The sequence below is a fragment of the Botryllus schlosseri genome, chromosome 1 (assembly GCF_051294905.1).
Source record: "Botryllus schlosseri isolate E-star chromosome 1, Bs_hap1, whole genome shotgun sequence".
NCBI lineage: Eukaryota > Metazoa > Chordata > Ascidiacea > Stolidobranchia > Styelidae > Botryllus > Botryllus schlosseri.
This window is the reverse complement of record NC_137236.1, coordinates 30,144,146-30,288,324: the sequence shown is the minus strand read 5'-3', so window position 1 is coordinate 30,288,324 and position 144,179 is coordinate 30,144,146. Positions and strand designations below refer to the sequence as shown.

General features: G+C 40.1%; 3 protein-coding genes across 13 annotated transcripts in view; 1 reads left to right on the top strand and 2 right to left on the bottom strand.

Annotated features, from left to right (window-relative positions):
- LOC145447123 (uncharacterized) overlaps nucleotides 1-26,802 on the bottom strand; it is a 36,457-nt gene extending 9,655 nt beyond the window's left edge. The window contains exons 1-9 of the mRNA XM_080325545.1: nucleotides 26,693-26,802; nucleotides 7,545-7,649; nucleotides 4,648-4,809; nucleotides 4,519-4,589; nucleotides 2,929-3,011; nucleotides 2,662-2,773; nucleotides 1,629-1,791; nucleotides 1,410-1,562; nucleotides 277-471 (exon numbers count right to left, since the gene is read on the bottom strand). Of these exons, the coding sequence (XP_080181671.1) occupies nucleotides 277-471; nucleotides 1,410-1,562; nucleotides 1,629-1,791; nucleotides 2,662-2,773; nucleotides 2,929-3,011; nucleotides 4,519-4,589; nucleotides 4,648-4,809; nucleotides 7,545-7,649; nucleotides 26,693-26,738 (1,090 nt within the window). The 5' untranslated portion in view covers nucleotides 26,739-26,802. The remainder of the gene's footprint in view (nucleotides 1-276; nucleotides 472-1,409; nucleotides 1,563-1,628; nucleotides 1,792-2,661; nucleotides 2,774-2,928; nucleotides 3,012-4,518; nucleotides 4,590-4,647; nucleotides 4,810-7,544; nucleotides 7,650-26,692) is intronic.
- LOC145447073 (sterile alpha motif domain-containing protein 3-like) lies at nucleotides 14,116-22,918 on the bottom strand. Its single transcript, XM_080325500.1, has 10 exons — nucleotides 21,536-22,918; nucleotides 20,595-20,675; nucleotides 18,959-19,039; nucleotides 18,657-18,903; nucleotides 18,487-18,589; nucleotides 18,248-18,418; nucleotides 17,974-18,189; nucleotides 17,760-17,916; nucleotides 17,341-17,420; nucleotides 14,116-15,296 (listed from the first exon to the last, which is right to left on the bottom strand). The coding sequence occupies exons 1-10, from the start codon at nucleotides 21,834-21,836 to the stop codon at nucleotides 15,030-15,032; spliced, it is 1,704 nt and encodes a 567-aa protein (XP_080181626.1). The 5' UTR covers nucleotides 21,837-22,918; the 3' UTR covers nucleotides 14,116-15,029.
- Nucleotides 26,803-41,916: 15,114 nt separating the features above from the next.
- LOC145434647 (neurobeachin-like protein 1) lies at nucleotides 41,917-129,659 on the top strand. 11 transcript variants are annotated; one of them, XM_080312013.1, is made up of 66 exons: nucleotides 41,917-42,111; nucleotides 45,913-46,032; nucleotides 47,979-48,107; nucleotides 48,181-48,314; nucleotides 50,559-50,640; nucleotides 52,099-52,223; nucleotides 56,198-56,268; nucleotides 56,439-56,577; nucleotides 58,015-58,219; nucleotides 58,477-58,567; nucleotides 59,644-59,754; nucleotides 61,370-61,455; nucleotides 62,693-62,791; nucleotides 63,338-63,433; nucleotides 63,977-64,082; nucleotides 64,991-65,142; nucleotides 66,177-66,281; nucleotides 67,754-67,875; nucleotides 68,799-68,928; nucleotides 69,260-69,363; nucleotides 70,256-70,423; nucleotides 71,004-71,102; nucleotides 72,419-72,529; nucleotides 76,116-76,157; nucleotides 78,140-78,300; nucleotides 79,878-80,056; nucleotides 80,496-80,599; nucleotides 81,084-81,187; nucleotides 82,422-82,579; nucleotides 84,112-84,242; nucleotides 84,440-84,577; nucleotides 85,328-85,484; nucleotides 86,282-86,437; nucleotides 87,272-87,431; nucleotides 88,154-88,186; nucleotides 89,691-89,839; nucleotides 90,091-90,161; nucleotides 91,748-91,833; nucleotides 91,961-92,099; nucleotides 93,350-93,548; nucleotides 94,505-94,633; nucleotides 94,700-94,838; nucleotides 95,828-95,958; nucleotides 96,424-96,694; nucleotides 102,694-102,878; nucleotides 103,661-103,816; nucleotides 104,611-104,762; nucleotides 105,281-105,428; nucleotides 106,578-106,702; nucleotides 108,050-108,198; nucleotides 109,092-109,318; nucleotides 109,842-109,955; nucleotides 110,151-110,265; nucleotides 111,091-111,241; nucleotides 111,392-111,522; nucleotides 113,912-114,006; nucleotides 114,684-114,816; nucleotides 117,581-117,813; nucleotides 118,641-118,840; nucleotides 119,817-119,989; nucleotides 120,810-120,892; nucleotides 121,131-121,259; nucleotides 121,995-122,147; nucleotides 122,604-122,752; nucleotides 123,775-123,901; nucleotides 126,938-127,078. In XM_080312013.1, the coding sequence occupies exons 1-65, from the start codon at nucleotides 42,061-42,063 to the stop codon at nucleotides 123,881-123,883; spliced, it is 8,583 nt and encodes a 2,860-aa protein (XP_080168139.1). In that variant the 5' UTR covers nucleotides 41,917-42,060; the 3' UTR covers nucleotides 123,884-123,901; nucleotides 126,938-127,078. The 11 variants fall into 11 exon arrangements, with proteins under 11 accessions (XP_080168139.1, XP_080168125.1, XP_080168119.1 ...); XM_080311999.1 differs by lacking the exon at nucleotides 123,775-123,901 and having other exon boundaries at nucleotides 71,010-71,102; nucleotides 126,938-129,659; XM_080311993.1 differs by lacking the exon at nucleotides 123,775-123,901 and having other exon boundaries at nucleotides 95,831-95,958; nucleotides 126,938-129,659.
- Nucleotides 129,660-144,179: the final 14,520 nt, after the last annotated feature.

Genomic DNA, 144,179 nt, shown 5'->3' with positions numbered 1-144,179 from the left:
GGTAAATGTTTTCCACTTCGTGGTCGGTCGACTAAACAAAAAACAAGGTCAGCTTTCCGGCTCAGCTCCTGAAATAGCCGCCGAAGCGTTACTTCAGTGCTGATTTACTGTATCTCAGTCGGATTTTGCCCTATATTTACCCAAAATTATCAAAAAAAGCGGACAAATCCCCTTAAAAGAGGACGTATGGTAACCCTAGCATTGCTTATCTCGAGCGGATGAAAAAATAGATTGGCTGATTTATTAATATTGTTATAGCCTACTAATAGCACTCACGCGTGGGTTGGCATTTCTCCTTCTTTACAGTAATCCTCGATATCTTTGACGCGATCCAGTTTTCGAAGTGTTCTACTCTCGAGAACACTCCTAAATCGCTAAGATCGAAGCAGTTCTTGCTGTACGAATACACGCCCGCCAGAAACCAGGAGCAGCTTGTGCATCTTTGACAAACGAGTGGTCCCCCGCTGTTGCCTATCGACGGAATATATTATATTCAGTGAGAAGTACACATTTACCCAAGTCATATAGATTTTAGAGTGCAAAACCATGAGCTTTATTTGGATCGTTGCAAGCAGATGTCGGTATATACATTATGGAACATATATTCTATGCTACTGTAGAACTAATGATGTTCATTGCTCTGCACAAGTGCATAAATTTAATAAAATTAGTGCGGAATATCGCCCTTTAGTGCCGTTGTGACGAACCAATATGACATATGCTGCAATGTCCTCGATAAACTATATTTGCTAATCTAAAGAATACAGAATATTAGGAGCATGTTTTTTTGCTTCAAAGGCCACTATGTGGCATAGACCAAGTGAATGTTAGTAAGTTATCTCTTCACCTACCTATATACTACAAACATAGTCCAATGAGCATATCTATCGCCCAAACCAAATTCCTCAGAGCGGCATAACAAATGCTATCTCAATCAATCGTTTGAATCAGTTAAGGAAACAACAACACAACAATCCACGACTAAAATACCACGCAAAATTGTACCATAGCATCGCGTGCAACAATGTAGTTTGACCTTGATCAGGAAGTGAATCAGATCAGATCTTGAGCAAACAATTTCAACACAGCACCATGTGAATCCTTAGAGTCTTGGTTACAACTAACAACAACTCGCCTCGCGCGAGATCTTCAGGATACATTTCTGAAAGATCAGCTCCCCGTTGAACATTTTCTCGCGACTTTTGATCTCAGGTTAAACGAGTTCTGAATGTGATATAGGCCTGAGTTCTAGTTCATATGCCTTCGTAGGCTACTTTGTCACACTGACATGGCTGATACCGCAGCAACTAAAATAAATCTGCAGCAAGAAAAGTACACGAAATTGCCGTGGACAAGCAGATACGCAAGATTTATCAATAGTTCCATCAACATATTAAGCTGGTACTTACATTTTATTCCGGCTGAGCTCGCACATAACATCTGCGTAGTATTAACCGGGTTGACCGATTTCTCATGCGCGATTCGGCATTCCTCATCATCAACAATAGTCAAATTTACATCTTGGAGGCGAATCGGGGCAGGTTCCGACAATAAGACACTTTCTATGCAAGCAAGTAAAGGGAGTTCGACCACATTGTAGCTCTATAATCGGTAAGCGTTAGACTCACCAGTTGTCGCAAATCCAGTGACGTAACAAGTGATCCCAGCGGGAGGCACCTCTCCGTTCGGCAAACATACTCGACTTGTGCGGTAGGTTTCTTCGACGGCTTCATCGAGGCGGACGAGGGCTATGTCGCTTCCGGGAAATTCATTATCCCCTGGTATTATTACCTATAATATAGTTGTGTTGAAAATGCTGTTTTTCACATACTGAGTCATTTTTAAACTGCTTTATATATTGTACAATCGACATTTGGTACGCTGCTATACTATCAAGTGGGATACTCTTCAACAGGGGTGGCTCAACTTGCGTCACGCTCAGGGTTCAAATCTTCAGATGGCACTCGAGCTGGGCCATCCAACCAGATATATTTTATTATATTTTGTGTAAGCTGCATATAAGTGTTTCAAATTGGCGTTTTTGCCACTGTGAATAAACATCTTTCTGGTCCATTTTTTCATGGAACTCTGAACTAAGCGTTTTTTTTCTTGTTCGGAATTATATGTCAAGTCAATGCCACCGATATGTTCCTCCTTTAGGTATTCGTAGTTGATTCCCAGTTTGGTAATGAGTTATGTCGCTCACTGTACGAACAGGCCCGCTATAATAAGCTCTGCATTGTGAATCAAACTGACATTTTCAAGCATGGAAACGGACCGAAGCCACAGATAGAACGGTACAGATTCGGGGCTTTATCAAGATGCAATGTCAAATTATATAACTATCTGTTCGGGAGTACAAAATAATGTTGAACAATGGACAGTAAGCAAACCTGCTTCAGGTTAACGCGCGATTGTCGCTGTGGGTGCAAGAGATCTTGCGTGGCTTTATGAATTGCATCGATTGCCCCTTTCACCCTTAACTATGCCATCATGTAGTGTACAATGTAAATTATTCGAGTCCGTAACATAAGGATGCAACGATAAGGCCCCATAATAAAATTGCTGGAAACCTACGTTAAAATTGTCTTTGTTGTCCCCACGCCCTCACCCGGTGCCTAAAAGATATGCATTGCATTATGCATGGCAAGGAAATCTTACTTCCGCAACACGCCTTTGCTGTGACATAACAGAAGTAGTGATGTCATCAAGATCATTTATCCCGAAGACAGCTGTGATATTATACTCGCCAATCTTTTCCACTTTGTGATTTCTAGAGAAATCGCTACGTCAGCTGATGCAGTCAGGATTATTACGACCTACAAGCTATACCAAGACACCGACAGGGTAGCCTACATATTCGATTCGGACTTCGAAATCGCTGTAGGCCTATATATTTGACACAATAGAGTAACAGATTATACTTACTCGAAGCAATGTGCTGCGGATACTACCCAAGAGTTATCGATGAGCGCACCGCTGCACCTTCCTCCTTTCAAATCGATCAGCACCTTAAATATGGAAGCAAATAAAAATGCGACGTGAAAATAAATGTATATGTTGTGAAATGCCTTATGCCTTAAAGTTGCCTACGCCTTAAAGTTGCTTACGCCTTAAAGTGCGCTTCTAACTGGGAATAGCTAAGTTCTGGTTAACAATTTCTCAAGACCATTTAAGCCGAATTCTGAGCGAGATATCTACGATATCGGTGCTAGGTATGTATTGGTCTCTGCGACTATTGGGTTCTTAAAATTATAGTTGTGGTCATGCTGTGAATTTACAAGTATTGCTACAGTTGCTTCTAATACAGGGGTGGCCAATCTTTTAGGCCAAATGGATACATGCGGTTTTCCGAACCATTGCGCGGGCCACTCTAGTATTGGTGAATAATTACGACTCAATTCTGTATATTAGCCTAAGCGCGTGTTGGTATTTCTGGTAGGGTTACTAAAAGCGAGAAATCAAAATGCGCATAATCACACGAAGCGCGGGAAAAATAATCAAGTTAAACCAACCTGCCATGAAATACTTTATGTTAATTCATCAGGATTTATGAAATGTGAGGTGATTTCGCCATCCTGGCTATGCCAATGCGTAAAAAATGTTACTGATCTAGTCATAAACATGCCAAATTCCGCGGCCAGGCCAATCCCAGTTTTAGTTGACCCTGCAATTTCACAAATCAAGTTGGCAATTTGTTTTTTGATAGTAGAACTAATTTCAAAGATTACGGCACGGGCCACTCAAAACCATCTCGCGGGTCACAGGTTGGCCTCCCATGTAGTCATCATACATTTCAACAATATTTCGTATTGATAGCTGCTGAGCATGAAACTTGATCCTTACTATTTTGGTAGGTCTATGTTCATCAAACTTATTGCTTCAGATGAATCAATAATACTGATATCGAAGTATGCCTCACTCGCTCTGTCAACAGGTAAACAATCTAATCCGGTGACTAGACTTCCTCCTTTATGATAGTGAAAAATTTCGCTCCCTCTTATCACCATATCGCAAAATGCAACCAGAATGCTGGCAATCCCAACTAGTAATTGTATGGCAGTTGACAGTTGATGAGATAATCCTCAAATATGAAATTCGGACTATACAGAGTAATAAACGCGCGGAGCGCAAAATATTTTTCAGTCGACCAGAGCTTCGCGCCCCCATTCAGATACTCACACGCCTCCAAGGGAGGCGCACCCCCAGTTTGAGAACCACTGATCTAATCGGTACGTGGTCAGTTAGCCTAACCGGCGATATACACATTCTGGATTCAGAACTTCAATACAATTCGTGTATTTGAATCATACGACAATTCAATCGCGGGATTACTTCTGCAAATATCCATAATTTAGTATTTGTACGATTGTACTATTTAAACTTTAATGGACACCTCGATACCATTACTTTGGTAATAAGTAGACTACTACGACAATAGGTAATTGAATAGGTAGAGGCCGACTTCATCTGCAGTCAACTAGGTGGATTTATCCCAAAATGACTGATGGAATTTACCTGCCAAGGGGAAAATGGCACGTTGCCTCTAAAAATCCGCAGCGAAGGAATTTGGTTAACCCCACACTGTCCTAAAACGACATCCAAAATTTAATGAATAATTCGCGAGCCATCACCGCATTGCCTTACCGTTGGTTTGTTTGCAGCAGGATTTCTCGTAGGACTGCGATATTGCGTAGCCGTGACGCGAGAAAGCACGGCATCTATTTATACATTCAGCGAAACCTTTGTAATTACGGCAGACCTCGTCGTCTGTGCAGGTTAAAAGGTTTTCTGCACATTCGTCGATGTCTGAAAGCAATTATTTTAGTTCGAGGTTTGAGGTGTAGTCTTCAAAAGTTGCCGGGGTAATCATTCATGCGTCATAAGAGTTCCCAATTGATAAAAAAAAAAAAGAAAAAGATGCGGTTGCGATAAATGAAAGACGCTAAATATTCTTTAAATGGCGACGACAACCGTCCGATCTTAATATGCACTGCATAGGCCTACTGTTACTGATGCATAATGGAATATTGAATACTGTATACCAAGAGAGAGAGAGAGAGAGAGATGATATTCTTTTTCGCCTGCACCATCGAGATGCTTTGACGGCGGAGTTGCGATACGGCCCCATGAGGTCATCTAGTCTGCACCCCCATTTTTTCTCCTGCATGCTATCCGTGATTTCTGAGCGCCTAGCAGGATAGCTGCGGATACCAATTTTCGAGTCTTTGGTATGACCCGACCGGGGATCGAACCCACGACCTACCGCTCGAGAAGCCCGACGCACAACCATTACACTATCTCGCTCAAAAATATCCACAGCCTACCTAATTCAGAGGGAATATACGAACCGTCGAACGTGACGATTCATTTCAAGCCTTAATTACTACCATACACGACTTTCTAGACTAGGGGTTCTCAACTTCACTCGTATAACGGGCCGCATTTTAACAGCAAAAGACGCTGCGGGCCGCAGAAAATTATTACCAGGGAGGCTATTTGTGGTCTTATAATAACTTTAGGCTACTGTACTTTATTTGCCAGGCGTATACGGACATTTAGAACATTTTTATTCTTTCTAGAGCTTGCTGTTTTTGTGAGAATATGCAGATTCCAGCGGTGCAAGTCAATCCCTTCATGGAGCGTGCATTGCATTCGTTGCCAAGTATATGAGTATATGAGAAAGAGAGAGAAATATTTATTGATTCGTCAAACCGTAAAGAAAATAACATTGGCACATGAAATCATAACAAGTAACTTAGCGGTGTGAAACAGGGTGTGATCGATATGACTCTGGGTAGGGTCAATTGATCTGAGCACACCCAGACCACACCTTCATACCCTTCCACAAGAGAATCGTACTCTGTTTCATTGCGTGCGTGAGCGAGCAAGTAGAAAATTACGGTAACTTTTTCGTTACTGGAGCCATTATCATTTTGAACTTTCAGTCATATGAGAAGTAGAAGGGTGGCGTTCGGGGTCATTTATGAGAAAACCAATCAACCCTTCTCCTTTCCTTCCATGGCTGTAGCCCTGCAACAATATAGTCACAGAAGTCAGCTTTGTCAAGTTGATGATGGCCCCCTCCCCACGTTTTCCCTGCAAGCTTTTCCTCTGCAAATGTGTCCACTCTGATAAAATGGACCAAAATAAATTAGCTATGCTATATCTGTGGAGTCGTCCAATGCTGGGCGGCTAAAGTGAGTCTATAGATACGCGGCAACGTGTTTCAGAACATGCGATAAAACATTGCATTGTAAAATTGCTGTTACTCTTCCGGTCCTGGTTGAATCAAATAACTGTAGCTTCGAAATTTGTCAGGTAATGTTGTCCTTGCTGCTAAGATTCTGAAACAGCGAATATTCGTACAGTAGCCTCTGGTAAAGTTTTATTTAAATAACACCTCTCTAGCATATTTCTTGAGTTTCTCGATATTCCAAGCAATTTTGAAAGATGCGTCTATAACGTCGTCGATAATTTCAACGCCTCTAAATATGGATTTCCGGCTTGACTTCTAGCTGATAACGTTTTCTAAGATCAGGCTATGTGTAAAACTATCCAGAAGAAACTGTCGTGGTATCATTTCAAGATCCTTGTCGACAAATATGACGCATCGACTTTCCATTTATATCTGATAAAGCAAATTCATTTTTCCACGCAGAGACACAAACCCAGTTTTCGCTGTTTAATTTCCCGTTCCTTGTTCTTGTTTCTGTTCAAACCATTTGCTGCGAGTGAAAAACTCTTAAGAAAAACGGTATAATGACTTGTAAAAAGTGTCCTCTTTTTCGTCGAAACGCAAACGTGATTCCAATTGGCTTTTTAAAAATGATCATATAAATATTGGAGATGGAATCGCCATTTCAGAAAGACTGGGTTTCGATTTTAAACCACAGCCGCTACTGCGCTCGCCATTGCTTTCACGCGTACGATAAGAAACTACAAAAAGAACTTCCTTCGTGAGACGTACGTGATTCCAAATTCAAATTTCTTCGCGGAGCGCATTATTTACCTTGCGGTCTGCAATTATACCCTACCTCGGGCTCAACAAGCATGTTTAAAACAAGGCCCTAATTTAAAACGTTTTTTTTGTACAGTCATGACGTCACGAATATTCAATTGTGACGTCATATGAGATCAACATTTACAATTGAAAATAGATGGTTAATATAGCTCCTTTGACGAAGTATATGTAGGCCTACTTAGTACCGACTATTTCGAAGGTCCCAACCATCCCATATCGATAAACGGCGGTTATATACCTGGTGGTATTTGTCCGTAGGCTCATGCAACATGTTTTTTGAAAAGTATTTACACAATTATAGAATAATTTTACAACTTGAAAAAAACAAATTTTTTTAGAAAGATCTTTGTTTTAAATGCACTAGGCCTACACAGCGGGAAAGTAGGCACTTGTTTTCATGAAATAATCAAGAAATGTTGAGTAAATATAGTGACATAGCGAAGACGACATACTTGAATCCTTAAATAGAGGAGAAGTTATTCGTTACCGAATACTTTTATTGGTAGGCCTAATGATATACCTTCGCAAGTCAATCCATCCGCTCGCAACTTGTAACCATCGTAACACGTGCACTGTACAGGAGCCCTTTCGTTTACGGTACAATTATGACTGCAGTTTCTGCATTCTAAAGAAACATAAGGCAGTTTCACATACGCATCTCTATAGAAGTTTTTCAAATCAACGTTCCGTATTTAGATATATGGCTACCAGAAAGGAATACGCGTTCTGAGGTCATTTAATGTTACGCACTGGCTTACATATTCGAGATTACAGCACGGCCGTTATCGGATTTCCAGCCGATACCGATCAAAGCGATATATATAGTACCCAGGATCGTAACTGCCACGCCCCAAACCCCCAATGGGGATCGAGCTCGAAGGGACCCAAAACTATTTCGTGAATTAACATAAATTATATAGTATTTTGTTGGAAATTTATGCAACTTTTTCAAAATCTTTTCGCACTGCGCGCGATTTAATGGTTTGTAATTTCTTGATTATTGGGTACCCTTCCCCCAAGAAAAATAACGCATGAGTGAGAGGAATCGGCATTTCAACGTCGGCCATTACCTCGCCATGACGCAGCAAGACATATAAAGTTTTAGGCCATATAACATGCGACGACGAGAAGTGTGCCAAAACGAGAAATCATAGGCGGAAAACAACTGCCCTTATGCTGGCCACAAGCTTCGATATAAATACGTATATGCTTAATAGTCCATAGGCGCCTAAATGTCTGGCGCCAAATGTCCCTGTCCTGGCAATCTGAATCCCACAAGACAAAGGCCATCCCGCAGAGAAAATTTATTTGCCAGTGCAGAAATACCAGTTTGAAATCGCATGCGTCTTTTAGTTTAGTAAGTTCGGGCGACTTCAATATCTTTTGACATAGCAGACAGGCCACGAAATACCATCACGTAACGAATTCATTATACCACGGGTTCGCCCGAATATGATTAAATATTATTTACGGGCCCTACATTTTCCAAGACACCTCGTTCAGCTCTACCGGTAAATCTGATTGCATGAGCAAAAAGAGGATAAAAACTTGACAGTAATATATATGCAATTCCCGATCATATTGACCTATTATTGAAATTTTTCGCGTTTCGCGCGGTATATGCGAACAGGTCTGCTAACTATACAGTACAACAAATTTCGCCGAGAAGTCGCGGTAAAAAGGTATCGGGAGAGGGAGGTCTGGGGGGCGAAGTCCCCCAGAAGTTCGGTTTATCACCCTGCGGGGGGCCAATACCAACGTTATTTTTTTGGGGGGGGTGCTGACGAAGTGCTGTTATGGCCCTGATAGTAACTTTACCAGTAAAGCCGATCTTCTGCCAACATTCGAAAAATATAGTATCCAGCCAATGATATATGTAGATATATCCAGCTTAAAGTGCGTCCCCAAAACTAGAGAACATTTATTTTAGCAGCTTCACAGCCATTGCTATGCTTGGACATGAAATAAACTAGAAATGCTGCACCTGGTCCTCTGTAAGCTCTAAGACAGTAGTTACCAACCTTTTTGCAGCCGAGTACTGATTTAAGCGGCTGACTACCATCCACTCCCGCAGTTTACTCGTTCCATACTGAATTTCAACTTTGATATTCATAGCACGGGGTAGGGATCACATTGCGGTAAGACTTTTAGGACAGTCTTGTGAAATCTAAACATCTCATTTCAACTAGGTAGCCACTAACACCATGTTTGTGTACTGTAAATTATGCAACAACAGTCAAATCAAAATTTTAAATAAATCATGTAACAATTTGGACTGGACATCATGTTATCTGTTTCTATGTCAGTCTGTGGGAAACCTGGCATTGCATGCTATTAACTAGTGCGCTGTATTCTGGTATGGACCTTGACCCCGCAACTCTGAGTGAGTCTTCCAGATGTGCATCAGTGAGGCGTGCTCTGTGTTTTTTTTATGAAGTTCATGTCCGCAAAGGCTGATTCACAACGATAAGTTGAACAAAACATACCTGTAAACTTCATAGCAGCTGTGCATACACCACTGTACTTTTTCGTGTCAACAAGGCACCAAAAGTTTGATGCAGCCTGGTGGGCTTAGGGGTGAGGGGGTCATCTTACAGTGATACAATTTCTATCTCCAACTGTTCAGCATCGCGCCTTAAACAGACGTCATCATACCGGACAGCAGCAACGATTACAGAAAGTTAGAAAGATGGTTCTACTAAACTGTTGAGTGTAAGAGAATCAAGCTGTGTCAAATGATACAACAGTCTACGTCAAGGGTCGGCAACCTACGGTCCGCGGGCCGGATCCGGCCCGCCAAGCGAAATCGTCCGGCCCGCGACATCATAATTAGTTATCACAAGAATACGGCTCGCCGTTTAATAATGAGTTTCAATCTGCAGTGCAGCACTGCTTGGGAAGAATGCGGCATTGCTACGATGTAAGTAGCCTAGATCGTATTAGTCTATTGTTACGCCATAAAACGAAGGTGGTTGAAGTAAGAGATGGAGGTTGTCTGTACAGTAGACTATATCAGTACTTATCAATCGGGTGTATCTCGCAACCGAAGGTGTACCATACTTTTTAAACGGAGTACTGAATAGTTGGAATTTATTTTGTAGAGAAGGAATTTGGGAAAAGCGGGTGAATATTCAGTAATTAAATTTCGTATCACAGTTACAAATGTAGTGTTGGTACTAGGTTTTCTCTCATCCAGTATAGGAACGTGAGCATAATTTCTTTGTATTGTTGACATTCCCAGGTTCGCAGATTTGTTTCGAATGCGCCTCAACATCTCATGTATTTAGCTGTTTTCCCCCGAAGTTGCAAATCCAATTTGTTCAGATGTGACGTTTAATATAGCCTACAAAGAGAGTAAGATTAGATAACCATTTTCGATTACAAGATTATGAGTCGGCGATATTTGTATTTTCGAGGAGAGTTGCAATTTCATTTCTCAGTTCGTACACTCGTGCAAGTATAGCTGCTCGAATTATTGCGCGAACATAGCAGATATACAGGACATTGCCATATTATTTCTCTGCTTCTAATCAGGGCCGTAACTGCCGCACCCCAAACCCCCCAATTGGGGGGGGGGGCGAGCTCGAAGGGGGCCCAAAATTATTTCATGAATTAGCATAAATTATAGAGTATTTTTTGAAAATTCGTGCAACTTTTTCAGAAATTTTTCGCGCTGCGCGCGATTTAAAGTTGCCGAATTTCTTTATTGTTGGATACTTTTCCCCCAAGAAAAATTACGCAACATTTATAGAAATGGGCATATCAGCGTTGGTCATTACCGCGCCACGACGAACCAAGACGTATAAAGTCTCAGACCATGCAATATGCGACTCCAAGAAGTGTGCCAGAACGATCGGCAGCGAGAAAACTTCGGCCGAAAGGGACTGCCCTTATACTGACCGAAAACGTCGTTATATATACAAATTACACATAGGTTTAATTGTCCATAGGCGCCTGAATGCCTGGCGCCGAATGTCTTGGCAACCTGAACCTTACAAGACAGATACCATCACGCAGAGAAAAATTATATGACAATGAAGAATACCAATTTGAAATCGTGTGTACTTTTAGTTTAGTACGTTTGGGCGATTCTATATTTTTTGATGTAGCAGACAGGAGGTCACGAAATAACATTATGTAACGAAGTCATACAGACGTGTACGCCCGCCCGAATATGTTTAATTATTATTTACGGGCTCTACAGTTTCGCAGACACCTCACTAAGCTATACCGGCAAATATGAGTAGAGAGGACAAGAAATTTATAGCAATATATATGCAATTCCCGACCGATTTATCATGAATTATCGAAGATTTTCGCGCATAGCGCTTGCTCAGCACGAAACGGTACCACTATAACTTCGTGGTAAAAGTGAGCAACGTGATGGGGGACGGTTTATCACCTAATGGAAGCCCATGACTCAAGTTTTTTGGGGGGCCTGAGGAAGTGCTGTTTCGTTCCTATCGACGGGTATACACCCGGAGATGTTTAGCTAGTATTGAGGGTTCCTACCTTTTCAAACACACCTCACTCAGCTCTACCGGTAAATCAGATTACGTGAGCAGAGAGAGGGTAAAAATTCATAGCAATATATATGCAATTCCCGATCATATTGACCGATTCAGTCATGAATTATAGAAATTTCTTCGCGCCGAGCGAAGCCCCGCAGAAGTTAGGTTTATCACCCTATGGGGGCCCCAAGACCAACGCTTTGGGGGGGGGCTGGTGAAGTGCTGTTACAGCCCTGCTTCTAATATTATCTGGCGTACCAAATCATATAAACAGTTTTCATCATTGTGACCAAAACACTATTCAGGTTTGTTGTCTTAGCGCACATTGCCTTCTGATGAATTTAACTATAAATAACTAACCTACGGAGGCTAGTTAATCTATAATTAAACATTGCAACTTTGAGATTTTGTCATTGCGTCTGAGATAATCCAAGCGTTTTTGGCGGGGGACATAGCCTATAGTGGTGACGATAAGCGTCTACCAATCTGGCGGCCCTGTTCGATTCCAGTCGGAGGTTTATCTGGGCTCCTCTTCCCCCGCCGTCGCCGTTCTTACGCCGTTCTTACGGCGACACAAAAGCCCAGAAAAAGACCCGAGGGAAGAAAGAAAGCACTACCTAGGAACGGAAAGAACTAGTAGAAAGGGCCGCGGCTTCAAAAATATCAACATCGAAAAGAACTGTGACATCGGGCACTCTAGGCCGAGATGGATGTTAGAATAATAGGATCGCAACTGCGTGTCGTTCGACATCATCCTATCTGCTCATGACATCGCATTGTGTCTTATCGCATTGCACATTGTGTGTGACTTGTTCCGATGAAAAGTATAACCCAACGATTGATTGATTGATTGATTCCAACAAGCAGAGGAAGGACACCTTTATTGTCACACCTCATCAGAGCACAAATACAAGTATTGCCGACTCATAATCTTGTAATCGAAAATGGTTATGTAATCTTGCTTTCTTTGTACATTTAACGTCACATCTGAACAAATTGGATTTGCAGCTTCGGGGGAAAACAGCTGAATACATGAGATGTTGAGGCGCATTCGAAACAAATCTGCGACCCCGGGAATGGCAACAATACAAACAAATTATGCTCACGTTCCTATACTGGATGAGAGAAAACCTAGTACCAACACTACATTTGTAACTGTGATACGAAATTTAATTACTGAATATTCACCCGCTTTTCCTAAATTCCTTCTCTACAAAATAAATTCCGACTATTCAGTACTCCGTTTAATGTGAACGCCAATACCATTGCCTGAAAATTTCAAATGGGCCGTTTTGAAATGCGATGCAGTTGAATTGAATGACAAATTTCATACAAAGAGCATATCGCTGCATGAGTTTACAAAGAGTAGCCTACATTCTTGAAATTGGTCTTTATCCCAGCTTGACCAACAATGCAAAAGAAATTGCATCGATTTTTGGTAGCACGTACGCATGTTGACAATAGTGATCAACAATGAAATTCACGAAGAGCAAACTAAGATCACTATTCCGGACGCACATTTAAAATATGGTTTGATTCTTGCTATCTGAATTGTTACCAAAAGTTGAAAACCTTTCACAAAGGAAGCTGCGTCAATTGTCACATTTATTCTGCATTGTTGAAGTGTAAATAAATGTGTTTTGTTATTGGTATGATTGAGATTGCAGCAATGTAGGATGATGTATCGAAGTGAGCATAAAATATAGTATTAGGAAAAATTCCGGCCCACGAAAAAGTTGTACACTCGGAATTTGGCCCGTGACTACCAAAAGGTTGCCGACCCCTGGTCTACGTAATGGGTATGCAAGTATTGAAATATATTGAGAAAGTGCTTCTCAGCTATCTGCTACTGAATAGTAATGTTGTTTACTCCTTTGGCATTGTCCCGGACGTCGAGCTACCATACCGGAGCCCCCCGCCATTTGAAGAAAACCGTGGATGGCCTTCCGTCATACGGCTGTATAAGTACTGCGCCGTATCCTCATTCTTCGATATCTTGTGATTCGATTATATACTGGTATATTACTAATTGTAATTGAGGATATTTGATATCATCAATTCAAGTGTCTATAGGCTTATGTATTCATTGTCATTCGTAATAAGTTACATGTTAGTGTGATTTAAACAATAATAGCTAAATCAATCTATATAGGCCATATATTATAAAAGCTCAGTGATAAGTGCTGCTATTCGATCGATTTTTGGAACAGGCTCGCGGGCTACCCATCTAGTCCTCGCGGGCTACAGGGGGCCCGCGGGCAATGTTCTATTGAAGCTGCGCACGTGCGCATATGCACTGTAAAAACTGGGCCCACCTTTAAAGGAGGATACAAAAATCACCCTAAAAGGGTGGCCCGGTTCCACCTTTGTGAGGTGGAGCAATATTCCTCCTTTTTAGGGTGGAATATGTTCCACCCTTTTAGGGTGATTTTTGTATCCTCCTGCAAAGGTGGAATCTCTTCCACGTTTCCCCTATCTGGAGGCCATCCAAATACTAACCTGATAACCTCGAGCCCTCCATACAGATTCTCATACACCTTACCTCACAAATCCTCATCGAATATTGGCATAAATCATTGATTCACTTTAGCTGCCAACTTTATTTGCGTGTTAATAGTCCAAATGACTAAACTGTACGGATAAAAAAAGCGGAAAGCCAAACTTTCTTTTATCAGTGACCCACTTTACTAAAGATAACGAGCCTTAGGACAGATACGCAACTCCGTCTTCACTATACTTGAAGGAATCAAGAAAAAAGATTATTTTTAACGACCCTGATACTGATCAGCAATCTATAAAAGCAATGCCAAAGTGGTTGCAATTGTTCAGAACGATGCCAAATTTTGAGAGAGAGATTTAAATGCAACTCCATGTAATTTGCGATAAGAAGGTATGTTGCTTTCAGATTCCTGGTCAGTATTAGAGACGTCAAAAAGGATTTTTTTTGCGGAGTTATAGCCATTCAGTGATCAAATTACCAGGTTACCATTAAAACGCTGCACACCAAATTTCATTCAATCCTAGAATAAGCCGCAGGAGAGCCAATTTAAATTATATTATCAAAAAATTTCTGTCAATCCTACGAAATTGTTGATTTGTCATCATAAACGATGCAAAGCTAATTTAACTCGATTCGAGAGCGCAGAAACTGAGTATAAACTGCATATGGGCAGTCAATTTCTTCAAGAAAGCAAAGCGTGACAACGGTAGTTGTGTATCGATCAGACATTCACATGGAGTAGGGTTTGGGAAAACCGGATCAATGAATAGAGTTCAATCACAACAAATTGTTTAGTAAGTCGTTGGAGCTGTTGGAAGCTTCTTGCCATATTGCTCGAGAACACGCAATATCAGAATCTATTGATAGCTTAGATCACGTTGTTGAGAGGAAAATTTCACTACACTGACCAGTGACGGATAGAATTATATTATGATTTGAGGATATTTTTTGATGGATTTGGATTAGAGTCACCGATTGCCAAATAGTATCTTTATTAGTCACTGATTAGAGAAAGTTTGGTGCGGACAGTTAAACTGTTGCACTTGGCGCCCGGCAATCTCGCGAGGAAAATAGACATAAATGTCAATGAGTTTTTGAGCTGAGACGCAAACTCGATGTTGAAGACCCAGTGAACACCCAGTAGCACTGCAAGTGCCTCGTGGAATCCATTGCAACAAGTTACTTCTTGGCCATCGAAACAGACCGCCCACTCTTCCTTGGCCGTGTCGAAGGAGATGGTCGGATATGCAGACTTGGGCGCCTGGGAGAAAAATCACACATTGTCATGACTCGAATCATAAATCCACTATTCAAAAATAATTTGAAGGCGAGGTGCGAGATAGAAAGGACGAGGCTGGGTATCATATGTTCAAGAAAATTCTTTTTCTCAATTTTTGTGCATAGAAAAAGGTATCGTCAGAAGCGTTCCGCGTCATTCCTACAGTCACTACCACCATGTTTGTGAAAATGATTTTACGTATGATAATAGTTTCAGTAGGTTATTTTGTTGCTGGTTCTCACTAGTCCACAGTTTATATTTGCACAAGATAGATGGGGGTAGCACGATAATTTACCTAATAACTTCGAGCTAACATTCGAAGGGAGGCCATGATGCATCATGGTCCCAAGCCAAGGGGGTCTCGTAGCTTGTAGTTGGCGGCGTAACGAACATAAGTTGAACCTGATAACAATAGCCTAGCAATAAGTCTTCGTGACCATCTCGAGTTGCATCATTACAGTTGACACTCCATTCAGATCAGTGTTGGGAGGACTCGAGTCATGACTTGACTCGAGTCAGACACGAGTCACCTTTTTCGTATGACTTGACTTGACTCGAGTCACTTTGCTAAAATGACTTGACTTGACTTGACTCGGCGTATCAGAAATGTGGATTGACTCGTGACTCGGAGCAAACTTCACGAGTCAATTTCAAGTCATCAAGTAATCGGTGTCGATAAAAATCACTGTATCTTGCATGTGGTCGGATTGTTCGCGAAACGCTGCTGTTCTTACCCTAACCCAGGGGTGTCAAACATACGGCCCACCAGACGATTTCATACGGCCCGCGAAGCAATTACGAGTAGATTGAAAAACAGTTGTATTACCCAACATATTTATAACAAGTATCAAGATTTGATGGTAAGAAATACTTTGATTAAATAATGCCTCAAGACAGCAGATGTCGTACAAGATCAATGTTAGAAGGTCACACAATATCAATCCGCAATGAACAAAAGAGTGCATGCTGCACAGACTGCACACTGAGTAGCCTGCATCGTTTTATGGAAAAATGGCCCTTATTAGTAATTGCCAACGGAAGCGAAATGCTTGTGCGATACCGCTAATGCAGATTATAATTACAACGTCCACATTTATAGTTGTTTTTCTCACAACGCTTGACTAAATGACTAAAACAAAGGGAGCATGGAAATATGCCACGCAGTTTATACCGCAGTTAGAGCGACCAACGCCGACCATTCAATCGGCCAATCATCGTATTTTTGCCAATTCTGTTGTTTGCGGTGTTGCTGGAATAGAACCCTCATCATCCGTAAAATTATGTATAATATAGTCTACTATGTTGTATATATACGCTAGAATTGCTAGATAATCAAATACTTTCGTGAAAAATAGGGGAATCGCGTTTACGGTGACATTTTGGAATCATTTGACTTGTCCGGCCCGCAAGCGATCTGAAGGTTTTATTTGGGCCTGCGACACAAGTCGATTTTGACACTCCTGCTTATAACCGAATCTCTGGTTTTATCGAAATTGAATTTGAATATAGTTTATATAGTCCTCAACCATTGGCGCAGCCTCGAATTGTATCATATCAATTTGTAAATCGGTAATGTATTGCATCTTATCAATTCGTTTTTCTATTCTATATTCTCTAATTTGGCTGCTGGTATAACTATAAACTGATCGAGGCTCTGCAATAAGGCTACTTACGTAGTTTAACAGTTCTACGTAGGCCTATATGTGAGCCATGCCTTATACTTTGAAAAGGCAACTTGACTTGAATTGTGACTTGACTCGTGACTTGACTTGACTTGACTCGACTTGACTCGAGTCACCTCCAAAAATCGAGTGACTTGACTTGACTCGAGTCACCTTCGAAAATCAATTGACTTGACTTGACTCGAGTCAAAATGTGCCATGACTCGAAATGACTCGTGACTCGAAGGTAGTGACTTGATCCCAACACTGATTCAGATGCTATTGAACTCAAATCTCGTACAGCGCTTGTTTGTCATGTAGGCTAAAATCATATAAGTGCTAGTTAACATCGATAAAAATATTACCTGATCAACTATCAAGAAATGTGAATAGCTGTCACCAAAAATGGTAGGCATGCCAACCATCCAGTCCAGCTTTTGAGAGTCTGAAAAATATTCAATGTTAGGTCATAAGTTGATCATTGAAAACATATCCGATAACATTAAAGGGTGGCTATCAGAGGTAGTAATTGATGAAGTGCTATGTCTGGAAATATTCCTCTACTTCCATTCCGCCATAGTTTTTATGTGTTGAAACTTTGTACTGCGTCGCTACTTATACTCCAAGCAATTTAAGGACGTTTTCAAAAGGACTACTTCTACTCGTACTTGAGTTGATTTTAGCTTCCCTTTCCAAGAGATGCCATAGGACGAACGGCACTTATCAAATATTTGGCGTTTTTCACTGAATGAAATATAGAAATGGTAGTATGGAAACAACTTACGCATCAGCTTTCTGATGTAATCTGGAACATTCCCTAATTTTGTCAAGCATTGAGCCGAGCTGGACACTTTTCCTGCGATTATTCTTGGTAGATCAACTCTACAAAGGTCTTCAATGCAACCAGCAGTATGACAGAGTATTTTCAATTCTTCGAGGATCTGGAAAGATTTTAGCTATTGATACTATCGATGTAAGATGAGGATTCAAGATCTTACCCAACGTGCCTCCACAAGAAGGGGATATTGCTCCAAGACATCTCTGGTTGTCATGCCATTGATTATATCTTCTCTGCGTCTCCTGAAGGTTCGCTTCATTCGGTCGATTATCATCGAAGTATCAGGATTTCTCTTATGGTATTGTGACCTAATTGTACTTTGATGAGCAGCTATGCTCGTCTCATCCTCTCGAGCATATCTAGGCGGATCAGCTTTCTGCAAAGCAGTCAAACTGAAGTAAGCTTTAAAAAGGAACTTCAAATGATAAAATTACGTCAGGGGATTGGATGCGAGGAACTTTGCACCGTGCGGTAATTGCATCGTCATTGTCCTTGTTTTGTCTTTTTTTGTTACCGAATATCTTTTTTTTTTCCATCACGATTGGATCTTTTTTGTTTCTACGCCATTCTTTGAATTTTGTGATCAGCGGACCACTCCAAGATCCCTGGAATGCATTATGTTGAGAGTATTGGTAGCACAAATAAGTCGAATGTCCACACACTAACAACTTACATAGGACGGTTTTCCAGGAAATGAAATTCTGTCTTCCAAAATGGGGTACTTGGTTACCAGATATGTCAGAGCAGTGTGATATTGTTTCCTGTCTGGATACCAGCTGTGAAAAATGAAAGAATAGTATATGAGTTAAACGAGTTTTTGTCCATGAAATGTTTCGCGTATACCCAGTAAATTTACGCGAGTCATTGAAGAGGAAACCCACAATGTCCCTTCTAAGTTTTCCAGGGATGGAAGTGACATTCTTCCCTCGATACAATTCCAGCTCTTGCTCGACGTTTTTAGGCAAAGTAAATGCGTATTTTGTGCCTGGCCACTTCATTTCAAACCTACTCCGGCTTGACCTGATTGGAGAGGTGCTGCAAGATCGAAATTCACCATCCAAGCAGGCAGCTGTTATTCTCTTCCCGTCATCTTAATACATGAATCAAATAACTCAAACGTAAATGCTGATCGCAGAACACCCTACCTTGACTATACTCGATCACAGTGCTGCTACAGGATGGAGGTTCACCTTCGCAGCCATCAGCAGTTGATGTCTTCCCTTCATCTAATAAAGAAATCAAATGACTGAAACGTGAATGATCATCGCAGGACACAAGGGTGTTCAAAAAGGACTTTTTCTGTCAAATTGTACTTGCTACAATTGTTGTGTTACCTAACCAATTTGACTGAGAACTATATTGGTAAAAACTTCGGAATATGCCAGGGTAAAAAATATTTTATTCAAATCTAAATTTCTCAATTATAACATAACTCCGCTTCCACTAGTTGGAATCGGACCATTATTCGGTGATCATTGTTTCTATAGACATGTCAATGTCAATTTCATAGATTATGGATAAAAATTTGAAATTTCTTTTCAAGTGATGAATAACTTTCGTCTCTCCTAGCAATGCGGCTTTTGGATTAAATTGAACCAGCAGCCTTAAATTAGGTAACCTAACAATTCTATAAAGTAGCGACTAAAATTTTTAAATAAAAAGTCATATTTGCACACTCCTTCAGAACACCCCACCTTGACTAGACTTGATCGCAGCTTTGCTACAGAATGGAGGTTCACCTTCACAGCCATCAGCAGTTGATGTCTTCCCTTCATCTAATAAAGAAATCAAATGAATCAAACGTGAATGATCATCGTAGGACACAAGGGTGTTCAAAAAGGACTTTTTCTGTCAAATTGTACTTGCTACAATTGTTGGGATACCTAACGAATTTGACTAAGAACTATATTGGTAAATACTTCGGAATATGCCAGGGTAAAAAATATTTTTTTCAAATCTAAATTTCTCAATTATAAAATAACTCCGCTTCCACTAGTTGGAATTGGACCATATTCGGTGATCATTCTTTCTATAGACATGTCAATCTCAATTTCATGGAATATGAATAAAATTTTGAAATTTCTTTTCAAATGATGAATAACTTTCGTCTCTCCTAGCAATGCGGCTTTTGGATTAAATTGAACCAGCAGCCTTCAATTTGGTAACCTAACAATTCTATAAAGTAGCGACTAAAATTTTTAAATAAAAAGTCATATTTGCACACTCCTTCAGAACACCCCACCTTGACTAGACTTGATCGCAGCTTTGCTACAGAATGGAGGTTCACCTTCACAGCCATCAGCAGTTGATGTCTTCCCTTCATCTAATAAAGAAATCAAATGAATCAAACGTGAATGATCATCGTAGGACACAAGGGTGTTCAAAAAGGACTTTTTCTGTCAAATTGTACTTGCTACAATTGTTGGGATACCTAACGAATTTGACTAAGAACTATATTGGTAAATACTTCGGAATATGCCAGGGTAAAAAATATTTTTTTCAAATCTAAATTTCTCAATTATAAAATAACTCCGCTTCCACTAGTTGGAATTGGACCATATTCGGTGATCATTCTTTCTATAGACATGTCAATCTCAATTTCATGGAATATGAATAAAATTTTGAAATTTCTTTTTAAATGATGAATAACTTTCGTCTCTCCTAGCAATGCGGCTATTGGATTAAATTGAACCAGCAGCCTTCAATTAGGTAACCTAACAATTCTATCAAGTGGCCACTAAAATTTTTAAAAAGTCATATTTGCACACTCCTTCAGAACACCTTGAATAGACTTGATCACAGTGGTGCTACAGGATGCAGGTTCGCCTTCGCAGCCATCAGTAGTTGATGTCTTCCCTTCATCTAATAAAGAAATCAAATGACTGAAACGTGAAAGCAGATCGCAAGACCCAGGGGTTTCAAAAATGACTTTTTAAAAAATTTTACTGGCTACTTGATAAAATTGCTAGGTTACCTAAAAAATACTTCACACAAATTTTGACACTTGTAAGTCGGATTGCTATGTAGAAAAAAGCTTACTATTCATTTCATTTATTGAAAATATATACAACTTCTTCAGATATTTCCGGTTACCACATGATAATTATTGATTGTGTGAAAGAATGATGCACAACGAATTTAACTTATAATTACATAAAATAATCAGGAATTTACCACCGTAAATACTACTTAATGCAAGTCTAAATAAACAGGCACAAGCGGGTTTTTCCACAAAATTTCAAAACATGACCTAAATGGGATGCGAAACACAGTACTATGCTCTCGAGTAATGCCGTTCGACAACGCACAACCAACGCCACGAAGCGAGGTGGCTAAATTTAAACCACGCGTTGATATAAGGTAATCGAGAACACGAGAAAAACTTGTTGCAAAATTGTACATGTTTTGGATTACGTCTTTATATACTGTAGTCCATCACATATACCTAATGCGAATAACTACATGCTGTGAACAGCAACAATGATAACATCTCTCGAACAAGACATCAGTGACCTCTTTGCTCAAATTATGCGATGGATACAATTTAAGTACTGTAGAAAGTTTCACAGAAAGCCGCAGTTTGACGCGGCCGACGATAGTAACGATACTTCACTTGTTGGTTTCGCATCCATTAAGGTAATGTTTTCAAGTTTTGAAAAGTTAAGTAAAATCTTAGGAAAACCTGCCGGTATACCAGTTGGTAATGGTAAATTTGGTCTTACCTTCATTGCTTCCGCGTATTGGAACGCTAACCTTGAGGATGTCGTTGTCACCGACCTTGGCATATTTGAGATCAACATATTGACCAAATGCTCTGTCGTAGCACTTGATTTTACAATCACTACCGTGCAATACATCTTTAAATACTTGATGAACCGCACTTTCTATCTTTGAAGTATCAGCAACAGAAATAATTCTATCGTGATCTAATATCTTAACTAGCAATCTCATCATATTGTTATCTGGATTGAAGGAACAAGTTGATAAGAAGATCTTTAGAAATAACTGGCATCGGAAATACATGCCGGTACAGAAGTATGCATATGGCGAGCCGATCCAGCGTCTACACAAAATCCAGCATTCACATTTTTTTTCACAGCCGAACTTTTCAGTAATTCAATAACCAATCAGAATCCGACAGTCCGCCAATCATTTCTCACCAAAGTGAATCAGTATGACGTAACAACACTGGCGGTCAAATATTTTTCGCAGCCGAACTTTTCAGTAATTCAACAACAAATCAAAATCCAACAGCCCGCCAATCATTTCTCACCAAAGGGATCTACCATCCGCCGGTTTACCTCGCCAGTGCAAATCGGTTTATAGTTAATTTGATCTTACCTCCGTTTCTTCAAATACCTCATAAACTGCACTTTTTATCTCCGAAGCACCAGCAACAGAAATAGTTCTATCATGATCTAATATCTTGACTAACAATCTCATCGTATTGTTATCTGGATTGAAGAAACAAGTTGATTAAAAGCTATTCAGAAATTACTGGCATCGGAAAAACATACACAATGATGGAGTCTTATAAATCTGGACTCACCGATTGAATATACATCGAAAGGTCTATTGTATATCAATTCGTTCGGAGAAAATGCATGGAACAAACCCGTTTCAAATACAGAGTAGCAATGCATATGGCGATAAAATGATGACTCGAGTAATTTCCCCAACATTTTCCATTGATTACGAATTAACAAAATGTACTCAACTTTACAAAAAATCGGACAATCATCTTTCTCACTGACAACATATGTTCCATTGCATTGGTACCGTTCGCAACCATCGTCATACAATTTAGCACTCCCTATTTTCATTCCCTCTGGAAAACTTTGGAACCCAAGTAAGCCAGCATAACAATCTGGTATTGTTGAGGCCAAAATATTCTCAATGTTAATATTCGGTGGACTATCGCATAAGCAATTCGCGGAGGTCATTTCCCAGCACTTCCTTTGCTGTAAGCGACTTGCCACTGTAAAGGAAATATTTTTGAAATTTCCAGAGTTTCGACTGATTTTTTTGACAATTTGGTGATAGCTCTCAAATCTCATACTCCAAAGGTGAGAGATCGGTCCGCACTTTTTAATCATTGAGGCATAGTGTAACATAAAATGGAATTTTGGCTTCACAACATGAGGTGCGCATTCAAGAACTTTCTTGTAAAAATCAACCACCAAAACATCCAGTTCATTTACCATGTTGGTTGACAAATGTTTTGCAAATATTATGTCAGAGATTCGAGATAGCATCAAATAAAGTTCCCATGTATCATCTCCATCAGTCACATAAGTGCCTACTATAAAGCCAAAGTGATTAAACAAGCACCATGTCTGTGTCGCAGTCAATGATGAGACATTTCCTTTATAATGAGGCTTATTTCGCTTTTCGTAACGGCCATAAGGGAAACTTTGCACTAAATCAATAAAATCCGATTTGGTCATAGTATCAAGAATCAGACCGTCAATGATATATTGAAGGATACCCGGGGCCACTCCTTCAAGGAAATCATGCATAATATCCGAAGGCAATCCATCTATGACATTGAAAGACTGGAGTCCAGATAAAGGACTCCCCATTCGAACACCATACACACTTTCTAGCGATGGATCATTACCAACATCTCGAACATGACATTCATGATCAGCTGAATTTCGGATTTGAAACATATCCTCAGAAAACTTACGAGTCAAGTCATGGTAGTGGCACATGCAAAATCTACAGATACGTCCACTGCTGAAGCTTCTGCGGAAACCAGCTAGGTCATGACTAGCCAAATTATCGGCACTGATCGTAACTAAGCCGCCCCTGAACTGGTTTGTTTGACCATTATGTAAGGTCACACTGATGCCATAGGTCTCCAATATTTTCAGATCTTGGTATAGAGGATCAAGTATCGCTGCATAACCAACCTTCTTCACAACCGCACTTTTAGCAATAATAACAGGATGAATATTGCGAAGGCTTGAGAGATATTTCATCTCGACATTACCCAGAACAAAATAGAAACAGGTTAACTTATGCATTACTCTGGAACCTCCGAGAGGATTGCATAATTCGAGATCATCAACATAAAGATGAATACGTAATAGGCTGCGATCAGCTTTGAAAAAAGGATGATCAAAGAATAGAGTCCCATCACAAAAATTGTTTAGTAAGCCATTAGAGCTGTTGGAGAAGCTTCTGTCCATACTGTCTGTTACGTCCTTGTGTGAAATATATTGCTCAAGAACACGCAATATCGGAATATATTGATAGCTTAGATTCCGTTGCTCAGAGGGAAACTTCTCAATTGGCTCAATCAAGCCCAGAGTAAGCAGCGACTTCCTGAATATGTATTCACTCTGCGACTGATCAACCACTTGTCCTAATTCGGTTTGGGAGATATCTTTGAAATCCTCGAAAAGATTAATAAACATTAGCATAATATTACGTGAAACAGATCTAGGAAGCGAGAATTTCTCCAGCATGCACAAATTCAACTTCAAGCACGCATCACTGAAATTAACAGAACTTGCTGTTGATGCACTGAGAGTTCCTGCCTCATCCGACTGCTCACTAGGATGAAGCTCATCGTAAAATCCGCTCAGTAAATCGTTGTTGTTCACCAGTGCAATGGCAGGTACGCTGGTCTGCACAGTGGCATGTTGTCGGTATAAATGCACTCTATAGCTGGTGTATGTCGTGCGCATGGCATTGCAGGATCCCATTCTGCAGCAGTACGTCCGGCAGGAACGATGAGATCCTCGCAAATGGCTTAACAAGTAGGCGCGACTGGAAAACGCCATTATAACGCACCCCCCAACAGGACATAGCCAATCCATAATTCAAAGTCAAAGCCAGTCCAACCGAATCCAGGTCAATCCAAAATCCAGCGCCAGCATTGACATTTTTTCGCAGACGAACTTTTTAGTAATTGAAGAACCAATCAGAATCCAACACTCCGCCAATCATTTCTCACCAAAATGAATCAGTATGACGTAACAACACTAGCATTCACATTTTTACGCTGCTGAACTTTTTAGTAACTCGACAAATAATCAAAAGCCAGCATGCAGTCCGCCACTCATTGCTCACCAAAGTGAATCAGTATGACGTAACAGCAATACCCAATAATTATGATCGCGATACTTTTTTACAATGGTATTTACTGCCCATCACTGCACAAATTGTATATATACAACTAATGTCAAATATAAATATATATATTATTGACCAGAGATTAGCGTGATTAGAATTACGATTTGAAAAACCGGATTTGTTACAATTTTGTCGGATTTGGTTTGGATTATGATTGGAGTTTCTTTCTTAATGGATTATGATTTGGATTGGATTTACTGATTTTCTGAGAGATTGAAATTTCGTGTCGCCGATGGCGACAAACTTTATTCAGATCAGTTAATAATGTACTTATGGTTTACTAAAATATGGAAAACGCGGTGCCAATGAATGTTGTGCACGAAAAGTTATCGAGTTGGTATATTTTATACCGCAATTATAGTTTTATAGTAATTATAGTTTTTAAAGCAATACGCTGGTTCAGTAACGTCATACCCACATATTTACGACACAAGTAAACATTACGTTATATTTATATGTGTATGCATAAGACATAACGCAACCACTATTGACGTTCAGCGTTACATTTCATGGATAACTTGCACGTCTCAACGCACAGACAATACATATTTATTTCGTTTAAAATTTCATAATATGACACCTAACAAGTATGAATAGGAATTTGTGAAATTTTGCAAGATTTGGATGGGATTCGAATTTAAGATGTTTTTGTAATGGTTTTGGATCTGGACTTACCGATTAGAAATCCCCTCACCGTCATCACGTGCATGGTGATGTTTTGAGGTGAAACATAAGGTGGAAATACATTTACTCCTATTTGAATAGGTGGATAATGACATCCACCCTCTAAAGTAGGTGGATCTGACGTTACACCTGTACGTAAGGGTGTAAATGTCATTTACACCCCTACTCCACCCAAAAACCCACCTTTATTTTTTACAGTGTGCGCAGTGCTGACATGGTCTCTGCGCACAGAAAATCTAAGATGCGCACACAAATCCGAAGTGATGACCTTCTTTTTTTAGCCGTTACGCACTGTTGTCCAAGGGTCTGCGCAGTGAGTTGGTGTGGGTACGCACACTCGTCAAAAATTAGAGGGAACATTGCCCGCGCGCAACGCGTTGGTGATCCCTGCGCTAAGAATCAGATCATTATACCCAGTACAGCAGTAGAAAAGTTTAATTATCTGACTTTCTACAGCTACAACCGTCACACAAATTGCCGACATTCTTTCAACTCAAGTGGCGGAAACCGGTATTTCATCCGAAGACTGATACCGACTCGATATAATGGGCGAACCAATGAAAATTTGGAATCCCAAAAAATTTGTATTTGAATAAAATAGTAGTTACGGTGGACGTTACTATAATAAATAATTAAAGAATCGGCCACCGTAAATACTATTTTGTTCGTAATCCAAATTTTTCGACGGCAATAACTCCGCTTCCACTGGTTGGAATCGAACCAAATTTGGTGAGCATCGTCTCTATAGACAGCCTGACACTTTGATGGGGTGAACAGAAAATTTTCAAATTTTTTTATTTTTATTTTTTATATAATAAATAGAAACTTTCTTCTCCTGTAGCAAAGCGGCTACTGGCTGGAATTGAACAGAATTTGGTGTGCATGCATAAATTAGGTAACCTAACAATTTTATCAAGTAGCCAGTACGATGTGAGAAAAAAGTCCTTTTTGAAGAGCCCTAATGCCCACACGTTGGTTTCAAGTTATTCATCCCCGATTTGCAACTATAGCCTTTTCTTCAAAAATTGGATATTAAAAGCTTATTACCGTACCTGCAGGAAGGCAAGAACCACATGTTAAAGGGCAATCTCTGCTCATGGTATCCAAATGGCAGAAATTCCTATTCGCTCGACACCACGAGTGTTGGTCCACGCATCCGTCGCCATCTGTATTATAGATATGTTAATATTGAGTGATTAATTGAGGATGTATTTGTATATAATATTTTGCAGCACGTACCATGGAAGATTATTCCGAAGACAGTCACCAGTACGTGGAATCTGCAACGTATACGTTCTTAATTGATCACATTTATCCTATCTCACGAAAGTTTTGTGATATTGGTTCACCAAATACTGGTTTTAGCCTATGATACGTGCAAGATGCATAGGTTGCAGTAAATGCCGACATAGCTGGCTAAATATGGGGATGTGATAGTCTGCCATACAATGAGGTTTGTTAAAGCCGACGCAATTAATCACGAATTTGCACTCCGTTATTTTGTTATCAGAAGAGCTGCCTGGGGGTACAGAACTTCAAGATACAATTGAATGGCATGTTTATATTGAAATGAACCCGAATATTTTCGGCAGGAACCTTGTCAGCAACTAGTAGAGAATTGAAAAGAACATGCAATTTTATCCTGTGGAAGAGGTCACTTTTGCATCGTAAGCCTCGCGACTTAAGCGATCAGTTCTTATAGTCGGTGGTATTTGAACTTGACCAATGGTAATTTTACACCACGGCGATATCCTTATAGGTCTACGTTCCTGCTAGGCTCCTGTAAGATACTGCTGCTTATGCGGGTATTTGATGATAAGGGGCCTAAGGTAAATCTTCGACACTCGAGAAGGAAACCTGGAGTCGACCTCGGTCGCATTCACGTCCGCAAGCCATTGGCATGGCAGCGGTACATACAACTATATACGCGCCACTCGCCACGCTGGGCAATTGGTGTTCGTTTCCTTTAATTTCATCATTACCAAGCGCCTGCTAAATCAATTTTACTTATTTCTACGCTTTTCGTCTGGGATGAGGTCTGACAATCCAGCGTTTGCTTTTGGACTGGCTTGAGTTGAGCACAATATAGTTTGCATGAGTTGTGGTCTGATGTCCGTATATCAACGAATAACTTATACCTACGCCACAGCCTTGTTACGCAGTTACTTCTCGTAGCCTGTAAAATCAGTTTCAAACAAATTTATAAGTCGGCAACAGTTGAAGTTTCAACGCGATTTCAGAACCAAAATCAGGTTTCAAATGTTGAAGACAGAGATTGTAGTAAACAACTCTTTTTGTAACTGGTGACGGGCAGAATCAAATCACAACGGATTACAATCGAACCTCAATACCCGCGCCCGAATCGATTCGAAACACTATAATTTATTAAATAACCGAAACAAAATGTGAGAATCATATTTTATAAACACCGTTGTATTGAATGAGTGGCCCTAGTATTTAAATTATGATTGCTTGCATCGCTTCAAGTTTTAAGCGTAATAATGTAAGCGATCTTTATAGGTACGGTACTCCATCGGCTCACGCAAATCAGGCTATTGGCATCCGCCAATCAAACTCAATTTGTCCAACCAGAAAATGAGTAGGTATCTTCAATTTGACAATTCATGTTGACTCCCATCGATAAATAATTATCTGATTCGATTATATTTGAAGTGAAGGACCTGATTTTATTCGGAAAACCAGAATCGAATCATGAGACATCAAGAATGATAAAGAGTCGATTTTAAACTAAAAACTCACACTGCTCAGCTGCACTATTACCCCGTTTTATACGTCAAACACGTTCCGCTGCATTACCAGTATGGCTATCCCATCCGCGTAAGCGGTGTCATAAAAAGCATAGAAGTGCCCCGTGCTATAAGTCGGCAGATACGGGATCATAACAATCGATCTAGTGTACAAGTGTTAATGAAAATACAGTCACAAAACATCCGGCAAACCTAAAACAACAATATTACCGGTAAAGTTCGCGCGGCAATATCTTTATAACTAGAGATCGAAAATTATGTAGGGCAAATGAGAAATCAATATGAATAGGATGATAGTGACCGGGCTGTGAAGGCGATCGGGCGTGAAAAATCGAACCTGTTCAAGTCACGGAACCGATTCATTGTGGATCGATCCTCGTCCTTCTATCAATATCCTCGATAACCTGCAAATGGGCTATCAGTGCCTTAGATTCAATCAAACACACTGCTGACAACTACCCATACGTACCACGTTCAGGCTCCTGCTTCAAACTTTCTGAATAAAGTGATGTGAGTAGACCTGTTCGTTTTATCGTTTGCGATAACTGTTTCACTTCGTGTTTGAAGCATGAGATATATTGGGTAATGAACGGTATTTTATACCCGACCGATGAAATGACCAGGCTGCATTGTCTTGAAGCACCGAAAATGAACTGCGGTTTTGCATTATTTGTTGCGGTCTCCTAATAAAACGTTGATGAAAGGTTTCCGCCATTTTCTTCGATGAAACTTCATCGCGCAAAGCGACACAACGCAACGCAGCGCGATAGCCCTGGGCGTTTTCTTTATCCGCTGTGAAGGAAACCGAAAAATTGCTGCGAGATTTGATTGCATATATTGCCTAATCTTGTCTCATGTGTAATGGATGTTAGCGAAAGCGAAAAATTTCGTTTTCGTTCATGCAGTATGATTTCGTTGTTGCGGCTGTAGGCTCATTTCAGTGGCGAGATAGAGCAGTGGTATAAACCGCGGCTGCAACGCCAATGGGTTGCGGTTTCGAGTCCGACCGAGGTCGGCTTCAGAATTTCATTACCTACGTGTTGGAGGTTTATATAGGCCACCTCGCCATCTTATCCGCGTAAGCGGTGTCCTACGAAAAGCCTAGAAGTCTTTTAGTCTTACTATAAGCCGAAAACTGAAGAATATCAGTCTGGTGTAAATTACCATAGTAGTCGACAACACCATGAATACCACAAATAGTTAAAAACCTCATTTCATTCCTTCCTATGTGCTCATTTGACCACGAATGGTTGTAGCCTGGCTTGTGTGCTATCCACACTAGAACATGCAAATTCCATGATTCCAGGCCATAAGTCACGGCTTATGGTGCAATAACTAGGCTATATCTTCATCAGCAGTGTTTTCATACCAGGCTCTGCTGAGTAGATGAACCCGTTGTGCCGTCAGGGTATCGGTAGTTTTCAATTATGCAAGCTAAACAGTCCGAGTCCCCTTTACTTTTCAAAAAATTATCAAGATCGCGATGCATTTTCGATACTTTTTCGGAGTATAAAATATTACTAATCGCACGAGTATGAAATTATGACAAAATCCTCGATTTTATTGTTAATGCAGAAGTTGGCGAGAATCCAGTCAGGTTGTCATCTGCCACATCCTTTCTGACTTGTGATTGGTAAATATAAACCGGTCAACAAATTTTCTGAAGAATTCGCATGATTATTTGGAGCACCGGACATGGGTTTGAAACCAAATCTTGCTATACCGTATAGCAGTGGTCGGGAACCTATGGCTCTTTTGGGTATAAGATATGGCTCCTTGACAAATGTTCAATTTTGTACTTAATTTATCAATATTTCATCAACTTGTTCGTAAATTTTCATGGCTGCCAGGATAATTATTCTCGTGGCAGCATAAACATGTATTTGAGAGGTCAAGACAGTGGGATATGCTGGGTTAGAGGCTCGTACCCCCTTTTCAAAATCCCCAAATTTAAGTTGCTGTCGCGCCGGCGACTAATAACACCACTCGCTAATTTGATCTACCCGCCAACGCGCGTCTCGAAATCTTGGATTGCATCATACCTTGATTGATCAAAGAGGATAGCAGACATGGCGACGCTTATAGGACAATGCAGTTTTCAGAAACACATTGTCTTCGTGATATACGCCAAGAAGTAAACTGCCATCGAAGTGATATTCACAATTACAAATTGAAATTAAAGACAACGTCATAGATAACCATGTTCCTTATTATTGCTAAGTGATAGCTTTCTAGCGCCGCCGTAAAATGTAGGTGTCGGTCACGTCGATCAATATTTAGATTTTCGGTATCAGCATGACAATTACTTTTGATTAATATTTGTGATTGTAAATTCTAAACTATTTACAATGAGTTGCGCTATCACAGGTGAGGCTTGGCCCATCTGTGCCTTACCTCTCCTTTCGCGCTTTATTTTTGAACAAGAATTATGAAAATTCCGTGATTTTGGAAATAAAATTGTTCAAAATCTAGTCGTTCATAAACATCATTGAGGTTTCACAATTTTACTTCACTCATCCCTGATGTAAGACAGTGCCTCACTTGCCTCCCCTAACCCAGGGATATATAGAGGAGTTCTATATATCCCTGCCCTAACCCCACGTCACTGACGTATCACACGCTGCAGTGGGTGAGTAGCAGAGGTGGTCAAAGTAGTCAAGAAATCCACTCAAGTAGAAGTAGAAGTAGCGACGAAAATATCTACTCAAGTACGAGTAGAAATACTTCCTCCATAAGCAACCGAAAACTACTTGAAGTAGAAGTAGAATTGACCGACTTTAAAAGTACTCAAGTAAGTAAGTAGTTATGAAAACGATCCTAATTCGTTCACATGGATTGTAAAAAGGTGCAAATTGAGCTATGCGATAGGTGACAAGCTTGATTCATATTGATGCATACCAGCAGGTATCCAATTTTTGATAGCATAAGTATTCGTCCACATCATGGGATGAAAATGATAGTATTGATATGGAAATGCGATGCTAATCCTCTGTTTTCTCGAACAGCACGTTTTAGAAAATAGCATGGTACGGCCCCATTCCCCATATTATAAGGCCCGTAGTTTAGTCGAAGAGCAATACGGAGAAGTTGTGTAGGATACGGTGTAAACATTATGCGCGATTAGTAAACGTTAATAAAAAATACGGTGAACCGTAAAAATGCCATATTGTGTAGCTTTATTTCCAGTAATTAAAGGCATTATTGCACTTGCTTTTATGCTTCAACATGTATGTTATCCAGACAAAAGAGCTGATAATAATTATAGCTCAAAGTATATGATACTGGGAATTGAAAGTGAAATATAAATACTACTTATAAAAGCGGAACATGTATTTCATGTTTTTAGTCCAGAAAGTTTCAAAGGTAGTTTGCTAAAACAGCTCTAAAACTAAAAAAAAGCCACTTTTCCAGATTTGGACACGTCATGGACATGCTAGATTATATATATATATAGGTCTAGCTCTGTCTGCGTTCAGACTTAGAGCACCATCACCGAGGTGATGGAAGTATCCATCAAAAAAGAGAGCATCAAAGATTTGAATTATAAATTAAATTTCCCGTGAAAGTGCTGCTTTTGAAAATGTCCTGATGTCGGTGTCGTTCCGATTGAGGACATTGTTCATCAGCGTTGCAGAGGGTCTTCCTTTTTTCTTTCTCCTTTCATCTTCAAACGTTATTGACGTCACGACACTGTCATAAGGTTTTCGAATTATGTGTGCAAGAAATTTAGCTTGTTGGTGATCTATGAATGATGAGAGGTCTTCAGTGCGACAGATTCTATGAAGATTCTGATTGCTGATTTTGAATGCGTGATCGTTTCCCCTTCGAGTGTAGCCTAGCTCCATGTACCATTTTTCGCAAAAATTGTCTGTAGCAGACATCCAGGACGATATGACAAGTAAATGCTAGATTGCCAAACATCAGTTTCAAACGTTATGATGAGCCATATATACTGTGATAAATTATTTGATATGGACGAAGGGCGACAATGTGGTGTGAACGGAACCACGCCAGCCCTCTACCTAAATTATATTCACCGATACTTTCGTGAAATCATACCGGTCACTCCGTATCAAGCACTGCGCGCGAAGCGCGACGAAAATTCTTGGCTTTACTAAACTTTTATGAAAATTAAATATTGATACTCCGTGAAAACAGCCTCGAAATTCCTCAGGCTATCTTCCTGATTGGAGGATTGAACTACTTCTACTTGACGAACTGAAAATAGCGAAAAGTAAGTAAGTAAATCACAAAATATTACGAAGTAGAAGTAGCGAAAATCAGATCTACTTGAGTAAGTACCAGAAGTAGAGGAAAACTACTTGAATACTTCTAAAAAGTAGAAGTATGTGCTGCTATAGTGACCATGTTTGACTCCACCTACACATGCGGGCACAAAAATATTGTGCACACTACGAATCCCATATATCAGTGCTAACATTACGTCACGAATTTTCAATTGTGACGTAACAGCTGACTGACATATATGGCTCTTTGGGAGCCACAATTGAAAATATTGGGCCAATATGGCTCTTCGTAGAGTCTTCGATCGAAAAAGGTTCCCGATCCCTGTCGTATACGGTGTAGGAAGGATTGTCTCTACTAAAATGATATTAGTAGGCTTATCGATCACAGGTACCAGATCAAAGTAAGAGAGAAACTCGCAGGGTTGTAATGACTCGAGTCCGACTCGAGTCACGGTTTTCCGATGACTTGACTTGACTCGAGTCATTTTATCAAAATACGGAAATGACTCGACTCAACTCGAGTCAATCTGTGTGTTGACTCGACTTTGACTCGATTCATTTCGCATGACTCGAACCAAGTCATATATGCCTCGAGACTCCGACGGCCAAGACCGACATTTCATTGTAATTTCGCGCCTTGCGGACTTCGGGGCCCACAGCTTGAGCTTATGAAAAGTTACCTCACTGGACGCCAACAAATGGTTGCGATCTCAAACACCTTGTCCTCTCCTCAGCTGGTGACCTGTGGTGTACCCCAAGGCTCAGTACTTGGACCGGTCCTCTTCACCCTACATGTCAACGACATTTTTGAAGCCTCCTCATTGAACACCACTGTTCGCTGATGATACTCACCTCCTTTCTTCCGCATCTTCGACGGCAGAGCTGGATGCCCTGACTAGTGACCAAATGCCCAAAGTCCATGAGTGAACGGCCCAGAACAACCTTTGCATAAACGCTTCGAAATCCCAATTGCAGACAGTAAATTCAAAAAATAACCTAACCGTTAATATCGCTGGTCAGCCCGTTTCCAACACAGATAATGCCAAATATGTCGGGGTTTTAATGGACTCGAACATGTCCTGGAAGAGTCATATTCAGTCCCTAGACACTAAATCATCACCGAAGTGCGGCCTGTTCTACAGCCTTATAGGCGCTTCATGCCAGCATGGGTTCTTCTGATACTCTTTAAATCCTTAATCCAATCGAAGTTAGATTATGGCATCCTTTGTTTGGGGGCTGCCAGTAAAATTGCACTCAAGCCACTGCAAAACTACAGCATAAAGTACTCCGAATCATAGCTAGGGTCACAAAGGGGCCTGGTTGCCCATCAAACAAGTCGCTGCTGAAGAGATTCGGCGTCCTAAATGTGCAACCTCGCATTTATTCATAGGTTAAATACCGTAATAAATGATCAAACTGAAATACAAAAGAACAGTTGCACCGACTAGCCACTAGCCTAATCGCTATTGCTCCAACAACTCACAATAAGACGTGGGTGGGGAAGCGAGTTGGTTAAACACCAGCGTCACGACACCAATGGCAGTGGTTCGAATCCCGGTTCGTCCCAAGTACTATGTGTCGGACTCAGTCGGAGGTTTCTCTGGGCGCCTCATCGCTGACATCACTGCAGTAGCAGTGTTTCCAATGCCCAGAGCAGAGTGAAGGTGAGCCGAGCCGAAAGTCGGCAGCACAGTGCAAGATATGGGCGCACGAAAAACGAGCGTGACCGATCATGGAAGAGAGCGAGAATGGAAGTCGTCCAAAACATTACAAAGGCAAAGGACCTTATAGGCAATAAGCGCCACTGTATATGTGTGAATAACAACAACACAAACATGGAATATCGCTGGCCAGTTGCCGAGGGCGTGGAGGAGGCGTGGACCTCCGTGGGCAGCTACATGTTTGATGCGTGTTACCCTCAAGGGTTGACTCTCGTGTCGCGTGGTGTGCCGCTGCCCCAATTTGAGGAAAATCGGGCCCAATGATGCCCAACTTCTGCATGGCATCTCAACTAAAGTAGAATAGTTTCGTAGCATCCGTAATGTATACCATCTCAGCGGTTTCTATGACATCGCCAGAAACTGCTGCACCCGAAAGTTGCAGAAACACAGCGCCCAGGATGTGGATACACTCATCATTAGCTGCAACCATGCGTTTCTTCACCGGGATGAGATGCTGGTCTTTGAAGCCGCATGCTCGAAACAGTTTCAATCCCATCAAGGATGATTGTGCACCAGTGTCCGATATCGCCTTTATCTTCTTTGGTGATATTTTTGGACGCTGGTTATTGAACTGGGCATAATCGGCTTGCCGGGGGGGAGACCAAAAGATCAATGGTCCAGCAGGCTAGACATTGTTTAAAGTCGCGCAACCTCGGCTTACCAAACTTCCCATGCAAGAATTTATACTTCTTCATGACATTGCCACATTTGCTACATTTGACGATTCGGGAGAGATCGGGCGAAGGCGTGCCAGTTGACCTGCTGGCTGCGACACTAGAGTCATGCTGATTTCTCATCTGGGAGGAGGTGGCACGGAGCGCCACATAGAAGATATGCGGAAACTAGAAATCGCCAAGTTTATGTATCAGTTCCACTGCGGTCGTTGCCCGGAATATTTCAATGACTTCTTTACCTCCGAATCAAAAGCGCACAAGTAGGGGAGACCGGGGACAATTGTAACACTTTTCGTATTTTCCAACATTACGTGTTCTTCTCGTGGAAATTTCACTTCCAAAGTGTTATATAAAGAAGCCAACAACTCGATAGTTGATATGAAAACGAAATTGGAACTCAATCAACAATCAATCATGGAAATTTTGGGTCGCAAAAGTCGCTGCTCAAATGTTACAATCGCCCCGTACCCAGGGGCAATTGTACCACCCTTGCGGGGCAATTGTAACAGTGTTATTTATAACTAAACACAAACTGAATGAACAACGAAAACGGAAGCACAAATTGTAATATTGCATGAAACTAAAGGAAGAGACGTTTGAAAGCTTCCAGGCTACGCCCCATCGCATTTATGGCATCTGAATGCAATATCACCCTTCGTGTCTTGTTCAAGCTTAAAGTGTACAAGAGACACATTCATTCCATCATCTCCCTACACATATTCGGCCTCTTCTACGAAGGTTCTGTTGTTCAGCGGGCATAATGGGTTGGTCATTCGGTCACCTGCGAAGGTGCGAAACCGACCTGGCTAACATATCTTGGTTGAATGGGCCGATGATAGTATAGTAAATCGAGGACGCAACATTGTGTGGCGTCAAAGTTATAATGACATTTATCAGTGCTGTAGAAAATTAACATAAATTGTTCAGATCAAATATCAAAATGTAAGTGGGCCATGATCAAAGTCAGAGGACAAGAATTAAGACATGACTATTGAAGTTCGACACACCAAAAGTCGATCAACATGAGAAAGGGTGGTTGAATCACGAAAATAACCGAACCGTCAGATTCACATCACCACTATTGTATGGCAGTTTCGACAGATGATCATGATCATGTTAGAATTGGTATCGCAAGGCAGTATCTGTTCTGGTGAACTTCTGGCTGTTGCAAGATTATTCTGCAGTAGATGAATGGTAATATATACCAACATATGAACAAAGACATTCAGAATTGATAACATATTGTAACGGGGCAAAAGTAACAGAGTGTTACGATTGCCCCTGACACGCTCCACCATGATTAGTGTCTCAGTATGGTACCTTCCCGGCGATGCAAGTCCTATTCTTTCCATCACCACGGTAGACTATAGTAACATTGTTCCAGCTACACATATTACGTTGTAACTACTTGAGGTAGGCTACTATTCGTCCAGACAAATTATTCCAGACCAGAAAAACTTTACTCAAGAGTCAAAAATTTCGTTTTTTGCAAATTATTCCGGGGTTTCGCATCGTAGCTCAACGTAACTCCAGGTATAATAGGAGAGATAACTACTGCATGCGCACTTAAAATATCAAGCTGATTTCTCCATCCTACTAGCGGTGAGGTCGATTGTTACATTTGCCCCTAGTTACATTTGTCCCCGGTCTCCCCTAGGGGAGATGTGGTACCGATGGATCAATGGGACCGAAACTACTTTGAAAATTCTCTATGATAATTCCATGATTACACTCCGTGAACTTGTCTACAATTGCATGCTGGCAACATCTTTTCTCACATACAAAAAAATTCGACGTGCACGAACTATGGGTCTCTCACAGATGTTTTTTGTTTTGGGGGGTGTAAACTAAATTTATATCGACATATACATTTTTCTTTGTAACCTTCAACGCGAACAAACCAGCAATCATTTTTATTGTGAAGTCTAGGGCTTGTATCAGGCTATATAATGGAACCTATTATTTTTTTAAGTACTTTATTTGAGTGGAATTTTTTTCGATTCATTTACAAAATTAGTAGGGTGGGGACCGATGATACAATAGCCAAATCAAGCAAAATAAACAAGCCTACTAATCATGAAACAAATGAAACATGACTACGTACAGAAAATCTTTATGTAATAATTGCATATGATGTTTTATCGCTATAACGAGGTCTTTGAAAGTCACACTGTCGATTTTCGGGCAATATGTATATACCCTCAAATTTATAAGTCCGAGCCTAAATCGAAACGTGATTCTATGACAACATTTGAGTCAATATTTAATCTATTATTTGACGGTTGCGACCGAAAATTCTTCTTCGGCTTGCTGTAGCTTAGATTATAATACTGAGCTAGAAAAGTTGTTACATCTGAGTTTTTTAGGGTATATGTGTCATAGGTCCCCGGGTCGTGTGCCATTGGACCCACCGGGTGGGGACCGATGACACGTTCGAGCAACAAATTTTAAACGTCCATAAATATTTTTTGAAAAGACGGATATTCATGTATATGTGCGCGATAGGTAGAGCTTGTATCAAAGTGCTGAGCCAGCAAAAAATCTGCTGTTTTCGGCTTAACATTTTGGGGCCAGCGATCATTCTCCAATTTTTGATCCATCGGTACCACATATCCCCTACAACACACGCGCGTCCACGTCGTCCAAATATCATATGATCGACCGAAAAGATCATCGCTCTATAAAATATGCCGGACCTGATGTGTGGAACAGTATCCCGCCGGCCATCCGACAGTCGACGAGCATGTCCACATTCAAGTAGAAATACAAGCAATTACTATTAAATAAATACGCCCACAGTCCATTCTCAAGATTACCGGACCACGACTTACCTATCGATCTCGCTTCCCATGACATGCCGCCCTATTCTTGTCGCCTTCTTTTTCTATACCGTCTTCTTTACTTTCATTCAGTGTGCATGCCTCCTCTTTAAATCGCCCAGGCCAAGGTGGGTGTCTGATTCCATAGACAAATCCAAGTCGCCTCGACATCTTCCTGTCTATTCATTGTAGGCCTAATGCATTTTTGTTGGTGTATTGAAATGATAAAATTGCTAATAAACCAATGATGATGATGATGATGAAGAATAACCAAACTATTGGGATTTTATCTATTGGTACTGGGTACTTGAAAATGCGACCAGAAACTGCTAACGAGGAAAATTAGTAGACCTATATTATAATAATGCGAACCATTCGATATCAACACAAGCTTGCGTCTTATATTCTCTGCATTACTTTTCATCAGGGCCGTAACAGCACTTCGTCAGCCCCCCCAAAACTTTGGTCTTGGGCCCCCCATAGGGTTATAGACCGAACTTATGGGGGGCTTCGCCCCACCTCCGACGATACAACATTTGCCGCTATTCATAATCCTCATTGGGAGTTTGTTTAGTGAAACAGCTTTTGTCGCTTAAGCGCGCGAAGCGCGGGAAAATTCTAGAATTCATGATTTCGTCGGTCAGTATGATCGGGAATTGCATATTTGTTATCTATTTTTATCTTCTCTCTGCTCACGTAATCAGATTTGCCGGTAGAGCTGAGTGAAGTGTTTTTTTCAAAAGGTAGGACCACTCAATAATAATTAAACACCCGTTGGCAGGAACGAAACAGCACCTCGTCAGGCCTCCATCATGTTGTTCGCGTTTGTCAGGAAATTATCTGTAGGCCTACTGTATTGTGAGCCAGCGCGAAGCGCGAAAATTTTCGATAATTTATGATAAAATCGGTCAATCAGATCGGCGATTGCATATATATTATGCTATCAATTTATTGTTCTATCTACTCACGTAATTATATTTACCGGTAGAGCTGACTAGCTGAGTGAAGTGTCTTGAAAACGGGAGGGCCCGTAAGTAATGATTAAACATCTTCGGGCGGGCGGACTCGTTGATATGACTTCGTTACATGATGTTATTTCGTGACTTCCAGTCTGCTATATCAAAAAATATAGAATCGCCCAAACGTAGGCTTCTAAACTAAGACACGCACACGATTTGAAATTATTATTTCTTCACTGACATAAATTTTTTTCCAGCGGGATGGCATTTGTCTTGTGAGGTTCAGATCGCAAAGACAGGAACATTCGGCGCCAGTCATTTATAGGCGCCTATGGACAATTAAACATGTATTTTGAATAGCCTATATAACGAAGTCTTCGGTCTGCATAAGGGCATAGACCTTTTCGGCCAAGCTTTTCTCGCTGCCAATCGTTCTGGCACACTTCTTGGGGTCGCATATGTTATATGGCCTAAAACTTGATTGTATGTCTTGGTGGGCCGTGGCGCGGTAATGGTCCAATATCCAATAATATAGAAAAATGGCTGCTTGAATTCGCGGGCAGCGCGAAAAAAAATTAAAAAAAATTGCATAAATTTTCAAAAAAATACTCTATGATTTATGCTAATTCACGTAATAATTTTGGGCCCCCTTCGAGCTTGGCCCCCTCGGAGGGGAATTGGGGGGGGGGGGGGGTCGGGGTGCGGCAGTTACGGTGCTGCTTTTCATTCAGTGTGCAGTGCATGCCTTTTTCTTTACTTCGATCGCCTCCTAGTCCAAGGTGGGTGTCTGCCTTGAAGACTACTCCAATTTGTTTCGACACCGTCCTATCTTTTCATTGTATCGCAGTTTTGTGGTGTGTTGAAATGATGAAAATATTAATGAAACTGACTGCCTGCAGCTATGAGCCTGAGACGCGGATTATTGCACAAAAATTCAGTTCCGTTTTTGGATATTGAATAATATTAATACCAAAATAATCGTGGAATACAGTATGTGCTTGCAGCTGTGTAGGATTGTAAAAAAGTTTGTCGATGGATGACAAAGGAAGCATCGAATGAAAACAGAGCCAGGAATACTATCTGAAAAGATAGTTAGCAGAAAAGATCAAGATCGATCTGTTTTACACGCCGACATTAGGCTGATGTGAATATTAGATTGAGAGACCGTTCTTGGTCGTTTCGGCATCCTCCTATCTCTTCAGACATCGCATTGTAGCCTACAATGCGTCTTCAGCAGATAAAAACAATAAAACCGCAGATTATCCTCACCGGGTGTTGCGTAGGTAGAGTGATGCGCGATGCGGACACCATAAACTGCGATCTGTTCATCTTTAACCGCTAGGAGTCTCGCAGTGCAAGCAAAGTTTTATTAATTAATATTATTTATGGTTCAAGCGCCGTGACAGTTCTGATTCATTTCTTAAATATTATGATTCGGCATTTGTTTGCCGGCGTTCTGCCGTTAGCTATAATTCTATGACTGTTTTCGCCTGCTAATTTCCCAATTTCGAATATTGGCAAATTTCCAGAGTCACGCGACACAGTTGAATAAAAGTTACCAGGTCGAAACACAGTGCAAATACCAAGTCGCCAACATAATAGCCCTACGTTATATGAGAAGATAGGAAGGAGTTAAGTCTAGTTTCAGTGCAGCCTAATAATCAGACACCACCTTGCCATGCAAGTAGCATTGAAACAGGCTGAATAAAGCAGTTGTACCGAATAAACTCCGTCGTAGTGAACTGATTGCAAAAATAGGCATCCAATTGCAATATTGGAGCCGTTGGCCGTTGGGTAATTGGGTTGCAGGCTTACAGCAGTTGCAAGACTCCTGAGAGCCTTGAGTCACAATGGTAGTCGGAAAGGCGATTGACGGCTTGCAAGAATGATCCAGTAATATTAGAACGCCCGTTCTGCCGATTGCACACATCGGAGATTAGCCTACATGGTTAAGGTTAGCGGTTAGGATTGGGTTGGTTCTGTAGCTTGGGCCAGGATCCCGATAGATGTTTAGAGTTTATGAGAACAGACATACGTTAGCGTAGTCAACAAAACCCCCGGCCATAAAATGAAATCATAGCTAAGCTAACTTGAACCGAACCTTAGTGTCCTTAGCTAACCGTTTACAGAACTAACGTGAACTAATCAGAGCTAACCTTTCCCTAATCTTGACTCCAAGTAACAGACTAACCCTCATTTTAACCAAGCAACATGTAACCCTAACCATTTGTCTGCCAAAAATGTCTATAAACAGATTGCGCAAGTTATGAACCATATCGGTAACCGAAGAAACACGGATCAGATTCAGTATTTATTTGCAAAAGTACAATAGGCCAAAAATGAGGCTTAAACTTTTCTATTACAATGAAACTTCTATTGTTTCCCACCTTCAACCCAACGTTCTGTTTGGTGCTTTGGTGGTAGAGTGTAGACATGATCTAAATTGCTATGTCTGGCCCAACTGAACAAACTATGTTTACAGTAACGGAATTCTGGCATTTTGTGTAAGGTCTCCTTTTGATAAAAATGATACGACTTATTCCTCTTATTGCATATACCGATTCCTGTAATCTGTAGGCTGACATATAGGCCAATGTCTATTATCAGTAGCCACTAAAAATGATGAACATTTACATAGCAATGTTTTAGTCCTTTCGGAATTCGAAGCTTTATATACTTGTCAACCCTGTATTCACATATGATTCAATTGTATCATTCGATCATTCAAATTTATGCTTGTGTTTGGGCTGTCAGTATATCTTAATCCATATATAATTCAATCATTCAGGAATCGGATTTATAGCCTATATATTGATTTTAATATCTCATGTATACTGGTTTCAATATATAACTATATTCTGGTGATCAATGATTTTTGGATTGCTTTTTAGCTTGCTATACATATCACAATCTGAAATGCAGGTTTGCCTAGGTTCAGTCACGTCTGACCACCTTATAGAATAGTGAGTTAATCTGCATGCTTCGATCAGTTTTCGTATTCTCTACTCAGATATACGGTCCTTAGCATGAATAATTAAATGCATGGGAAATGAAATTAGTTTGATCAAGAGATTTTCTTACCTTTTCCCTTGTTACGCCATTGCTTTTCATCACAGTGTATAGTGTTCCTTTTTTACATTGGAATTTCTTGACTATGCATGGTTCGAGTTGGACCTAGTGTAGTCAGAGTTTGTCCGTGCAATGAAGTGAGGATTATTGAATTTTATTGAAAATGGGAAGTACCGATCATCTGTATGAGCTCTGGACATTGTACGCGATTAAGGTATGTCAATTCGTTCATTCCAGAATCTAATAAACACTAACCTAATGTGATTGTTCAAATGAATAGGTCCTAACCAACTATTTCACAGTAGCCTATAACTGTACCATTTTAAGTCTAAATTTTACAGCATACCGTACTAGACACTATAGCGTTGACTACCCATACCCGGTACGGTATCCAAGTTTTTTTGTCATTTGTTGCTGTCCAAGTTTTTTGAATTGATTTTGTAGGTTAATTAACGTCATTTTTGTTGATAATGCTCGTCATATCATACACTATATCATTATGGTGATTCTGCGGTAGTAAGTTGTTGCCTATTATAGTAGTCCTACCTTATACTTCAAAATTTGTTGCTGCCACTTTTACATTGCGAATTTCACGGTCTGCAATTTTGATTGGCAAGTCATACCTTGCCATATTGGTTTTACTTTTGAATCTGTTTGAATTCCATTATAGTGTGCTGATAAGGCTTGAAAAGACGCACCTGAAAAGTCTTGAGAGTTTAAAAAAAACGTGTCAATGGAATTTGTGATGGAATTCTGTACCAAGAACCAGCTATTTAGAACTCGAAGTTGCTGGTCTTCATAAATATATATCTAGTATTTCACAGAGAGTGATGAAAATGGTGAGAGACAGAGAATGTGATGGTCATTTTCATTTATCTAATCGATATTATATTACGGTATATATGTTTTATTTTATTTTATCATTTTTACCAACATCTTCATGATATTCACGAGGCACTAGAACAAATCGAAAATTAGAATTATAATAGTTAGAATGCAGTTTTACCAAAGCAGATTAGAATTAGAAATATAGCTACACAGTTCTTCCCAAATTATATATATTTGAATTAGAGCTACACAATTCTTCCCAAATTATATTAGAATTATAGTAACACGGTTCTTCCTGAATTGTACTAGAATTATAGCTTGCCCACACAGATCTTCCCAAATTATAGAATGTAAACATCGAATGGCAACGACCGATTTTGCAGCCTCGTTCCGCTTCGCTGAGGCTGTATTTGAGCACTGTTTTGCGTAAGCGACTGTAGGATTTCTGTCAATCCAAAAATTATCTTCCAGAGCACAGAATTTACTGAATCTGGTCTTGATCGAAAGCTACTGTCGTTCCGATTTCGAAAATATAAATTTAAATATGATCAGGCACTGATCCACTTAGAATAAGCCCTCCAAGTCCGAAATATGTTATGGTCATTGTTTTGCAATTTTCTGATTTACATTTTAATAATATATTCATAGTAAAATATATTAAAACCCAAAGCTTTTCGAGCTGACACTTTTCAAGGGCAATCGTCAGCAAATGGAGAATTTCAAAAACATGCATCTAGCTACATTGCATACAACCGACTATGACATCATAGAAACAAACAACATGAAAAACAGGCAAACCGCGAGCGCAGCTATTGGCCAATTTTTAGATTCACTAAAAATTCCTTCTGCTGACACAAGTGGGGTCGGTGGATTTTAATATAAGTTGATTCCAGTGCAGACAGATGGAAATTAGTGCGGCATCTACCTAATATATAGAAAATCTTTCATCGCGATAGTTTTTAGCGCAAGTTGCATTCTCAGCCAAATGCTTGCCGATGGCAGAGTTCATAGCCATGGTCTGATTACGTTCTAGTAATTGCAGATCAGTTACGGCTGCGTCTTCGCGAGAGTCCAATGTGCGTGATCTAATAACGCTAGGAACATGTTGTTTGATGTTCCTGCTTCGGGTTTTAATATATTTTACTATGAATATTTTATTGAAATGTATATTAAAGTTCTGTACCCCAAAGAGTCTCTTCAAATTATCTGATTGTTCTGAACAATGCACATTTCAGATGTTCAGGGTGAATTTTCTTTTAAGTCTGGAGCCTGGCCATATTCTAATTTATATTTTCGGAATCAGTGCAACCGTAGCTTTTGATCAATACCAGATTCAGTAAATTCTGCACTGTGGAAGAAAACTTTTGGATTGCCAGAAAGCCTACAGTCGCTTACGCAAAACAGTTCTCAAATACAGCCTCAGCGAAGCGGAACGATGCTGCAACATCGGTCGTTGCCATTCCATGTTTACATTCTGTATCACAAATTATATTAGAATTACTGACTACCAGCATGCGGAAACTTGGTAATTGAATTAAGTTCAGCTGATAGGCTATTGAATATCGGAGTTCATTTTAATAAGCCTGATGGTCGCGAATGTCTGTACAGAAAGCTTGACCCGTTTTCGCACGATACAGTTCTGATGCATTTTCAGGAAAACCCAATATCAGATTAGAATTAAAATGAGTTGATAGAAAATTTCCGAATTTAGATTTGAATTAAATTGCCAGAATTATCTAATTGTCCACGTGTACTGTGTGTTATAGCGAGTTGAAAGTGCTATCCGAAATCGGTGGTTTGTGAATATGAATCACTGATGAGCAGGAAAGGAAATTGCAGTGATGCAGCCACAGCCAAGCTTGGTCTGATTGATACTTCCTTTTCTCAACTGGTTGGCGCGGCCTACAAACTATGACACCAACTACAGCACAATAATATTTTGTTTGTGCAGAGGTGGAAATACATCTCCCAAGCTATTGTTTCACTATTAATATTATTACAACAACCATTTTGCTATAAGAATATGAATGTGATAATTGTAGTCACCAGGGCAAGTTTTTGCAACTTGGCAGCTTTTGAGATACTCGAAATTCATGCAGTATGATGTTTTAAGCTGTTTGCAGTAATTTTATTGCAGCTTTTTTCATGCAAATTTTCAATGCAACATTCATCAAATATTGCGCAAACTGCGAAGGAGTGATTTAAAAACATGCTATAAACTATTGTCGTGGTTCTATTCTCTTTGATTTACATAACAAAGAGTCATGTGATGGGTGAGCTGCATCTCAATGTTATCTGTGATGCAATGGCTTGCAAGCTGTAAGTTCAACTACCCCCAGCCGGGCACGAACGTCGAACGACCGTGTTTGGACTATATGTAACTATATCGTTTGATTAATTCTCTGTCGGTTAAATTATAGGTACTTATGGTAGTTCTCATTTCACGGACACATTTCACAGATGTGAATCTGAAACTGTGGGGCTATAAAATCCTAAATGCACAATTATTATTGCAACTTTCAAGTGCAACTTCCTCGCGATTTTGGTGCAACAAAAATTTGCCCTAGATATCACCTGTATTGGGGATTACCCTTACGTGAAAATGCTTCATCAATGATCAGGCAGGTTAAAAATAGACCTGACTATTCAGTTGGCCTGTCACGTGCACTATTAAATTTTGATGTCGGAAATTGGCAAGGCTTCGAGAATTATGTTTCCCTTGCTAAATCTTGGGTTTGTACTGGGGCCTGATGTTGATTACATCTGAGGATGCTTTTTAACTGGGGAAGTTGTATTCACAGGACAGCATGGCTACAGTGTTTGGTCTTTGCTGAATATCACTCCACAATGAGAGGCGGGTCCTTTTTGTTATTGTCTTTCAGACAAACTAACTGAATTTCTTTTGTAATTGACCTTGCGATATACACCAGATGGACCCCCATTTTCAAAATTCAAATTTATATATACACGATATAGTAGCATAACTATCATCGCATTTGTGTTGTGAGATTGCTGCCAATTTTGCGAACTTATATATATTAAAAGATTTTTAAGATACGAATTGTCAACAAGTTTGCTCGGAAATTGTGACAGGTTTTCGATTAGAAATTCGAAGTCAATACTTTGAGGCATTCTATAGTGGTGATCAATCTCTGCGGTTGATAAAATTTCATTCTCCTTCGTTTAGAAAGAGCCTCAGTACCTGCAACGTTATGTTGAAGAATTCGCTCATGTCTACGAAAGCGTCATAGATCTGAAGTTCGAACTGCTTGATATCTCCTCGAAGTCTGGAAGAAACAATATAGAGGTAATCTCATACCGTTTTATATCTTCCAGGTTTTTATCTTCCAGTTTGAAACTGTCATGCATATTTATTGTGCACAGTTTCAGTTTGACATGGGTCCATTATTGTAACTATAATTGTCCTCCCTACAATGATGGAATTTCAACTAAATATACTTATCAATGTGACACAAAATGCCACAACTTATATCAATTTGGGAGCATGGCAAAGAAATTGATAGAATGCAACACTGTATTTGGCTCTATAAACAACAACAGTGATGTAAGTCTTCCGTTTGCGTACATTTCAATTTTACTCAGAACTTAAAAATCAATTTCATAATATGGATCTAATTTTTGCTGATTTGAGAACCTGAAGTTTTGCATTGTACAATCAAAGTCTTGTAGTTTGGGGTGGGAAAAGGCTAGACATTTTCAAATCTTGTTCATCTATGACAATAAATCGTGACCAACTGAAAATTATCAGGAGTATTCTGATGTGAATTGGATCTGTTTCTAGCCTGCTATTTTCAGACCAAGTATGGTAATTACTAGGCCAAACCAATATGGAGGGTCAACCTTGTTGTTGGATTATCAGCCTTGTTGTTGGATTATCAGCTTGGCTATGCTTGTGTGACTGGCTCGAGTTGTGTAGTGGTGTGGAATGGAATGTGGAATTTCATTGGCTTTATCAAATAGAGCTAGAATTGGTAGCAGTGGACTCTCTAAGAATTATCATAAATTTAAATTCATAAATTTAGCTGTTAGTTCAACTCCCTCACTAGTTGTTCTCCCAGAAAATGTTGCTGTGGCCCATGATCCTCGCTGTTCTATTGCGTACTAGATACGATTATACCATGATTCCCATTCTATTGATTAACAAGTAGGCTACAAGTTCAAATTAAAATGAAACCCCTCATTAGGCGGCTAAGGATATTGCAGTTTTGAATTCAAGACTATGATTGCAAGGTATCACATGGATGGCTGTAGCCCAGGACCCAGCCTACCTGATCTGGCACGCCAGGATTACAATTATTAAAATTAGTTTCAATCATTCATTCCAAGTGTAGGGCGTAAAGTATGTTCCTTGCCCATTATCTTCTGAGGTATAGTCTCCTGGAAATGCTAGAAATCTATGGATTCCCATGGTATTACAAAGACAAATGATAATAATGTACTAATGTAGGCCATTTAGGGTCACCTGTACATAAAATAACTTTTGTTTTGCATGCAGAAAGTGAATTTTCAGATCCTTGTTTATATGTGAGCTGCTCAGTGCTCTTTACGGTATGAAATCAACAAGGCTACCCAAACTCAATCATTTGTTTGGGAGAGTCACTAGCCCGCAATACATTGTGCAAGTTTCTGAGGTTCGCGTACAGTATGCAGTCAAGTGCATATCTTGGTTTTGTCCTTACATTGATGGGGACAAAAATCCAATTTCATGTCATCATCAGAGCTTTGTCGGTAACAAATTACCTCTACTTCTTAGATGGGTCCTAATTTTCGCTATTGTGTAGTCACAGCCACAGTAGCAAGCCCAGCTATCATTTTTCAGACTTGGTGTTTCGCCACCAATATTCCAGCTGCTTCATTTCTAAGCTTGTGTGTTGTAAACTCTCGATAAGAAGCCCACGAAAAGTCTTTCGGTTTCATCAAGTATTCTGCCAAAAGTGTAGCTTTAGAAGCACACATAACGCTTCAGTAATAACACGCTTATCGTATGACACAAGTATGAAATGCACAGGTGAAACACGCTATTGCATTCTGGAAGAAAGTCACAATATCTTAATATTTGTGGTTACCAGAGAAAATTATGATTCGAAAGAATATGGTAGGTATATTGATGTGACTCGAATGTTAGCGGCATGCCTGATTTTAGCTGTCCGGCCATTAACAGCTAGAGTTTGTGTGAACTTGTGCCTCCACAGCCTACCGACGTGCTCAATGCAATGGGAATTTCGTTTACAGAATGGAAAATCCACACCCACGAAACCAAGATCGGTATCTGCTCCGGTCAGCCTGCTGCAAAACCCGAAAGACTCCGAGATCGACCTTGGACCTCCGAAGCTGTCTGATTTACCGGACCAGTTCCTACAAGTTAGTTTTAATTATGAATTATATGTATGTGTGAATTTAACCTACTAGAATCTAATCTTTAACTTTTTCACAGGCCGCAAGCAGGCAGCTAATGGGCATACACGATTATTGCAAAACTTCGGCGATATCTCCCGATAATTCCAAATTCAAGGTGGAAAAGGTGGTCTACGCGACAAACCTTGTGAAGACATTGGTTATTATTTGCAAGTAAGTTCTGTGATATCAAATCCATACAAATATCTGTAATAGTAGTTTGTGGTAGGCCTAATAATAGTGTGGTAATGGTAAAGGATATAGGGTAGGCCTACATGTATAATTTGGTTTCCACGGTATGTTACATTTGCACGCATGTTTGTTTTGAATGCATCGAAGCAGTGAAGCGGGCCTCAGTAAGAAAGCTTGTAATAGTTTTGTTATTGTTATTTGTAATGCTCAATTCCTGAATAGGTTGGAATGTGCACTTGGTGGGGTCCAAAGTCACGTAGTTACATTTGTAAATGTCGTTCGGGTAGCAAATGGTTTGAAGTTGGGATTAGGTAGGCCTTTGTATTTGTATCTGCCAACTCTGTAAGCTACAATTTTTATGTGATTGCTGAGATACCGTGTTATTTTTATTTCGCTACTAGTTGCTGACGATTGAGGAGTTTTAGCTGAAAATCTTAGGGCTTATTTCAATATGAATTTAATGCAATTTTATATTGCGTTTCTGCACCTCCAAGAGTCTATTCAAATTCCTACTTGATATTTTGTATGCTCAATTTGTTGAGTGCCATTGCGACATTGCCATCCAACACGGCTGCATCAAATTGTACGCGAAATTTTTAAAATTCTGACAAAAATCTATACCTTCGCTAGTTTGAAACTATTACCTTGTAGATGGAAAATAACATAATTTGTGGCCATTGGGCAGTGAACAATAATTTTTCCATTGATTATAATCTGTTTATCTGTTGGAGAAATGGCGATCATAGAGAGTCTTCCATGGTTGCAGATAACTTCAGAGCTTGGCTCAGTCTGAGATGGGTCTTTCAGAAAGTGTTATTCAAATATTCCATCAATATAGTACAAAAGAAGTGTGGCCTAAATGAGTGGTGTAGCTTAGAACGGAAATAGACCTGAAGTAGAAATACTTCTATGCCATCCTCGTGTTTTGCCTATACTCTCATTTGTTCAGACATTTATTACATGTAAAGGATGATTATTTTCACGCGCAGATGCGCTTCCTAATAATGCAGCTTCATTTGAAAATATGGATATCGCTTTCCGTTATGAGTGTAAATGCAAACGGCAGAGGTCATTGATAGTGTTCGGTGTTATGGTACTAGGATTGAATGATATATAGTGAACAAGGCACAGTGTGACAAACTACTGGGTTTTCAAAATGTGCAACTACAACTAGAACTACTCAGTTTTTAGAATTCACAACTAGAATTAACCAAAGCATAACTAACTACATTCGAATCCTAACCAACATAATGATTTTCATTTTACCGAAATCATGTCAGCTTACCACATAACATGAATAAGAGTTGGAAATGGGAGGCGTTTCCACACCCTAATCCCACCCCATCACTGTTGGTAGTGATGACTCTGAGCTCGTAAGGGCTGCAGGGATGTCACACGACAAAATGCCAATACAGGTATCATGATTCACGCCAAACTGCGATGCGCTTGTATTCTAGTTGTTCGGGATCTAAATATTTTTTAGATCCGCAACTAGAACTAGAACTACTCACATTTCAAAGTACACAACTTGAACAAGAACATTGGTTCCCAACCGGTGGGGAATTCAATGGTTTCTGGTGGGGAACAAACATTATATACAGGATAGTCTACATATTTACGGAGACACATGCGCAATTACCGTTACCAGTTAACTGCTCTGGAATGTGTGTATCGAAAATTATAAATGAAAGTGCCCTCGGAGGACGCCTAAATGCCCTCTTTTTGGGAATTCGTCCTCTTTTTCTCTGAAAAGGATTTGAATGCCACCAAAAATGCAACTCCAACGCGCCGAACATCAGGATTTCCTAAAAAATCCGGAGCTGAAACAAAGTGATGACCCTTTCTTTAGTGAGCACAATACTATCGGTCGAAAAAATTTCAAAATCACAAGTTTTCTCGGAGCTTTCAGAATTAAAAAAAAGCGTCTCCTTTTTAGGATCTCAAAATAGGATGACCCTATTTTAAAGGGTATGTAGGAGTTTTTGGTAGTGGGGAATGAAGACTTGGAATAAATCTGAAGTGGGGAGTGAAGACAAAAAGGTTGGGAACCACTGCACTAGAAGTACTTGAAAAAACAGTTCCTTAGTTGAACATCAACTAGCTTGATTTGTAGTTTTAGACAAGCCTGCGGGAAGATGGTATTGTCAATAGTTCTGTGCGTGTGAATTATGGGTGTCCTCAATAAAGCACTTGCTGGTTTCGTCTTTTTAATGAGCTGCGTTTCAGGAACCACGAAAACTTGAAGCTTCTGTCTTCCGCAAGTTTGGTCGGGCTCGTTCTGAATATCGCGACGGCCGTCGTTCAAATTGTAAGTCCTTTGAAGTCCAGTGCACTGTTGATCAGCGATTGCAGATTGTAAGGTTGTGTTGTGTCTGCTGCCTTTTTGATGTTCATTGTGGTTATATTGAAGTTCTATGCTTTGAAATCCTGTTGCAATCACAAACCCGCTTGATATTCTTCAATTATTTTAAAAGAACTGCGACTTTGCTGTTTGTTAGCTTAAACTGCCAAATGTCCAGGCTTGTAAACAATTGAGGTTCCGAGTCACAAGTCCATTTGATTTTTACCGTATTGACTCGAGTCGAATCGAGTCGAGTCGTTGTTAAGTCCGAGAAGAATTATTATATCACTCTCGGTTGATATCGATGGTCTCGGATTTATAATGTAAGGCCTACTCATTTTTCTCACTCTGAACATGTTTATTCAAACAGATATTGCCGGTCATGACATACGAAACTGGAATAAGTCATATAGAATGTGCCGAGTCGTACATAATTTGACTCGAGTCGAGTGGAGTCTACTAAAAATCGGAGTTCGAGTCTTGACTCGAGTCATTACAGCCTTGCGAATTTTATACAAAAATTTTTTATCACTTTTTGTCATTAAGTTTATGGTCTTCTTTCGACATACGCTTAGGCTAAAGTAGACTATGAACCAGGGTTGCAATGACTCGAGTCCGGCTCGAGTCACGATTTCTGACGACTCGACTTGACTCCAGTCATTTTTTCATAATGCGGAAATGACTCGACTCGAGTCAATCTATTTATTGACTCGGCTTGTACTCGAGTCATTACGCACGGCTCGAACCAAGTCGTATGACTCGAGACACAGACTGCCAAGACCGACATTTCATTGTAATTTCGAAGAATAGTAGAGTAACCACACTACTGGGATTTCGTCAATTGGTACTGGTACTTGGAAATGCGACCAGAAAGTGAGGAAAATTGGTATATTTTGAATGAAAACCATTCGATATCACCTAACAGAGTTATAAAAAGTGGGTTTAACAAGATTTTAACTGGAATCACAATGACTTGGACTCGGACTCGAGTCATAATACCATGATTCGGACTCGACCCTCTGGTCGCTGACTTGGACTCGGACTTGACTAGGTGATGAATTGTAAATGACTCGACTTGACTCAAGTCAAAACTATAAAAGTGAGATTGACTTGTGACTCGGAGCCCTGTGACTTGTTTACAACCCTGCTGTGAACGCTATATATGATAGGACATGATGTAAAAAACGCATTCCAAATATCTAAATCAATTTTAAGTTTGGTGGTATATTTTTGTAACCAATGACATTACTTGCGTTAAAGTTATTGCATTTGGCAATTGTGAGATAACATTGAAATAAATTTGTTGTACAAGCGGTTGAGAACCACTGTTTTAAATGGCATTGCAGTGCCGAAATCCCTCCCGTAACCAAGCCGACCGATAGAAGACTCGTGCAGTCGTGCTAACCATTCTTTTTTGCGACTCAGATAACAGACGGCAACTACGAAGACGCCAAAATACTTCAAAAGCTCGAGCTGTTTGTGCATCACGCGATTCACCTCTGCGAATGCCTCTACGATCCCGAACATTCCTGGAGAAGAAGGATGATGGGGTGAGAATATGATTCGATGACGAATAAGCCTAAAAATGGGGATATTGTTTACAGAGATTTATAGTAACGAAAAACTTGTACTTTTTCAGGGTATGGCACTCGAGTAGGTTATGTAGCCCATGTGTCTATTTGCACTACATTCCCAAGTGGCAATGTTTTACAGTGGGCTACTCCAACTTCTACAGATTTTCAACCAAACTACTTATCTTTTGCAATTAGGAATTCGAGATGAGGCTAACTCCGTTATAACTTAGCAAGGGCTGTAATGCATATCCTCAGAATTGTGATAAAAAATTTTTTTGTAAAATTTTCAACGGTTCAAAAGATGATGCGATTTAGAATTTTCCCGTCACCAGGTGTCGCTATATGTGAAAAATCTTTAAAATCAATATTCTGCGCTTCGGTGATCCTAGAGAACCAATGTAGGCTAACTGTCTAATTGGCCAATTCTGGGGCCAAGGAATTGAAACAATTTACTGTTTCGCTCTAAATAATCTATTTTGACATTTGTAAATTTTGACATGTTCACGGGAAACATTTATGTGTCATGGGGAACACTGGCTTGTTACTGAGCGTAAAACGTAGAAGGGCGGTCTAGAATACTTATAATATTGTTGAACATACCGTACTTTGAAATAGCTGCTTCTACTTGTAGGCTTACTAGAGTACAAGTTTATGTCGTTACCATACTTCTACCTTGGTACCAATGAGGGCTACTTCTAGTCTATGTCTGCCTGTTTCGGCTTAGTAAACTTTGATTCTCCACTTTTTATTAATCTGTGGCAACCACTTTCAACAAAATTTGATGATAGTTTCCATGTTCTGAATCGATTTTATGCCCGGGTAGCTTCAGGTTATGTTATCTGTTGATACCGCTGTTAAATTAGTTTCTAGATAACTTTACATAATCTGATTTTACTGTGTTTGCGAAAGTTTATTTTCATGTCGGCTATCCCTCGGAACTATGGCTGTACGAAAATACGCGCGCGATATTTCTAGCCGCCGAAAATAAAATTTTCGGCCTCGGGCTAAAAACCGTGTCTGCAAGAATGGCACATTGTATCTGTCTCACTTTTCTGTGAGCCCGATTGATTAGTATTGATTGGCGATAAGGCAATAAGGCACTTTACTGAATTTTAAGCTTGTCATTTGTAATTTCGTAAAAGTATATACTGATACAATCACATGATCGATCTTGTATTTTCTTTGCTCTGAGACCTGTACACTTGAAGGGGCAGTTTCGTTTTTTTTCTGTGATTAGCCTACATAACTTGCCTTCATTCAGTTTCAGTTGTTACTAAGTCATTAATGTCTCGAGATTAGGACGGCCAAGACTGACATTTCATTGTAACGTCGAAGAATAGTTAAGTCACCACATTATCGGTATTTTGTCTATCAGTCCTGATACTTGGGCAGTAGGGCCAGAAACTGGTAAGACTGATCAAAATTACGATATTATGAATGCGAACCATCTGATATCAATGGTTGAAAATAGTGTGTTGAACCTGTTTTAACTCAAAACTGAATAGTGAACACAATGACTTGGACTTTGACTCGAGTCACAACTCTATGACTCGGACTCGACCTTCTACTCACTGACTTGGACTCGGACTTGAGTCGGTGGTGAATTGAAAATGACTCAACTTGACTCAGTCAAAACTATAAAAGAGAGATTACTTCTGGTTCGGCACCTTGGGACTTGGTTACAACCTTGAAAGTATCTTTAGTGTTGGCATTATATTCTTTGTTGTTGCACAAATGGTTGGCTACATATATTTTAAATTCCACATCTTTTATACTCATATGATGTCATGATGAGTGACAATATTCCATTCATTATCCAATCACTCAGTGACTCAGGCACTCGATTTTGCCCAGAGTTAGTACCTACAGTTTACAGATTCCATGATGGCCCACACACCTGTCCCAAAACTATTTACCATCTTCATATTTAAACTGGTATTTACACTGAATGCCCGTATTTGTATAGGCTTTGTACACAATACCTTCTGAATACTTTCCGAAAAGTCCCAGTACAGGTTCATCGAATCCTCATATCAATACTACAACATACTTTATGTAGTGGAACGATACAGGCATATGCAATGTTTGTTTTAGTTATTTCCAACAGGAAGATTTGTGTCAAAATTATTTGCCTTTGATGGCTTCCACTGAATTCATTGACCAGTCTTCCATTTGCAAGAGTAACATTCCTTATGGTAGTATTTGTTTAGTACACGGAGTGTATGAGTTTTATATGCTTGTGTCTGATGATATAACGGTTTGTGGACATCTTTGATTGTACAATGTTACATTGCCTTTGTGGTTGAATAACAGTCTGTAGTAACTTTGATGACATTGCTGTATACATCAAAGCGAATGCCAACGACTGAGATTTGAGATGCTAACATACTCACATATGAAGTAGTGTATCATTGGTATGAAATACCTTACCTACGACATGATATGCTCTAATCCTCAGATGACAGAAATACTGGTCATGGTGTCATCTGTCACCCAGGCACTGAGGTGTTTAGTGACGAAGTGCTCCTATTTATTCCGACTACTAAAGTAGGTTTTGTACTCTGCTTATGTTTTACACGAATCCCACTTCTACTTCAGAGTTCTTGAGCAAAACCACATATTTTTTATAGACTTATCGTTTTGTGATGTGGGAAGTAGTTTTACCATAGTGACAGCACTTATGGGAGAATTCGTTTAGCTGTAAGAATCCGATAAGTGCACAGCATAATCGGCTGATTCAGCCAATCCTTTGAGCATTCATGACTTCAATTACATACCACAACTGAAGCCTAATAAGATCAAACGAAGTAGTGTCATTGATAATCTTTGTATTTGCATTCAAAGATGGTGCATCCCTTCTGAAATAATGAGCTCGTTGGCCACTTCTATAAGCATCACTGCAATATTTCTCCATGTGTTTCCCTGCTTTCAATCTATGAAAACAAGACATGTCGGCTACAGCAGTTTCATTCACAATAAGCCAGTCATGGTTTAAAAGTTTTTGGAAAGAAGCTGCTGTTTGTTCATTGTGTATTTCGTAACTCAACACCTCTCGAATTAATCTTAAATCATTAACTGCCAACCAACCTACAATGCTCTTACAGAATCACTGCCATTAGCAGACTCCTTGAACAATTATCAAGCAAGCCGCCACTGTCGTGATCATTGAAGCATAACCGATTATCTAATCAAGCCGTGATTTCGTGATTACTAGTCTTCTCACCGTTCTATGGTCGCTGGCACGTCCACTGTTCCGCAGCTATTCTCAAAACGCTTCACGCGAATCTTAGCGACTTTCCTGTGAGCTTAGTGCGTGGTCACTGGTCATTAATGTTTTTATCAATAATCTATGGAATGAGACATTGATGTGTATCATTTTCGGACAACCCCAATGACTACAGCACTTTGACCACTTATGCCCGTGTATATTCTCCGCCTTGAACAGACGCAAATCAGTACCAAATTTCATCCCTCATTTGTTTTTTAAATGGTGATAAGCTTAGATTGCCTAATGCTTTGAACTCTATCAAGGCAACACACTTTTGAATAATATATCAGTATCTTGTGTTAAATTAACTCTCACAGGTGCATAACGTCTATACACAATTGGATGATATATTCTTATTGCCATATATCCGAAAATTTTTGGTTGACACTGGTCAGGGTAACAGTCAGCAAGTAGTAGATTACCCCTGACGAGTATCAACCAAACGTTTTCTGGTTTATTTCAATATGAATACGGTATGTTATTCAATTGTACACCATATAAAAGCTTTGTATGGGCAAGAGACTATATGACACACTTTTATTAGTCTACATGAGGATTGCTATTTGACCGTGTGCCATTGTCCATTTTGTATTCAAATAGAGATTCATATGTTGACATAACATTGTAAATTCTCAGTAGTCAGCTTTAAGGGTCACTGAGTCGTATGTTTTTTGCTTTCTAGTGCCGAAATGAACTTGGACGCCCAAAGCGTGACACCGTTACTGAACGTGGACATCATACCTTTTTTCTATGGTAAGATATTTTAATTGTTCTTGAGTGTACAATTGAATAATATCATCATATGAAATAAACCCGGCAGACACTCGACAGGGGTAATCGTCAACAGCTGGTAGACATTTTAAATAACTGCAGCATTGTATTTGGTTTGGTAATCTGTTGATCGCTATTCCTTTTTGTTGCAGGGACTCTTCAAACTCACGACAGATCGTTGAGCGAGGACTTGCAGCGTCATTTCTTGCATATGTTCGGCGCGTTGCTGTGCGGGTCGCAGAGAAACGCCTTGCTGTCGTCTTCCACCACGACGTTGGATATCTTGCTCAAGTAACGATCTTTATAATTGCGTTTGGAAACGTTTATAAGGATATAATACTAAAAAAAATTTTAATGGGTTAGAATTATAATTAGCTATACAGTTTTTTCCAAATTAAATTAAACTTGGAATTGGTGAATTTGCAAAAAAACTGCAAATTGAATCGAATTTTGGATTGGAAAGAAGTACCGTAATTGTCCAAGTATAGTACGCCCCCATGTATAATACGCACCCTTAAAATGGCATGCAAATTCTGGGAAAAAGCCTGCCCCCATGTATAGTACGCACCCTGCATTCGCAGTACATGGATAGCTGTGCTTTAGTACACGATGATGTTCTGTTTTGCGATGTCACTGTTAAACAATCATGACATAACCAACGCTAATCATTATGGAATTAACGGCTTTGTCTCTAAACGATAGTAGAGAGCAGCCAAAGCCTGCGAGGCTGGTGACGCAGTTCGGGCCAGCGACACGACGTCTTGCGCACGAGGCCTTTTACAGATGCGATTGCTAATCATTATGCAAGTATCGGTATTGCCTCTATACGACAGTAGATAGCAGCCAATGCCTGCGAGGCCGGCGACGCGACATCTTGCGCACGAGGTCAGATGCGATTGCTCATGCCAACAATTATGTCGTGCACACCACGTCTGTTGTAGGTGCGACTGGTGCCTGTCGATGAAGTAGCGAGTATTGCCGCGCGCGCGTTCAGCAATCAATGAATGACCTAATTTCGCTCGTGTGCAAACGGCAAACCAACTTGGTAGGAGATTGCGTGCTGTGCAGACGACTCTCGTGAATTGGCAACACGCTTTTTGCTAATTGGTAGCGCGTTACACTGATAATACGAATTACCGGGCACTATTGCTGAAAGTGATGCGCAATTGGAAACAAATATGAAGAAAGGTGTGATTTCAAGTTTTTTATCGAGGGAGATTTTTTCAAGCGTGTTGTTTCCATGTATAATACGCACCCCCCGATTTTAGGGCAAAAAATCGTGAAAATTTTGCGGTTTATACATGGAAAATCACGGTACCTATGCGGAATCGTGTGAAATTTGTTTCTGATACTTTTGGGCGATTCCCACACCTTTCCACTATACCGGCAATCCTGACCGGAGGTCAAGGGAGATAACACATGCAACTAATGACATGAATAGTAATGTATTCTAATTTATAACTTGCCCTGAACCCCCTCCATCAGCTCTACGCATGGGCAGTAAGCCGATATGAAAAGGTAGTTTAGTCCAGAGCTCATCGGAAATGGGCAAAGACAGATTAACATGGGTATTTGGCGTCAGTTATTTCATTTCGGCTGTGTCCTGGAATGCGACCGTAGCTAACATAAGTACCATTGAAATGCGGCCGAGAATAAAAAAAGGTTGTCCACCCCTGATCTAGCATGATAAAAATAGCGATTTGTTTGACCGAGACTATGTCTTGCCAGTTTCCTGTCCCGGTACATGGGCCTGGACGAATCCGGCGGCCCGGCGTCGGCCACAAGTAACGGGGCCCTCGTGCCGAAAATTGAAGTGTCCATGGACGGGTCGACTAGGAAAATCAGCCAAAGCAAAGACGCAGATGGCGCCCGGATCGTTTTGCGACTAGTTATCAAGATGGTACACGTGCTCCACGGTGCCGGTCCGGACCAGGTGTGTTTTTGCTGGTTTTTAACGCAATTCACATAATCGAGCTTGGTAGCGGGGCACGTGACTTGGGGTCCGCGAAGACAAAAAGATTGAGAACCACTGTTTTAGACGATTGTACCAATTTGTGATGTCTTTATTTGTTTTACGTTAGTCATGAAAATACATCTTTCCATCTGAAAATAGCCACCAACAGTACGCGACCACCCAAAAAACTTTCTTGTCCGAATGATTTTATGAGTTGGACCTTATCCATTCCACAGCGCCAAGTGTCGGTGACTGAAGTTTTGAACAAATACTTTTCGCTGCTAACCAGATCCAGCGGAAATCCAGATATGCAATTGCAAATGATCAGTAAGTATATTTAGCGCTAATTTCCAGTTGGCGTGTCATTACCAGGGCAGAATCGAGAATCTGATTGGTCCGATTTCGAGTTTAGTTGAGTATTGAAGTACGATTCATTATGGTGTTATGTATGGTGAGGATGAATTCAAATTTTAACAATCAGAATGAAAATAATATTAGTTACACGACCTTTTCGATATTTTTCTATCTGTTTACCATACCTATGTTACAATACCGATGTTATAATGAAGCTGCAATAAACGGTAGTTCCTACGAACACACCAACCCTCATCTACATGCTTTATATCAGGGGTCACCAACACCTGGTCCGAGGTCATATTATGCGACCCCGCGATTTGAGATTTCGGTAGAGGTATTTTGAAATGCTGAAAGTCGAGTCACGATTTTCTCAAAATACGGATATGACTCGACTCGACTCGAGTCAATCTCTGTGTTGACTCGACTTGGACTCGAGTCATTACGCATGACTCAAACCAAGGCATATGACTCGGGACTCAGACGGCCAAGACCGACATTTCATTGTAATTTCGAGCAATAGTAAAGTAACCACCCTATTGAGATTTCGTCTACTGGTACTGGTACTTGAAACTGCGACCAGAAACTCCTAAAAATTAACAAATAATATATTATAAATGGGAACCGTTCGATATCACCTAACAGAGTTATATAAAGTAGGTTTAACAGGACTTTAACTGGAAACTGAGCAGTCAACACAATGACTTGGACTCGGACTCGAGTCATAATACCATGACTCGGACTCGAACCTCTGCTCGATGACTTGGACTCGGTGTTGAATTGGAAATGACTCGACTTGACTCGAGTCAGAACTATATAAGCGAGATTGACTTGTGACTCGGAGCCTTGTGACTTGGTTACAACCCTGGTTCTAAATAAGATGTAATTGATGATCATGATATTTTGTTGTATTTGTACTTATTTTGACTCTTATTACCTAACTAAATCATTACAATCAGCAACTTGACTACTCAATCCTTGTGCCCAGCGCAAGATTTTATATGTATTTATGGAACTGCGACTCTGATCATGTTTTTTTGCTTTCGAAGGGTTTATACCGGAGTTTTTAAACACCTTGGACCGGCCGGCGTTGCAGATGATGTTGCTACAGCAGGGATGCTTCGATCAGCTGAAAAACGTTCTGGTCAACTATTGTCCAGGTTTGTAACAGACTGTTTTTCTCTCTTGAATAACGAGTATGCTCGTATATAGTTGAGTGGTATATTGGTAATGAAAAGAACCAAAAAATGTATTTGGCTTACACTCTTCAGGGGTAATCGTCAGCAACTAGTAGAGAATTGGAAAGAACATTCGGGCTCATTTCAATATCAATACACTATTCAACGTTATGAATGTTCTGATCCTCGAAGAAGCTCTCGGAATATAGTTCTGAAAAATATTTGGTGCTTTGCATCAGATCTGGTTTGAGTTCAATCTCGCTATAGAGTTTGACCAACATTCAATGGGCACTTCTCTAGATTGTAATATGTAATAAAGTGTGGCGATTTATTTTTGACCTAAAAACGGAAGATTTGACCTAACAATCAAAATTTTGAAAATTTTTACCTCAAAAAATTTATTGTAGACAAAATTTTGCCCTTGTGCACGTGAATTAGGTGTTTTCACACATAATGTTAGAATTGCCCTACTTATCTTCATTTCTGGTTGAAACTCGAAACTGTCTGTCCTCACGAAGTACCGTAATTTTTCGAATATAGTGCGCCCCCATGTATAATACGCCTCCTTTAAATGGCGTGTAAATTCTGGGAAAAAGCCTCTGCCCATGTATAGTAAGCACCTGGCATTCGCAGCACATGAATAGTTGCGGTTTAGTATTCGATATTGTTCTGTTTTGCGATGCCACTGTCGCACAATCAGGACATAACGATCGCTAATCATAATACAATTAACGGCATTGTCTCTAAACGAGAATAGATAGTGGCCAAAGCATGCGAGGTCGGCGACGCGATAGTTCAGGCTAGCGACACACGACATCTTGCGCACGAGTTTTATTACAATTACAGATGCGATTGCTCAGGCCAACGATTATGTCGGGCGCAGCAGCGCTGTTGGAGATGCGACTGATTACGCAAGCGATTATATCTTACGCACATGGCCTCTTGTGTATGCGATTGTTAAGGCAATGAATCAGCAAGGATTGCTGCGCACGCTTGTAGCAATCAGCGACCTAATTTCGCTCGGGTACAAACGGCAAACCAACTCAGCAAGAGATCGCGTGCTGTGCAGACCACTCTCGTTAATTGGAAACACGCTTTTCGTTAATTGGCAACACGCTTCTCTATTTGGCGGCTCTTATAATCTATAATACGAATTACGGGGCCCAATGGCTAGAGGTGATGCGCGATTTAAAAAAACATGAAGAAAGGTGTTGTTTCAAGATTTTGATCGAGGGGAATTATTTTCAAGGCTTGCTGTACCTATGTATAATACGCACCCCCTATTTTAGGGCAAAAAATTGGTAAAATTTTGCGCATTATACATGGAAAATTACGGTAGTAAGGCCTCAAAAAAATATTTTGGACTCAAAAACTGACAAACTTATACATGAAAAAACTTTATTTTAACGAAATCTGGACCTATGAAGAATTCCAGTTGTTACATCACGCATCATGGTAGAAATAATTAAAATTTGTTGTAGTAGGCCCAACAACGAAAGATGCTTTCATACATTCTCGGGTAGAAAGTGCTGTGTCTGTCCTTGCTAAGAAATGGAGAAAGAACGTTCAACATTACAAAGTTTTTTGTTGTTGTCAGAAACACCCTCTGAAGAGTCTGAGGAATTCTGCACCAATTTCGTGGATATTGTGACGGCGCTAGTCGCTGGCTCGATGAGCGCCAAGGTAAGGTTGCCTTGTTCCTTTGCCATTGTTTACATTGTTTTGAATTTCAAAACTGTATATCAGAGACGACCGCGGGTTTTGATTGGGATGCTGAATCTTTGTGTTATTATCAAATTACAAAATACAGTATCAATTTAATAAAAGTTTTGAGAGATTTATAATTTGAAGATTTTTGTTACACTCGATTGAATTTTGCCTTATGATTTTTGATGATTTTTAATTTTCTGATTTTAAGTTTTCGTTAATGATTAGCAGAATTCGGACATGCGGTTTCGAGAAATTCTCAATTCTTCGGATTTTTTTTTTTTTTTTTGTTGATCACTCGGGAAATCGAGACACGTTGTTTTTGTTTGAAATTTTGGATTTCCAGATTTAGAACCTCTTTTTGCACCGTGTAGTTTTTATCAATCTGTAATTTTTTGGTGGTTTGGAATACCAAAATGAATTCGCTTATCTCTGCAAGACATGTCAACAGATGACTAGTACTGGATCGCCATTGTAGACCAGTGGCTCCCAAGCAGTCACTTGGCAAGATTTTTAAGTGACTCAAGGTCCCTTACCCAACTCCAAGTCCAAGTCAGCTAGTAGAGGGTCGAGTCCAGTCATAGTGTTTTGACTCGAGTCCGAGTCCAAGTCATTGGGTTCACTGTTCAGTTCTAAGTTCAATCCGCTTTTTCAACTATGCTCAAGTGATATGGAATAGCTCACCTTCATAATATAGTAATTTTCCTCAGTCTTAACAGTTTCTGGCCCTATTTTCCAAGTATCAGGACTGATAGACGAAATACCAATAATGTGGGGACTTTAGTATTCTTCGAAGTTACAATGTAATGTCCGTCTTGGCCGTCCTAGTCTTGAGTCGTATGACTTGGTTCGAGTCATGCACAATAATGACATAAGTCCAAGTCAAGTCAATACAAAAATTGACTCGAGTCGAGTCATTTTACGGATGTGAAAAAATGACTCGAGTCAATTCGAGTCACCAAAAAAATCGCGAGTCGAGTCATCATTACATTACAACCCTGGGGCTTTCCGGCTCAAACGAATTGTCTTGTGGGCCGCAGTTTGGGAACCACTGCTCTAGACTCTACTCTGCAAAGCGTCTTGTTTACTGCCTCCAATTTCATTTGCGTGCAGCATCATTTGAATTTCATGCCGTTCCGTTTATTCATGCATGCGCGCCTCGTCCTTGTGTTGTGGCTCATTTCATTTGCACGTCGGCATGCGGTTTTGGCAGGACCACTTTCAAGAGAGCCTGGGTTACGTTTGCTTGTTTGAACGCGTACGTTTGCTGAGCATTCCGACAAACCGGATATTTACCTCGTTCTTGAACATGGTTAGTGCGTTTCGTTTTGTGTTCCCGCCGCATGCGTCTACTCATGATTTTTTGGGTTATTTGTCATAGAAATTTGACATGTTGTGTTGTACGATCATTTTGAGGAATAGGCTAGGATTGCAAGAATGATGGCTTCCTATGCTTTCACTGGTATATATTGATTAGCTTCTTGGAGGTACAGAACTTCAATATACAATTGGATAGTATTTTCATATTGAAACGCTCTGTGGAGGCACAGAATATATACGATTAAATTACATGTTAATATGAATATACTGAACAATATTCAATTCCGTATCGTCTATCATTAAGATCTTCTGGCCTGGGCCTGGTCAATAGTGGTGTTCTTTGGCTAGTTTTAAATCACAGGTTATTGATGATAATAACCTTAACAATCACGCAGTTTTTATGAATTTCGTGACACTCGAGCAGTTAGATATTTCTAATATTCAAATAATTCCGTTTCGGAATTGAATTTCTTGCATCAACGCATCATTATTACGACTCTCTCTTTATCGAAGACGTGTTTTTGTGTCTGCGTTGTAGGCTGTCGAATGTCGCGTCTTGCTAAAGCATCCTCAGCCGATCAAGAATATTTTCGTGGTGCTAATGCTCCTGCAATGGCTGCCCGATATCAAACAGGTCAGTGTCTGTTGGTTATGATCGTCAGAGGTGTTCAGTAGCAGAGCATTTCTGCCTTTTTTGGATTACTTCACTAGGTTTTGCCTACCGTACTTACTTACAAAAATGTTTGTTTTTGGACTACTTGATCTGAACCTGTTTTTGAGCAAAACTTTATAGGCCAGGGTTGTAACCAACCGACTCGCAAGGCTCCGAGTCACAAGTCAATTCTACTTTAATAATTATGACTTGGTTCGAGTCATGCACAATGACTCGGGTGGGCTACAAGTTGAGTCATTTTACGCATTTGAAAAAACGACTCGAGTCAAGTCGAGTAACCAAAAAATCGTGACTTGAGTCATTGCAACCCTGATGTAGGCTCTATCTCGGTCCAATTCAAATTAATTCTTCCCTCTCCTCTCTCTGTCATATCTTTGAACAATCTATCATGAAATCGTGGCCCGTAAAGTAAATTCGGCTTGCAATGAATTTCATTTGTGATCAACATGCTCATATTTGTTCTGTGTCAATTGATTAGCGATTTCAATTTTTTCTTTCGTGCAGGTGGAACAGCAAATCTGGCTGGCCGGCGTTCTGAAACGTATCTTCACTTCATGCAATGACAATAAGATTATCGCGTGCCTTTGCAGGGTCGTGACCAAAGTGTTAGGTATGTATATAATAGTTTAATTTTACTATACATTGAGAAGTAATGCTTATTTACATGTCTTAATGTGAATAATTGCTGGCAATCGAGAGCTGTTGCCGTATATTTGAAGAGCTTCCCGGAGGCACAGAGCTTCAATATACAATTGAATTGTATATTCATATTGAAATGAACCCGAATATTTTCGCACACTCGTCAGGGGTAATCGTCAGCAACTAGTAGAGAATTGGGAAGAACATTGTATATCAACAATCGTATCACAAAATGTGATGTCACCGGGATGGAATTTCGAATAAGAGAACGTTCAATGTACTATTTTTAGACGGTACACTGACTCCTTTTGTTGACATATATTTGAAATTGATTTGACACCAATTACACTGAAAGAGGTAACTTGTATTATAGGAAAAAGTCGACGTAACACTCACAACATAGTGATTATTATCATTGAGCCACAATCTGCCACAACCATTCTTTGGCGCATAACTGGAAATTGGTGACTATAATGTCATAAATAACGAGACATGTAAATAAATAATGAAATTTTCCGCCTTTTTACCTTTTTTTTTAAATCTAAAATTTTGACTTAAATAATTTTGCTTTTATAACTGGAATTGACCCAAAGTTTGTTTTCGCAGCTGTTTCTAAGCAATCCAATCGATCCAATCAAGCAATCCAACGTATTTCATGTTTGTTTTTTGTGAAACTTGAAAAAATTTCAAGTTCCTAATAATTTTTTATGCTAATAGTGTTCTACGGGTTGCAATTGACATCTGTGCTGATGCTCAAATGTTACATGCTCAACTGACGTTTTTAATTGCGCCGTGTTTTGTGAATGCCTTATTAACCTTTTGAAGCAGCAACGAAATTTGTGTCATTATTTTCTATCGTTAAAAACTGATTTTTTTCAGCGATTCTGGTCTCACACCCAAACCTTCACCGGCAAACCGTTCTTCATTTACTGGACCTCGTGCAAACGCTGGGCACCTACTCCATGCTGCCCAGGCAGACCGCCGCCTTCATCGAGCTCTTGAGGCAGGACTCGAACCAGCACAAGCACCTGGTGAGAATTGTTGGATATTAATTATAATTAAGTATTGAGTAAACTTACAGTCAATAAATGGTTTATTCAGACGCTGTCAGGGTTGTGACCAAGTCGCGAGGTTCCGAGTCGCAAGTCAATCTCACTTTTATAGTTTTGACTCGAGTCAAGTCGAGTCATTTTCAATTCACCACCGAGTCAAGTCCGAGTCCAAGTCAGCGAGTAGAGGGTCGAGTCCCGAGTCATAGTGTTGTGACTCGAGTCCGAGTCCAAGTCATTGAGTTCAATCTGCTTTTAAACTCTGCTCGAGTGATATAGAATGGCTCGCATTCATAATATCGTAATTTTCCCCAGTCTCAACAGTTTCTGGTCCTATTTTCCAAGTATCAGGACTACTGGACGAAATACCGATAATGTGGTGACTTTACTATTCTTCAAAGTTTCAATGAAATTTCTGTCTTGGCGGTCCGAGTCTCGAGTCACATGACTTGGTTCCAGTCATGTATAATCCCTCGAGTACAAGTCGAGTCAATGCAAAAATTCGAAAAAATGACTCGAGTCAAGTCGAGTCACCAAATAATCGTGCCTCGAGTCGGACTTGAGTCATTACTACGCTGGGTTAGAGAGCAAATCCTCGACATTCTCAAATGCCGATTCTATCTCAGATACTTATAGACTCATTTATAGTTAAGAAATTGGTATCACGCTGTTTAAGTTTCGACTGAATAATACGATGGCGCCAATATGAAGCCCAGCGTTTCTGAAGTGATATCTGGGTGGGAACAACATGAGTCGCACTGATTTTCAACAAATATGCATTATAATATTTTCGCTTTGTGAAAATTATGTAATACCATAATGGTTTTGTGGTTTTGTTCTTGTAGTGCGCTGTTAATTCACAGTTGATTTTGTGCAGCAGCTATCTATAGCGATGTGCAATATTTCCAGATTGCATCGGTATTAAACTTGATGTAAAATATCGAATATTGTGTCTGGATATTGATTTTTTTATCATTTAGCCGACGGGAAACTTGACTAATTCCTCGTTTATTCAGAATCCGTACTTCGGCCGGATGTTGCACAGTCTGTCTGCGATGGCGCGTAAAGATAACGCGGAGAGGAAATCGTCGCATTTCTTTGACCTACAGGATTCCACGTCGGTAAGATTTCAGTTTTGTGTATCAGTATAGGGTAGCCTACTAGGGTTGTTCGAAAATAATTGTTTCAGTCAAATTTTAATGGCTACCGTAAACCGGGGTAACTTTGGACTTAAGGGTAACTTTGGACACTAAGCAGTAAAAGATTTAAATGGTTATTGATGGAAAAGGGTTGCCGCTGGATGTCCAATTCTTTTTCATGAGGCAAGAGTACCACAAGTAGTCTCAATAAAAGATGGATTCATTTCACTACCAGTTAAACTTGACCCAACATTGATAAATTAATGGCGGGGGTCAATTTCATCAAAATTGATGGCCATCAAACTTCTTACAACCAAACATAGATAGCATGTGATTCATAGATTCAAAACTTGGCAGCAGATACCTCTAACTAGTCTTAATCCATGGCAAAAATCTCAGTGGGCTCACCCTTAGATCAATACAAGAAAATGTGATGTCCAAAGTTGCCCCGTCAAATTTTATCAGAACGGGGTAACTTTGGACAGTGGAAAACGTGATATTGAGAGCTCTGGAAAGTGGCTGCTTCATCTGTGTCGAAGTGTATCGTCAACTATAGTCATTATGACCGGCTTGATGGCTTTTTAAAATGGAATGAGAAGGTCAACAAATTAAGAGTTTGCCAAAATATGAAAAATGGGTAGGCAATGAGCTGAGAGATTGTAATTGGGAGTGAGCTACTTCAAAAACTTATCACATACTCCTAAAAATGTGCCTGCTGAATATGGGATATCGTAAATTATGACAAATATATCCATCAGAGGACATAAGAAAGGGAAAGTGTTTCTTTTAAAGAACAGTAACATATTTGAAATCGGCAATAATTCACGGTAACATGCTTTATGTTTGCTGTCGATTGCTGACACTGCCAGTGGGATACCCCTCATCACCATATGTTATTTATAAGTCCTAATTGGTGAAGGCATGAGGGAAAATTGAGATAAGGGGTGAATAAGGGGGCATTACCCTTCATAAACTACCTATTTTTTTTTTTTTTTGGGGGGGGGGTGGATTAGGTAAAAAATCATGCAATAGGCCAGACATAAACTATTTTGTTTCAGTTTTAGCCACTGCTCTCATCAACTCTTACCAAATAAGCCTCATTTACGAGGTTTCATAAACAATAGAGTGTAAAGGCATACAAAAACTACATTGTCCAAAGTTACCCCACATGCAGGGGTAACTTTGGACACGGATAATTTACGAAAATAAGGTACTTATTTATGACCATGAAGATTTTGGATTAGGTAATTCTAATCTTTGCTCCATGACCCAAGAAAAACACAAAACTTGCCTCCCCTACACCCTAGCATTTCCAAGATACAAAGTGGAATTGTTGAAAATTGTCCAAAGTTACCCCGGTTTACAGTATTCGATGGAATTGTTAGGTGGCTTAAAACAACCTACTTATTTTTCTATCATATATTCATCTGTTGACGGCTTTACCGTCGATTCAGGGCATTACCGTGCCGGGAATCAGGAAATGGGGCGGTTCGGGCTTCTCTTTCCATGCCTGGCTCTGTCTCAATCATCATCGCCACTCGAAGCGCAGGAGCAAATGCAGGAGACAGCTGTACAGGTACGGCGGGCCACATGTCTGAAGTTACTAAGAAGTGTGCGGAGATTTTGTCATCTGTTTGAGTGAGAATTGGTTGCCTGACTTTTGAGCATATGATATAATCAAAAGCGACAGTGGAGCATGCGTCTCGGTGAAAAATAACCATTGAGGATGCTCACTTGAGCATTTGACTTTATCAACACTATACTAACACTAACCCTAACCTTACTCACCCCCAAAATAAACTGTTACCCTAACGGAAACTCAAATTCTCGCCAAGGGGTTTTTAAACTTTTTTTTGGTAGCTTTTCAGGCATTAAGTAGAGGTTGGGCTTAAATGATGACGTTTTTTTATTTTGAATTAGGCAATTTGAGGGTGCCACCTCTAAAACACTAGAAAAGTCAAGCTCTAAAATGTTTAAGATTCCTTATTCAACTTAATCCTAACCCAACCTTAACTTTAACCAACATGCTCGAGTGTCGCACGCTGTTATGTCTCATGCTCGTGCCTCCATGGACCCGAGAATTTTATATGGTATGTTAGTTACCGTCTCTTTGGGAATACTTGAAGATTCTTTCCAACTCTTACATTCTAGATTAGTTGTGGCCCGTCATCTTTTGAGATGATTTCAAATCTCGCTCCTTTTATTCAATTGTGTAAGGTACTATGTGTTTGATTATTATATGTCGTGAGACATTGAAATACAGAAAATCTCTTAGTTCCCGGGTATGTCTCTTTCAGAGATACATAAGGACAACAAAGAGTACCTTCTTTATACGCGAGTACAATATATAAAATGTTCTTTCCAATTCTCTACTAGTTGCTGACGATTACTCATGACGAGTTCTTTACCTTTCAAGAGTGTATTCTTATGCAAGAGTCATAGAATAATTTGGCAGATCCTATGTTTTTGAGTAGTTTTACAGTCGAGACTTTGTTTCAGCTTTTTCTCGCAAAACGGCACCGGGATGGAAGCGTTTTTCACTCTCGAATGCGAACTCGTCATCGCCGTATGCAACAAAAAGAATTATTTGACTGTGAAACTGCAGGAACCAATCAACGATAATAAATGGGTGATTAATAAAGAAATAGTTACAAATACCTATACATGTCGAACCTAAACCCAAGTCAACAAAAATTCATTGAATTCATTCTGTGAAGTGACCGAATCCATGTAAATACTGGCTACAGCCACAAGTGATGTCAAAATAATTCGGCGTGATTGAAAATTTTTGTGACAAAGTCACGATCCGTAAGAAATCTTGAGAGCTGTTATATATCGAAGAATGAATCTCCCATACTGGAAACAGATGTGCAATTACCATTTCAATTTTTTTGTAAAACTTGAACTACTTCTAACCAATAGTGTATTGTAACGTATCCTGTTTGGTGTCTGTTTCTCAGCACTGTCTGGATATCGTACACCATCCGGCGAAACGTCCGTTTGGCTCCACCGGTACATTGCAAGTTTACGTTGACGGCAGAATGGTGCTTAACACTACGCTCAGGTGGGTGATAATACTATTTAAAAACGGGAAGCATCATGTTCAATACCGTTGAGTATTGACTCGACTTGGACTCGAATGACTCGAACCAAGTCACATGACTCGAGACTCAAACGGCAAAGGCCGACATTTCATTGTAATTTCGAACAATAGTAAAGTAACCACACTGTTGGGATTTCGTCTATTGGTACTGGTACTTGAAATGCGACCAGCAACTGCTACAAGGGATGGAAATTAATATATTATTAATGCGAACCATTCGATGTCACCAAACAGAGTTAGGAAAAGTGTTTTTAACGAGACTTTAACTGGAAACTGAGCAGTCAACATGATGACTTGACCCTCTGCTCGCTGACTTTGACTCGAGTCAAAAGCATAAAAGTGAGATTGACTTGTGACACGGAACCTTGTTTCTTGGTTACAACCCTGACTTGAGCTTTGTGAAATGCTTGAGTTGTCCCATTGTAAATGATATATTTTTTAAATCCGATATTCTCTACCCCAATAACATCTCTTGAACAAATTTGATGTAGTAGCCGGTAAAATTTGATAATAAAACTTTTGGATGCTTTGCAATAATTCCAGAACCTTCCAAATCAGGCGAAAATCTTTCTTTTGCAAGTCTAAATCTATGCTTATCACCGGATATGCTGTGGATATATCTTGGTAATTCTTTCCTGGAAATTATCAGACTGATCATGTTCGAGTCGAGTTTAGAGGGAATTGTAAATTCCAATCTGTTCAAATACGGCCAAATTTTTTATCTTTCTTCAACTTTTCGAATACTTATATACCCTGCTCAAGGTCTCTTGTGGCCTCTGATTTCTTACTTTTAAACTCGAGCAAGGTATTTCAGCGTTAACACTTACTTATATGCGTCGAATAAACCTTTCAGATGCCCGAATCTCGGCGAGACCTTCACAAATTGCCATATCGGATCGGCCGGATTGAGGACAAGCTCGTCCAACATATCGCTGTCCACTCCGATACCCGGAACGCCGGGCAGCGAAATGGGCACCCCCGCCACTCCCAACATGTATGGTTCGCCGGTTACCCCTTCCAGGTATTTTTACAATTATTAAGTCTTTAAATGCCATAATATTCAATGTTTCGTAACACTTTCCATTCGCCACAGATTAGTTTAAAATCCTCGTTAAAGGTATATACTGGTACTGTGTCGAAAAGAGTTTGAGTCAAATTTCGGCTTGTGAAAGTTAGACTCGCATTTTTGCCCGGTGAAAAAGTTTTTTGAGTTGAAGAAAATACAAATATATTGCTTTCAATACAATTAGGCCTATTTATGAAAATCATTTATAGACGTTGGAGTTTGGACATGTATAATATCACAATAGATATCTTGCAGGTTTTACTAAAAAAATCTCAGTAAATCGGAAAATATTGTTTAACAAATGTCATTTCTATTTATTAATGTACATATAAAGATCACAACAATCATACCTTTTTGACAAGAAGAAAATCTCAAATTATTGTTTTTAATATCATTTTTGTTTCTAAAAATACATTTAAAAGATGACATTCGATATCCTCCCTAAATGTCATTGTTTTTGATAAAATATGATTGTATCCCGCTCTCTGCTGGAGTCGGCAATGCTTTGAAAAGCGCTTTCTCTTTGAATTTGGAGACGCAGAGCTTCATTTGAGCAATTTATCCACGCCAAAAGTAACAAGTTCGTGGACAGCATCGAACAGGCGTTCACGCCGCATTACGACCCGTTAAAGAGGTAACGGGTGCCTTTAAAAAATGCTGGGTGGCTTTGCGCTCTGACGATAGACGTCATAGTGGAATTTGCTAGCCAAATGTTTATTTTGAATACTACTGTGGCTGTGTGAAGCTGTATTACCAGCCTGGCTTGTAGAAGGTGTCGTAGAATATTCGGAATTTGGTCTATGGTTATCTGCTATGCGTTACTGAATCCGCTGTAACCCTGTACCCCTGTTCTCCTGCCCATCAGCCTTCAAAATGCCACGGCCTATAATTCGGACTGGGAAATGTCTTTACAATTTGTGTGACCTGATGTGACCAGTGGAATCTCGAGTAGGCTATACTGCATGCGTGCTTGTATTTGCGTCAGTGTTGTGGGGGTGCTGCTTGGTGAGCAAGGTGTACAATGTTCATATATGCTGGTCGCTATGCATATTTGACTCTTTCGACCTAGCGTGTCCCTATATATTTTGATTGCTAACGGGACTACATTCGATGTAGTCTATAATTTATTCACTGAAATACATTTTATATGCCCCGAAAGGTCTTTGAGTCCATAAAATATACCGCAATGAATGTAGCCTTGCCCTGAAAGCGATATTCAAGTTTATTACCGTGTCGTTTCTCAAAAATCCCAAATTTTGATACCAATCGCAGATTTAAGCTTGGCTCGAAAGAGCTACTACAACATTTAACATGTACTGCTGGTATCGCATGTCAGTATGGCGGCATTTGTGTTTCACTGGACAACACCACGACAGTATAAAGACCAATTGAACTTGCCAGTGTAAGGCTTTTCATATGTAGCAGGCTGTGACCTCTACATCGTAACACCTTGAAATTGTATTGGTGGTCGCCCAGGTGGTAATTTTGACTATTGATTAATTAACGGTGGACGCAATTTTGATAATTTGCATGGTTTGAGCTGATTGAGAAAAATAGACTGAAACGGCTGATGGCAACCAACTTGGGCTACTACTTGAAATGTTCCAAAGTATGATCTGATAAATTGTGTTCGACCCCACTGGCTTCAGCCTGGATTTCGAGGATTTTTCAATCGGATATTCAGTTTTGAATATATTAATGACAATATATTCAAGTTACTATATACCGTATTCGTTGATTCCGACTGATAACGCGACCAAATGTGCAGAAATTACTGCCAAAAACCTGTCCGTGTATTGTCGGCTGTGATTTGCTATGCTACCACGGTGTTTTATGAAGCAGCGGGCGCCGCATTGCATGTTATTCGACTGTCTCAACATGCCAATGAACTACACGCGGCCTAACGTGGCATGCCTGAAAATCCTTGTTGATCGTTTGCATGATTCACAGCCGTTTCTCGTTCAACATTCCGTCTCCGCGACAAATTGCCGGCTCGCTATCCCCGACACTTGCGAATTTTTCGCCTTCTGCCTTTCGTAGCGGGATCGCGTCGGAAGCTGCGTAAGTACAATATGTATATACATATAATTGAAAGAGATATTGTGGTATTAGACTCGTACGGGCCGAGTTATACTACTGTAAAATATTCATATTTTCTAAATTAGATATAAATATGACGATTTTTTCACCTAAAAAAACTTAATTTTGACCAAATTTTGACATAATGTATGCAAATTAGGTGTTTTCCCCACATAATATTAGAATTGTACTGCTTATCTTCATTTTTGGTTGGATCTGTCTGTCCTTGCGAAGTAGTTTGGCCTGGAAAAACTGACTCAAAAACTGATAAATTTTTACCAGAAAAAACTTGATTTTAACGAAATTTGGCCTTATGAAGAATTCCATAGTTACATCACGTATTATGGTAGAAATGATTAGAATTTGTTGTAGTACAGCGAAAGATACTTTCCTACATTCTCGGGTAGAAAGTGTCTGTCCTTGCTAAGTAGCTTGCCAAGAATGGAGAAAGAACGTTCAACAGCAGCAGTTGTTTGTGTTGGTGACACACCATGTTGCTTCATTCTGGCAATGGTGTCTACCATAGGCGCTGAACTCTAATTTTCCCTAGGTATGCGAGATCGATGACGTCACAAAGGGATGACGTCATAGTGCGCCAGAATTGGCAAATTAGCCGACTCGCAAGCGTTCAATATCACCTGGCACTTGTATATGGTGAAGAAATTACGATATGATTAAGCAGGCCGCGTAGCCAGCCGGCCGCTTGCTGAATTGATTGAATCCATTTCAAATTTACCAAGGTAGCATCAGTTTATTATGATTAAGAACATGCACGATGCACCAATGCCGATAATACAGCGATCGGATCAGCATCCTTGTGTAATATACTCGACACATCACGCTACCATAAGATTACCAACGCGTGCGACTGTGTTGTCAATTAGCGAGCTCGCAATCTCCGCAACATATTCGCCAACACACGCGCCGACAATCGGGAGATTTCAATCACTCCGCCTCGAGAACAAACGAATACGCATCTTCGGCGACGGCTAATAAGGTTGCAGGAATTATTTTCCCAAATAGAAAGTCTGTTCTGGACTCTATTCATTAGTGACTTTGATTTCATAGGAGTTGAAAGTTTCAATATCAAGAGCCTGCAAGACATTTTCTGATCGTTCTGTTTTAGTATTAGCGTTAGTCAAAATCAATTACGCCGCTGTCTGTTCACGGTCAGTATGTATTTCAATCAATTCCGTCCATGTTCATTGTTCAATGTCTGAGCCAGTCTGACATCACAATCACAGAAGAAGCGATAGTTCCGGCCGGCGCATAAGATATCATGTTCCTTCACAGCAGGAGATGACAATCGCAACATTTCGCGCATGTAGAAATTGACATCTTTAGTATCTAGTTCTCGGTCTTGTTGCCTCGCGTTGCGTCTTCTGACCACTCGCGTTTGATCAAATATTCAGGCGCATAGCCGAGTTGTTATGGAGTGTGTTCTATAACGGAATCCGCATCGATTTCAGGTGGTTCAAACCTTTCTCAAAACTCAAGCCTTGACTCGCATCTTCTGATGGTTATTGGTTATGTTTAAGTATTAGCGGAAATCAAGTACGCATGTACGCACAAGTCACACATTTTTGCGGACATTCGATGTCAGTAAGTTTCGTGATGTCAATCTTTAATCACAACCGATAGATAGAAGCCGAAGCATGCTAGGCCGGAGACGCGATAGTTAGGCCGGCAATGATATACTTCGAACCACGCAGACGCAATTGTGTAGGCCAACGATGTTATCGTGCGCAGGACAGTGATGGTATAGTGCGCACCGGGCCTATTGCAGATGCGATTCATCAAGCCAGCGGAACTAGACCTTACGGAGACGCGATAAATCAGGCCTGCGACGATTGCGCGCGGTAATCAATGACCTAATTTCGCAATCATCTCAGCGTCGAGATCGCGTTGCGTTACATTGTGTACAAACGATTCTCGCAAATTGGAAACGCGCTTCCGGCTAATTGGCCGTGGCCGCGCGCAACACTGATAAAATACGGACAACTGAATTGTAACTGAAGGACGGAGTTTTGTTAAGCGCCCGAACGTATTGCTGCCGGTTTACTTACGTGTTCAGCAACACTACGAAACGCTTATTTCTAAATCGATCAATTCACCAACCAGACAATAACAGACCAAACCGAATTCTGGGTATGCCGCATACCCAAAAAAATTCCTAGGTATGCGCGGCATACCTAGCATACCTGAGTTCAGCGCCTATGGTGTCTACATCACAATTTTCCATCATGCGCTTCTTGTTATAAGAACCATGCAATGCTCACGCAGTCTTGCTTCACTTGGGATAATGCGGTGAACACCATGTCAACCTATTTGTTTTGTTTGAATGTTTATGATTCACAATGAGCAGACAATGGGCCGTCTACAACGGTAGGCCTATGAAGTAGGCTACAAGCTGTAAAGTGTCGAATGATAAGTTCACTGACAGTCCAAAATCTACGATACAAACGAAATTGTAAACTTGGTAAAAAGTTTCGACTTTTTTTGACATAAAAAAAATCGTCCTAGATATAAATTAAAATTGTAACTACACTAGGGCTGTTCAACAGAAATCTACCTTTCACTAGACCACGCGATCAAATCGTTAGGTTGACTAAAACAACGCTGCACACCAAATTTGGCTCAATTCCAATCAGTAGAAGCGGAGTTCTTGCAGTAGAAAGTTTTGGATTTATTTTACGAAAAATGAATGAGCAAGTATTCTAATTTTCAGCCCAGCCCCATAAAATTGTTAGGCTGTCAGAGTAGAGAAGACGAAAACCGAATTTGGCTCAATTCCAACCAGTAGAAGCAAAGTTATTGCTTTAGAAATAATTGGATTTGAATAGAATAGTATTCATGAAATTGAACCAGCGTTTTTTTAGCCAACTAAAAATTTAATCACGTATTCAGTGAAATTTGAAAAACATATTTTTATAGCCCAATCTACACCATGTTTTCTAAATTTTACTACAATTAGAATTGCTGAATTTGCAAAAACCTGTAAATTGAATTGAATTTCTTATTAGAAAGAGATGAAGAGACAAAAATCATGTTAAGTCAATGTAAAACCATAGTTCATTCTCACAAGTGCATGAGAACGGCAAACGTCTGTACAGCAAGCTTGGCCCCTTTCGCACAATGCAGTTCTCCTATAGCGTTTTCAGGATAACCAGATATTAGATTAGAATTGAAATTAGAGCAGGGAAACTTTTCACAAATTATTCTTCAGATTGATATTTGTCTGAACTGTAGCATTAGTAATTATTATAGCCTAATAGCAATGGTATGAATTTATCAATCTAAATCAAAATTAAGAGATTTTCAAGCCCGCAGACTCATATTCATGAATTTGTCCTGTCACCAAATGACATTTGTGATAAGTCAAGTTAAAATAAGAATCTGACAAGATTTAGCATAGGCCTAATCCTAAATTCATAGCAACATTTGGATTCGAGTCGAAACTGAATCTGAATCCGAAATCATTAAGGTTACATGCTTATTTGCTTAGTTGTTGATTACTCAATACTTTCTTTTATTAGGTGTAGGTATAATTTGCTGTGCGTTTCTTTAGCAAGGTGAAAAATCTACTAACACCAAATACGTCGCCGCAAAGGTACACAATGTTGAGACATAGATTTGGTATTTTTATCAATTGTTTTTTAATTATGATTTACATCACAAGCCGTGATTTGAAATAAGTCTGAAATCGCATTCATGAATCACGGTATGTTTCGTTCGTTATCAGTTTTCGTTCTGACCCCGATATTGTCGGACCATATACGTTCGAAGACTTTGATTATGTTGATTTTTTTGCATTAATTCTGGTTTTTATGCTACACTGATCACGCTGGTGATTCAGTGGCATCGGTATAGCCCTCAAGACTTTAGTTATGTTCATTTATCCACCTAAGCAGCAGACAGTTGTTTTTAAAATATGTCCCCACATGCCGAAACAAGAGCTACCGGAACTTTTTGACAGAAGCCTCCCCTGGCGAATGTGAAAAAAGTTTAGTGTCTGCCTGAAAAACACATTGCATACCCACTCAGCAATACCATCTGACTATCATGTTCAAGTTTTTAATGATCATTTCTGTTTGAGCACAACTCAATTGATAATTTAGACACCAACCTCGAGAATGTGTTATTACTGTCTGAAGGCTTTGCGCCTCGCAGTTTAGGAGCCACTGGTCTGCAAAGTAATACCTTACCACAAAAACGTTGTTTGGTAATGCAATACTTCATGTACGCTGAGTCTTAAATATACATCAGGGTTGTCCAAAATTCGGAAAATCTCAAATGATGGGTATCAATGTCTCATTCTATAGATTATTGATAAAAAACAGCAATGAGCCTGGAATAGGCTCGCAGGAAAGTCGTTAAGAGTTGTCGCAAAGCGTTTGAAAGTAGCTACCAACGAGTGGGCACTACTCAGGTTCTGTGCTTTCCCTCGGCCAAAACAGGCATGTGGGCTACTGCGGTTTCCTACACAATAATCCAGTCATGCTTTAAGTTTATGTGAAGCAGCTGTTGTTTGAACATCATTATGTATTTAGTAGCTCAACATGTCCTGAATTAATCTTAAATCATTATCTGCCAACCAACCTACAATGCGCTTACAGAATCACCACCGTTAGCAAACTCCTTCAACAACTAATCAGCAAGCCACCACTGTCGTGATCATTGGAGCATAGCCGATTAGCTGTGATTTCGTGATTACTAGTCTTGTTGCCGTTCTATGGTCGCTGGCACGCCCGCTCGTGGGTAGCTACTTTCAAATGCTTTGGGGCAAATCTCAACGACTTTCCTGTGACCTTATTCCAGGCTCATTGCTGTTTTTTACCAATAATCTATAGAATGAGACGATGATACGCATCGTTTTTGAGATTTTCCAAATTTAGGACAACCCTTAGAATATACATCCATGAGTCAAGGCTGTTATCTATCTGCTAGTCTAGATTTTACAAAGCACTTGCAATCTTAAACATTAGTTAATACTGGCTTTTTGTGGTCATGTCGTAACATTGCATGCATTGAGCTTGTCTGCTATTCCAAATTGGAATGCATGATTATCCATGTTTGAATGGCGTGTTCGAGTTTGGTTACAAATTGCATGCGACGATCTATGTTTGAATGTTCTAATTTTCAAATTGGCAATGACAGGCATATCGGGAAGACAGCAAATTGACCGTGATAGTTTATTTTCAAAGTGATGGATCTCTTTAAATTCTATGTGATATGTATGACTAATCGAAGGAACAGTGGGATAGCTGTTGATACACAGCTAGGTCTTCTGAATACTCTACTCTACTAGTTGCTGAAGATTACCCCTGACAAGTGTCAGCCGTAAATATTCGGGCTTTTTCCGACATGATTATATTATTGTATCAAGGAGTCTCTTCGAATAGTTATGGGCCTGTGAAATTCAACGTGATGGGAATCCCAATCGAAGAAATTGTGGGAATAAGGCAAATCGACTAGCCTGTGCAATTTTCCTTTCAAAGTCCTGATAGGAATAGTGGGAAAACTGCGAATTGGCTGGCTTCTGTCTTTTATACTTTCGAAATGATGGACCTTTTTTAAAATTTAACATAATAGGAATGTCGAATCGAGGAGCGTTGAGCAGTTCCTGACTATAGACGCCGGTATGCAAGACGATACATGGGGCCGCGCCGTGTCGCTACGCGGGCAATTGGGATCTGTGGCCGCATTTAACGACGTGCTAACGGAGGGGCAAGTGAAGGCGTTGAATTCAGCAGGTAATGCATTTTGTAAATGCCGTTCGTCCTGTGAAAAAGAATATACAGATATCGTTGAGTTGATGAGGTGCTCAATGGCCTAGTACTTTGGATATTGTGCTTCTAATGGAGCACTGTTCGAGTTTTTTTCAATGGAACTAAGAGAACTAAACCTCTGTCGAGAATTTAGAATTGAACAAGAGCTGCCTTTGGTTAAGGTGGAGGGGTTTGCTTGGTTCAGGGTCAGGGTTCGCTTGCACTGCGATTAGCCTTAGGGGTCAGGGTTTGCATCAGCTTGAGTTAGGATTAGGTTGGATTAGCGTTAAGGTTAGTGTTCACTTGTTTTCTTGATACGATTAGCATGGGTCAGAGGATGCTTGGCTTAAATTTAGCTTGTGGTTGAGTTAGTTGAGCCACGTGTTATTATTAAACTTAGCTTGCGAAATGGTTAGCTTGACTTGAAGTCACTTTGGGGTATGTTTAAACTTGGGCTAGTATTAGCTTGGTTTAGGTTTGGCTTGGGTTCCAGTTAGCTTACGATTAGGATTAGCCAGTGGTTCCCAACCTTTTTTGTCTCGTTGACCCCTTGGCCGATATTTGGGCTAAAATTCCCCCCTGTGAATAAGTTGCCTGTGACTAAAAAATGTGTTTTCTACCGCACAACCATTTGTTGACTAAACAATTTATGGCCAAACATATTCAGATAGGCCTATGCCTGAACCATGACGAATGCGGACCACACTACACTTTGGTAAGGTTCCGCTAAATGTGGCCTGTTTTTTTTACCATTCGGGTAGCCGCTAACGAAAATAAATCACCATAAGTCAGTTTGCTAAGGCCTCGAGTTGAATCGATGAATTTGATATGTTCTTCACGCTCGCTCATACGTTGGCTTAAAAAGGTTAGCGTTTTCACCAGCAGCCTTGTGCTGAATTCGGCTTGACTTTTTCCTGCTTAGTAGCAATTTGGTCGAGAGGCTGTCACGGGCCCAACGAAATCGTCTCGTGAGCCTCACTTTATCAGAGGGTGTAATATCTACGGACGGCATTTAAACATTCACCTAGCTTAAAATCCGCCAAGGAAACATACAATTGTAAAGAACCAGTTTCATACTTAACAATTCTACAATCAAAATCTAAAAACCTTGAGAACCCAGTGTATCTTCCGATACAAGCCTGAAGCCAGATTCCCCCCTAAAAATTTCAAAATTCCCCCCAAGGGGGGAATTCCCCCCCGGTTGGGAACCACTTGGATTAGCCATAGCTTCAGTTTGGATTAGCTTGCATCAGGGTTTTCTGATGTTAGTGTTAGCGTTGGCTTGACTTCGGAAAGAGCCATTTAAGAGACAGAATAGTGTTTTTCTTTGAGTGATACATTAAAACGCGCAATTTCAATCAGTTGAGTGATAGAAGTAATGTTATTCGAGCAAAACTTTGGTATTCACGTTATTCGTGTTGGAACACTTCATTCCAACCTAGCTAGAGAGCAAATTCTCTATGTATCGAGATCTCTTACGTATTCTATTTGCAAAACAGATTGCCTACATACATCAACATTAGCTATAACCAATTTACCATTCTGTTCCGTTTCACACACAGGTCCCGATAAAAACACCCTGATGAACGCAGAAAACGTGCCGAGCGATTTGAAACAGAAGCTCGTAATCTACTACGCGGCGAAGGCTTGCCACAAACACATTTGCAGGGACCTGTCGCCCGGGCCTAACCCGAGAGACGGTGCCCTGACTGGACATAAAGTCGTCACGTGGGACGTAAAGGTATGAAAATTTCTTTGCTTTCTGATACAGGGAAGGGTCACGACGAATAGGAGTCTTCACTTTTCAAATACTTTTTAACGTGTGGAACTGTGAAAATTATCGAGATAACAGATTTCTCGTCGGGCGTTCACACTTTGATTTGTGTGCCTTTGAGTTGACTTTGATCAAATTACGCCAACGAAGTTTGTGCCAACAAAAGGTGCTTGTTTACATGATTAAGTGATCTCTTCGCTCCGATAATTCGAAATTTCCTGCCGGCGACGTCATATTTTGTGATACAATTGTTGATAGACAATGTTCTTTCCGATTCTCTACTAGTTGCTGACGATTACCCCTGTCGAGTGTCAGCCGGAAATATTCGGGGTCATTTCAACGTGAATATACCAACCTCCATGCGAAAGGTTGACGTGCTTTATTTGTTTCTTGCGTATGATTTCAGGACTCGATAAACGCAATCGGTGGCGTTCACGTTCTTTTTCCCCTGCTCGAAGAAATCAACACGATGTACTTCAAACGGGTCAACGGCGAATTGGAACCGACAAGGTTGACATCTAAACTATACTGATATATCGAGACTTGTGTTTGATCGAGGTATTTTTAACTTCAGATGTAGTGATACACAGGGTAGTAGTGACTCGAGAAATGGCTGGTTGTGATTTTTGGCGACTCGACTTGACTCGAGTCAATTCTTGAATTCACTCGACTTGTATTCGAGTCATTGTGCATGACTCTAACCCAATCATATGACTCGAGACTAGGACGGCCAAGACAGACGTTTCATTGTAACTTGCGAGAATAGTAAAGTCACCACATGATTGGTGTTTCGTCTGTAAGTCCTGATACTAGGAAAATAGGGCCAGAAACCGTTAACACTGAGGAAATTGTTATGAATGCGAGCCATTCCTTTCTATATCACTCAAGCAGTGATATCTATTTGAACATTTCACATCCTACATACTGTTGTAACGGCACAGCCCTACTAACGAACAAAGACAGGATAGCAATACTATTCAACCGATTTTCACAGTCCCAACGGCGACGTAATGCAAGACGACGATTTATCACCATCCCCCAACACCCCTCTCGGAGAAGACATGGAGTGGGTCGTGATTGAAAGTCCGAAATCTTGCGGTAAGTATGCTGCGTTGATGACATCGTGCAAACTACTAGTCTTTCAAAATGTGCTACTAGAACTAGAGCTAACCACTTTTTAAAACTCGTAACTGGTACTAGAACCACGCGATTTTCAAAATTCGCAACTAGAACTATAACCACTGTACCATAAACCGGGGTAACTTTGGACAATTTTCAACAATTTCGCTTTGTATCTACGAAATGCTAGAGTGTAGTGGAGGCAAGTTTTGTGTTTTTCAGAGGTTATGGAACAAAGATTAGAATTAACTAATCCAAAATCTTCATGGTCAACAATAAGTACTTTATTTTTGTAAATTATCCTTTTTCAAAGTTACACTTCGACACAGATGAAGCAGCAACTTTCCAAAGCTCTAAATATCGCATTTTCCACTGTCCGAAGTTACCCCGTTCTGATAACATTTGACGGGGTAACTTTGGACATCGCATTCTCTTATAATGATCTGAGGGTGAGCCCACTGAGATTTTTGCCATGGATTAAGACTACTTAAAGAGGTATCTGCTACCAAGTTTTGAATCTATGACTCACATGCTATCTATGTTTGATTATAAGAATTTTGACAGCCATCAATTTTATGAAATTGACCCCCGCTATTAATTTATCAATGTTGGATCAAGTTTATCTGGTAGTGAAATGAATCCACCTTTTAGTGAGACTGCTTTTGGTACTGTTGCCTCACGAAAACGGATTAGACATCCAGCGGCAACCCTTTTTCATCAATAACCATTTAAATCTGTTACTGCTTAGTGTCCAAAGCTACCTAAGTCCAAAGTTGCCCCTGAAAAAGACGGTGTTTTGAAATGGAAATCGGAGGGGTTTCTAGTTTCTTCCCCGTAAACCGGCACGTGTTTTCTAGTTGTAGAACTAGAACTAAGGTCTTTTCAAATTCTGCGACTGGAACCAGAACTACTTGAAAAGCCGTTAGTTACTTGACAGTCAACTAAATAATTGAGTAGTTTGTACAAGTCTGTTACCATGACACGGAGGCTATATCCATCGGTTGTTTTGACCTTCTCACTTGTAAAAGTTTGATAGGATTTTCATAACCGAGTGTAGTAATTGCGTCCGTGGCATGGTAATTAAATGTATTTTTGGAAAATGCACCCTCATATTTTGAAAGAACCCACTCCCGATCAACTGCAAAATGTATGAAGGTCTCAGACCTTTCGGTATCTACTTCCGCTTGAAGTGGCTTTCTTTCTCGGTGCTCAGATTTGAAACTGCAAAAGAATCACGTAGCCGCGTTCCTGATCTTGCTGAAAAATTTCATCGTCCACTCCGGTCTGGGCACGGTCGGCAGACACGACATCAACGAGGACAATTTAGTGCAATCGTGTGGCGTAGCCACTATCGGGGCTCTACTGCAGAAGGTAAGCTGGTCAGAATTGGCCTGACCGCCTGGATGAAAAAGGTGTTACAACAGTTGGACATTAGCTGTGTGCAAATCTGGAATTAAACCATTGATTTTTTATGTTTAATAAATATTATATGTTTTATATCTTTATTGTAGATGTAGATTGTTACGTAGCCTATGACTCTGCATGACGACAATGTGCCAATGTATATACGGCGGTAATGTGTTGTTGGCAATCACAACATTTCATCAATGCCCCAACTAGCCATATGTGGGATTTCGTTAGAAAATGACTATTAGAAATATTTCTCGGTGTAATTAGCGTGACTCTCACGCAGATCATGCTGACGTGGCACTTGCGCTTTCAAACTACGACCATAAACCCCCCTCACAACCATGAATCACAGAAATATTTCATTGAATAGACCTGTAGTCCTGTACAACGTAATTCCAGCCAGATGCGTACCTTAGCTTTATTTGAGGTCTTGTCAATTGTTTCCCTAATCATTTCCCACGAAAAATTGGCAACTCTTCAGCATCCCTAGCATATCAACTTCCTGTCATAATACTGTAACATATGGGTATATGCGGTACTAATATTTTGGTATATTTTATGGTCAATACTTTCAAGTTCACTATAAATTATGTATTACCAATGTTCATTGTGTTACTGTTAATGTATAGTAAAAGGAAAGTATGTTTGTCTGTTTTCTTATGTATGAAATAGAGGTGCGATGGCGTGGTACCCTGTTTTAAGCTGGAAAAAACGTTTCCAGGATTTTCTCAGTCTGAAATTTCACACCCATAACATTCTACGTTTTAATTTATTGCCTTTCAGCTACGAGTACGTATCTACAGAGGTATTTTGTGTGTTTTTGTCTAATTCGCCATGATTTTGGAAGCTTCGAGACAATGTAAATCACACGCTAAATTGTGTTAATGATGCAACAGTGACGCTGACGGCAATCGAAGTAACGAAAAGATTTTGTCATCAAGAAAAACCGTGCAATTTATATGTGATTTTAATGTATTGATACTTTAAAGAATCAGGCAGTTGAGTCTTGCTGACATGACCCCGATTTATTTAAAAGTGAGGCCACGATGAGCAATTTAAACTCCCGAACCCAGTTTGGCCGAGGTCATATTAAGTCAAGATAACCTATGCATCCATGTTCTCATCTTTGTTCCACATCAAACTACAATATTTGATCAGCTACAACTTGCAATGCTTTTGCCTGTGATCTGGTGACACCTAGATGCCTATATGCCTGTTTGTCATGAGTATTTTTTGTATAGGCTAGCCTATTGTCAAAACCAAGGCGAATCAAAAACCACCATATTATGTAAATTATTTTAATTGTGCTGGAATTTGCAGCCAACTTCCATATGTTGATTTTGTACAGACACCAGTTTGGTGATCATTTGAACAATCCAAACTAATGGGCACACCTATAACAACTTGTGATCGAGATTAATATTGTTTGATTGAGTGTAACCATAGCCTGTCTGTAACACTTCCCTGGCTTTAATATAGTATTTAATCCAAAGATGCCGACAGAGCTGATCGATACGGACGTTCTTACCGCTACGCAACTTTTAGTCGAGTCCATCGACGCGTCGGTACAGTCTGGGAACAACTTGCTGCAGCAGATTTACCAGTATTTACTTTTTGATTTTCGGTAAGACTCCACAAGATTTTGTAGCTATCAGTATTAGCACGGACCCATAAATGTATTTTGGGTGGTTGCTTGGGCTTCCTGTTGAAAATTACTGAACTGAACGTAATACTTTGATCATCTCTGCATATTTTAATGTGTAATAGTTGAAGTGTCCTCGGAAGATATTTTTATTTTGAGCATATCATTTTTTTCGTTAGCATCTGGAGTCGTAGCGAGTTTCTGGTACGCATCGGACACATTCAGTACCTCGCCACTGTTATAAAGGACAATCGGAAGCTGTTTCGCAAAAAATACGGAGTGCAATACATGCTCGACGTGATCAAGACCTATTACTGGTGAGTTGTCGGTGTGTCTGTTGGTTGACTGGCTTTGTACGTTATTGTAACAAATGATAGCACATATCTGGTCCGGCCTATGGTATGAAACTGGTAAGATACGCAACTCGCGCAAAACCCATCGTTGCGCTTGAGCAAGCAGTCTCTCTTATTGCTGAGCAATCTAAAAGCAGCATGATTGGTAGTGCGATAGCTGGCGACCCAAGCACTAAAAGTTAGCAAAACTGGTCCTAATTGGAAGCTAGTGTTGCACTGATTCCGAAAATATAAATTGAGATCTTGTCAGGGCAATGGAACTACCTCAAAACAGCCCTCAAAGTCTGAAAATTGGCATTGTTTCAAATATCAGCTTAACGAAATTGGACATTGTTATGCTTATTGTGTTGTGGACTGCTATTGTTGGAACAATGCCGTTTTTAAGGGATGTTTTTAGCTGGTTCCATTGCCCTGATAAGATTTTACCTTGTGTTTTCGGAATCGGTGCGACACTAGCTTTCGCCAGCTATAGCACTACCGGTTATGCTACTTTTAGATTGCTCAGCATTAAGAGACACTGTTTGCCCAAGCTTAACCACCGCGAGTTGCATATCTATCCGTAGGTTAGTAATAATATATAGTTTTGACTGAGATTATATGTATAATTTTGGAATAGGTAGCTGTTACTGAAATATTTGGAATTCGGAATTATTTGTTACTGAAATATTTGGATTTGCAATTTGTAATATTGTTCCGCACATCTCTGATTTGCAGCTCGGCAGATCCGAATTTGAGTGCGGACGACACCAAAGTGATACGCAGCTCGTTGCTCGGTCTCGTGAAGTGTTACGCGGCGCGCGACATCACGGCGGACGAATTGGACTCGATACTCGGCTTCATCGTGTCTGCGAAGGATGACGAGGAGACTCAGGTGGGTTTAGGTTGTCTGTGACGCTGCCAAAAGTCCAAATTGAGGAAGATATGTCTTATACAAAACCTTAGTAACTGGATTTAGAGTCTGAGACATAAATACAAATCCAGATCCATGAAGGTAGTTCCGAGTCGAATCCTGAGCTGTATCCGGATTAATATTTCTATTTGAAGTCTCAATCCGAATAAAATTTTTAAATCCTAAATTATTACATCTTTTGAATACACTTGGAGGTACAAAACTTCAACATACAATTGAATAGTATATTCATATTGAAATACACATGATTATTTTCGGCTGACACTCGTCAGGGGTAATCGTCAGGAACTAGTAGAGAATCGGAAAGAACATTGTACATCAATAATAATTGTAGGCAATATACATTTAGTATATTCAATGTCCGTTGAAATATTTGGGTTTGTTTCAAGATGAATATGGTATTAAGTTGTATGTTCTAGTTTTGACCTCCAACAGTCAATTCAAGGTATTTTCTGCGGTGCCGACGTCAAAACTTTATCCGTTTTACTTACAATTCGAACAGAACGCAGGAATGTTTTGATTATGTGTACTTATATTGGCTTTGAACAGCTTGTTGGAGGTACAGAACATCAATATGCTATTGAATAGTATAATCATATTGAAATGAACCCGAATATTTTCGGCTGACATATATACGCTGTTCTTTTGAATTCTCTACTAGTTGCTGACGATTACCCCTGACGAGTGTCAGCCGAAAATATTCGGGTTCATTTCAATATGAATATACTATTCAATTGTATACTGGCTTTCTTTTGCAGCTGTCTGAATGCTTCGACCTTCTGAACGCATTGCTGGAGTGTCCCTGCCGCGGCCATCTCAACTGTCTGCTGTTCGAGCATGGCAAGGCCGACATCCTTTACGTCGTTTTGTCAGACGAACGCTTTACGGAGGCGATACGCATCAAAGCTTGCAAAGTAAGATGTCGACGAGCTAATGGTTCCTTAACATTGAGTCTGTGGTCTTAGAATTAAGTGTGTGGACCTTAGCATTAAGTTTGTGCGCCTTGGCGTTAAGTTAGTGCCTGTAGCATTTAGTTTGTGGCCCTTTGCATTGAGATAGTAACTTTTGGCATTGAGGCTATGGCCCTTGGCATTAAATTTGTCTGTTGCCCTTGGCACTAAGTTCGTCCCCTAAGCATTGAGTTTGTGCGCCTTGGCATTAAGTTAGTGCCTGTAGCATTTAGTTTGTGGCCCTTTGGATTGAGTTAGTAACTTTTGGCTTTCAGAGTGTGGCCCTTAGCATTGAATTAGTGTCCCTTTGCATTGAGTTAGTGGCTTTTGGCATTCAGTCTGTGGCCCTTGGCATTGCATTAGTGGCCCTTAGAGTTAAATGTGTAATCTTTGGATTTTGCCATTTAGTCTTTGGCACTTGGCATCGATGTTGTGACCCTTGGTGTAATTTGAATAGAGTATGTGGCCTTTGAAATTAAGTATTGGCCCCTAGCATTGAGTTTGTGGCTTTTCGGTATTTGGTCTGGGGCCCCTGGCATTAATTTTGTGGACCTTGGCATCAAGTCTGCAGCCCTTGATATTTGGTCTGTGTCTTGGGCATTGAGTATGTGCCAGTGCATATATACATTCTACGCGATTTTGTAACAACGAAACAAAGAAAAATGCTGGCGCAGTGTCTGCACATGTGCTTTAGACATCGGTTTTTATACGATAATAGTTTTCAGTCTGTAGTTAATTCGATGCCCCACCTCATAACAAGCCTTAAAAAATGCGATTTTGCTCTTTACTTACACTTAGCTGCTCACGAGGCTGTTGAAGACGGAATTCGTTTACGACAAGAACAAGTCTTTTCTGAAGCTGCAGCCTGTCGGGTTTTCGGCGCTTACAATGCGACTAAAGCACGTACAACCGACCAGAGCCTTTTGTTCGCATTTTCTTAATCTCGTCGTTGAAATTGGTGGGTATTTGTTGAAGTGTAGTGTTAGAGTTCTTACTAATGCTGTCATGTAGCTTACTATACTACTCACTTGGCTTACTGTAGATTATCTGATGCAGGCATATGCCGTAAACCCTTGGATTACCAAATCTAGAGATATAGTTGAGTTTCAGAACCCAATAAATAGGATAAACAAAATTAAATGCATTTTGTATTTGTTGAAATATTAATTTGCATTCTTGTGAACGTGCTAATGTGCCCTAATCACTGGCTTACTAAATGTAGAGCAAGATGGTTTAGTTTCAGAGACCTATAAACTTCAAACTTTACACAAAATAAATACCGTACACATAGTACAGAACATTAACAGAACTGCCATCAAATACTGAATGCTTAAAGAGCTAGTTTGTGGTGCATAACTTGATTATTTTACTAGGCCATCCATTGCAAAAACACAGTACTTGTCTGGTGCCTGGTTTCAAGATTCTATTGTCTTCAAAAGCAAAATTAATGATGATACGGCAATCAGAATTACGGACCCTAAAATTCGCATACAAAGTATACGATATGAAAGTAACAAATATTTTCGATACAAATCATTTCTTGTGAAGCTTATAGCCGAGATTGACTTGCTTGTTATGATCTGTTGTATTAGTAATCTCGATTAATGAACGTACCAGGTTAAAGATGGTAGCCACTCAAAATAGTGATATTTGATATCGTAATTCTCAATTTGCCTTCAGCGGAATCCTGCTCGGCGAGTAAAAAATCGAAACGTAAGATACGGTGTAATAGAACAAAATAGTATCGTTCTGAAATACGGGTGATGCTCTTGTCGAAAATACTCGGATCCGATCGGAATTTTTAGTACCTTTTGATTTGTCCGAATTTTTGATTTCTCCACATATCAATCTGTCATAGCCGCATGTATTGATTGGTTTGATTTTTTCTCTTGTCCTGGCATGAAATGGTGGAACTAACTCTACTCAAGTGCTCCTCCAGCTCTTCTCTCTATACCTGCAGTAAACTTGTAGGCAAGCTTTGTTTATTCGTGATTGAAACACCCTGTGACGAATTATTTTGTGTAGTACTATTGGTGGAGAGATATTCTGTTTCGCTCAGTACGTCTCATAGACACTCTAATTCACCTGCTTGAAACATGTATGCTGCCTGCTTTTAGCTAATGAACTTGAACTTGTTTTGCAAACAATAAAGGATGATGAATTTACAATAGATGTCCAAGGCCCGGCCGATATCGACGTGGTGGAATCAGCTTATGGAGCTTATGCCTATTGTTAACATTGTGTAAAACATGCATGGCTGATGGTTGAAAGAAAATGAAAAAACTGGTCTGTTAAAAATAAACGTGAGCTTCTCTGATGCCACTGCGACGTTATATTGACCTGATATCATACTCCATCGCGTATCCATACACCGAAATACTGGTCAAAGGTTTTTTCTTTATTTTAGGTTTATTTATTCAGAATGCTTCAAAATCTAATTCTTGACAGCAAAATATCCGTGATTCCCGCTAAAATAGGCCATATAATTGGCACTGACATTGGAATATATTTCACAACGTCTGCCGTATTGTGAAGATGACCGAGTGTGCATAATGCGATAAGATAGGCAAGAATGCGTTTCCACCTTCCGACCTTCAGAAGCATGGGTTTTCAATTACTGTTTTGGGTGCTTGGGTTGGGCTATCCCCCCCCCCCCAGCTTGTTTGGGCAAATTGTGCGAAACAGTGTGGCAACAATTTTGAAGTTTCGCCACTGAATTTATGAATTTTGAAAATGCGCAACTAGATGTAGAACTAGAACTACTGAATTTTCCAAACTCGCGACTAGAACTAGAACTAACCACTTTTTAAAGTGCGCAACTAGAACTAGAACTGCTCGCTTATTAAAATGCGCCAGTAGAACCAGAACTATTCACAGTTCAAAACTCGCAACTGGAGCAGGAGCTGCTCACTTTTCAAAATCGATAACTGGAACAAGAACTAGAACCACTCAAAACTCTGAGCTAGAACTAGAATCAACTCCCTTTTAGAAATCCGAAGCTAGAACGACACCTATCTAAGGAAAACAGTAGGTTATTTAGTTGGCCGAGTCTGCTACTGCTATGGCTTATTTTCAATTGAACTTTATCATTTTCCATGTATACAGACTCAACTGATTACGAACAAATCCGACATAGTCTGAGCCATAAATTAGTCGTTGTGACGTGATCATTGTCTATTTGAGTATTTTAAGGGGTTTTTCGCGATATGCTTTGTAGGTCTGGGAGCCGGTGCGTTTCTGGCTGCGATGCAGTACTTCCACAACGCCGAAATGTCGGTGCGGCGCGACGCAGCCAAATACCTCTTTCACATGCTCAACTCGGACACTGGATTCACAGCGCAATACTCCTCTTTGCCTGGGTGGCAGGTAATCTCAATGATTTTCACCTGGTTTTAAAATAGCATCTCTCTAATGTTAAATGCTGTTTTTTTAACTTCCTAAGTCGAGTGAGTGTGATCAGTTATAGCGAATTAGAATGAATCCGTTTAATATTTATGTGTTTCTTAATTTGACAAATTGAGCCCTGCAACGCTCTATTTATACCCAACTGTTGAAGTTTTTCTTCTATCGAATGATTACAATGTCTTCACGATGTAACGAGTTCTCAATACGTTCAGGATGTTGTAACGAGACTGCTTGTCAAGAAGTATAACTCCACATCCTCGCAGAGAGGTAGCATTTCTATCAGGTGAGAGCGTGCAATTTATGACCATAAGTATTGGCTTTCCAGCTAACTATTGGACTTTCTATGTTAGAATGAATTTAATTATAATAATTTGATCTAAACGTCAAAAAATGGACCAGGCCAAGAATCCAAGTGTTCAATATATGATTCATTTGGTCACTGCCACTAATTCTGGATTCGAACACAAGTTTGAATAAACCTGTTAGCTCGATTGAACTCGGACTCAGGATCTTGTTTTAACTCGATCCCGAGTATCGCTCATCCGTATGCGCTTGAACGTAAGGTTGAATACTCTCTAACTTGCTTTGTTATTTGAGATCAGCCTCTACTAGGATATTATTGTGAGCTTGAATGCGAGTTCGAATGACCGCGTTTGCTTATATGAACTCGACCTTCAGTTGAAACATCTTTCTGAGGTTAAACGTTCGTTTATTATTCATTATTAAGTACTTTGTAGTTGAACCTCACCAGTATATTTGATCTCAACCTTGAGTTTTAACACCCTTGTAAGCTTGAACGCAAGTTCATATAACCTTGAGAGGTTATGTTATGTTATGTTATGTAAACTCACAGTCATGAGGTCATTTGAGATCAGCCTGTACTTCAAATGTTATTGTGAACTTGAAACATGTGAGTTGAATAACCGTGTGAGCTTGTATGAACTCGCCCTTCAGATTAAACTAGTTTTTATTTGGAGCCTGCAAGTTTATTTGAACTCAACCTCGATTTTTAACGCCCTTGTGGGCTTGAACGCAAGTTCACATAACCTTGAGAGCTTGTTCGAACTCAGGCTTATCATCCTATTTTGACTCTACCTCGAGTTCAAGCATCCTTGAGAACTTGGATGTAAGTTGAAATGAACTCGTAAGGTTATGTAAACTCGAAATGGCGAGGTCATTAGAGATCGCCTTCAACTTGAAATGTTCTTGTGAACTTGAATGCCAGTCTAAATAACCATGTGAGCTTGTATGAACTTAGGCTATCTTTGAGTTTTGTTGAACACTTTTCTGCGGTTGAACATGTGTTCACTTAGCCTTGTGAACATTCCACAAAGCATTGTGAGTGCAGTGCAGTAGGTGCTGTCAACTCCATAACTTATATACTATAAGGGCAGGGCCTTTTTAAAAAATTTTGGCAGCTATTCCATAAAATTGTTGGGTCCGCTAAAAAGACGTTGCACACCAAATTTGGCTCACTTCCAATTAGTAGATGTGCGTGGGAGTTGAAAAATTTTGAATTTACCATGAATATTTGAAAAAGAATATTTCTAATTTTACTGTCAACCCCATAAAATCGTCAAATTGTCTAAAATAATGATGCTTAAAGATTTTCGCTCACACTGGTAGAAGCATAGATACTACAGCTGTAAATTTCGGATTTGCAAAAATAGCATTGACGGTGAGTAATCCCGTAATTAATAACGAAAAAGTTCGTTTCTACGTATTGGAATCGAGTCAAATTTGTTTTTCAATCATTTTTTTAGCCAACCTAACAATTTTTTACAATAACGTAATAAATCTGAAGTTATTTTGAACAATCCTATTAGTTATTTATGAGGCAGATAGCAAATCAATGCGTTCCCTGCCTAGATCTGAGGACGCCGGGACAGTATCCGACAGCGTCCTGACCCCAAGCACAGATTCAGGCGTTACGGAGGGCCACAGCGTCGACAAGGGTAAGGTTCTTCGAATTGAAATCGTGGTAAAATTTTTATTTTCGTAAACATTCTCATGGTGGTGAAATAAATTAGCTGTCTTCACATTGGGTATTTGAAAATTAATTCCGTCCAAATTGTTTCAAAGGCAATTCTTCAGACTCTCACGACGAAAATTCCATCGAGTCGGCGATCAGAAAGAAATCATTCGACGTTTCCGGCCAGCAGGACACATATACTCCCATGAAAAAGCCAACTTCTTTCCCGCAAGAACTAAGAAAATTAAAGTAAGCCAAATGTTTTGTTTATTGCTAGAGAATTTCTCGGAAGTACAAAACTTCAACATATTCATATTGAAATGAACCCGAATATTTTCGGCTGACACTCGTCAGGAGTAATCGTCAGCAACTAGTAGAGAATTGAGAATAACATTGTTGGTATACAGAACTGTTGTTGATATACGAATATATTTGGGTTTATTTCAATATGAATGTATTATTCAATTAAATACTTGCTTAGCTCAATTTTTTGTTTTATGGATGGGTCGGTGATGTTTCATCAATTTGTTTTCTTTATCAGTGTTTATGATGTTTGTTATTGAATAAATGTATTTTTGTAGATGGTATTGGTATAATTTTGTTTTCCTCCAATTCTGAGATGTTTCCGATTATTTTGTTTGCATGTTTTAGACTCAAATTTTGTTTTATGTTCTTAAAACTAGGGTACTAGCGTAGTATTGCCGTTTTTTTAACCAACTTAACAACTTTATCAAATTTCCACTAAAATTTGAACAAAAGTTTTCCTGAAAACCACCCCTTATTTACACATGAATTTTGATGGCAGGGTAGTAACCATAACCAAGTCACAAGTCAATCTTACTTTTATAGTTTTGACTCGAGTCAAGTCCAAGTCGGGGTACGGATTCGAGTCCGAGTCATTGCGTTAAGACTCAAGTCCAAGTCACTGTGTTTCCTGTTCGGTTTCGACTTCAACGTTGAAGTCGTGGCTTAAAATTGTCACAGTACCCAATTAAATTGCTCGCTTATCCCCAGCAATTTTAGGAGAGTAATAGGACATAGTATCTTTTGGTCGTGAATGATTTTTGTGGCCTATGCACCGACTCGTGATATACATACACACAGTCTGTGCATATGCACACCATGAGTGCATGATGTGCATATGCCGTTGGGCAAGGACAGTGCAGATATAGCCTCTCAATGCTTTCTAAGCGTTGTACCACCCCTCCATGCTATCACTGTAATGCTGAGCGCCAAGCGGGGAAGTCATAGCGACCGTACTCCAGATTGGGAACTCCTTGAATAGATGCTGCCAGAGCTTATCTACGTAATCTTCGAGATTGATATCGATGCCTTAATATTGAAATTCAATACATATCTCTACTAGTTGGTGGTGATTACCCCTGACGAGTGTCAGCCGACAATATTCGGGCTCATTTCAATATTAATATACTATTCAATCTTATATTGAAGTTCTGTACCTCCAAGAAGCTCTTCAAATTCTGAAATTTCTATTTCAGGGATAACATAATCACGCAGCTGAGCTCTCCCGTCATGAGAGAGTTTGGCGGCAGCTTCTCGGAAGCGAGGGCGTCGACGCCAGACAGCAGACGCGGAGACAAATCAAGCCCCACCCTCTCGGACCAATACCTCAGCTTCAGCCCCGAGAATCAGTCCGTGACCAGCGGAAGTTTGAGTAACCTACTGGATACTACTATGGTAAGAGATAATATATATTCTGCATACAATTGAATAATATCTTCACATTGAAATAAGACAGATCACCCCTTAACGAATTGTTTCAATATGAATATATTATTCAATTGTATATTAAAACTGTGTGCATCCAAGAGTCTTGTCAAATATCCATTTATTATATTTCTGTTCTGGGATCAAGTTATCCGGTGTGTTTTTGGGTGAAAACTCGGGGACGTAACCAAGTCACAAGTCAATCTCACTTTTACAGTTTTGACTCGAGTCAAGTCGAGTCATTTTCAATTCACCACCGAGTCAAGTCCAAGTCAATATGTTCACTGTTCAGTTTTCAGTTCAATCCTGTTCAACCCAATTTTTCCCACTCAGCTGAAGTGATATAAAATGGCTTATATTCACAATATCATAATTTTCCTGAGTCTTAACAGTTTCTGGCCCCATTTTTCAAGTATCAGGACTGATAGGCGATATACCAATCACGCGGTGACCCAACTATTATTCGAAGTTACAATGAAATGTCTGTCTTGGCCGTCCTAGTCTCGAGTCATGCGACGTGGTTCGAGTTATGCGCAATGACTCTGGTACAAGTCGAGTCAATATAAAAATTGACTCGATTTGAGTCACCAAAAGTCATTACACCCCTGTTGTGTGTAGCTTTGCATTAAATGTTTTGTAAGTTGCGATACTACCAATGGAACTTTCAAGTATTCGATGTTGCGAAATAGTTTTCAAGCTATAATAATTACTGTTGTTTATGAATTAACTCTAAGTTTGTTACTACTAGACACAAATCATTAGAATTAATACATATTCGAGTCATAACAATTAGAAGATTGCTGGTATTATATAGCAACCAATAGCAGCCTTGCATTACATATTGAATAGAAAACTGCGATATTTAGAAATGCTTCACTGGTTGGGAAGCAACGATTTAAAATAAACTGAAGGTTGATTTGTTACAGGACCTGAACGCCAGCACTCCTAGTGAGAGCCAAGAGGAAATCGAGGAAGAGTTATTCGACACGGTGACGCAGATTCTGTTTTTCGCCATCTGGAGAGGCATCGACGGCACTTCGCAAGACGCTTGGAAGGCGAGCGAATTTCATTTTTGTTTCATGTTTGCCTCTAATTTGAGAATATTTTGTTGTCTTGTTCAGGCTCGCGGCCAGGTGTTCGGGTGCATTCAAAAACTGGGCAAATCTCACGAACTGATAAGGCCCGCGAACGCGCTCAAGCTCAGAGTCTTGGAACTATGCACGGAGGCGGCGTGCTCCGATCTGCGTGAGGGCTCGGCCGGTATGTTTTTAGTAGGGCCAGGCATAAGTCGAAATTGTAGCGTTGGGTCAAAAAATTTAGTTGACGAAGTTTGAGTTTTTCGCAACCTGCATTTCGTTTGTATCATAGGTGTTTGCACTGTCGGTGAGCTTATCATTTGACATTTCACAGCTTGTAGCCTACTTTATAGGCCTACCGTTGTAGACGGCCCATTGACTGCTCATTGCGGATCGTAGAATGGTCAAATGAAACAGATAGGTTGACGTCGTCTTATGCTCAACGTACCGCAATATCCTAACTGAAGCGTGACTGTGTGGGCATTGGTTCTTATATCAAGAATAATGAAAAATTGTGTTGTAGACAACATGGTGTGTCACCAGCAGTGTACGCAACTTCAGAGTTGCCAGCCAACAACTGCTGCTGTTGAACGTTTTTTCTCCATTCCTGGCAAGCTACTTGACAAGGAAAACCCTAGATTGTAGGAAAGTATTTTTCGTTGTACTAAAACAAATTTTAATTATTTCTACCATAATACGTGATGTAACTACTGGAATTCTTCATAGGTCCAGATTTCATTACAATAAAGTTTTTCGTGTAAAAATTATTCAGTTTTTATGTCAAAAAGAGTTTTCAACCAGAAATGAAGATGATAAGTAGTACAACTCTGACGTTATGTGCGAAAACACCCAATTTAAATGCATGAGGGCAAAATTTTTTCCAAATGAAGTTTTTTGGGTAAAAAAAGTCGAAAATATCATTGTTTAGGTCAAAATCTTCCGTTTTTTGGGTCGTGATCAACTCGCAGCATTGTCGCAAAGTGCAATGAAATAGACGTGGCCCGAAAAATACAAAGTTATCTTAAATGTGATGCAAAACTAGCATTATATTATTCGTGGTTGCATAAAAGTACATATTTGATCTTTCTACATCGTGCATTCTATTATTGGGATTAAACAAGTGGTTTTATAGAGACTCCTCGGGAGCCGGAAATTAAATCCTCATTTTTACAGCAGCGAATCCGAAGCCGGCTCCAACGTCTACGTTTATTCACGTCGCCGACAAATCTGCGGAACTGATCAGGCACACGGGCGATTTTCTGGTTAATCTCAGCGCTGATGTGCCGCACGTGTGGTCGTTGAAGGTGATTTATGAAATGTTGATGTTCTATTATGGCGATCTTGGAAAGGGGAACGAAAAACAGTTTTGGTATTACTCAGGGACGTATTTACTTATTTTGAGTGCGCAAATATGACTCAATTGAATAGTATATTCATAGCCGAGCTTGGTACAAACATTTGGCATTCTCGCGATTAGCAGATTAAACTCCAATTGGATATGAATTTTGTTTCATTTCCAAGATTTTTGGCAATTCATTGATTGTAATGCTATTCTAATTTGGAATAAGCTATCTATAATTCTGATTCGAATGGTATTTGGAAAAGTAAAAAATTTTGCACTTGTCTTACTCTGGCCAAATCTTTCAGTGCACTTTAATCAGACAAAGTCAGTTTCCATGATACATGAGCTATTTCGATCCTTTTCAACTGCAATTTAACTCGTAAAAGCGTCCAATAAAACATTTTTCACATCCTTCGAAATATTCCAGCTGCTCGAAGACACATTCAACCTGATGGACTCGCTGATGGTGTGGGACAACGCGGCAGACGCCTCACTGGCTGGTTCCACCGAGTGGGCCGAGCTGGCAGGCGTCGGTCTACGCTTACTGTTAGGCTGTATCGGCACGGGCGTACTGGACCTGGTAGCCATGGCTGCGGCTAGGCTGCATCATCTTATACACTCTAGGACGCCGAAGAGCACAGAGGAGATATGCTACGTGTTGAATTGTTTGCAGAAGATACAGTGTAAGAGCATACAAGGTGGGTTCTCGCCTTGACTTGTTGATGTATTGGGCTGGGGACAATGATTTGGCTACTCGAATCTGAATTGAGTAATAATTCCAAGCATTTCTAATGCAACTTTTATCGAGTATTGCACAAAATGTAATGGAGCGATTTGCAAACATGCTATAAAACTATTTCTAGTATGGTTCTCTATTTGATTTACTCAGCAAAGAGCTATTTGTTGAATTAGCCGCATCTCAATGATATCTATAACGTGATGGCTTGCAAGCTAGAATTTCAACAACCCCAGCCAAGCATGAGAATGCCTGAACTATATGCAACTAGATGGCTTGATTGATTCACTGTCGTTCAAATTTGAGGTCCTTCCCAATTGCACGGAGGCCCAGGGCATACAGGCGAAAATTACATCTTCACTGGGTCATCTTTCAAGGGTATTGAGTTTTGCTGCAATGCCTTGGGTCAAATTCGCAGACCTGAGGCATTTTATTTATTTCACACTGCTGGTGACACACCGTGTTGCTTCATTCTGTTGACTACATCTTAATATTTCATCATGCGCTTCTTAATATAAGAGTGATGCAATGCCCAAGAAGTCTTTCTTCAGTTAGGATATTGCGGTACGTTGACGGTAACACCATGTCAACCTCTTTGTTTTGTTTGGCCGTGTATGATTCACAATGAACAGACAATTGGCCGTTTACAACGGTAGGCTTATAAAGTAAAGGCTACAAGCTGTAAAATATCAAATGATATGTTCGCCGACAGTGCAAAATCTACGATACAAACGAAATGCAGACGTCAAAAAAATTTTGAATTTGTAAGCAATTATGACAAATTTTGACCTAACGCTACAATTTTGTCAAATTTTGACATGTAAAAAATCGCCCTAGTGATCACTTGTCTTATCCACGTTATATGTTCCGTTGTAGAACCATGCTTGTATATGTATAGTAGGGCTGTTCAAAAATAACTTTTTTTCCTGAATCTTGCTGGTTACTTGATTAAATCGTTAGGTTGCCTTAAAAAACAACGCACACCAAATTTGAATTCATTCCGACAAATATTCGCGGTTTACGTAGAGTTTGAAAATTTTGGATTTGCCCATAAACGCAAAAAAAAATTTTTCTCAAATTTTTTTGCAAACCCCATGAAATTGTTGGGCTGTCTTCAAAAACTATGCAAAACAAATTTGACTCAATTCCAAGCCGTAGAAGCGGAGTTATGCCAGTTTTTCGGTGATAATTCTTGGATTATCCACCAATCAAGGATAATCCCAGAATTATCGAATAAAAACTGAAATAACTCCGCTTCTACGGCTTGGAATTGAGTCAAATTTGTTTTGCATAGTTTTTGAAGACAGCCCAACAATTTCATGGGGTTGGCAGAAAAATTTGAAAAAAAAAATTTTTTGCGTTTTTGGGCAAATCCAAAATTTTCAAACTCTACGTAACTCGCGAATATTTGTCGGAATGAATTCAAATTTGGTATGCGTCGTTTTTAAATGCAACCTAACGAATTAATCAAGTAACCACCAAGATTCAGGAAAAAAAGTTATTTTTGAGCAGCCCTAATGTATAGCTTAGCATGTCCCTAATGAACCATAAATGCACTAATGCTTGAAACAAGCCAGATATGAATATAAAAAAGGGCTAAAATTACATTGAAGCCGTGCGGTAGTTACACTTCTTCAGAGTTCCAATATAAGCTACCTGGCCCACGTATTATCTGAGCATACAGGATTGTGTCCAGCATCGATCTCACACGGTGGTCTTCTTCAGTTTGGTGCTGACTACTATATACATACTTTACCCGCATCGAGAAAAGTAGGACCACTCTACATCCCATGCATATCTGACTGGGTATATCTCGGATTTACACTTAGTTCTATAATGCAGTGCACACAATCATTCACAGTTTCATCTCTACCACGTCTACAATATTGTTGCTCTGAACCAGAGGTTCTCAAACAGTGGGCCATAGCATTTTGTGGTGGGCAGAACACTTGGGCCATAGAGCTATTTGGAAAATTGTAGATTTATTAAAAGTTTAGTTATATTAGTTATGTTATTCTCTCAAAACATATATTCATATTGTTGAATTATATGTAGGCTACATCGAGCTTGATAGCTGATGAGGCGTAGTGACACCCACACGTACGAAGTCACAATGTACAAGCCATTTTCGGGATAGAGAGACGGTGTCTTTTGTCCCCCGGCTATGCCTATGATGACGACCGACGGCTTACAGCAATGAAAATAATTATGTTATAATGTAATAACTGGAAATTAGTGCTGAAGCAAACAACTATTCCAGCAATGTCGTGTGTCGTATTGTGATTTCATGGCTTACATTTTACGCGGCCAAAAAAGGTTGAGAACTCTTGCTCTAAATATGTCTTCTACTTATAAAACCAAAACATTCAAAGACCAGGTGTCACATTTCAATATCAAATCACCAACCTACAATGTGCTTACAGAATCATTGCCATTAGCAAACTTCTTGAACAAATGGAACATAATCAGCATGCCGCTGCCGTTGTGATCATTGGAGCGTAACTGATTAACCAATCAAGAGACGTGATTGCTAGTCAGATCGCTGGTACTCTCACTCTTCGGCAGCTACTTTCAAATGCTTTTCGGCGAATCCTGTGAGCTTCTTGCCGGTTCATGACGTTTTAATCAATGAATAATCTGTAGAATGACACACGGCTACGCATCATATTTGAGATTTTCCAAATTTTCGATAACTTTATTAAACATGTCTTGTGAAGGGAGAGCATCAGAAATTGCGCGTTTGACAATCAGATACCATTATGAAAACGTTCGAGCATCCTTGCTGCATGGTGGTGGTTATATTGAGTATTTAGGAATTATATATCAATGTAATATACTTTTAAATACGCTCACCTATCCAAAACTGTCCAAACATCATAGTTCAAGCGCGTTATCATCAAGAAGATGCCGAAAGCATTAATGGCAATATTCACCACAAAAGCATATTCGCACAGGTAGAATGGTATGTTTCCCCCGAGATACCGAGAAACGTCCCATCCCAAAATATTTTCCACCGCAAAGAAGAAAGTGAAAATAGCATCCTCATACTTTCCAAATTTTGAAGTGGAGATCCACGAGTAAGTGAACACCACGCCGGCAGAAATAGCGTAATCAATGTAGTTGCGGATGTTTGCCAAACATTGACTGGTTGATTCACAACAATTTCCATTGCCACAAACGAATTCAGCACAGAAAAATATGAATGAGACCATAAGCCAGTGTACTCCCAGGAAAGCAATAATCCACCAACCGATTTGTACTGTCATGTAAACCAACGCAAACATTCTTCCGACAAGCATAACGTATCTCAGTACCAATTCAACAGCCCTCTTCTCCCAAGAAACGTTCCGAGATTCATCAACCCGACAATAGCCATTGTTGGCTCTGTAGTAAAGTCCGCTGGACATAAATAGTGACCAGGCAGTGGAAATGTACAGATATCTTCTATCTCCGTGCGATTGCTCCTCGCTCACCGATATCGTGTACCCACTGAGCCAAAGTTGCGGCAGGGATACAAAAAGCTTTTCATACATCGCGAATACTTGAAATTTTTCATTTGAACCTTTGAGTCCATAGAGGTAAATGGACCCACAGCGTAAAAACAGTGTTCTCAGCCTATAAACCACAGAGATACATGCGAATACTAGAACAAGATTGCCACCACGGATATCCTCTTTGGTCCTCTGATAAATCGTAATAGAATTAATATCCATCCCAATACCGATGAATGACATGAGTATTGCCAGAATTGGTTGATTTTTGTTCTACTTTTGACGAATGACATCAGTATTGCAAGAATTGGTAGACTTTTGGTACACTTTTCCCAAGAAAAGCATTTTGTCTTCCTGGAAATCCGGATAATATTCGTCTTGATAGAATAATAAAAACTGAAAAAGACAGATTTCACGAAAGTTAGAAACTTTCTCTCCAAAACTCTAAATAATTCAGAGCGCTGTACATAATAAGTTCATGAATTCGGTAAGGATAGGAATAATTCCTTCCACAGTGAACAATCTTTGGGTGTTTGATATTTAAATTGCCGACACATCGATTCAATAGGAAACCCTTGAAATAATAACATAACGGGGATTGAGTTACATTGATTGATTCATGTTGAATTGCTAGATCACTTGACTTGCTTTAGGCAGGCAGCGTTTGTTACACGGCAATCACTTGATTACAGCCAGCCGCACAGGTATACTTCAGTGATTGTCTCGTTATACAGTTTTTCGGTTCATTATATAGTTGTACGCTCCAAATCAGATTCAGAAATGACATCCCGCATGATAAAGACTTTTTGACGGTTGTGCCTGCCGGAACTTTTTGTAAAATTATTATCCAAGTGAAAATACAAAAAACGAATTTCTTGATTAAATGTCTTCGACTTGGTCGCGGCATATCTGCAAACCTTATCTCGTTTCACTCAATTGTTCTCTGGCCTCGCAGGCTTTGACTCCTAAGTACTATAGGGTTGTTCAGATTTGAAAAATTGTGAGGAAACTTTGTTTGCCCAATTACAAATGATAGTTATAAGTATATAAAAACACGTTTACAAGCGATTTCAGTCACCTTCATTCTCATCTTCCTTACCCTCAAAGTCCCCGAAGATCCACAGGGCAATTCTCCTAACTATTGAATCTGAAGTGTTAACTTTGCCACCGGTTTACAGCTTTTGTGGCGTCATCAGTTGAAAACGGTCGTGTAGAGATGGGATGGGATAATGCAGTCCTATAAAGGCCATATGCATCACCGTTTTGCTCTGCACAACCTGTCTATCATGTTCACGGGAAGCATGTATTGGTTGCACGGCAGATATTTCCAGCTGGTTGTCAGTCAGACCATATTATTCGAAATAATGTAATGTAATGTCAGTAATACTTACGTCGACCTAAGATCATCTGTAAAATACAGAGTTATATTAGTTTATGGTAGACTACAATTTAGTTGAAGAATGTCTAAAACAATGCATCAACACAATGTTCAGCGCTTGCCTTATAGGTATTCTTGTCATATTTCATACTTATGCATGGGCAATCTCTTCAACAATTAAAAGAACAAAGTCCTGCGTTGTGGTGGTCTTGGGGCAATTCTCTTTTGGATATAGCAAATACTGTATAACCTGATTTACAATCAGTAACTTGGAGTGACTAATAGACTGACTGAGTCTGACCGGAAAGTGACCAGAGTATCAGACATTGAATCATGTTCACGGTGGGTCCCGCAAAACCCTTCTCCGCTTTGTTTCAAACATTCTTCTTCAACTAAATTGCAGTCTACCGTAGAATAAGATAACTCGGTGTTTTACAGATGTTTTTAAGTTGAGAAAAGTATTACTGACATTACATACCTTGGAATTATCCGGCTGAAAGCTAGCTGGAAATATCTGCATTTGTTCTCGACTTGCAACCCAACGGCGCTCCTTCAATGCACGATCCAAAACAAGCCGATGTCAACCGTGCCACCAATACATGCTTCCCGTGAACATGATAGACATGTTGTGCAGGGCAAAACAGAGATGCGCATGGCTTTTATAGGACTGTATTCAAGTACAATTTTAAAAACATTTCTTTTTACTGCAATATCCCATCTCTGCACGGCCGTTTTCAACTGATAACATCACACAGTTATAAAAATGGTTGCTGGTAACTTATACGCACAAGCTCGTCAACACGAGAAACTTGTAGAATCGGTATTTACGCATGTACTATGCATGTACTGCTCGTGCAGGGTGCGTACTATACACGGGCACAGGCTTTTTCCCAGAATCTACATGCCATTTTCAGGCTGCGCATCAGACATGGGGGTATATTACACATGGAAAATTAGGGTGATTAATTTAATTTTCCAATTCAAAAAATACATTTGTTGGCCGGCCTGTTTATTCTAAAATTCGGATTACAAATTTGACTGTCTTATCACACTTATTTCTGCGGTTAATTTCTATATCTTTTCACAATGCAGCCGACACGCACATCGTAAAGTTTGTGGTGCCTCTAATTCGCGACATGCTCGACAAAAACTACGACCTTCTGGGGCTCGGGGCCTTCTTGGACGACCTGCCCCCCACCAGTGGGAGCGCCACGTTTTTTGATGATTTTGTGGGATACTGCCAGTCCGCGGAGTGGACACTGTTTATCAGTAAGCATGTGAGTATATATTCATTATATAATCTTCTCTGAGGTTGCGTGCTCTACGGAGAATTTTCCCTAGAGAAATGCATTCATAGTTCTTGATAGCTTAAGGCTTAATCAGACCTCTGGCAGGGTTCTGGCAGGATTGCAAGATGATCTCTCAAAAATGATAACTGGAAAAATGTATTCAACTAAAATCTTGACCAGTTCTCTGTTAGGCGTTTATCTGGATTACGGAAGGTGTAGCGGATACTATAGCTGAAAAAATATATTAAGAAAATCTCCATGAGACCTATGATAGGTTTATGGCAGGATACCAAGATGTCTCAGAAATTATAGCAGGTAAAATGTAATCAAGAAAAACCTTTATCAACTCTCTGTTAGGTGTCTAGCTGCATTGCGAAAGATGTGACGACTATCATAACTGAAAAACTGTATCATGAAAAACTGGATCAGACCTCAAGCAGGATTCTAGCGGGATTGCGAAAGATGTTGCAGAATAGTCTTGAAATCAGTGGTTTTACTTGAAATTTGATTGAAATTAAAATTAATAATTTTCTATTTCATATGACTCATAAAAGGATTTTCGTCATTGCTAGACCTGTATTTAAGTGGAGGCCACAGAATTCCGGATTTGAATTTGACAATGTTAGGCCTACTCGTAACTGTTATATAGGATGAAATGATTGAGAATTATAATGTGCAGACGGTCATAATGTTGAATTAAAACCAGAAAAAATCCAGCCTTCCTTATAGATATAATTTATTACTTATTTTTGGGTCAACTTTTGGTTCAGGTACAGCACAAAGCGGCCCAGTACGAGGAGGACTCGTTCCGCGACTCGCACAACCTGATGACAAAATACTGGAGCGAGGTCATGGAGGACATTAACGTGTCTTGCCACAAGAGAGACAGAGAAGCAGGCGAGAGCAAGTTACGTTTCGGCGCTCAGGTGACCGCACAAGTCTGCCGTTTAGAATATCGATGAAATTGACGGAACAAATTTGTATTGTATCACAATCAGACATTAGGCGACCGTTAATGTTAATGCACTGCAATGAAAAATCACTGTTACAACACACACCAGATACTAGAGGTATATTATTCACCTTTCAGGCCAAAAAATGCATTGGTTTCATGAGGACTTCTATATATTAACGCAGCTCTCAAAATATTAAATATATAGCAATTCTGCGACACACCTGATATTTGGCGTATATTATACACTCTCGAAGCTTGTACAATGTGTTGTTTTTATGAAAGTAGCTTGCTGACAACACTGAAGTTGTGCTCACACAGCTGGTGACACACGGAGTTGCTTCATTCTGACAATGGCGTCTACATCACAATTTTTCATCATGCACTTCTTGATATAAGAACCATGCAATGCCCACACAGTCTTGCTTCAGTTAGGATATTGCAATACGTTGAACATAACACCATGTCACGACCAATTTGCTTTATTTGAATGTTCATGATTCACAATGGGCAGACAATGGGCCGTCTGCAACGGTAGGTCTATAAAGTACACTACAAGCTGTAAAATGTCAAATGATAAAGTTCCCTGACAGTGCAAAATATACGATACAAACGAAATGCAGGTTGTAAAAATATTTTGATTCTGTTTACAATTTTGACCTAATGTCAAAAAATTTTCCTAGTTATGAATTATAACACTGCAGTCATTCGACAAAGGGCATATATTATACACCCTCGGAGCCCTAATAGTTTGTGTGCTTTATATAGATTGAAACGCCATTTCGAAACAGACGTTCATGCGAAGAAGACAGACAATCGAAGAATATCAAGCAGCTGTCCAACCAGCACACTGCCGCTTTGAGACACTGGCGTGCCACGAAGAGATTTCTAACTAGCGGACGCGGTCCTTGGAGCAACAGGTTAGCGTACACAGCATGGCAGTGGCATATTTAAGAAGAGCTTAGCTAGAATTACGCCAACCAAGTCTTTGCTTACCGAGGGAATTCCTGTAGCCTACCATCTCGAAATAGTACATTGAATTTGGGCTCTCTCCTCGGTCCGATTATTCGAAATTTCATGCCATTGACGCCATATTTAGTGATACGATTGTTGATATACATTATACAATGTTCTTCCCAATTCTCCAATAGCTGTTGACTATTACCCCTGACGAGTGTCAGCCGATAATATTCGGTATCATTTTAATATGTATATACTATTCAATGGTATATTGAAGTTCTGTACCTCATATAAGATCTCGAGTGAAAAGTACGTGTTGTAGGCTTAGTTTCGCCTGAAAAGAACTGAAAACTGTGGGCTAGAACTGAAAGTCTAGTCTTAAATCATAACACGAGTAAGCAATAAATACTTGATTACTCTGAAATAGTAGAAGCCCTTCTGTGTATGCTTCTGATTTTGAGTAACGTTTTTCTTCCAGAAATCCAGAGGAAATGGCCTGGAAGCTGTCCAACGTGGAAAACTTTTCGAGGATGCGTTTGAAACTGACTGAAAACTACAGTTTCGACCCGCACACCGACGCCAGTAATCTCAGAGACAACGTGGAAATAGCAGTTCCGGCTAATCAGGTTTGTATTCATTTGAAGTCCCAAGCAGTCAACCGGGGCACACGATCTGAGATATAGCGGTAAACAGCTTTGTGCATAAGTGTGGCGATAATTTTCATAGTGCGTCATCACTTACGAAGGCCGACTACATAATATTCAAATGCAGCTAGGTTACGAAACCCCCAAAACACACCATCGGGCTACGGCACTGTTGACAGTGATGACTCTTGAGCCAGCAATGGCTGTGAGAAAATCACACAACAGTGGGGGCTTACCATCAAGTCGCAAGGTTCCGAGTCACAAGTCAATCTCACTTTTATAGTCATCACTCGAGTCAAGTCGAGTCATTTTCAATTCGCCGCCGAGTCAAGTCTAAGTCCAAATTGGTTATTAGAGGGTCGAGTCCGAGTCATAGTGTTTTGACTTGATTCCGAGTCATTATGACCGCTGTTCGGTTTTCAGTTGAATTCGGTTCAACCCACGTTTTTCAACTCTGCTCGAGTGATATCGAATGACTTGCATTCGTAATATAGTGAATTTCATCAGTTTCAACAGTTTCTGGCCCTATTTTCCAAGTGTCAGGACTGACAGACGAAATACCAATTATGTGGTGACTTTGCTACTCTTCGAAGTTACAATGAAATGTCTGTCTCGGCCGTCCTAGTCTCGAGTCATGTACAATGACTCGGGTGAAGTCGAGTCAGTAAAAAATTGCGAGTCAAGTCACGACTCGAGTCGTTACAACCCTGGTTACCATTTGTCTTCCTTTTGTAGGATTTGTCTTTCTTTCTGAAGAAATGTCCCACTTTTTAGATTAAAATTGCAAAAAAGACCACTAATCTTGCGAAATGTGCGCAGAATAAACCGTATTTCGGGAGCTTAGTCTGAAAAATGGCTTTTTTTTAGTTAGCCGTATGATATTAGCTTTATAAAATATAATATGGCCCGTTTACTTGTCAGCTATAATAACATTTGCAGCCTGTGTAAACTGTCCTTCATTACGGACCTCGAAATATGCCACGCGTTTGTAGTTGTTTGGCAACTGAATTTACTTTTGAATGCCAAACTAGAATAAGAACTGCTCACTGCTACTAATTTCAACTAACTAGGCGGGTAGTTTGTACAGATCTGCTCACAGCCATTTTTTTTATTGGTAATTCCCATTTCCAGGTAACGGCTGACGATGGAAAGCTGATCCCAGCATCTGCGGTGAAACGGGACGCCTCTAAAGCGTCAGGTCTGGAGGATGATTCTGTCGGTGATGACGATTGGAACACGCTGGCTTCCAGTGTCGGGTAAGCCACATTGCGGTCGGTTATGTTGAGTATATCTACTTTTATAAGCACTCGGGTAGTTTTTTCCGACTATGCTACCTCTAATGGTTACGAATATAGGCCACTTCATGACTTTAGACCAGACGCATAGCCAGCCTAAAGAAAAGGACGGAGATATGATACAACGGGGTGATAGACGGGGTGTTTTTAAAACAGACCATGTTCTAAATTCTAATAGATTTATCGGAATAAATGTATGTAGAAACGCCATTGCATCAAGGATCAGATAATCTTTCTTCTGTTAACGTCTCTATAAACATGCCTGTTGCGGTAAATTGAAATATAGATTTTATTCAGTTCAGTACTGATATGTAAATAATGACTTTATCACAAAGCAGGGGACACAAACAAATTTCGGTGCAGTTTTGATGACAGAATTTGGGGGCATAATCTAGTATGACGAATGCTTAATTATGAAGATTTAGGTTGTTAAGATTGTGTACAATATCGGCGCGAAGAAACAATGTAACAGTATGCCTTCAGAATAAGTGGTGAGCAGATTACTCTCTTCGAGAGAACAATATGGGATTTTACAAGGGGGGTACAGTGCAGCTTGGAAAGTAGTAGATGGTGTTTTGATTCCACCCACTGCTTTAGACTATTACAGTTTGCAGATTTTCTGGAAAAACTATGCCTAAAATACTTCCTTTCAACTTAAATAGCTACTTGTGCTTGTAATTTTGTGGAATTTTGCGTACGATTTCCATTAATGCTGGGTAGGGCTGTTAAAAATTACCTTTTTTTGGTTCTTGATAAAATTGTTAGGTTGCCTGAAAATACGCTGGACACCAATTTTGGCTCAATTTCGACCTATAGAAGCGTTGCTATATAAGAAAAATGTGTTGGATTTATTTAATAAAAATAATTTTTATTCAAATGTCACTGGCTACCCCCCTGAAATTGTTTGGCTGTCTGAAAAAAACCGATACACGACAAATTTGGCTCAATTCCAACCAGTAGAAGCGAGGTTATTGAGGTTAAAAATTGAGTATTTCAAATCATAGTATTTACGGTGGATGGATTTATAATGAATAATTGAAGAATTTACCACCGTAAATACTATTGTGTCCTACAATAACTTTGCTCCCACTGGTTGGAATCGAGGCAAAATTGGTGTGCAGCGTCTTTTTAGGCAAACTAACAATTTTATCAAGTAGCCAGTAAAGTTTGACTGCTGGAAATATTTTATAATGGTTTCATGTGGCTTTAAATAGCTCTTGTATTTGGCTAATTTTTAGATGATGTTTCCGAAAACATAATCAGTTTTATGTGTTACTACCCCCTATGAATTTCCTTTCCTTCGTTCAGCCCGGCGTCCGACGGTCACAGCCAGAAGGAAAAGATTATTTTCACAGCGGAATGCCATCTGGTCACGCTGATGGATTACATCGTCGGCAAACTGGAGATTTCAACCACACACGTTTATTTCTACGACAGCGCCGGCAGTAAGGATGACGGTATGATAACTATGTTGACTTATTCCCGTTACATACATAACGGCGATGAATCGTAATGGAAATGACATGACACTAAGTTTAGCCTGGAATACATGATGTGTGAAATTATGTATATGCATATGCAGTTTCACACATTGAGTCAAACGACTTAAACTGGAAGTATTTGAGGACTTGGAAGACTTAAAATCTCAGGATTAGATACAAGTTGACCTGACTCAGGTCGATGTGAAGTTATGGTTCAAAAATGTCTAGTCTTGATATCATCTTCATCAGCAAAAGTACATTATGTCGGTGTTATACCTATGAGATATAAATTCACGATTACGGTCACGCCGTAATTACCAGAGCTGTAATGACTCTAGTCATGACTCTACTTGACTCGACTCATTTTCTCAGAATACGGATATGACTCGACTCGAGTCGATCTGCGACTCGGACCAAGTCATATGACTTGAATCTCAGACGGCCAAGACCTACATTTCATTGTAATTTCTAAGAATAGTAAAGTAACCACACTCTTGGAATTTCGTCGTAGGCCCCGTAGGTACTGGTACTTGTAAAGGCGTCCAGAAACTGTTGAAAGTGAGGAAAATTATTATATTTTAAATGCGAACCTTTTGATATCACCGAAGGGAGTTTTAAAAAGTGGTTTTAACAAGAGTTTAACTCAAATCTGAGCCGTCAATGCAATAATTTGGACTCTAATTCGATATCATGACTCGCACTCTACTTGACTCGAGTCAAAGCAATGAAAGTGAGATTGACTTGTGACTCGGAGCCTTGTGACTTGGTTACAACCTTGGTAATTACCACCCGTGTATTTAAAAGGCTTTTGCTCGATTTTTCGTTTTTCCCACTCACCGTAAATACTATTATTAACTTCATTCACGCAGAATCGGGCCGTGATTTCAAATGGTCTCTGCAACACTTGCGTGAGGCACATTTCCGACGGTACAACCTGAGGCGCAGCGCGCTGGAGCTGTTTCTCGTGGACCAGTCCAATTACTTTGTCAATTTCACGGACATGAAACAGCGCAACGCAGCCTACAAGGCTCTGCTGTCTGTGAGGCCGCCGAACCTGTTGTACTTTGGCAGCAGGTCGCCGCAAGATCTGTTGAAGGTATGTTTTTAACTTCTAGATATTCAAGATTGGTATGTTTTCCTTCAGTATTATCAGCTATCTATACTTAGGTATAGAGATGGTGAAAGTAGTCATCGCTGATATACTTGCATTTTGGCCTTCTTGTGAATCGCTACTTCTACTTTATCTTGCGTGCTCCAATAAGTGGCATGTAGCAATTTCCAAGACATGAGTACAGTAAGCTTTGTAATCGTGAGGGCATTTGCTCTTATGTCGAAACTTTGGTAAATAACTTTCAAGCTAGAAAGTTTATAAATAAAAGAAAAGACATCCCCTCCATGCAAGCATTTTTGATGAAAAAATAGCAGATTTCAAGACTATTACAATTTGCTTACCATTCCGTGTCATAGCAAAGAGTGGCTTTACACCAGGAAATATTCGATCTCCAAACTGTGATTTTAGCTCGATATGTCACAATTTGTGGGTATCGTCTCACTAGTGTTAAAAGGTGTATTTCTGACCATACCGTGCACTTCTGACATGTGGTTTATGTTGTATTCAGGCGTCGGGGCTGACGCAGAAATGGGTACAGAGAGAGATAAGCAACTTCGACTATCTCATGCAATTGAATACTATCGCAGGAAGAACGTACAATGACCTCAGTCAATACCCTGTCGTGAGTATTTTTGGGGTTGTAAAATGTAGTCGTAACACCCTGCCTATAATTTACATTATGGCCTTGTGCCCAGAGAGGTAATTGCGGCTACACTGCAAAACTTTACTCAAATACACGAAGCATTTGGCTATTAACAGCCACATTAATATAGTTCTTATGTATGTAATGTGGAGTGAAACACGTTTCGTTTATCAGTTTCCGTGGATTGTGGCCGACTACACTTCCGAGAAATTGGATCTCACAAAGCCGGAGTCTTTTCGCGACCTTTCCAAGCCGGTCGGAATCCAGAATCCAAATAATGAAAAGGAAGGTACGCGTCTGCTTTTTTCTTACAGCACAAGTCCCATTGTCTTATCGCTTGGACTGTATCGAGTCACGATCATATTTTGAGGTTCCGAGTCACTAGTCAATCTCACTTTTATAGTTTTGAGTCGAGTCAAGTCGAGTCATTTTCAATTCACCACTGAGTCAAGTTCGAGTCCAAGTCAGTGAATAGCGGGTCGAGTCCGAGTCTAAGTGATTGTGTTAACTGTTAAGTGTTGAGTTCAATCCTGTTCAACCCACTTTTTCAACTGTTCTCAAGTGACGTAGAATGGCACGCATTCATAATATCGTAATTTTCCTCATTCTTAACTGTTTGTGGCCCTATTTTCCAAGCATCAGGACTGATTGACTAAATACCAATAAAGTGCCAATCCTAGTCTCGAGTCATATGACTAATCTCGAGTCATGCACAATGACTCTAGTACTAGTCGGGCTCCAATCAATCGCGAGTCATTACAACCCTGTATGAATGATACCGACAGTACAAAAAATTGGCCTATTTGTGATTGTATTTCCTTATAATCTATTCTTGCAGAATTGATCGTTATCTCCATGTTGCATGATGATAAGACGTACCATTTCATCTTGAATATGATTTATTTTATTTCATTGGCTACATACATGGTTAGTCTTGACCCGTTACTGAAAAATTTTCAAATGCTCCGACAATCAGGTCCAACTTACATGCGTATTCGCGCCATCATATTTATCAACTACATCTCCAAATACTCACTTTGACTTTTGAAACGTGATTCTGAGTAGTACCGGTTTCTTTTTATTGATTTAACCATTGACTTCTCGTTATTCGCAGTTCGAGACAAATACGAAAACTTTGAAGACCCGTCGGGCATCATTCAGAAATTCAACTATGGAACGCACTATTCAAATTCTGCCGGGGTCTTGCATTATATGATACGCATGGAACCATTCACCACGCTGCACATTCAGCTACAGAGCGGCCGGTAACACATCTTGTTATATCCAGGCCAAATTTGATTATTATGGTTTTAACCTTGATATTTAATTCACCACTGGTAGTATGAGGCTGGCAATCGTTTATTTTGGAAGCCACCAGAACTATTACCATTACAAACTGTCTGGTTCCATTACAGGTTTGACCTTGCGGACCGACAGTTCCATTCCATTCCGGCTTCCTGGCAAGCACTCATAGACAATCCCAACGACGTGAAGGAACTGATCCCGGAATTCTTTTGCCTGCCCGAGTTTTTAATCAACATGAACAGTGAGTTTCTATTCAATTTTAAGAACGATATTTCTGAGACATGTCAATATTATGGCAAGCGGAAATAGATATGAATGTAAAAGAATAGATTTGGTCGAGATTTTTCATACTTTTAGGAGTTAATCTGAGATGACTAATTTCAATAGTGCTAGTGTGTTGTTTACAACATCACAAAGAGGTGGTGTTTTCAACACTACAAAGAGGTGGTGTTTACAACACTACAAATAGGTGGTGTTTTCAACACTACAAAGAGGTGGTGTTTACAACACTACAAATAGGTGGTGTTTACAACACTACAAATAGGTGGTGTTTACAAGACTACAAATAGGTGGTGTTTACAACACTACAAATAGGTTGTGCTTACAGCATTACAAATAGGTGGTGTTTACAACACTACAAATAGGTGGTGTTTACAACACTACAAATAGGTGGTGTTTACAAGACTACAAATAGGTGGTGTTAACAACACTACAAATAGGTTGTGTTTGCAACATTACAAATAGGTGGTGTTTACAACACTACGATAAGGTGGTGTTTACAACACTACAAATGGTTGTGTTTACAACACCTGCTTGAACGGTCTGAAATATTGAAAGTATTGGATAATATCTGTGTGTCAACCAGACATGGGGTAATCGTGATTAGTAATCGTAATCGATTACGACGATTACAGCATTTCCAAGTAATCGTAATCGCAATCGATTACATTCGAAAAAAATCCGAAGTAATCGTAATCGTAATCGACTACTTTACATATCTAATCGATTTTTTTTGTGAAAGAACGATTACTTTTCATTTCTGCAATGGCCTTGAACATGACATGAACTAAACATTCGTGAACAATTAAACGTGCAGTTTAAAACAGGTTATTGATAGCTGAAACGTCAGATTTTCAAACGCCACTGCTCATTATTGCGTCACAAGTATTATCTTGGTTCGTCATTAGGTAACGAATTATACGCATGAAGTAAATAGATATTCGATGTGGGTACGATGCACATGTAGTACTGTTTACTGTGATTGTAAGAACACCCGCTATGTCTTATTATATCAGGATAATAATCACCACTCTGCCTAGTTTCAAATAGTAACGTAAGTATTGATGTTTTGGTATGCTTAAACGAAGTGTGACGGTGCTGATTGGCGAGCAGTAAGCCTATTTACGTACACCGGAAAAGATTTGAAATGTTGTACTCGTCAAACAGAACATGAGGATTTCAACATCGAAGCATTAAAAACCAACGGCTGCTGATAACAAATCATAATTGAGCCGTTATTGGCCATTACTCGTATAAAGGCAGCTCGGAATATCTGTATTAAGTGGATCGTAGGCAGTATTTTATGTTTACTTTATCTTGTTTTCATAAGGCCCTAATTGAAACTGGCACCGATCGCTATTTCACTATTTTATACTAAAATTTTTGATCTGCCACTATAGCCATCCGCGTACAAGTAAACACCATGTTAGCGTAGGTTGCAACCAGAATCAGGACCGAAACAGCATTTCGCCCCCTCCTAGGGGCGCCTCGGGCACTCAGAGGGGGGATCAATAAAACTTCTGACGGGCGAAGTCCCCCAGACCCCCCTCTTTACGACTGGGATTTTCACAACAACTTGAAGACACGTTTTGAGGCGATATTGATTCGCTTTGTATTTGCTGTCAAGTTACGCCCAACGTGAAAATTTAGTACACGTAATTCATTACTTTATTGTATGTTGTTAATTCGTGACCTCCCGTCTGCTCTAGTCAAAACTTAAAAGATATTGTACTCGCCCAAACTAAATGAAAAACTTTCGTGAGACGCCCCCAGAAATTGACATTACTACACGTGGCGTATCATGTTCCCCAGTGGGTGCGCCGAGTGGTATTTGTATTGTGAGAGTAAGATTGAGAAGACAGGACTATTCGCCACGACCATCCAACGCGGCTATGGAGAATGGACAAATACACAAAGTTTCGGCCAACATAGCACGTCTTGGTGTGTCACAGTGCGGTATTGGCCGGCTCCGAAATGCCCATTTCTATAAACCATGGAATATGTATATTATGACATGAATAGCAAATGACGTCATGACGTATCATTTAAAAATAAAAAAATTCTCTCATGAAGCCTTTTTATCGCAATCGTTATATTGTCTTTGAAAGATAAGTTCTAAGAAGCAAAATGGATGTAATCGTGAGTAATCGTGATTACTTTTCCAAAGTAATCGTAATCGTAATCGACTACTCGCTGATTTTGCTGTAATCGTAATCGTAATCGTAATCGCGTGGTTGAGAAGTAATCGTAATCGCAATCGATTACATTCATGAAGTAATCACCCCATGTCTGGTGTCAACGTGTGCATGTTCCGACGTTATATTTGCGTGCAATTACCAATCTCTGTTTAGATTTTGACCTCGGCAAGCATCAGTTAACGAAGGAAGTCGTGAACAACGTGGTGCTGCCAAAGTGGGCGAAAACGCCGGAAGAATTTATCTACAAGGTAAAAATTTATATAGAAATTCTTGAGCTCTCCATCTTAGGGCCAGGCTGATTAGCCCCCTTGGACTACTAAATAATTCTAGTTGGACCAATTAGAGAGACATACCAGTGATCTAAATCCAATCTAATTTTTGAAATGTTTCTTTGCTGCAATTTCAATTCCAACCTCATGTCTGGTTTTCCTGGAAATGCTACAAGAGAACTATATAGTGCGAAACCAGCCAAGCTTGCTGCACAGACGTTCGCCATTCTCGTGCTCATAAAAATGAACCATGGTTTGATATTAACGGAACTTGATTTAATCACAAACTTACTTCGTTCTTATCATGAATCGCTTAAAAGTGCATTTTTAACCATTTGTTACGAGTGCTATTCAAATTATGCTGAAAACTCAGAGAAGTGACTATTTCATGGTAAAAAAAATCTCGTCGAAATCATTCAGTTACTTTAGGTCAGGCTGATTAGTGTACCAGCCATCTCCGTTACTAGATGTGTATTCAACTACTAATTACAAAATGACTTCGATCTTAGAATGATTAGCCAAAAAGTGGATTTTTTTACCTTCTAATATGAATGCTGACCAAATTATAGAGAAAATGCCGCAGAAGCTCATTGTCAAGTTTGCATATTACCGTTAGACTCTTCAACTTAGATTTTTCATTGCTTTTCTTGAAACAGCATCGCAAGGCATTGGAATCGGAGCACGTCAGCCAGAACCTGCACCATTGGATTGACCTTATCTTCGGATACAAGCAGCGTGGGCCGGAGGCTGTGAAGGCGCTGAACGTTTTCTATTATTGCACTTATGAGGGTGAGAAAATTAGTTCTATGCGCAATCCCAGAGCCTGTTTTGTTGTGGTAGCCCAGTGGTTCTTAACCTTGCCTCCAGCGCCCCCCAAGGGACGCTGGCGATTTTGAAGGGGGCGGAAACACTCAGGGGGCGATATGGGGGGTGCTGGGCTCAGGGGGGCGGTATGGGGGGCGCTGGAGAAAAATGGCTTCGCAGTAGATGATGTGGTGGTAGGACATATCCTAATGATTATTCAGAGCAATTAACACCGAAAACTTCGACATATAGGTTTAATTGTCCATGGGCGCCTAAATGACTGGCACCGAATGTTCCTGTCTTGGCAATCTGAAGCCCAGAAGACGAATTCCATCTGGCAGGGAAAAATGTTATGCCAGTGAAGAAATCCCAATTTGAAATCGTGTGCGTCTTTTAGTTTAGTACGATTGGGCGACAGGGATATCTAAGGCTAGATATTCCTGTTGGGCGATATCCCTGTTGGGTGATTCTACATTTTTTGATATAGCAGACAGGAGGTCACGAAATAACATCATGCAACGAAGTCATATCAACGGGTTCGCCCGCCCGAATATGTTTAATTATTAGTTACGTGGCCCTACAGTTTCCAAGACACCTCACAATGTTCGCTCTACGTTTTGACGAGTCTGCGCACACTCAATAACTCACTGCGCAGACCCTTGGATAACAGTGCGTATCGACTAAAAAAGGGTCATAACTTCGGATTTGTTATGCGCAACCTAGATTTTTCTGTGCGCAGAGACCATGTAAGCACTGTGCACGTGCGCAGCTTAGAGGGAACATTGCACCTCACTCAACCCTAACGGTAAATCTGGTAACGTTAGCAGAGAGAGGATAAAAATTGATTTCAATATATATGCAATTCCCGATCTATCGATTTTATCATGAATTATCGAAAGTTTTCGTGCTTCGCACTGGCTCGCTAAACAGTAGCCTACAGCTGATATCTGGCTAAAGCGAACAACGTGATGGGGGTCGGTCGGTTTATCACTCTATGGGAGCCCAAGACCCAAGTTTTTCGGGGGGCCTGACGAAGTGCCGTTTCGTTCCTGTCAACGGGTATACGTCCGAAGATGTATAATTATTATTGAGGGGTCCTGCCTTTTCAATCACACATCACTCAGCTCTACCGGTAAATCTGTTTACGTGAGCAGAGAGAGGATAAAAATTGATATCAAGATACATGCAATTCCCGATCATATTGACCAATTCAATCATTAATTATTGAAATTTTTCGCGCGTCTAGGCGAGAATAGCTGGCTCAGTAAACGAACACGGACACCCAATGTAGATGACTAGTGTCAGCAAATAACGGATAGCCGAAGGAGGGTCTGGGGGCGAAGCCCCCCGGAAGTCTGGCTTATCACCCGATGGGGGGCCCAAGACCAAAGTTGTTTTGGGGGGTGCTGACGAAGTGCTGTTACGGCCCTGGTAACGAATTAATTGTACCTACGGCACGCCCGAATATGTTTAATTAATAACTACGTGGCCTTTATTTACCCATACAACAGCTCACTCAGCGCTACTGGTAAATCTGAATACGTGGGCTGAGAGGATAAAAAGTTTATAGCGACTTATATATGTAATTACCACATATTCATTCATGCATTATAGAAAATTTTGGTACCAAGGGCGACCAGGCCACACAAACTTTGCCTACCATCGAAATCACGCTACGGCGTTCTTGGGGGCGAAGCCCTCAGAAGTTTGGTTTATCACGCTGTGGGTGCGCAAGGCAATCGTTTTTAAAGGGGTTGACGAAGTGCTGTCACGGCCCTGCCTCTTGGTCATTGTCTTTATTACATTCCTTATAATATGAGGTTGGGGGGCGCTGGAGCACGATCATTTTTGAAAGGGGGCGCTGGAGGAAAAAAGGTTAAGAACCACTGTGGTAGCCAGTCGAAACTGTCCGCGCTCCGTAGGGTGCTGAGATGTTAACTACCGGTGGGAAATTTGCTGGTTTTACTCGTTCATTATCAGCTGCTTATGAAAGGCTCCAGGCTCGTCAATTTATATCTTAATCGGCCCGTAGGACCCATGCAATAGATAGCAACGCCCTTATGCGTATTCAGCAGCTAGAAAATATCTTACAGAGTCATTGCGTTGTGCTCGATGGTGACGTTTACGGTGTTAATGCAACATATCCCCAGTGCTAAGAAAAGAAATAGCTGAAGACCTACACAATGTGACAAAAGACACTGGCAAGTGGCTATGATCACAAAATCAGTCCTGTCGGCCAATCAGGGGCTTTTTATTACAGGCGCCCACCAATCAAAATCCATAGTTTCTGCTTGCCAGCCGACTTCATCGATTTCCCCCCCACTTGGCCGACAGCTGCTTTTAAACGCTTTGCGCGAGAGGCTAATAACTTTCCTGTGAGCTTCTTGCGGGCTCAGAGATGTTTTTTATCAAAGAATCCACAGAATGAGACTTGACTATGCAGCAATTGCAGCATTTTTGGAATTATTTATATTTTGGACAACCTCATGTTCAGTCCAAAGCTTTGTGCAGAAGTAGAATGAGTTACGTCGAAGCGCTTATTCCGATTTGGGTTTCTTGACTTGAAATTCAAGCTGGGATGTATCTAACACAAGAAATTTCACCGTTGCCACATCATGTTTTTCAAATTGGGCCATCCTCCATGATATTATATTGATTCTACCCACGTAAGCGTGATATTAATATTTAATCTAAAAAATCGCAACACTACTTCCGATGTTTTTCATTTTATTTTAATTTTTTTTCGCAGGAGCCGTAGACCTGGACGCCATCACAGATCCTGTTCAGCGCAAGGCCGTCGAGGGCATGATCAACAATTTCGGGCAGACCCCGAGCCAGCTGCTACGCGACCCACATCCCAGGAGGATGAACAAGACAGAAGCAGGTTTACGCATAGCAAGTCGCCTGTCACCCCTGTCTGGTGACACCAGGACGCTGCGCGTTTTGGAGCATCCTGATGAATTGAAGGCTTTCTTTGTCGAGGCAAGAGTTCGATGTTGGGTTGCGATATTATTGTCAGCCAACTAGACTAATTAGAGTTAAATTCCAGTAATTCGAATCTAATTTGTGAAATTTTCTTTGCTCTGATTTTAGTTCCAATCTTATTTCAATTCTGGTGTTACTGAAAATGCTACATGAGAACAGAACTGAACCTAATTCAATGTCTAAGTTTACGTGAATTCGGTAATTAAGATTCTAATCTAATTTTTCAAAAAACTGTCGCTATAATTCTAATCCAATTTGGAAAAACTTTGTACGGTAGCTATAAGTCTAATTCTGATCTAGTTCGAAAAAAAAACTGTTGCTATAAATCCAATATAATTTGGAAAAACTTTGTAGCTGCAATTCTAATTATAATGAAATTTGGAAAATATACTGTAGCTATAATTTTAATCTAATTTGGCGAGAACTTTGTAGCTCTAATTCTTATTATTATCTAATTTGAAAGAAAAAATTGTAGTTGGAATTCTAATCTAATTTGGAAAAAAACTTTGTAGCTATAAGTCTAATTCTAGTCTAGTTTGGAAAAAAACTGTTGCTGTAATTCTAATATAATTTGAAAAATACTTTGTAGCTGCAATTCTAATTTCAATGAAATTTTGAAAATATACTGTAGCTCTAATTCTTATTATTATCTGATTTGAAAAAAAATTTGTAGTTAAAATTCTAATCTAATTTGGAAAAAAGAAACTTTGTAGCGGTAATTCAAATTCTAATCTAATTTTGAAGCTGAAAATTTCCTGTTTGTCCAAGTTCTGCGAGTCGGCTCACCGAACCGACCTAAGCTTCAACATAGTTTCGTATTTCAGGTCATGCCGGAATCCGACCCCCTGGTTTTTGTGGCCGTGCCCAAATTCCAATCGCGGTCCTTCATCCAAGCGGGCATGCCCGATTCTCTGATCACGATCAGCAAGAACGGCGTGCTGGGCAATCACGGCTGGCTGCCCTACGACAAAAGCATCACAAACTACTTCACGTTCGAACGCGACCCCAGCGTTACCAGCAATAAGTAAGTCGGCTCTCTCGACTCATCGAGTCATCTTCTCAAACTGCGGAAATGACTCGACTTGACTCGAGTCAATCTGTGTGTTAACTCAACTTGAACTAGAGTCATTGCGCGTTACTCGGGCCAAGTCATATGACTCGCGTCTCAGAAGGCCAAGACAGTCATTTCATTGTAATTTCGAAGAATAGTTAAGTAACCACACTGTTGGTATTTCGTCTATTGCTACATGTACTTGAAAATGTGACCAGAAACTGCTCAAAATAAGGAGAATTAGTATATTTATGTGCGAACCATTCCATACCACCAAACAGATATGAAAAGTGGTTTCAACATAACTTTAAACTCGAAACTGAGCGGTCAACGCAATGACTTGGACTCGGACTTGACTCAGTGTTGAATTGAAAATGACTCGACTTGACTCGAGTCAAAACTATAAAGTGAGATTGACTTGTGACTCGGAGCCTTGTGACTTGGTTAGAACCCTGTCTGAATGAAGTATCATAAGTTTTTGGCTTTAAAATGACCATTGTATTATTTGTATTGCAACAGAATTAGTCTGACCGTTACACAACAAATCGGACTGGTTACTTATGTACTATGACAGCTATCACCCTAGCAGCAGTAAAATGAGGAAATATTGCAATATATGGCTTATGTAGGAAGATACGCAAAAACTAGTACGAATTCAAGTGGAATTGGAAAGTAATGAAGTAGTTTGAAAAAATAGATTTGGTTCTGCGACTGGCAATATATTTATCCATGCTTTTGGCCACTACTTTTTTTATCTCATCTAAAATACCACTAGGCCGTCACCATGAGGTCGATAACCAGGCTGGCGTATTTCTCGGATTTATCCTTGTTTTGAAGGACGAAGTCTAATAAATTTATATTGTCTTTCCTTATTTTCAGTAATGAGGCTTGGATGACATTAGATTTTCACCCTGTCCCTGTTATCAAGTCAAATACCTACATTTTTCAGACTGCAACGGAAGCTACCGGGCCTGCCCATTCCGGGTATTACTTTGTCGGCGCGCCTCTTTGTGATATCTCACGACGCGAAATTGCTGTTCGTGGGAGGTCACTGGGACAACAGCGTACGGGTGTTCTCCATGGGACGCTCCAGAAACGTAACGCACTTGACTAGACATTTCGGTGAGTGATATAAAGACTTACCGAGCTACTAGGGTACAGCTAATCTTATTTCGTTCTGTCATGCTAGAACTGTAAACATACTACAAGCTTTCGATATGAAACCATTGTACTTAACGGCAGAATTACTGCAAGGGTGGCAATCACTATCGAGACTGCAGTTAAACACAGACCGTAAATAACAAAATTCATTGTATAGATACAAGTACTATCATCTGTGCGCCTAGGAGTCGACCTTTATCAAAAAATAACAAATTTGAGTCAATTCCAACCAGTAGAAGCAGAGTTATGTGAGTTTTTCGTTGATAATCCTCCGATTATCCTTGATTGGTGGATAATCCGACGATTATCAACGAAAAACTCACATAACTCCGCTTCTACTGGTTGGAATTGAGTCAAATTTGTTTTGCATCGTCTTTGAAGACAGCTCAACAATTTCATGGGGTTGGCAGAAAAATTTGAAAAATTTTATTTTTAATTTTTCTCTTATAAATTAAAAATTTTAATTGGATCTGCGGAGTCCTATACTTGTTGGAATTGAACCAAATTTGGTGTGCAGCGTTATTTACGGTAACCTGACAAGTTAATCAGTGAACGGCTGGAATCTGGAAAAAAAAGTAATTTTTGAACAGCCCTAATGAATATACTATTCGATTGTATAAAGATATCCGTTGTTCAGTGCAGGTATCTACTGTCAGTATCATAATACTTCTATTTCGCCGATGTATTAATTTGGTTTGGCATTCATCGATCACGTAAAAATATTGGCAGACGTGCTTGGGCTCACAGATTGCGTCGAATCTTAATTCCTTTTTCTGTTCAGATATCGTGACTTGCCTGGCGTTGGACAACTGCGGTTCGCATTTGATATCGGGCTCTGCTGACATGACGTGCATCATTTGGCAGGTGGGTGTCTTGAGCTAGACTCCGGGGCATGGTGGCGTTGCTGAACTGAAGAAATCGGCAGTGGTGATCATAGTAGTCTTTGAGTAGAAGTAGATGTAACACAATGAATTTCTACTGGATTACATGTGGAAGTAGCAATTTCCGTCCATTGTATGCTACCCTTTTCTCGAAATCCAACTCATTTGCTGTGATAATAAATATCGCAGCGATGCAACCATTGTTCGTATTTGTGATTCAGGTGACTCTCCACAACGGCATGTCGACAGGCGTGTCTCCGCGTCCTCTGCAAGTTCTGTACGGTCACGAGGACGAAGTGATGAGCGTCGCTATCAACACCGAGCTCGATATTGCCGTGTCGTCTTCAAAGGTAGGTATCGGGGCTGCCCCCAAGTCATACCATTCCGAGTCACAAACGATCTTTATTTTAATGGTTTCGAGTGATGTTGAGTGGAGTCATTCACAATCCAGACTAGGCCAACTAGATAATGATCCACATTGCTTGAGAATTGTGAATAATGTATCGGTATGTATTGGAACAAGAGCCTCAAGTTTATATCTGATGCGGTCACCCTTAAAAAGGGGCAGATGCAATATAATTCAGCCTTCAACAGTGATACACGGAGAGAACTGATTTGTTGAAGTAGCTCGGTGAAAAGCTCAACCTCGATTTATCCGTTAAAGCTTGACGCTGAGCAATCAAAGGCCATAATCTGTTAGATAATTCCGCCTGTTCGAAAAACTATCGAGACGACAGATTTCGTGTTGTTGGGAGGGGCCGTTCACGCTTTCATTTTTGTGCCTTGGGGGCAACTTTTATCAAAATACGCCAGCCTAGGCTGTGTCAACAAAAAGAGTTCGTTTATCATCTGAAAGTAGTACATTGAACGCTCTCGTATTCAAAATTTCATGCCGGTGACATAGTTTGTTATACGATTGTTGATATACAATGTTCTTTTCCAATTCTCTACTAGTTCCTGACGAGTGTCAGCCGAAAATATTCAGGTTCATTTCAATATGAATATACTATTCAATAGTAATTTTGTAGTATTATTTCTCAAGGCTGCAATACCCAAATCGTAACTCAAATTTTAATTTTCGACAGGATGGTACATGCATCATACACACAGTCCGTAAAGGCACCTACGTCCACACTATCCAACCGCCGAGCCCCGAGCCGGTGGTCGTGCCCTACATTGCTCTGTCGGAAGAAGGACACATTGCTTTGTACGCTCACACCAGAAAAGAAGCCAAAGAGGTACGCTGTTACTTTTGATAGCAAGAAAACTGTTGTTGGTTTGGTAATTATATAAAACTGTCTCTTGTCTATAAAGGCTTGGTTGCTATTATCTTCGGTATAAGGCAAACGTAAACTAGTACATGCTAGTTCTACTAATAAATTTACTTACATCGAAGATGTACTAGTTTACATTTTTTTACGATTGCTGCCATACCGTACTGTCTGCTAGATGTCTGTTTTGTTATTATTACATCCGAATAATATATTCGTATTGAAATAAACCCAGTTGCGAAATCTATTCCTTATAAAGCCAATATTTACAAACACTTACTGGCAGCTCTAAGGGAGCCTAGATTTTTGCAAGTCAAAGTAAATACTGAGACAGGTAAGGTGTGTGGATTCAACCTCGAAACTTTCCGCAGTCCGCCAGCTGAAGAATAGCCCTGGTTTATGTTACGATTCTATCGTGTACAGGAGAAGCTGTACCTCCACCTTTACTCCATCAACGGCAAGCACCTCGCCGTGGACTGCTTGGAGGCCAAGCTGAATCACATGACCGTGTCGGGAGATTTTCTCATCACCGGCGACGTCAAGGGGCAGCTGATGATACGGGAACTGTTCAGGTACTTTTCTGGGACGGCGGAGACGATGGTTGATGTGGGGGTGCCGTTAACACAGTTTGTTTACTCCGACATTGTGTTACATCTCGTGTGACCATAACTGTACCTGGCAGTGTTTACAAATTGCCGATTTAGTTTGTTGACGGTCAACTGGGCTACTGGTTTTTTGAGTACTATCTCTGGTTGTGGATTTTTAAAAGTGTGTGGTTCTAGTTCTAGGACTTCTCGCTTTTCAAAAGTTCGAAATAGAACTCTAGACCCTCTCGCCTTTCAAAATATGCAGCTAGAACTGGAACTACCAGTACTCGTACGCCTAAAGTCGCAACTAGAACTAGAACTACTCGCTTTTCAAAATTCGCAACTAGAACTAGAACTACTTGCTTTTCAAAATTCGCAACTAGAACTAGAACTACTAGTTTTTAAAAACTTGCAACTCGAATTAGAACTAGAACTACTCACTTTTCGAAATTCGCAACTAGAACTAGAACTTCTCATTTTTAGAAGGTCGCAACTCGAATTAGAACTAGAACTGGTCACTCTTCAAAATCCACTAGAACTGGAACTACTCGCTTTTCAAAATTCGCAACTAGAACTAGAACTACTAGTTTTTAAAAACTTGCAACTCGAATTAGAACTAGAACTACTCACTTTTCGAAATTCGCAACTAGAACTAGAACTACTCATTTTTAGAAAGTTGCAACTCGAATTAGAACTAGAATTACTCACTTTCCCAAAGTCGCAATTAAAACTAGAACTACTGCACTTTTGAAAAGTTGCAACTGGAACTAGAACTACTAAAAAACGGTAGTCAGTTGACTGTCGACAAACCAGATTATTACGTTGTACGATTCTGCGTATCGAGCTGTTAGCTGTGTAATAACATAATCGCGTGACATAGCAGGAACAAATTCTCGCTACTAACCATGGTTCTATTCTGGTGAAATATTATTCGATATTCCGTTCAAACCTAACCGAAATAGCAGGAAAATATTGACTCGGAAATTTCGCCACGTTTTTTTTTGAAGCATGAAAAGAGTTTTTGGCACTCAGTTGCGCACCCCGATTTCATACGTAAACACGACCTCGACGCGTATACTGGCTTGTATCGGCGACGGAAAACTACTCGTTATGTAACTGGGTTTTATGTCAGCAGTAAGTCAATGCTTGTGACGGGTGGCATTTTGTATGTTAACTGACGAGGGGCTCTTCGAATCGGATGCATTTGTAACCACGAAGCTGTTTCCCCAAATTTCTATGACAATTCCGCCAGTAACGATGATGCAAACATACCACGAATCTACTTTCTGCTACGCAAAGAGGAAGAAGTCTAAAAGGGGTAGCAAGGCAAAACCCAGGGTTGTAACCAAGTCACAAGGCTCGAAGCCACAAGTCAATCTCACTTTTATAGTTTTGACTCAAGTCAAGTCCAAGTCATGGAGGAGAGGGTCGAGTCCGAATCATGGTATTATGACTCGAGTCCGAGTCCAAGTCATTGTGTTGACTGCTCAGTTTCCAGTTGAACTCTTGTTAAACCCACTTTCTATAACTCTGGTGATATCTTTTTGATGTTATTGGCTGGTTCGCATTTATAAAATACTAATTTTCCTCACTTTTAGCAGTTTCTCGCCGATAATTCAAGAACCAGTACCAATAGACGAAATCCCGATAGTGCAGTGATATTGCTATTCTTCGAAATTACAATGAAATGTCGGTCTTGGCCGTCTGAGTCTCGAGTCATGTGACTTGGTTCGAGTCGTGCGCAATGACTCGAGTCCAAGTCGAGTCAATTCGCAGGTTGACTTGAGACGAGTCATTTCCGTATTTTGAGAAAATGACTCGAGTCAAGTCTGTCAAATGCTACTAACATCAATGCTGATAGTAGGGATTGATAGGCCTATATGTTGTCTTTAGGCTTAACGAGACATTACCTGTAATGCTAGGCTTAACGAGACATTACCTGTAATGCATGCCATGCTCGGTGCTTTGAATGCTGCATCCAATGGGTTAAATATCACTTGCGGCCTCCTATAGGCCACGCACTTATTGACTATCGAACACTGTCATTTTCACAAGCAGTCGCCTGCCTATGGTTATTGCGACGTTGCATCCGGCATGTATATTTTGCTATGGTGGTGTTCTTTGTGATTGTGACAAACTTGCGACTTACCGAAGTCGACTCAGTTTGTTTTCGAATGAGTCATCGCAAGCTGATATCGCAACGGCCCATAGGTGGTCAGTAACCGAGTATTTTTACTTTTTAGGAGTACTCTAGTAGCTTTGGCCACACTTATTGAAGCGATTATGCGCTGTGCTACTTCCAGTTCCATTTGGTAGTGTTTTGATAAACTCTTACTTTTCTCGTTGCTTCTTCTTGTAGGCCTACTTGGATAGTTTTTTGCAAGGCTGCTTACATTTTACGGTCTGTAGTTTGAAAAGCACAAAGTGGTTTTGAGACGGGTTTTCTTGAGCGAAATTGTCATAAAAAAACGTGTGAAATAGCCCCTGTATCGCGGCAACTAAGGGCGGAAATCATAAAGTTGGATTATTATCCTGTTCGTCGGGATTTAACAACCCAGGATTAAGGAAACCGATCGATCGCAGCGCATAAAGTTTGTTTTAGTTTCATGATTTAACAAACCCTAACAAACTGTAGATAATAGTTATCTATGAAAACTGTGTACAGCGCGTACCATTCCTAAGCGCAAAAATTCGCGATGATGACCGCGACAATTTTCTCCAAGCTTACCGCTCCACTAAACAATCAGACAATCAACGAACTATGTACCCACCTTCGCAGAGCGATTTATATCTATCAATATTCTATAGTCTGTTTCTTCGCTGTACATTATTGATAACAGGGTTGTAACCAAGTCGCAAGTCAATCTCACTTTTATAGTTTTGACTCGAGTCAAGTCGAGTCATTTTCAAATCACCACCGAGTCAAGTCCGAGTCCAAGTCAGCAAACAGAGGGACGAGTCAGAGTCATGGTATTATGACTCGAGTCCAAGTCATTGGGTTGACTGCTCAGTTTCCAGTTTTAGAGTCTTGTTAAACCCACTTTTTATAAGACTGTTTTTGGTGATATCGAATGGTTCGCATTTATAATATATACTAATTTTCGTCACTTTCAGCAGTTTCTGGTCGCATTTTCAAGTACCAGTGCCAATAGACGAAGTCCCAATAGGGTGGTTACGATACTATTCTTCGAAAATTACCATTAAATGTCGGTCTTGGCCGTCTGAGTCTCGAGTCATGCGCAATGATTCAAGTCCAAGTCGAGTCAATACACAGATTGACTCGAGTCGAGTAATTTACATATTTTGAAAAAATGACTCATGTCAAGTCGAGTCATCAGAAAATCGTGACTCGATTCATTACAGCCCTGATGATGACTCACAAGTTGTATTTCGCGTTTGCCATTAAGATAATCGATCTTGTAATTTTGAGAGTCGCATCCTCCGATTAACTGCTAAAATTGTGCCACTCCTCAATCAAATCTATCATTTTTGAAACTGCCTGCTTCCCTAGTCGTCATATCTTCATAGTTTCGCTATTTCTACGTGTAATTGAGTCGAAGTTCAAAGTGTCACTTGTAACTTTGCAAGTGACTCTCACTAAACGTTGACCACTTCTGACCAACACCCGTGCTAGCGTGAGCGTATTATTGATAGGGTCAGACTGCGTGTTTATCGTGAAACGGGCTACTCTTTTTTAATTGTATCGATCGAAATAGTTGAGCAAAAGCGGTCATTCATGACTTGTTTGTCCCTGTGAATAGCACGTACTTTTTAGCACTAGTTATACATTGTGGATTCTATACGGAAGTAACCAAAACTTGTCTATTTTTACAATCTCGTCTTCTTGATTATATACACGCTCAGTTGACCTGCTGTCGGCTAGCTTTGTGGCGTAGTTGGTTAGGCATTGACATTCTGAATCCAACGATATATTAGTTGTTGGTTTCGCATCCCATTGAGGTCGCGTTTTACAGTTTTGAAAAGTGAAGCCGAACTTTTCGGAAAAACCAGCCGGTTAAACATGAATTCGGATTTAGATGCATGTCGGATTTTCGCACCGAATTAAGACTAAAACTTGATTTGGATTCAAATGTATTGAATCTGCTCATTTGCAATGTCAGCAGTGGTCTTACGTAGTATCAATCTGTTATTTTCTTTTAACGCAAACAGCCTGGAGCTTGTCTCCCATCTGTCGCTGCAAAAGAGCATCTTCTCGGTGGCGGTAACGAAAAACGGCTCGCACATTCTGACGACGATACGCGACGGAAAGCTGATTATCGTGGGCGTGGGCCGGCCCGCAGAAACCAGACCCTTGTTCTCGAAATCTGGCTGAATTCCAACATTGCGGACTATTGTACGGGTACTGATTCTATGCAAGCGGGATTATATTGAATTCCGGTGTGGTCAAAATGATGGTTTTAGGCAGGGCACATCGCATATCCTGGATTTTGTTTAGAGCTGTTGTATTCATCAAAAGTAATACACTAGTATTTGCGATGAGCGGTATATATCCGAATTTTGACAAAATGAAAATAAAGTTACATCTCTCTTACCAAAGATACGTAATAATTGTGGCTTTCAATTTCAATTTTGGGTCGTTATTTTCATTACTTTTGTCTGCGATGTGTTCTTGGGTTGAAAATATGCGTACACCTGACTAGTTACCACTAAGCACTTTGTCGTACGGCTTGCTCGATTTCTGGAAAGGTGTTGTTAACCTTCTTTCGCGTGTCGTGGTTTAAATGTACTCCATCTTAATTCATGCACTAGATGTTTTTATTTGTACATTTTTATATGGCTATAACGGTATCGGGTGTCGTAGTATAGATTGTTTTACGTTAATTTTGAAATCGGTTTAATTCCACGTCGGAACGGCCGGCTATTTCTGGCGCATATTCGAAAGTTTCAGAGACCATTCCTACTCTATCAAGCTTGCTTTTCTTTACGTTGTAAAATCTGTCCTTTGAGGGCCGTGTATAATTTATCTTCGATTATATGCAGTGGATATTGTTTTTCGTCGCTGAATTCATCCGTTAAGAGATTCAAATCGTCGGCAATATTTTTTTCTCTCTGTCTCACCCTTACAGGAAGATATACGATCTATATTTGGTGATGCCTTGAGCGTTTTGCTGTATAGGCAGATACTGTACTTTTTGTGAATGTCTGCGTATTTTGAATGGTTTTATGCTAAGGGTGCTAACGTAATATTTATGATGTTTGACACAGCAACGCTACTAATGTTACTACGTACGTACGGTACTTTTGTGTCAAAAACGCATGCCAATTTCATCTTGTACATCAGTGCTTCCCAACCAGATTCAGTTGGTGACCCACAATGTGACTGACCAAATAATTAAAAGAACTAATAAATGAGGAAAGAAACAATGTATGCACGTTAAGGGCTAGTAAAAAATAACTGTTTTTTTCAAATTTTGCTTGCTACTTGATAAAATTGTTTGGTTGCTTAATAAACGATTCACGCCAAGTTTGGCTCAATCCCGATCTCTGGAAGAGGTGTTATTAAAGTGCAGAATTTTGAATTTGAAAAAAGTATAGTATTTACGGTGGCAAATTCTTTAATTATAATAATTTATGACAGATCTACCCACCGTAAATACTATGATTTGAAATCCGAAATTTTGAACATCATTAACTTAGCTTCTACTGGTTGGAATGGCGCCAAATTTGTTGTGCATCGTTTTTTCAGACAACCTAACAAGTTCATGGGGTAGCCAATAAAATTTGAAGAAAAAAACTGATATTGATTATTACTGGATATATCCAAAATTTTCAACTATAATAACTTCACTTCGACTGGTTGGAATTTAGGCAGAATTGGTCTACAGCATTTCTTTAGGTAACCTAACAATATTTCTAAGCAATCAGTAAAATTTGAGAATAAGAGTTGCTTTTCAACAGCCCTAATTCACATGCAATCTACTATTAATGCCGAAGTTCAGCTCATCGGACATTATCAAGTCTAGGCATGATTGGCTTGAGCTTGATCCCACCACTTGTAAAATTTTCGACCAATCGCCACATGTATGATCTTCAGTATTCCAAAAGCTTTTTAGCTGTACCTATGAAACTGCTATCATGTCAATGCGAAGATTGCTGGCGTCCCGTAATAATCATAATAAGCCCTCTGTGCGATATTGAATAGAAAACTGTAACATTTAGAAATGCTTCGTGAACCATTAGTTGGGAAGCACTGTGATGTATTCAACGGAATTGTACCACACTTTGAGACGCAGTGCACTTCCAAGTAACCAGGTCTGAGTTATGAAATGCAGATGGATGTTTTCCTCTTGTCCATACGCCAAGATTGGACTCTGGTATTCATGGAGGATGGATATGTTGAAAAGAAACACCTGTATGAATTGGTGATTTAGAACAGTCTGTATTCCCCAGACCTTCACGGTTGTGTACATTTATTGTCATCTCTGTATATATTTCCTCTCCAGATATCCATTAAAATAAATCCTTCTTATCTATACAGATCGTAAATAGCATAGAAGTAGCAAAATTATAATCTAATACTATTATGTCGCGTGGCCGTAGCTATTTAATCTATTACGTGTTTCTTGTGCCCTTCTTCTCCGCTATGCATTACTGCACAATGTCGCGATATATGGCTCATGATTGTGTGTTTAGAGACATTGTAGAGTCTGGGTCGGCTGTTCGCCTTGCAATAGTGTCTTGCGTTTTATATCTTTGGCAAGGTGATCCTGACGAACATCCGAGAATATCATCTGAATTATGACATGGCGGGATGTCCTTATGATCCAACCGCGGTCCAGCTCTGTTTTAGACCAGTTAAAAAGTGTCGGCGGTCGAAACGCCTTCCAAATTTCATTGCATTGGAAATAAAGATGATTTCGCATTTGTGGCATCTGTGCTGGCAGTTTTGGTGTAGTGCAACGCAGGAGCGAAAGCGCCGTTTTATATCGTGCAATGTGACTCCATAAGTTTCTGGCTTACACTCGGAGAGAGAGATAGAGAGAGTCATTGCTCAATTTTATAGAGAACGATTTATCGCACCTAACGATTTTCATTCTTGCCAGGTCCATCACTGCCGCACCTCAAATTTCCCAATAAGGTGGGGACCGAACTCGAAATGGATTCAAAAGTATTTCGTCAACCAACATAAATTATAGAGTATTTTCGAGAGATTTAATTAACTTGAAAATTCTCTGTAGATAAGCTTGATTTTGAAATGCACATGTATCCCCCTCAACGAAAGAAGCATACATAATTTATAGTAGGGTTGCATTTAAAACAAATGGTTGTTTAAACCCATTGTTTAAAACATGTTTTTAAACTGCGCTTTAAACAAAGCTTCAAAAAAACATTTTGCCGACGTACATCGATGTGGGATGGCTGGAACCCCTCAAAATAGGCGGTTCAACAGCTATGGAACAGATATTTCGTCAACGAAGCTATATCTTGCCAATTGTCAATGTCAATCCACATTAGTGACGTCATGGCTTGAAAAAACAAAAATTGAAAACATGTTTTTAAACAAAAGCCTTGTTTTAAACACGTTTGCTTTGAATTGATTTTTTGTTTTAAATGCAACCCTAATTTATAGTAATAGGCTTTTAGTTTCCAGTCAATACCGTGTCACGACACACCAAAAGACATGCAGCTTCTACCCACAAGCGACGTCACGAAGTGTGCTACTAAAAGATTTTATGGATAAAAGCTAGGGTATGTGTCCATCGTCAATATCCCCGCTGGGTGGGCGTGACTAATAGCCCTGTCCTCCAATCTGAGCCCACAATGCAAATGCCACCCGGGCACCCACAGAGCATTGAAGACATGACATTTTGTGTGTGCGTCTCGCGAAAGTTTTTCTTTTAGTCTGCTACGTTTGGGATACAACAATATCTTTTGATTATATAACGGACCGGAGGTCACCTATTAACAACATACAATGAAGTAATTATATAACAAGATACCGGACGTTATAATTATGAATTACGTGCCCCCAGGTCTACAGGTAAATCAGACCATCAGAGGCAGAGAGATAATTGAAAATTAATGATAATATAATGCAATTACCAATATTATTGACGAAATTCAGTCTTCAACTCGAAAATATCACCCTATGGGTGCCAAAGACCAACGTTTGGACTGGGGGACGAATTGCTGTTTTGGTCCTAATTCTAGCTACAACCCACGCTAACATGATATATATGTACGACCAGGGCTGTGGGGTCGGAGTCTGGGTAATTTTCGCTTGATGGAGTCGGAGTCGTAAAAACTAAAATAGCTGGAGTCGGAGTCGTGAAAAAAATACTGACTGGAGTCGGAGTTTGTGAGAATGACCCTGACTTCGACTCCGACTTCAACTTCTCTATCATGAAAACATTTGCTTTCGAAGAGTTTTCAATAGAATTTTTATGTACCACCAATCACTGTTATTAACTTATTATTAACCATGAAGATCAGGTGCGGTCAGCCCGTGACAAGCAGGCCTAATTTGGCACACGAGAAGGTTAGGTGTGGCCTGCGAGGTAATTCTCGAAATTATTTATGACATCAGGTACAATTGCAAGGCCAAACAAAATTTGATTAGCATGATCGCGAAATTTGATAATGACTAAAACAACAGTTCTGACGTATCAAGGGGCCAGCCAAATTTATCCCAGATCTTCGTATATGACCATAAAGTAGAATATTTCATAGCCGATTTATTTGACTTGAAATTTTTCTCGGTACTTCGCATGATTCATTGTCACTAGATTTCTTGCATTCAGTATTTGAACCCCCTTCTGAAAATTACAAATACATATTTTTCACAGAATTGAGTCTAAATTCGCAATTAGGAGATAACTTGTCGTCCAACATGCAGCTTCGCTTGTGCACTCACAGCGAGATCGTCGACAAAACATTTGCACAAAATGATAGAGGCATGTTCTCTGTACCGTCGATTTTGCTATGTTTAAACGTCAAATAATCCTGTCCTTGTCAAATGAGCCCAGTGGTGTACAGATGCGACCCCAATGAATGTTAGCAACATATTTATTGATATAATTCAGTCATTATCCTGCAAAAAATTTCGCGCCTCTGGCGACCAGGGCCTGTTTGCGCACTACACAGTTGCACACACAGTCTTGTTTGCAATGTTACCTAATACGGTTCGCTCCTATCAGATGACTAAAAAAAGGTTATCAACATTCCAGTTGCCCTGCAATGGTTCGTAAATCTCATGTGTCCCTTTGCCCGAAAAAGTTGCCCAACTCTGCCATCCAGCCATTACTCGCAAATTACAACTCAGTTGCACAGGGGAAGAAAATCGCAACATACGTTTTCGCGATGTAGTCGAAATTGATGCAATTTTTGGAATTAAGCCATGATACTGTGACAGAGCAAATGCATCGGCTGGTTTTGTAAAATTGTAAAAATGATGTAAATATGACCAAACGATGCTTACCCACTTGACAAAATGAAAAAATTTGTAGTGTAGCTTAGTTGTCTGGGTCGAACAAATGATTAAGAAAGACTGCTAGTCCCAATCCTTGAATACTTGATTAAGTACATGTGGACTAGACATAGGCTATGGTCTTTGACTAGCCTACTTAACTAAATTCCATTTATGACCAATGTCTATTAGTAGTAGGAGTGTGTGTGCTTGTAATCAGGATAATGTGCAATGACAAAATTAGTAAGTTCAATCTCTTTATTAGTTTCTGACTCATACACAAGAGCTACACTTGGACTTTTTATCGACATTTTTATTATACAGGATTGGATATCGGTCATATTTGAATGATTCATACATTTCAGGATATTAGAGAGTCCATGTTATAAAAACTTGAAAAAGGAAGGGTATTTAGCAAATCTTTCTTTTGTGTTAATTGCATAGTGGATAATTCGAGCTGTGCCACAATGAAACAATTTATCATGCCACCGTTAATCATATGTTAGGGTTGCCATACGTCCGGAATTTCCCGGACATGTCCGGAATTTCACTGAAAAATCTGCGTCCGGGAGGAATTTCTAAAATATGCCTAAATGTCCGGAATTTTGAAGGCTTAAGTAGGCTCAAAAGTTTTTCGTAAATCAGCATAAACAATATTATTTTCAAGCAGATTTATGCTAATAAAAATTCTTGTTCGTGCCGCGCGCTAGTTAATGCAACTTATATTGATATTAGTATGAGCACCAGGCAATCACTCTCGCCCAAAAATGCCATCAAAATAAATATAAATAACCATTATTTACTGAAATAAGTCCGATTGTGATGATAAGCTAACGGTATATTCATAGAGTTGGTTAAGTAGAGCTACCATATTTTGGAAATCTGAAAAGAGGACACTTTTTCAGCATTTTAAAACTTGCAAAACCGGAGGAAAATCCTGAAAAAATGGTAAAAAAAGGGCAACATTCCGACCGAGCTCCCGAAATAGCCACCGGAGGGTTACTTCAGTACTGATTTAATGTATCTCAGTCGAATTTTGCCCTATATTTAACCAAAATTCTCAAAAAAGAGGACAAAATCTCAAAAAAGAGGACATTTGGCCGTCCTCCGAGGACACTTTCAATAAGGCAAAAATAGGACAAATCCTCTTGGATGCTTCAGTCACAGACAGTGGTTCCAAATCTTGGGGTCGTTCGCCTTTATCTGGGAATCGCGATGATGTTGGACGTAATCAGCTTCCTAGGCCGTGAGTAAGTTTCGGCAAGCTGAAATTTTTTAGTAATTAGCTTCAGCTTATCAAGTTTTGAGCTTGGCCACGGCACATTTTAAAGTTGGAAATGACGTTGCCCCCATAAAAAGTTGGAAATCACCGGATGTGCAACCTGCTGGTGCATTTTATAGTTTCCTAATATATGGAAGTATCAATATTATCGACAGAATTCATTGATAAATTTTAACAGCCAAATGCATATAGTAAGTGCCCAAGAAGATACATCGATTACCCTCTGGTGGGCCCAACACCAGGGCTTTATTTGGGCGGAAGGGGACAGAAAAAATGTTGTTTCAGACCTGATTAAAACAAACAACCAGATAGCCGCACCGACTTAACAGTATAGTAGGGCTGACAAACACAATCCGGACAGGCCAGACACGGCCCGCCAGACGATTTCATCCGGCCCGTGGAGAAATTTGTTGCAGACCCTGGCAAGTAGCAATCACCAGATATCACATTACAGATGACCCAATTCATGGCCTATGTTCCACTCCATTCGTATACAGTCGATGGGCAATGTTTTGCTAGTGTGACGTCATATTCACAGACAATGTGTTACACCTCATTTTTGAATCCGCTAGTGGGCGCTAAAGGGTGTCCGGAATTTGCTTCACAAAAATATGGTAACCCTATCATATGTTTGCATATTTTTAATGGTTGTATGATAGTCATTCAAACGACAATGTGGCATATAATTTTCGAAGTAAATTGGCAATAATTCTGGAGTCGGAGTCGGTACGTTTAAAGACCGAGGTGTCGGAGTCGAAGTCGGTACGTTTAAAGACTAAGGAGTCGGAGTCGGTAAATTGAAAATGTGTGGAGTCGGAGTCGAAGCCGAAGTCGGTGGCAAAATTTACCGACTCCACAGCCCTGTGTACTATGTAGGGTTACCATACGTCCTCTTTTAGGATGATTTGTCGTCTTTTTTGAAAGTGTCCTCGGAGGACGCACAAATGTGCTCTTTTTTGAGAATTTTGGTTAAATATATGGCAAAATCGACTTACTCAGTAACGCTCCAGTGGGGATTTCGGGAACTGGGCCGTAAAGTTGACCTTTATTTTAGTTAACCGACCACTAAGTGGGAAAAATTTACCATTTTCAGGATTTTCCACCGGTTTTGCAAGTCTGAAAATTTTGAAAAAGTGTCCTTTTTCAGAGTTCCAAAATATGGTAACCCTATATAAATGGCTATGGCGGCAGGTCTCAATGTTGAGTAATGAATTGTGAAATAACGATTGGTGCCCGTTTCAAGTAGAGTCATATGATAATAAGATGAAGAGCACGTAAAATTCTGCCTTCAACTTAATATAGATAATGTACTGCAAGCTGCCGCTTGGCATTCTCACAAGACAACTACCATTCCGCAGGGAAAAATTATATGTCAGTGAAGAAATACTAATTTGAAATCGTGTGCGTCTTTTAGTTTCGTAGCCTATACGTTTGGGCGATTCTATATTTTGTATATAGCAGACAGGAGATCACGAAATACCATCATGTTAAGTAGGCTTACCATATTTTGGAAATCCAAAAAGAGGACACTTTTTCAAAAATTTGCAACTTGCAAAACCGGAGTAGAATTCTCAAAAACCGGTGAATTTTTCCCACTTTGCAAGCGGTTGACCAAAAAAAAATAAACTAAAAGGTCATCTTTCTCGCTCAGAGCTCAAAAAAATACCGTTTTTTCTCTCCACATTGCCAGGTGGATGACTGTCAAAAGTCAAAAAAGAGGACAAATCCTCTTAAAAGAAGACGTAGGGTAAGCCTATGTTAATGAGTCATACCAACGGGCCCTACAGTTTCCAAGACACCTCACTCAGCTGTACCGGTAAATCTATGATTACGTGAGCAGAGAGGATAAGAAGTTGATAGCAACATATATGCAATTCCCGATCTTATTGACCGATTTTATCATGAATTTTCGAAAACTTTCGCGCATCGCGCTGGCTCACTAAGCAGTATACAATTCATTTCGTAGCAAAAGCGAACAAGGTGATGGAGGGTAGGTTTATCACCCTATGGGGGACCCAGACCCTTTGCGGGGCCTGACGAAGTGCTGTTTCATTCCTGCCAACGGGTGTACGCCCGAAGATGTTTAATTATAATATTGAGGTGTCCTGCCTTTTCAAACACACCTCACTCAGCTCTTCCTCTAAATCTGATTACGTGGGCAGAGAGAGGAGAAAAATTGATAGCAACATATATGCAATTCCCGATCATATTGACCGATTAAATCATGAATTATATAAAATTTTCGCACTTCGGGCGTTTAGGCGAGTGCTGACCCACTAACCGGCCTCCAATGTGGAGGATAAGTAAGTAGCGGTAATGGTCGAACATCCTGAGGAGGTCTGGGGGGCGAATCCCCCCATAAGTTCGATTCATCAACATATGGGGGCCCAAGACCAACGTTTTTTTGGGGGGGGCTGGCGAAGTGCTGTTACGGTCCTGCATAGACCTACTGCTCGCCTAGCAGCAACGGTCAAACTGCGTTTAACTAAGCATAACCAAATATCAATACACAAGTTACTATTATAAACTAAGCAGAATGGGGATTAATTATCCTGCTGCGAGGTACAGGCGTGTGGAACGTGTTGATAACCTGACATACAGCACGACGGGTGTTCTTACAATCACACTAATGTACGTTCATCGAATATCTATTTACTGTGGATACTTCCTACGCAATGACTAGCAAAGCTAATAGGCTACTTGTAGCGTAGATATGAGCAATGGCATTTGAAAATCTGACGTTTGTGCTATCACGAACCCGGTATAATATCTCTTCCTCGTTCACGAATGTTCAGTCTATGTCACAGTCCTTGCACAAAAAAAAAAAAGTAATCGTTCTTTCACAGAGAAATCGATTAGATATGGGAGTGGTTGATTACTATTACGATCGTCGTAATCGATTACGATTACTAATCGCGATTACCCCATGTCTGCAAGACACTATAGATCAGTGCTTCCCCGCCGCGGCCCTGAGGGCCGCATGCGGCCCCCAGCTAGCCTTCTTGCGGCCCCCACAAAAATATTGAGAAATCGATTTCTGAAAAAAAATTATATTTATAAAATACTCTTGCTTGGCTTGGAGTCTGGAGTTTTCAATTAGGATGCAAGAAAGTTGTGAGTAGACTGCTAAGATTGCGTCACTGCTGTTTCAATGCAATGTGCCCTAACTTTCCAGTTGAACGGGCAGTAGGCTACCTATAGATATAGGTATGGATATAGCCTTGGGGTGCGGCAGTTACGGTCCTTGCAATACCTATATCATATAGGTATGGACAGGACCGTAACGGCCGCACCCCAAGCCCCCCAATGGGGGGGAGCGAGCTCGAAGGGGCCCAAAATTATTTATTGAATTAGCATAAATTATATGAGTATTATGAGTATTATATGAAATTTTATGAAATTTTTTAAAAGATTTTTCGCGCTGGGCGCGATTTCAAATTTTCAAGTACCTTAATGATTGGGTACTCTTTGACCTAGATAAAATACGCAAGATTTATAGAAGTGGGCATATCGGCGTTGGCCAATACCGCGCCACGACGCACAAATACATATAAAGTTTTAGGCCATGTAACATGCGACTCCATGAAGTGTGCCAGAACGATCAGCAGCGAGAAAACCTTGGCCGAAAAGGACTGCCCTTACGCTGACCGAAAACTTCGTTATGTATATTCAAAATACACATGGGTATAATTGACCATAGGCGCCTAAATGACTGGCGCCGAGTGTTCCTGTCTTGGCAATCTGAACGTTACGAGACAAATAGGCTACCATCCCGCAGGGAAGAATTATATGCCAGTGAAGAACTACCAATTTGAAATCGTGTGCATCTTTTAGTTTAGTATGTTTGGGCGATTCTATATTTCTTGATATAGCAGACTGGAGCTCACGAAATAACAACTAACATCATGTATGTATGGTTATGGCTCTTACCGTCACGCATGACTTGTGTTCATGCTGACAAAGACTTTTGTGTCAACTCACTAGAGTTGAAGGTAGTGACAAGTGCACGTTTCGGTTTAGTCTTTTGTTCATTTATTTACAGCTTAATCATTTATTTCAGTATAAAACTCACTTATAAATGCATAATTGTACAATGTAACGAAGTCGTACCAACGGGTCCGCCCGTCCGAATATGTTTAATTATTATTTACGTGCCCTTCAGTTTCCAAAACACCTCACTCAGCTCTACCGGTAAATCTGATTACGTGAGCAGAGAGGACAAGTAATTGATAGCAATATATGTGCAATTCCCGGTCTTATTGACCTATTTTATTTTGAATTATCGAAAATTTTCGCGCTCCACGTTGGCTCACTAAACGGGGATCCTGATTTCGTGGCAGAAGCGAACAACGGCACGGGGGGTCGGTTTATCACCCTATGGGAGCTCAAGACCCAAGTGTTTTGAGGGGCCTGACGAAGTGCTGTTTCGTTCCTGCCAACGGGTATAGCCGTATAGGCCCGAAGATGTTAAATTATTATTGAGTGGTCCTACCTTTTCAAGCACAACTCACTCGGCTCAACCGGTCAATCTGATTACGTGAACAGAGAGAGGATAAAGATTGATACCAATGTATATGCAATTCCCGATTATATTGACAGATTCAATCATGAATTATAGAAATTTTTCGCGGACACCCGATTTAGATGACAAATAGCGGTAAACAGCCATCCAGCCTGTTTGTCTGGGGGCTTCGAAGTTCTGTTTATCACCCTATGGGGGGGCCAAGAGAAACGTTTTTTTTTTTTGGGGGGGGGGGGGCTGACGAAGTGCTGTTACGGCCCTGGGTATTGATAACTCATTTACGGATAGATGTGCAATAAGTGACTCATGATTGAATATGCCGAGATGCGTACTGCTTAGCTGGCAAAAACAGCATAATTGGTAGTCCTATAGCTCGCGACCCAAGCGTCCGAATAATTTGATATGTCGGTGTTTATCAAAAGCAAGTGTCGCACTGATTCCAAAAATACGAATTGAAATCTCGCCAGGGCAATAAAACTACTCCGAAATAGCCGGCAAAGGTTGATTGTTCTGAACAACGGGAGCGCGGCAACACAATGGCCAATGGCGTCAAGCGAATGTTCAGAACAATGCCAATTTTCATATTTTGGTGACTATTTTGGGTTCCTTTCATTGCCATGGTATTCGTGCGGCCCCGGCCGTACTCTGAAATTCTAAATTTGGTCCTGCCACCGAAAAAGGTTGGGAACCACTGCTATAGATAACTAACCTACGGATAGATACGCAAGACCGGTCGTCACGCTTGTTTTCCCCGAGAGAATTAGTCCTACTGCTCAGCAATCTGAACGCAACATAATCGCTAATCCCACAGCTCACGACCCGAGCGCTCAAATCAGGTATAACGTTTATCTTATTTGAAGGCTACTGTTGCACTGATTCTGAAGAGGACAGATTCGCAATACGCAGCTGGCAGTGATCAGTCATAATGTGAGCATCCCAACCATCTTGATATCTCTCTTCCATTTATTTGATTTATAAGAGAAACCTTTCACCTCGTCCCTTAATCATATTTCCCTGGTTTTAGGGAAGCGATGATACTGAATCTTTATGCTAATGCAGGGGTGGGCAAACTTTTGAGCTCGCGGGCCGCATTCATCATCTTAATCCATTCGCGGGCCGCACTATATAAAATTGGGATTATAAACCAAAACGCGATATTGCTATTTGATTATATAGTGAGGACATGGAGATAATATATGTGCTTATTTAAAACAAATCGAACATTGCTTTGATGATATCGTATACGCGTCAGAAACAGTGGCGGGATTTCATTGGCTGGTCGGCCTCAATAACCAATTTGTGAAAACTATGGCGATGAAAGTCGGTTGTCCCAATTCTTAGAACAGGATTGAAATTTATATCTGTGAGCAGCTATCTTTACATAGACTTACTAATTCCACTTTTGGTTCATTTCCAGGACACACAATGCTGACAGCATCATAACCATGTTAGCTTCAAACACGCTTCCACTATGTGTAGATAAAATATAAATACTCTGATTCTACGCATACAGAGAACGAATATACCTAAGACACGCCTGAATCGTTTTCTATAGGCACATCACTGAAATAATTAAAGCTGGAGTGGCCAATCTGAAATCACTCTCGTGATTCGAATTATGTCAATTAAGATCGGGCTGTCGCGCCAGAGATGAAACATAAAAAATAATATTGGAAGTATTCACCTTAGAATAGTGGTTCTCAAACTTTTTAAGACACGCTCCGACCCCCCCCCCCTTATGATGGTAAAAGATTTCTCGTCCCCTCATTGCCATATCACAAAACGCAAGCAGAATGCTAACAAACCGAACGGATACTTTGATGGAATAGAAGGTTACTACTGTGGATGAGACATTTTTAAGTATGAAATTCAGACTAAAGACAGAGCAAATAGAATGAATGTAATGGAAATCGCGCGAAGCGCGAAAAAATTTTTCCGTTGAGCTCAGCTTCGCCCCCTCCCTTTCAGACGCTTTCACTTCCCCAACGGGGGATGCGGCCGCCTGTTTGAGAGCCACTGCTTTAGAATTATATTGGTGAAATTTACTAAGAAAAAGTTTATTGGAGTCCCTGCATTAATTCGATTTTTAGTGCGCATTTTATCAATATTTTTAATAAGTTTCGTTAGACTCTCGCGGGCCGCACAGAACGGCGTGGCGGGCCGCATGCGGCCCGCGGGCCGTAGTTTGCCCACCCCTGTGCTAATGCTTATCCTTGATCCAAGAACTTACGTGAACATCACCTCCACGTTATCCCCATAGTTTCTTTTTCAGTCCTCTCAACACAAGTCAAAACCTTCGTTATTTAGCTGATCTCGAGTGAAAGGCGTTGGTTCACTCTGTATTCGTAATAATGTTGAGGAGTCGGAGTGGATTTCTTTTCTGCAGCAGTGGTTCTCAACCTTTTTGTGTCCGTGGACCCTTTTCGGACCGTCACAGACCCTCGCCGACCATCTCAAGTTTTCCTTCAAAATTAGCTCAATATCGTGCAACCGTCATCTGTCTTGTACAAATATATTAATTACAGGCTAGTGATAAACACCACGGTTGTAATGACTCGACTCGAGTCATATTCGAGTCACGATTTTCTGATGATTCGACTTGACTCGACTCATTTTGAAAAAATTACGGAAATGACTCGACTCGACTCGAGTCAATCTGTTTATTGACTCGACTTGGACTCGAGTCATCATATTTGATATCGGCGACAATGTGGTGTGAGTGGAGTCAAGCAATCTGGTACCTAAATTATATTCACTGATACGTTCAAGAAAACATAATCACTCCATAACTACTGTGGGCCAAGTGCAACACAATTTCTGGGCTTTACTTTACTTTATTGAATATTAAATGTTGTTACTCCGTGAAAACAAGCCCGAAATTCCTCAGGCTGTCTTTCGTATTGGGGGATTAAATTACTTTTACTTGACAGACTGAAAATAGCGAAAAGTAAGTACCGTAATTTTCCATGTATAATGCGCACAATTTTACCGATTTTTGCCGTAAAATAGGGGGGTGCGTATTATACATGGAACAACACTTGGAAAAAATCTCCCTCGATACAAAACTTGAAATGATACCTTTCTTCATGTTTGTTTCCTATCCCGCATCACTTTCAGCCATCGCGCCCAGTAATTCGTATTATCAGTGTAACGAGCTGCCAATTAGCGAGAAGCGTGATACCAATTAACGAGCAGCACAGCACGCGGTCTCCTGCTGAGTTAGTTTACCGTTTGTACACGAGCGAAATTAGTTCGCTGAGCACGAGCGCGACAAACATAGCTAATTCATCGCATCAACGACAGGCTTTAACAATCGCATATACAACAGGCCATGTGCGCAAGATATAATCGCTTGCGTAATTAGTCGCATCTCCAACAGACCTGGTGCGCACGACACAACCATTGGCCTGAGCAATCGCATCTGTGATAGGCTTCGTGCGCAAGATGTCGCGTCGCCGGCCTATACTATCGCGACGCCAGCCTCGCAGGCTTTGGCTGCTATCTACGATCGCTAGGAGACAATTCTGTTAATTGTATAATGATTAGTAATCGCATCTGTAATAGACCCCGTGCTCAAGATGTCCTGTCGCTGGCCTGAACTATCGCGTCGCCAGCCGCACAGACTTTAGTTGCTATCTACTATCTTTTAGAAATAATGCCGTTAATTGCATAATGATTAGCGATCGTTATGTCATGATTGTTGAACAGTGTCATCGCATAACAGAACGACATCGTATAGTAAAACAGCTATTCCTGTACTGCGAATGCTGGATGCGTACTATACATGGGTACAGGCTTTTTCCCAGAATTTACACGCCATTTTAAGCGTGCGTATATTACACGTGGGGCGCACTATACTTGGAAAATTACGATAAGTTGATCACAAAATTTTACGAAGTAGAAGCATAACTCGAGAAAATCAGATCTACTTGAGTAAGTACCAGAAGTAGATGAAAACTACTTGAGTACATCCCAAAAGTAGAAGTACTTCGTTACTGACCACCACTGGCAGAATTGCTCAAGGATTGGCATCTGCAGCATTTTAGCGGCCATCGCTTCCTTCAGTTTGTCAGGAATCTTTGGATTAGCCGAGAACATTGTAAGTAGGCTACTACCGTTTCCTCAGTGAAATACTGTAGCAGGTGATGTTGTCACATCTTCTTATATGCCACATCAGTAACAGTGAAATCGCATGATGAAAAGATTTTTATGTCATGGAGAATTTTGAGATCATCACACTGTGCGTCACATGCAATACCAGTTTTCAACTAAGCTCAGACATAAAACAAGGCAATGAATGTTTTGATTCGTTCTAACATTTTAATGAACTCTTCAGAATAGCCCACTTTCTCACGACACGTGAATATTTTTTGACAGTACAGCACTTGACTCATCCATCTAGCACTATGAGTAGCATCAGGCTTGCGAAAACGATGATCAACATATTGGTCATCTAAAATCGCCAAGGTGCCTGTTGCACATTCTCTGTAGTCCTTTCATTCCCGGCGATGCCAGTCCTAGTTTTCCTATCATCACTGTATAGTATGGTAACATTGTTCCAGCTACATATATTACGTTGTAACCACTTCAGGTATTATTCTTCTGAACAAATTATTCCAGACCAGAAAATATTTACTGAACCGTCCAAATTCTTCCGTGGTTTCGCGTTGCAGCTCAACGTAACTTCAGGTATGTCAGGAGTAGACATAACTCGGCATGTACACCTAAAATATCGTGGCGATTTCTCCGCCCTACTAGCGGTGAGCTTGATTGTTATATTATAGATAACTAACCTACGGATAGATGCGCAGGACGTAATTTACGGTCGAGTACATCGGTAGGCTTGTTGTCGCTTCATAGCACGCGAAACGGCAACGTAATCGCTAATCCCGTAGATGACGACCCGAACGATCAAATTAAATAAAGTTGATCTCATTTGAAAGCTACAGCCGCGCTGATTCTGATAATATACAATAAATCTTCATCAAGGCAATGGAACCACCCCGAGATAGCCTTCAAAGCATTAAAATCGGCATTGCTCTGAACAATCGCAACGACGCATCACAATGACCATAACAACGGTCCTTGCGTGGTTGCAATTGTTCAGGACAATGCCGATTTTCAGACTTTGAGGGGTATTTCAAGGGGGTTCCATAGACCTGATCAGATTTTATTGTATATTATCACAATCAGCGACATTGTAGCTTTCAAATCAGATCTGCGGATGTAGCATCACTCGACCGTGAAGCACGAGTTGCGCATCTATCCGTAGGTAAGTTATCTATAGTTACATTCGCCCCTAGTTACCAGAGATGAGCGTGGATTAGGATTAGGACTTGGTTAAACCACATTTGCGAAATTTTGTCGGATTTGGATTGGATTAGGATTTCAGATTTGTTTGGATAATTCATTAGGATTAGGATAGGAATGTATAAAATTTCTGGATTAGGACATGGATTAGGATTAGAAGATTCGGATTTGGACTGGATTAGAACACAGAAATTTCAAATCCTCTCATCTCTGCTAACTACATTTGTCCCCGGTTACGCCTAGGTTCTAGTTTACGTTCTGATTACGATTTTGGAATAATGAGTCGTTCCAGTTCATGGGGCTGAAACACGCAGCCAACATCTGCATTTTGGGTTTTCGCGCATTCGACAGTATTCAACTGCTAAATATGAACAATTAAAAGTACTCCAAAAACCAGGAACTACTTGTTAAACTTCACCTTCAAAAGGTGCGATTCGGTATGAATCAGCTATTATTCTGTCAGGTTACCTGTCCATGATGGTAAAACATGACTCGAGTGAATAAACCTAATTGAGTCTGGTCAAACGTTCAAACCCCAGAAGGCCTTTGTGACTCGGAACCCTGTGACTTGAGTACATTCACGAACGCAACAAACTGTCATGGATAATAATAGTAAGATACCAAAATTGTAACACCATTGGATTGTTCGGGGATTGAGTATTTTCTAACATCATGGCACCTAAATTATTACGTTCAAGTTGTTATTAATCTGCTTCAATGTTCGAAGATAAATATACCGCTGATTTAATTTGACTTTGCCAATGATCTCCTCATAAGCCTACCTATTAGAAGAATACCCGATGCCGCGATTAAGCTAAACTGGTCAAATACTCTCATATCAGATCAATTTTTGTGTAAGTCTAAAATATTC

Excerpts from the sequence above, each read along its gene's own strand:
- LOC145434647 (XM_080311987.1), top strand. The coding sequence starts at position 42,061 with ATGGGAAGTACCGATCATCTGTATGAGCTCTGGACATTGTACGCGATT. Across the intron at positions 71,103-72,418 it reads CATTACGACCCGTTAAAGAG|CCGTTTCTCGTTCAACATTC; the intron begins GTAACGGGTGCC and ends CATGATTCACAG. Across the intron at positions 122,753-126,937 it reads ATGATACGGGAACTGTTCAG|CCTGGAGCTTGTCTCCCATC; the intron begins GTACTTTTCTGG and ends TAACGCAAACAG.
- LOC145447073 (XM_080325500.1), bottom strand. The coding sequence starts at position 21,836 with ATGTATTTCCGATGCCAGTTATTTCTAAAGATCTTCTTATCAACTTGT. Across the intron at positions 18,904-18,958 it reads TGTGATCGAGTATAGTCAAG|ATGACGGGAAGAGAATAACA; the intron begins GTAGGGTGTTCT and ends TCATGTATTAAG. Across the intron at positions 18,190-18,247 it reads CTCGCATCCAATCCCCTGAC|AAAGCTGATCCGCCTAGATA; the intron begins GTAATTTTATCA and ends ACTGCTTTGCAG.